Below are 144,179 nucleotides of genomic sequence, written 5' to 3'. Positions count from 1 at the left end.
ATGATCTCTGTGAATGCAACAATAGATATTCATTACTAAGTTGGTCATTGGCCCAATGGCCAGTTAGCATGAATTTTGTCATCCCTTTTGGAGTTTTTTATCCTATATGTATCTTAGTGATTAACTTGTCCAAGAGTAATAAGGTCTTGTAAAAGGCCTTAGGTCAGAGACAAAGGGCCAGAGATGAACGAAATATGCTTCACTTTACTTGGAGAATCCAGGGCTTCTCTGTCTCCAATATAATTGAAAACCACTTTCCAAGACACAAATCTCTTGGACACACTTAACTAGCTATTTTCAATCTATATCATACCTTGTTAGATTCAATTCAACTTTACTGGTGGTAGATACCTGATCTCTGTAGATCCAGGTGGAGGAGGACCTAGGCATTTAAGTTCACATAATTAGAGCTATAAGGAACCTGCCTGAAGTAAGTTCCTTCAGAGTTCCTCTTATCTGAAACCCTCATTTTAGAAAATTGGAAACTGAGGTGAAAGGAGTTTGACCATTAAGTTGCACAGTAGATGGAGTCATCCACTTGGAGTCAAGAATTCTCAGCTAAGTTCAAATCTAAAATAGATGTGTGGCCTTGGGCAAGTCACTTAACCCTATTTGTCTCAGTTTTCTTCTCTGTCAAATGAGTTGGTTAGGAAATGGCATACCACTCCAATATCTTTGCCAAGAAAATCTCAAAAGGTGTCACAGAGAGTTGGACATGATTGAAACAATTGAAAAAACAAAAGACAGGTTGAATCATTTGCCCTATGTCACATAGTAATCCCTCCCTTAGGCCCATTCCACAAACCCTTCCTTTCTGACTCCCCTATCCTTCAAGCCCTCATAGCATCAAGAGATCATAGGTCAAAATTGAGAAGCATCATGCCAAATTCTCTCATTTTACAGAGAAAGGAACTAAAGACCAGAGGAGCATGCTCAGGGTTACAAAGACAGTAAACACAAGTGGTGGGAAGCTGAAGTCCTTTCTTTTGTGTCATACTGCCTGTCTACTGATGCCTTTCATTTTACCATCATTAGCCTTTCTAGGTAGATTCCCTCTCCCACAGCTCCCAGTTTAGCCTTCTTCTATAGCAAAGCAAAATAGTAAAGTAGAAGAAACCATCAGAACAATCACAACTTATAGCATATGTACTATCACATACCCGTGGATCCCCACTTTTACATAAGAAAAGTGGAGTTATGCTTTTCCTTACCATTAGACAGAGTTCTGAGTCCTCTGTTAGCTCAAGTGAGAAAAGTCATCCTAAGTGAAAGAGTTAATGTAAGCATCATTGTTTGAGTGCTCATTTTTGCTCCAATGTCTAATTAAGATTTGGGTATTTCAATGATTTAACAGATCTAAAAGCAATGGTTTCCTACAGAAACCCATCACAGTTCAAGGCTTGCTAGCCAAGCATGAAGATCTGCTAATGAAAAATATAAGCTTCGAGTCAGGCCTCTGGATACTGCTATTAAAATGTACCAAATCATGGTTTTTAAGCAGAATGGGATAATCATAATGAACGGACTTTTTTCACTCAGACTATAAACCTTTCCATTTGATAGATTTATTCATAACTAATTTAATTCATAGTTAATTCACACATAACATGAGCATTGCTGAAGTTTAAAATAAAATAAAAATCTCCCAGGGATGAAAGAAACCCAACTTTGGCTCTGAGATGACTTTCCTCCAGGGCTCTCTCCCAGCAGAGAGTAGAAAGAAGGAAATCACTGAGGTTTAGACTTGGAGTCTGGAGGCAGTAGTTCAAAGGCCCCTTCAGATACTCAATAGCTATGTGATTGAGGGCAAGGCAAATTATCCTTGAAAGATTTGGTTTTCTCATCTGGAAAATGGGTTTAACCGTATTCATAGTCTCCTTATTAAAGGACTGGCAGGAGGAAAGAACCACTATAATAAGGGGAGGAGTTAATGGGGAAAGACTGAGACACAAAAAATGAAAGTAAATCAAAAGTGTCAAGAACACATATAAATATCACTTAAGATTAATTTAAAAAGGGACAGAAACAAATATAGCAATTTTTATTATACTTTTATTATATTTTTATTATACTTTTATAATTACTTTTAAAAATGATTGTTATTGTAATAGAAATTTAGAGTTCAGGGAAAAGGCCAAGAGCACAATCATAGAATTCTAGATAAGGAGCAGGAAAGGACATCAGGGGTGTCTAGTCCTATTTTAGGAATAGGAAACTGAGGCTAAAACAGAAAATATGCCCAAAGTTGCATATGGCCAAAGGGGGGACTCTGAATCTAGATCCTTTAATTTTACAGCCAACATTTTTTTTTCCCCTGACATACTATGCTTCACATAATTTTTTAAAATTTATCTTTATACACTGAAATGGTCATGTCAGTTAATGCCTTTCAGTGTCATGATATATAAGAAAAAAATTTGGGGGGAGGAGTTTGAAAAGCTAGGGGTTAAGTGACTTGCCGAAGGCCACACAATTAGGTAATTATTAAGTGTCTGAGGTCAAATTTGAACTCAAGTCCTCCTGAGTCCAGGGCCTGTGCTCTATCCACTGAAGAAAATTATTAAAGAAAAAAGGGGCAGCAAAGTTTAAAGTTTTATGGGGAAAAGGAGTTCTATTGTGATTCCTCATTTGAAGTTCTAAACTTTTCATCTGTCCATGAGGTTCTTCACTGTGGACCTTTACATTGTCCTTCACTTTGTCTTCTGCCTCCCCCTTAGTGGGGATTATTAGGGCAACTCCCCATATACAACTTCCTCCAACTCTTTTGAGCAATATGATCCTATGAACCCTGCTCCTACTTCTTATCATCTGAGAAACCTTGAGAAAAAATGTGCCATCTCCCTAGAGCTGTTTCCTCAACTGTAAAATAAGAATATATGCAGCTCTTCCCAACATCCCCTTTCCCTATGCTCTGAAATTTATCTGACCAGCTCATGTAGCCCCTAGATAATACTGTACTCCTCCTGCCTCTATTCCCTGCCTCCACCACCATCACCACTGCTAAGAAATGGCAATACATTCATTTGGAACAAAACTTTTATTCACTTTTCATTTTAGAAGAGGCACAATGACTTCATGGGGTGATGAACTGAACTTAAGAGAGACAGAGTTATGCACAGTCATCAGCCTCACTCTCTCTTCCAGAGACATCAAAGTCCAATGACAGAGTAAAAGTCAAGAGGACTGGTGATGGCCCCAGATTTAATGGAACATCTTGGTTTCTGGAACAAATCTACAACAATTCAAAAGGCTTTAAACTTTCTTAACCTGTTTTGTGATATGAATCCCTTAGGCAGCAGTGTGGTGATGCCTCTGGCTCCCTTATGAGAATGATGTCTATATGTATGTATATTAAAATATGTTGGATAACAAAGAAAACCAATTATGCTGAATTATCAGAATATTTCTTTAAAACCAGGTTCATGGACTACAAGATTAAATTTTATCACCTATATTTTCCTTCAATTGCTAGTACCCTCCATTAGATCCCTTAGAGCAGTATGATGGGTCATAGAATTAGAACTAGGTGGGTGGTCATGAAATACAAACCTTTGATTTTATAGATGAGGAAACTGAGGTATTAGGATCCCATAGCTACTGAGAGTTTTACATGGGCTTTCAGACCATTCTTCTGGACTCCCAATTCAGAATCCATTCTACTATCTTAAACATCATTCTTTGTTTTTCTATTCCCAGGGCTTAGTTAAGTGTCTTTAACATAAGCAGGAGTTTAATAAAGGTTAATTAATTGATTGATAGGGTACTCTGAGTAAGAATCTAAAGCAAGTAAAATAAGAATGTTTAAATACATTAAGAAGCCATCTTCTTGAGAACCACAAAGGATTGGAAAGTAGGTCATACTGCTATGGTGGTTCTCTCTTGGACCAAGGGACCTAAACAACTTTAGAAGTCTTAAGAAAACTTTTCTAATTAGAAGTGAACTTGTGCTTCCATTCATCCCAATATTGTTTTTAAAGTAGTGTTTGTATATTGTCTTTCCTAGAGTATGGAATTAATAAACGCTTGCTGTCTTGTCTTGACTGAAGGGAAACATGTCCCATGAGCTCTCCAAGGTCTGCTTCCTCCATTTTTGAGGAAAAGAATCTAGAGATCAGCTTAGCTGTGTATATGTTAATAGAGTCCTGGGAATTTGAGCTGGCAGGAATGAGATATCACCCAGACTAAGCAATGGAGGACTGAAAAATAAGAGTCACAGATATTTACATGACACTTTACCATTTCACTCTTGCCAAAGAAGAATTTCACATATATTCTCTCAATTAAAGATTGCCAATAAGTCCTGTCTTTGACACACACTGGTTGGGTGTCCTTGGGTGAGTCATTTAACTTCTTAATTCTCCAGCTCACTTTCAGATAGAAACTAAGGTCACTAAAGCTTCCCTAAGAACCCTTTAGGGGCTGCATATTAATTTAGAAAAACCTTATATTTGTATTTTTATGTCTTTTGTTAAATGTTTATTGTATTTTTATGTATTTTCTAAAATGTTTCTCAATTATGTTTTAATCTGGTTCAGGCCTCACTGGGGAACATTGCCCCCATTTGCTGCCTCTGCTCTAGGCATCATTCTAAGACTCAAAGTGGCAGAAAAAAAAATCTAAATCTGTTTTAATAGAAGGACTTTCCTCAACTAGGAAAAATCTATATCTATGAAATTAGAATTCCAATCTCTATCCCTATTTCTTCTTCCCATTTAATCCTCACAATAATTCTGTGAGGGAAGTATTATTATTTTTTCCTTACTTCATAGGCTGAGAGGTTAAGGGACTTAGCCAAGGTCATTCAGTTTTAAATGGAATGGAAACTTAGGTCAAGGCAGCTAGTCCCTCTGTATGGTCAGGAGGGAAGGATTTTGGCCTGACAGACTCATGAAGCAAAAGCCCGAAGAGATATCAGAAATCACATACACCAACATCCTCATTTTATGTTTGAGGAAATGAAAGTCAAGGTCACCCAAGTGATGAACCTCAGAAATGGTATTTGAACCCAGGAATTTCCACTCTAGATTCTGAGATCTTTCCAGCAAGTCTCAGAGCCATCCCTAAGAGTATGAAAAGAGTTAGAGCTGAAGGGAAACACGGAGCTCATATGGTTGAACCATTTCATTTTAGGGAGGAGAAATTGAGAACTGTAGAATTACTGTGTCCAAGGTCATATAGATTATAATAAGTGAGACATCAGTGATTAAAAAATGAATATGAAATGCAAAAGGAGGTATCTTGGTTTTCCCAACTACCACATTAGCTGAGTTAGTCAATCCACATTTTTGAGTGCTTACTGTGTACCAAAGAACCGGGGAGGCAAAAAGAGGCAAAATACTTGCCCTTAAAGAATTTACAATCTAATGGGGGAGAAAACATACACATAAACATACAAGCCAAGCTGTAATTTAAACCTTCATTGCCTCCTGCCTAGACTACTGACAGGTCAGCCCAAGTGGCACAGTAGGAAAGAGATTGGGTCTGAAATCAAGAAGATATGCATTCCAATCTAACCTCAGTCACCTACTAGCTATGTGTCCCTGGGCAAGTCCCTTCACTCATTTTGCCTCAGTTTCCTCACCTGTAAAATGTGCTGGAGAAGAAAATGGCAAACTACTACCTGGGTGAATCTGGGGAAGTCACTTTACTCTGTTTACCTGTCTCCTCAACTGTAAAATGAGCTATGGAAAATGGAGTCAAAAAGAGTCAGATATAACTAAAACAAGTCAACAAAAAGACTATTGGCATGGTCTTCTAATCCATCTCCCTTTCTCAAGTCTCTCATCATTCCAGGACAACCTTAGCATAGCGGCCAAAGAGATGGTCTTTAAGCAGATGTCGCAGATGTCTTCTGATCCTATCTTTCCTAATCAATCAATAAACAGATTCCATATTTCCTCACATAAAAAAAATGAATTCCTCTTTTTAGTTTTTTCTTTCTTTTTCAGTTTTTGCAAGGCAATGGGGTGATGTGACTTGCCCAAGGTCACACAGCTAGGTAATTATTAAGTGTCTGAGAACTCAGGTCCTCCTGACTCTAGGACTGGTGCCTCTATCCATTGTACCACCTAGCTGCCCCACTCTGTTTAGTTTTAAACATCCTTCACATTCTGATCCCAGCCTAGCTTTCAAACTTTATAGACATTACTCCATATTCAAAAACTCTGCAATCAAACCAAGTGTTCTTGTCTTGTTTTCCATACATACCACCCCATCTCCCACCTCCATTCCTTTGCACTGGCTGTCTCCCATTCTTGCCACGTAATCCTTATTTCCACTTCACAGGCTCCTAACCTTTATTTAAAATTTAATTTTAAAATTTAAGCACCATCTTATATACATGAAAATCTTTTCTGATTCCAATCGCTAGTGCATGCACTGCCTTCCAAACTACCTTATAGCTCAGTACTTTGTGTATATTTGCATTTTTTCTTTTTATGTTTATTCTTCATGTGTGACATAGACACAATGTAGATTTACAAATGTATATATATATATATATATAAAATCTGTATATGTGATGTATGCATGTATTTATATATGAATATACACATTTATTTATATGTGCATGTAGATATATATACATTTATATAATGTATATTTCTGTCTCTTCCTGGTAAGGAGGGATAATTTCATTATTGCATTTGTAACCCCAGCCTCAGCACAGCATCTGGTGCATAGTCACTTTTGATGACCCTTCACGATACCAGGTCAACTCTGTTTGAAGATCCCCACGGATGGAGATCACCTCCAGAGGCAGCCATTCTGCTTTTGGACAGTTCGAGATTTTCCTGCCATCAATCTGAATTTGACCTCTAGACAACTTCTCCCTACTGCTCTTCCACCCCCTTGGACCAAGGAGAACAATCGAATCCTTCCTCAAGATAGGAAGCCATCATGGCCCCTGAATCTCACTTTCTCCAGGTAAAAAAAATGCCTATGTCCTTCAAATTATCTTCATATTTTATGAACGCAAACTCATCATTCTGATTGCCCTCTTCTGGAAACTTTCCAATTCAAAGTCCTTTCTTTAAGCATCAATGTCCTAAATAGAGTAGCAGAGAGTATGTGGCTAAGGGGCTGGTGGTGGCAAATCAACTACAACATTCTAAGCCTGGTTCGTGCATCTTCTAGGAGATGGTGGATTTGGGAATGAGGGGTAGAATGTATAAATATACATATACCTATATAAACTTAATTAGAATAAATATGTTTACAGAGCTTTAAATAGAAAACAGAGAAAAAGAGAGAAAGAAAAGAAAATGGAGGAAGGAAAGAAGGAAGCAAAGAAAATCAATGAAGGATGAGTGATAGGTAGATAGATAAGAGGGTTATATGGGGTATTCAGGGTGACCTAGCATACTTCGTATGAGGGCTTGCTGAGTCCTTTTCAGGGATGCTCATTCACCTGACACCCAACTCTCATTTGTGGCTCCAAGAAGATGTAGTATAGGTGGCAGCCGTGTTATTACAAACAGTCTCAACAGACAGGCCAAACCAAGTTGAAGATGAGTAGTGAACCTCAAACCACTGGAGGCTGTCTACCCCAAGCATGTGAAAATGTCCCCTGGTGGGATGGGTAGATGAGAACAATATGTTCCAATAACCTTGAAGGCAACCAAGGCAGGCAATGTGCAATGTTTAGAGCTTGGTCAAACACAGAAGACAAAAAGACCAGGTCGTTGCCAGTTGTCTTGACTTTTGTCTTGCTACTGAACTTTGATGACTCTGGAAGAGAGAGTGAAGTTGATGACTTTGTGCTGCTCTGACTCCCTTAAATCCAATTAACAAACAAGTAAAGATATCATTTGTGAAGTCCTTGGTCCTTTTCAAAAACAAAAGACAAGGACAAACTAGCAACAGGTAGGTAAGTAGTTAGGCACACACACAAACACATTATACACACACACACACACACACACACACACACACTATCAAGGGAGCTGCACAGAGTCAAGACCACAGAGAACATAGAAGCACCATCTTTGGGAAGAAGAGAAATCATCATTATCTTTATCAGTTATAAGGTCCATTCCACCTACTTGGTAGTCCAATCATTCCCAGATCTTCTGGCCATTATTTTTCAGCAAGACCACCTTTCCTGTCACCTCCTGTCACCCAATTTGTGCAAAAAATGTTTTTTTTTGAGAAAACCGAGGTTTGGGTACCAGATGGAATTATCATCCCCCCCTCCACCAGACTATAAACTGATGCTGGGTATCTCAGCCAGATGTTTTAAGTCTCCCAGTGGCTGAAAACCAACTGACCCACAGTTGAAAAGTGACCAGACCACTCCTTTGGAGCCCAGAGGGCAGTCAGTGACAGCAAACAGCTGCTGGCAAGCTGTGTCTCCCCACTGCAGCCATCTATCATGTTGTTTCCCAGTCTTTTCATCAAGCCACCAGAAAGCACCACTCTGCCATCGCCTCTGAGTTCTGCCTATCTCTCTGGCTTAGACTCTCTACATGTATCCCTAGGTTCCTGCTCCATTTCTCACCTCTCCGTCATACATTCTAAATCTAGAGACACCCAATTTCACCACCTCTTTTTGCTTTGTGTTTCCTTCTCTCTTCACAATCTGATGAAAAGGACAGTTCTTCTGGAGCTGCAAGGCTTCCTTCCAAGCCTCTCCTCTGCCTCCTTTTGCTTGTATAATATCCAACAAGTTATTGGGGATCATAGGTCTAAAGTTGGGAGGAATCTCAAAGGTCATGTAGTCTCCTTTATTCATTTTACAAATGAAGAAACTAAATCTCAGAAAGGTAGCAGAGATGGGACTTTACTCCTAACTTCACATTGCTTCTAAGGATCAGAGGTAGGATTTGAACCCAGATCGTATGACTACAGAGCCATGGTAAGTCATTCTACCATGCTGTAAAGTGTTAGTTAATTCATCTATAAAACTGGAATAATTATACTCCACCTATCTCAGTGGGTTTCTGAGAGAGGAGTGAAATGTTTGATAAAATCTCAAAGCACTACAGAAATATGAGTTATGTTTGATATGTCAATCAGTAGACATTTGTTGCCAGATCAATGTCCTTCTTCAACTCATTTTACAGAGGAGGAAACTGAAGCAAACAGGGTAAAGTGAGTTGACGAGGGTCACATGGCTAGTACCTACATGAGGTCAGATTGAACCAGTTCATCTAGACCCAGCCCAGCTCTCTCTCTGCGCAATGTGATCATCTAATTGCTCCAGGCCCCGTACTTGTCCCTAGCAATCCAAACAGACAGAATGAAATGATCCATAATATCAAGGAAGTTGTGTTCTATCAATATTTTAGTTTAAAAGCCACCTCCCTTTGCCCCAGAGGATCCTGCCTCAGTGATTTCACTAATCAAAAGCATGAACTGTCCCCTTCACACACACCCCATGCCCTGCCAGTGTCCTGGATGTCTTGTCTCTTTCTGGTTCATGTCTTATGACCCACCCACCCTGTTCCTGTTTCTTGTCTGAGTGATGCCCCTGGGGATCAGTTCATTTGTAAAACAACTCACTCCATGATCAAGCCTATGTCTCAAATGATCAGTCCTGCCCACTTATGTCAGATGTTCCTTGATGATTTATCACTCAGGAGCAGATTTTCCCCAAGTCCCTTAATTGCATTCTTACTATACACCAGATTTGAAACATTAGAACAGTAATGCACAATCCCCAGGCAAGATATGAAGAGACCCATGCCACCAGGCTGCTAGATGGTATATGCCCACGAGCCTAGAGAAAGACATGTCGAAATATTTCCCAAACTATACTGGCAGATATATTGCCAAAATATCTTTGAATGAATTTAGCCTGTAAAAACATCCTGAAACCAGTCAAATAATACATTACTTGTGATGTGAAACCATTTACATAACTTTTTCACATTTTAATGAGTTCATAGAATCAAGGGAGCTAAGTGGCACAATGGATAGAGTGCTGGGCCGGGTGTCAGGAAGAAGACCTGAGTTCAAATCTAGTCTCAGACTTTCCCTAGCAGTGTGACCTTGAACAAGTCCCTTAATTGTTTGCCTCAGTTTTCTCATCTGTCAAATTAATTGGAGAATGAAATGGCAAGGCAATACAGTTTCTTTGCCAAGAATACCCCAATACCCCAAGAATGCAAAGAGTTGGACACAACTGAAAGAACGAAAAAAATAAGAGAAAGTTTAACCTCCCTGTGCTGATCCCTATTCCAATGGCCATCAGAACAAATAATCTGCAGTCTAGGCCTTTTATCTTACAAATGAGGAAACTAAAGCCCCACTAGATGAAGTGATTTTTCCAAGGTCACAAAGCAGAGGAATCATCGGAAACAAGAGGTAAACCCTGTTGTCTTCATGTGACTTCTCAGTACCAGAATCATTACACAACCAGTGTAACTAATTGCCACCCTGATCAATCATTGACAGGCTGATCTGTGTTTACTGCTTCTTCTTTGGATTGGCATTTCCCACAGTTTGTAGTTGACAGGCCTGGCACTGTTTGTTATTAGCTTGCCTGCTTGGCTGTGATATGGTAGGCAGGATGAATAGTATCATCAACCCCCACTGGGGGAGGTGAATGGGAGGAGTCTCCTTGTTCAACCATCCTCAACATTATCATGTTACTGAATGATTCCAAATTTCCTTCCAGCTCTTTGGAATTGAAAGGGATAGGAGAGGGACTCATCCTGCCTCTTATGGGCACCAACCAGAGCAGATACCCCATCAAGCAATGTTGACTAGAGGGAGGGAGAGGATGAATGTCAACAATAGGACAAGGCCTATTCTTTATTCAAAATGACATCTCTTGGGAAATGGACACGTGTCCTGAGCTTCAGAACTAGCCCCAGAAAATAGGAAATATGGTGTTGTTTCTAATTCTGAAGGAGGAAGAGGAGCTTTGATGGGATTTGACCCATTAAAACAACCCTAAGGGTCCCAGGACTTGGCTATCTGCCCCACTGGACTCTGCTCTCTTAGGATCTCTGAACCTTCTTCCTTTCACTGGAAATGACTTTTGTTTTGTCCTCTCTATTCCAGTTCAGGTGCGAGGTCCTGAAGAGCAGGGTTACGGTGCTTTTTCTATTTTTTAATCCTCAGAATTTAAAGAATTGTTGTGCAGTCAATGCTTAATAATTGTTCTTTTTTCCTTCATTCATCCATTTGTTCATTCACTCACTCATCATAGGATCTTCCTCTGGACAAGAAAGATTGCAGAAGCCATCAAATCCAACCCATTTCTTATACAACTGATGAAACTGAGACCCAGAGAAGTTCAGGGATTTGTCTCAGGTCACTTAGGTGGACTACAGGTATCATAGGACAATCAAAGAAATCTTTAGAGACAGGTTCAAATCCTCTGTGTTCTTGACTAAATTATCTCATCTCTTTAGGGCCTGGTTTCCTCATCTTTGAAGCTAGGAGGTTGGAATGGATGGCTTTAATAGTCCCTCCTGGGCCCAGACTCAGAATCTCCTTTTCCCAGGACAGGACCTGTTCCTTCCCTACACCTCTAAATGTATGCTCTTATAACCTAGACAATGACCAAAGACAGCAGGGGTCTGATTTCCATGGACAGTAGGGGTGGGAGGAGGCAAAGACATCCATTCCAAATCCACTGGAGACTTTCTCTCTACCTCTCTACTTTGGGACCAACAAAGTGGTGGTTTTGGACCCCACCTTTTCCTTCTTCTCTGGTAAGTGTAAAGGAGGGTTCTCTAATGGTTGACATAATTGAAGATTCATTTCTACCCCCTGTCAGGAATATTTGAGCACCTCATCACCTCAGGATTATGGTTAGAATTTTATTTTCATATTTGATGGATTTATATGTTTGTATAGATCTAGGGATTTGCCTTGTGTATGAGAGTTCCTACCAAGACCACCACCACCCCTCTGCCTCTCTTTCTCTCTCTCTCTGTCTCTTTCTGTCTCTCTCTGTCTGTCCTCTTTCTATTTCTCTCTCCCTGTCTCTGGATGTCTTTCCACATGTTTCTGCATCTGTGTCTTTGTCTTTCCTTCCCCCTTCTCTCTATGTCTTTCTCTCACTCCCACATTCTCTCTCTTCCACACACCCACACCAGATGCGTATTCCTTTAATATAGCTGAATCTAATAAGCACCTATTAAGTACCAGCTGTTTTTGTAAGACCCTCGCCTAAGACCTGAGGATAGAAACATACAGCAACAACAGTAGCAGCAGCAGCCAGAGCAATCTCTCTTCTTTGAAGACATTTTCATCCCTCTGGGAGGATACAACATGAAGAAAGCTAAATATATTCTAAAGATGAGTGAGGGGATCCCAGACAACTAGGAAGATCCAAAAGAACTCATTGAAAATGACACCAGATAGGGGCAGCTAGGTGGCACAGTGGATAGAGCACCATCCCTGGAGTCAGGAGTACCTGGGTTCAAATCCGGTCTCAGACACTTAATAATTGCCTAGCTGTGTGGCCTTGGGCAAGTCACTTAACCCCGTTTGCCTTGCAAAAACCTAAAACAAAACAAAAAAAAAAGAAAGAAAATGACACCAGAGTTGATTAAGCTAAGGATTCCAAGAGGTGAGAGAGCGAGGAAGCCTCTGCGAAAGTTTGGAAATGGGAGGTGGGATGCCAACTGCAGGGAAGATGAGGGGCCCAGTTGGCCTGGAAAAGTAGAGTCTCCAAAGGGGAGTAATTCAAAATAATCCTGGAAAGATAGGCTAGAACCTGGGTAGAGTCAAACTTTAGATATCTTTGGAGTTCCATTTAGTCCCAGAGGCAGTAGAGAATCTCAGAATATCCATGAACAGGGGAATACATGGTCTTTCTCACATTCAGAAAGAATGTAAGCTTCCTGAAGGCAAAAAGCTATTTTATTTTTACCTTTGGATCTCAAGGTTAAATAAATACTCACTGATTGATTTCAACTTTATTCCCAATTATGGGAGGAGGTAAAGTTTGTGTAGTCAACTAACTGGTGGGGAAAATATTGGCCTCATTCTTTAACTGAATATTAGGCCATTGTGGGTTTTCCCCCATCCGTCTTTGAAATAGAAAAATCAGAATTTTTTGCCTTTCTTACAAGTCAAGACTCTATTTCTTCCATTTCTTCCATTTAGTGTTTCCCAAATTGACTTCAATTAGACTTACCAAGTCTTACAAAGAGATAGCCATCTAACCAACAAGAAAGTATTTTTCCTCTGATGATCCAACAATTTTAAAAGTATTAGGAACATAAGGAATGACTTCAGTGTGCCGGACCCTATTACCAAGAGGGACTCAGAAGTGGGTCCTGTATGGCAAGACTCAGCAGTAACCTTAATTTTCTGTGTCTTTAGTCATAGATTCAATGCAACCTAATTTCTCATAGTGGCCATGCTGGGCTCTAAACATGATCTCTCCAAATTCTTTTCAGAATCCATTGATATTTCCTATCAGGAGCCATTCAAGGTAACACATTATCCTTTTAAGGTAAAAAAATTCACTACTTATGTGGAATGTATTATAAACTTCCTTTATCTCACTATAAACTACTCTCCTCCATATTTATGCAGATATTAGGAATACAGTGGACAAGTCTGGGTTCAGCCAAGCCACACCTCTGGTGAGCACATAGAATTCTAGCCTTTTCATAGTCTTTACTTCTTCTTCCCTGTATTTTCCTGAGACAGGGATAAAATCAGTTGCTGGAGTAAGACTCTCTGAGATTCATTTAATAATATTTATTCAATTAATAATAATTAATAATAATGTTGCTGTTAAGCTGTTTCAGATGTGTCCAGCTCTTTTTGATCCTTTTGGGGATCTTCATAGCAGAAAAGCTGGAGTGGTTTGCCATTTCCTTCTTCAGCTCATTTCACAGATGAGGAAACGGAGGCAAACAGGGTAAAGTGACTTGGCCAGGTAGGCTCTAACACTTACTTTTTCTAACCCTTACATATTTCTAACACAAAAAGGTGAATCTTCCTAACTCCAGACCTGGCACTATTATTTACTTTGCCCCCTAGCTGGACCCTTAATAATAATAATAATAATTATTATTATTATTATTTTATTTATAATAACACTTTTAGCTTTGCAAAATACTTCAAATATAATATTTCATTTGATCCTCAAAATAACTTTGATAGGTGCTATTATTAATCCCATTTTATAATAAGATAATTGAGTCTGGACTTAGTGACTAGTCTCAATGCAGCCTCTAAAACCAAGATGCAATAAAGTAAGGACAGATTCTCTGCCACTTGTACTAATTTTGGCCTTACAATTAACACCAAGAAAACACAGGTGCTTCATCAGACAGCACCATCCCACCCATCTGTGGAATCGTAGATTATTGCAAATGGAGAAGTTTTAAATATTGTGGATAAGTTTACTTACCTTGACAATATACTTTCCAGGCACTACACATTGATAATAAGGTTGACATACACATTACCAGAGCTCGCTCAGTATTTGGAAGGCTCCAAAGGAAAGTGTGGGAGAAAAGAGGCATTTGACTGACTGCCAAACTGAAGGTCTACAGAGCCATTGTGCTGCCCTCATTGTTATATGTCTGTGAAACTGGACAATATACCAATGCCTTGCCAGAAAACTGAGTCACTTGCATGTGATTTTTCTTAGGAAGATTCTGAAGATCACCTGGCAGGATAAGGTACCAGATACTGAGATCCTTTTATGAACTAAACTGCCGAGTTTCACATTCTACTTTAGAGAATGCAGTTCTGAAGGGTTGGCCATGCTGGTTTGAATTCTTGCCTAAAAGATGGCTGGCGCTTACATGATTGTCAGAAGCAGCCATACAAGGACACTTTTAAGGTCTGTCTAAAGAATTTTAGAATCAAGAATGAGAAATGACAGACACAAGTACATCCTTTTTTTTAACATTTTATTCATTTGTTTTTCCAACTATATGTAATGGTACTTTGGGGTTTTTTGACAAGGTTTTGAGTTTTGCGTTTTTCTCCCTTCCTCCCTTCCCTCTCCCCTCCCCTCTGGCAGGAAGCAATCTGATCTAGGATACTTATAAGTATCCTAAACATAGATTTGATATTGATCATATTGTAAGAGAAGAATCAGATCCAAATGGCAGAAAGAAAACATTAGAGACAAAACCAAGACATAATGCATAAGACAACTTTTAAATGTTGAAGATAATAAGCTTTGGTCTTCAGTTAAACTCCACACTTCCTTCTCTGGATATGGATGATATTTTTCATCATAAGTCTTTTACAATTGTCTTTGATTCATGTACTGCTAAACTGAACAGGACCATCATGGTTGATCATCACCCAATCTTAAAGCATGGGGTGCTCATATCAAAGAAGGCATTGTGTTCAATGCATGAAGCAGAGTTGCAGTGGGTCAAAAAACAAACAATAAAAATGAGATGGGCAAATTTAGAGATATTTCTACTCCAAATATTCATGTGAAGCATGTTTGCCCATCCTGTGGTGGGCAGAATGCTCCAAGCTTATATTGGTCTGGTCGGTCACAATCAGACACACTGTAACTTGATTCCAACATAGTGATGTCATTTTGCTCTTCTTTGAGCAAGAAGGACAGCAACCAAGCAACCAAATGCTACTAAGTGACAGAAACTGGTTTTGAACTCAGGTCTTCCTGATTCCAAGTCTAACTATCAATTCACTGCACCACCTAGCTGCCTAGCATTTATGAAATCCTACGAATGAATTAAATGGGCCAGATTTTGCTAGATATTGAGAATACAGAGATAGAAATAAAGCAATTCTTGCCCTCAGGGGATCTTTTGATTTTTTTCTTCAGATCCAAGATTTCCTTCCCAAGAAGGAAATTCTCACTAGCAATGAAGATGGGCACCTTCTCTTCAACTTCCATTTTAGGAGGATTAGCTAAGCTTCTTATCTAGCCAATGCATATTAAAGATGGTGGGACTTAATCTCAGAGTCTCCTGTCCCAGAGGTCCTACTCTATCTTCTACAGGGATTGGACAAGATGAGGTAAGATCCTTTAGGTTTCAGAAATTTGAGTGGCATTTTCTATCTTCCTTTCCCTGAAAGAGCACCAGACTGAATAGGAGAGCCATGGCACAGGGACAAGTTCAGGCCAGCTTTGAAGGTCAATGTCATTTCTGATTTTTACATGCTGCAAATTACTAACTCTTGTCATTCCCTTATGACACAAAAGGAAAAAAAAAGTAAAGGAGGGGGAAGGAGTGGAAAGCAGCAAGGATTAGAACAAAGAAGAATCTGGAAAAGGAAGAAAAAGGGTCCATTTCCAAAGGAGGGATTTTGTCTGAACAAAGTGTTTCTAAACTGGAAATTCAACTAGCAGCTAAAATTTGATTTGTATGGAACATTAAGCTTTTGCTAATTGATGTGCAAGCATAAAACAGGGATTAGAGAAGGGAAAAATTATCTGAAATATTACAAGCTCAAGAAGAAGAAATGAACTTCATTCATATCAGGGGCCACCATGTTTATTCAGCTGCCCACGGAGATCAGCCTCTGCCCTTGGAGGATTCCCTGGAATGTTGTGTTTGGACTTGAGACTAGAGACTCTGGGGAGAGGATCAGAGATAAAGAGATAGAGGTGAACATGTTGATCCTGCAGAGAAAACAGAGGTCAGCCCTCTATCCTTGACTACTCCCTCCCTCTCACAGCTCACATCCATTCACTGGTGGGTTCTACCACCACTAGATGTCTTACATCCCATTCCCTTCTTTTGACATGGTTACCAGCGCATTTATCAACTTTATCCCATCTCACTTCACAACTTAAACAGCTTACTGATTGTTCTTCAAGCTTTCTATTCTCTCCCATCACCTTTTCTTTAGACTCCACACAGTTGCCAAAATAATCTTCCCAAACCATAATTCTGATTCATTCTCAGGAATCTGCAAATGACTCCCAATTGCCTCTGGGAAAAAATGTAGCCCAGCCCAGTGTTAGGTTATATTGGATTAGGTTTTACAAGTGAGGAAGCAGAGGCCTAGAGAGATCAAATGATTCACTCCAAGTCACACAGGTAGCAGAGTAGAGATTTGAAGCCATGATGGCTGAATTATCACTGCTCCAGGTGGGGTCTCTGACACACCACTGGCACTCCTTTTTAAAAAATATTTGTTTTTGCAATTATATATAAGAATAACTTTGAACATTCTTTTTCATAAAGTTTTCTTCCTTCCCCCAATTCCCTCCCCCTACCCTAAGAGAGCAAGTAATCTGATATAGGTTAAACGTACAATTTCTTTTGCATGTATATTTCCCAATAAGCCAAGCTGTTAAAAAAAATCAGAACAAAAAGGAAAAACAGAGGAGGAAAAAAGCAAAACCCAAATTACATGCTTTGATCTACATTTAGATTCTATATTTCATTCTCTGAATGTGGCTGACATTTTTCATTACAGGTCTTTTAAACTTGTCTTTGATCCCTGAGCTGCTAAAAGGAGTTAACTCCATCACAGTAGATCATCACACAATGTTGTTATTAGGATGTATATATTCTCCTTATTCTACTCACTTCACTCAGCTTCAGTTCATTTAAAGTCTTTCCAGATTTTTCTGAAATCTGCCTGCTCATCATTTCCTTTTTTTTCTTTAAGGCAATGGGTTAAATGACATGTCCAAGGTCACACAGCTAGGGAATTATTAAGTGTTCTGAGGTCGCATTTGAACTCAGGTCCTCCTGACTCCAGGGCTGGTGCTCTATCCACTGCACCACCCTCATCATTTCTCCACATCTCATCATTTCACCACCACAGTCATCCCCTCATCATTTCTTAAAAAGCAATAATTTTCCATTATCTTATATGCTACAACTTCAGTCATTCCCCAATGGATAGGCATTGCCTCAATTTCCCATTCTTTGCCACCACAAAGAGAGCTGCTAATGTATATTCTTGCACATGGGAATCTTTTTCTCCTTTCTTCGGTGATCTCTTTGGGATACAGACCTAGTACACTCACTCTCATTTTAAAATCATCTGTTGGGGGGCAGCTAGGTGGTATAGTGGAGAAAGCACCAGCCCTGGAGTCAGGAGGACCTGGGTACAAATCCAGTCTCAGACACTTAATAATTCCCTAGCTGTGTGGCCTTGGCAAGCAAGCCACTTAACCCCATTGCCTTGCAAAAACCTAAAATAAAATCATCTGTCTAGGCCCTGGAATAGGGTTGAATTTATTGGCAGACACTGAAGAAATTGCATTTTCGCAATCTCAATCTGGGTTCCCTTTCCAGGCTCAGTTATTCCCCTTCACACTGCTTCTATTCCATCCAATCTGGACTATTTTCTGTTCCTTTAACTTTGTCATCCATCTACCAATTCTGTCCTATGGTGCTGCATGGAAACCTCACCTGGAGTGGAGCATTGTGAAGGAAATGAGCCTTTGGCCCCATCTTCTACAGGAAGTCTTTCCTGAATGCCCCAGTTGCTAAGTTCATCCTGCTCCTGGAGCCATCTTGTACTTTGTATACTTAATGTGTATTCTTATGTACATATCTGCTGTCCCCCCCCCCATTAAGATATAGGTTCCTTGAGGGGAGAGATAATTTAGTTTTTGAATTTGGATCTCCAATACTTGGCATTGGAATGTGTTTAAAGGTTTGTTAACTGACTTACTGACTGTCCTCCTTGCCTACAAATATACCAATAATCTTAAAATTTCTAATTAATTTCATTCAAATCAGAAATTAAATGCCATTGCCTGCAGAACACTTTTCCTCCTTTTCTTTGTGCTTGGTTCTTTCTCTCTGTTCCTCAAATGATGACATAAATCACTCATCTGCTTGCATAGCATATCCTTCCCCCCTTCCCCAGGAGAATACTTATTGCTTATTGGAGGAAAACTTTGTATCCTCAGTATCATGTCTAGTTCTTTGTACATAATAGGTAGGTGATTAATGTTGATTAGATTGGATTTGGCAGGTGAAAAAACTGGGGTGCAGAGAAGTCACTTTAACTCAAACAATGAAAGATCATTTTATTAAGTGGCCAGCAGGAAGGTAAGGAAAAATGGTGCCATGGCTAGTGTGGGACTTAGGAATCTAGAAATTCAAATCCTTCCTTAGACACTCATCATCTCAGTTGCCCTGTGCAAATCATTTAACCTTTCAATCTCATTTTCCTCATCTGGAAAATGATATTAATGAGAAGAGATTAATAATCATACCTAGATATGTGGTCCATCATAAGGCTTAAAACATCGTACTTGTAAAATGCTCTGCAAACTTCAAAGGAACATGTGCCTGCTAATATGTTGTTGCTGTTTTTATTATTATTCCTTACTCCCTAAAATTGTTATAAGGATCAAATGAAATAATAATTTGAAAGGACTTACCATAGTTCCTGAAAGATATAGATGCTATATCAATCTTAGCTCTTATTATTAATTAATTATTAAATATAATGCAACATTGAATGCTACACTAGGGAGGCACAACAAATGCAGACAAGGATCATAGATCAGATGAGGAAACTGAGGCTCAGCAAGGTTAAATCATTTCCTCAATATCACATAGAGAGATTTGAACCCAGATCCTGTGACTCCCAAGCTAAAGTTCTTTTTCATAGGGCCATGTTTAAATCATGACCCACATGGCACTTCAATCATTTAAGTTTTCTGATGTCATCAAGAATCCATTTGAAAAGTCTACAAAAATCAGATAATAAATCACAAATTTGTTCTCCTAGTATTGGAAAGAATCAGAGGAAACACATTAGGAGAACTGATACCCCCATTTTGGCCTATATGTGGTCAGTGAAGAGTCTCACTTTGCATTTCTGAGACTGTGTCGCCAGCTACAGTGGACACTGGAAATGAAAAAAAAAAATGAGACTTATTTAATGAGAAGTGGAGTATGGCCAAATAGCATCCTTATCCAGTATATTCTTACCTGCTGCTTCTCAGAAAGGTGCAATTTCTCCATTTCCAAACCTCAACAGTTCTCCAACTGCACAGCTTCCTCCCCACAAAACACTGGTATTTTATTCTCCTCTTTCTGAAGTACTGTACTTTCATGTTGGAGGCGTTCCTAAATCACCTCAATTCACAATAGACCTATTCCTGGAGGCTCTAGTCAAATCAGATGCTATGTGTGCTGTGTACCACCCCCTGTGTATTTCTGCTTCACTGTTTAGGTAGGCAGGAATTATAGAACAACTCAAAACCACAGAATTCAGTTAGGCTGAGCATGGAGCTAATGAGTCTGTGACCAATCCCTGCATGGCCATGATCACATAGTAGCTTCTAGCCTTGTAAACCTTCTCATATTCCCAAGCCATCTCTTCTCTGAGTTATCTTATCCCTTTCCATTATTTCTCTAGGCCTAGAAGTATCCTGAGAAACCATCTGTCCACTCCCACCTCCACCACCATTTCATGTACAGAACAGGAAACTAAGATCCAGTGAAATGATTCATCATGGGCCTCCTTGGAAGCAGAATTTGAACTCTCACTCTCGGTTTTTAGGGCCGTATTATGGTGCCTCCCTCCCATCAATAACATTTGGACACCAATTTTAATGGAGGGAGTCTTTGTCTAGGCTCTAGAATGGCAAAGGAAATGAAGGCAGATTTCCATGAATCACAGAGACACCGTACAATCTTTTGACTACTATTCCCACCAAGTTGGTAGCCAGAACCACACAAAATGAGCACATGAAGATCACCAAGATCACCACCTCCCTGAACCCTGTCTGTTTTTCCATTCCCATAATACCCCTGATAATACATGGTGAATATTCCCAAATGATTTATGTACAACACATAGTGAAAGGATGAAGGTGATTTTCCTGATACTCTTGGGCCAAAGATGTTTGTACACATAGACAAATCTGATGCTAGCACAACAAAAACCAAAAGGTTTTATTTTAAGAGAATGTTGTACTATTCATGGATCTAGGTGCCTACAATCTGTGTGACATGGAGACAAAGTCAAGAAGCTACAGATCAGGAAGGAATTCTCCACTGGTAATTGAGAGAATGACTTGTGGAGGCCTGATTAAGCCACCTTATCATATCCAGAAAACAAAATAATCAATGTTAATGGAAAGTTTTAGTGGTTCTCCCCTCTATGTGCTTTCTGATAGTGATTCTCCCCTCTATGTGCTTTCTGATAGTGATTCTCATCTCTGAGGTCAGAGGGAGCCAAAATGGACAAAGACTTGAATAGTGGAGGTATTTCTTTTTGGTTTTAATGTGACTCCTGGCAGACAAACTCATTTATAAAAACTCCTTGGCTACTTTTGAGGAAATAATGAGAGTGTCTAGTAGATAAATTTCTGGGCATGGTTTCAGCACGACCTAGGTTCAAATCGTACCTTTGATGAACTCCACTTCCCAACCATCTACTCCTGAGCTGCCTTTACCAGAAACCATACTGGGGAAGACTTAATTTTTGTTTTGGGATTCTACTGTCCCTCATCTGTTGCATCTTGGACCAAGTCATCTTCTCACCAGGCTCCTCACCACATTATATGTGTGTAGTCTTCTTTCTGGTATTTTAACTAAAAAGATCTCAAAATCATAGACTTGAAACAGAAAGGGAGCCATCACATCTAATCCACTCATCTTTTCATGTCAGGAAAGCTGAGGCATAGAGTAGTTAAGTAGCTTGCTCAGTCACACAGCTAGTGAAGAGGCAAGATCTGAATCCAAGTCTTCCTGACTCTAAAATCAGTGTTTACTTCTCTAAACAAACCAGCTCTACTCTGATATTGATTCTGGAAAAAGTCTTCTACTCTGAGGCTCCCCTTAGCATCCCTAAAATATGACTCCCTGATTACCACATCAATTGTTCAGCTCCCTTGTTAAGAGCAGCTAGATAATGCAGTGGATAGAACATCAGCCTTGGAATCAGGAGGACCTGAGTTCAAATTTGGCTTCAGACATCGACACTCACTAACTGTGTGACCTTGGACATGTCACTTAACCTTGTTTCCCTCATATCCAGAACCATCTCCAGTCATCCTGATTCATATCTGACCAATGGACCCAGATGACTCTGGAAGAGAAAGTGAGGCTGATGACTTAGCACAGTACCTCCTTACTCAAATTCAATTCATGTGGATGTCATGGTATCATCTCCCCTGATGTCATGATCTTCTTCAAGAATGAAGGACAAATGTCACTATTCCTCCCCTGTTAGAATGAAAGCTTCTTGAGAGTAGGGGTTGTGTTTACCTTTTTTTTTAGGTTTTTGCAAAGCAAATGGGGTTAAGTGGCTTGCCCAAGGCCACACAGCTAGGTAATTACTAAGTATCTGAGGTCAGATTTGAACTTAGTTACTCCTGACTCCAGAGATGGTACTCTATCCACTGTGCCACCTAGCCACCCCCTGTGTTTACCTTTTTATTTGTAGTTTAATACAGTGTTGGGCTGAATAAACATTTTTGTGTTTTTGTTTCTTTGTTTTCCATTCTCTTATACATTTTGGATCTTCTTTTCTTCTCTCTGAGTCTCAGGTAACTTAAGAGCATTCATTGATTATAAGATATAGTCTAGTGGCCACTGATAAAATGGGATCCTAGAACTAAAACTGGAAAGGAGCTCCAGTTCCTTCGAGTCCACAGCCCTCCTGTTTCTACAGATGTGGAAACTAGAGCTAGAAAAGATAAGTAACTTGTCCAAGGTCATAGAAGTAATAAGCAGCAGAGTCAAATACAAACCCCAGGGCTCTTATCCTAACTTCAGACCTCTTTCCATTGGGCTGCCAAATTAAAGTTCATTCCAGTATCTTTGAATATAGAGATGGGGCCAACATATGACTACTGCTCAAACCCTGTTCAAAAGCCTCTATCATTGACTTGCAATTCCCGGGTAGAGTAAGATGGAGGTATGATCTAATGGGTTCCATTATCCCAAATAGCCTTCTACCCAACAAATGCAAAATCTAATATTTCCTATGAGTCACTCCTTTGTTGTCAAGACATTAAAATTACACATGCAGATATATTTATTTGTATAGTCATATGTATGGATGTAAATAAATTCATACATTAAGTATGTAGGTGATCAGATGGATAGAGAGATGAATACGCATATATACACACTGGATCTTTCTAAGTCTCAGTTTCCTCTCTTTTAAAATACACTTTTAAAGTATACCAATGACCATTGAGACACTTAAATCTATGACACTATGCTTATGTTGGCCTTTACTATCCTGGATCAGAGATTGCCTCATATTAGCTGAATCAGCAAATTATGTTCTAATTCTCCTCCACTGGCAATTGCCCCAGTCAATTAGATTGACTATCTCTTATTGTTCTCCATTTCCATTCCAGTCTCAACTATCTAATGTTCTTTCTGTGATGATTTAAACTCCAAATATTTTCTTACGTAAGCAATAAAAGTCTTCCCTTAACACCTTCCAATGCCAGCTTCCAATGTCCTATTTACAGAACCCTTCAACATAAACTTCCATGCCACAGATTCTCTTTTACTCATACCATGTCTCTCTCTTTGAATTTGGCATTCAGATGTACAGCTTCATTTTTTTTTCTTGACTGCTCAGATAAATGATAGACACCATTGATATTCATATGCAGGTCTGTTGTAATCTATTATAATGAGAGCACAGATCAAGCAAATGGAAACTGGTATGAACAATCCTGAATGAATAGTAGAATCAACAATCCCATGGGCTGTTTCCATTTCTATCCAAAAAGCTGGATCACTGACTTATCTTGATTTTTTTGGCATGCCAGATGGCCATTCTTGCTCTGTTGGAGTCAATCTGTTAGTTGGGAAGACCTTCCTGTGGATGCTATTCTGACTATTTGAACTACCTAGCATCCTTCCCCTGCATAACGGGGCCTTGAACACATCTGCTCTTCCTGGTCTCTTGTGGGTCTTTCCTCATTAGTTATGTAGTCCTACCCCATAGAGAAATGTCTATCATTTTTCTTAGTGCATGCTGAGTGACCATTTTAGTATTTCCTGCATTTATTTTCTTGTCAAAGAGGTCATTCATGGCTAATGAGAACAAAGATAAGGAAGAGTTCATTTATCACCTTGAGCTAATTATGTCTCACAGTTACAGCTTCAATTTGGTTTTTAACCTGGTCAAAGAATGACCTCTAACCTCACCCCACTCATAGTCATAGACTATCCCATTACCTCAACCAAAGACTGACCCCTAACATCTACCATAGGCTAAATTTTTGCTCTATTATTTGCCACAGATATCTGTGTAACCAAGAGGAATTCACTTAATTTGGGCGGAGGGTTCTGTTTCCTCATTATAAAAGAAAGGGGTTAGACAGGATGACCTCTCAAATCCTTCCAGTTTTAAGTCTATAAATGAGTGTGAGCAAGTTGTAATATATTTACATGCCATCAATTTGCCAAGAGGAATAGTATCAGGGGACAGAACTGTAATTTCTAGTTGAGGAAAATCTCCCAGGAAGTATAGGTTAGAAATTCGTCTGAAAATTATAGTCTTAAGTGATTGGCCAGGGCATTAAAATGTTACATGACTTGTCCAGGGTCACATAGGAACTTGAACCTAGGTATTCCTGGGCTTAAGACTGGCTCTGTATAGCCATTATGCCATTCTGTATGGAATATAGTGGATAATGCCCTGGGCCTGAAGTCAGAAAGACCTGAATTCAAATTCTGCCTCACCTCAGCCATTTACTGGTGAATGTCCTTGGACTGGTCATTTAACCTCTGCCTGCCTCATTTTTCCTCAAGCATCAAACATAATAATGCCTCTCAATGTTGTGAGGATCAAATGAGAAAATATTTGTCAAGTGCATAGCATGGTACAGTATAAAGTCTGACAATTATTAATTAATAATTACCTCTGTCTATGCTGGAGATGTCGTATGAGCAACTGTCACCAAAGAAATGAGTGATGGAAAACTACAAACTATATAATCCTAACATCATTTTTTAAAAAAAATGGAAAAACTTTAAGACTTCTGATCAATACAACAGCCATACATAGTTCCAGAGAACCCATGATGAAACCTACTGTCTGCTTCTTGAAAGGAAAATAGTGGACTCAGGTACAAAATGAGACTGACATCTTTCAAGATGGTGGATAATACAATTTATTTTCCTTGCCTTGGTTTATTTGTTTCAAGAATTTTGCTTTTTCTTCATTTATTTTACTCTGTGGCTTGAGGAGGGGGAAGGATTAAAAAGTTTAAAAAATTAAAAAGAAAGAAAAAGTTCCCTATAGAGGTAGGAATAACCAATATAGCTGCTTCATTGCTGTCTTTACATCAAGGGAAAGTAAGGAAAAATTCCAGTAAATTCTCTGCACAGAAGTAGCTTTAGATGAGCATGTAAAGATATCTTGCAATCTTGTAAACTCTTGGGAGTCTGCGACCTTTGTATTTCTGTCTTTATATTGGGATACAGTATCTGGTGCATAGTAGTTGCTTAGTCTGTCTGTCTAACTGTCTATCTATCTTAACTAGCATCAGTTTCCTCTATCCATTGATCTGTTGATCCGTTGATCCATTGATCCATCCATTGATGCATCCATCCATCCATCAATCCATCCAATCTTTAATCTATCATCCATCTATCCATCTGTCTGTCTGTCTATCTCAACTGTCTGCCTGTCTCCTCTATTCATCCATTCATCAACCATCTATCCATTTATACTTATGTTCATATAGCCATACATACATACATGCATGCATATATACATACATACATACAACCATGCTTAATTTTGCTCAGATCCAATGATTGTTAAGGAATGGTTCCAAGCTCTCTCCTTTGATTTTGATAAGGGCTTTCTAGAAATGGAGAGAGGAGTGTTAACTCAAAGGGAAAAGGGCCGCCCTGCAGTGCAACATGAGGACCTATCTGGTCCCAAGCCCAGAACTTGATAACACTAGGAAAAAGTTTGTTTGTTTTCTCCCTTGGGAAGGAAGCTGCTCAGGCTTTTTATTTGTTTTGATAGCAAAGTGTTGCATAAAATAACATGCAAGAGGAGTGTGATATAAACAAGCCCTCAGCGCAGCAGTGAGTGAGGGAGTGAGTGAGCAAACTGGGTGTGAGGCATGTTAAACACAGAATAAATAGCTTTCCCACTGCCAAATGGCAGCCAGGCCTCCGGGGTGAGATTAACCAGTTATCAGAAGAGATCATCCATTCAACCACAGCCTCAATTTAGGTGTCATTGTGCATGTATGTAAATTTCCAGGTGTGTTTGTGTGTGTGTGTGTGTGTGCGTGTGTGTGTGTGTATGTGTGTACACTGATTGACCCTTTGAGACCCACCTCTTCCTACAGGAAGCCTTTCTTGATTTCCCCAGTCATAAATGATTCCTTCTTGAAACTTTCATGACATCTTGATTCTATCTTTTTGAGGCATTAATGATGCTCTCTCTCTCTTTTTTTTTTAGTTATTTTTGCAAGGCAATGGGGTTAAATGGCTTGCCCAATGCCACACAGCTAGGCAATTATTAAGTGCCTGAGGTCAAATTTGAACTCAGGACCTCTTGACTCCAGGGCCAGTGCTCTATCCACTGTACCACCTAGCCACCCCTGATGTTCTCTTTTTTTAAAAAAAAATAGTTATTTAGAATCATATCCTCTTAGACTTTTAGAAATGAACAAATTTAAAACCAAGTACTAGAGGAGATGAAATTACATACCCAAGGTCATACAATCTCTTAAGTGAAAGAACTGGGACTGGAATTGAGATCTTGAACCTATCCTCCTCACTTTATCTTGAGGAGATGTCAGGATACAGAGGATAGAACCTTGACTCCAGAAGCAATGGACCTGGCTTATGGTTTCCGTTCTGAATTTTATGATCTTTTTGACCCTGGCAAAGTCACTTCTCTTTGGTTCTCCTTAACTGTGAAATGGAGGACTCTGAGGAAAGGGGTTGGACTAGATGACCTCTAAATCCTTTCCAGTACATGAAATCTCTAAATCTGTGATCTGATCACCTTTTATCATGTGATTCCTGATTTTAACGTCTATGGGCATGAGTTCCCGGAGGTATAACATAAGAGTAATGAATCTCTAAGATCCTTTTTAGCCCTAGATCTATGATCTGAAGTCAATGGAAAGGGAATCTTTATTTATTAATCCCTTACGGGTATTTTTTTTTGACCTTCACAACAACTCTGCCAAGTAGGTGCTATCTTATTTTAAGGTTAAGGAAATTGAGTAAATACAAGTTAAGTCTTTTAGGCTTTAGGCTTTTTTTTGCAAGGCAATGGGGTTAAGTGGCTTGCCCAAGGCCACACAGCTAGGTAATTATTAAATGTCTGAGGCTGGATTTGAACTCAAGTCCTCCTGACTCCAGGACCGGTGTTCTACCCACTGAACCAGCTAGCCGCCCCCATTACAAGTTAAGTCTTGACCAAGGTCTTTGAGCTAGTAGGAGTCCAAGGTCACATTTGAACCCATATCTTCCTGACTACAGACCTGAGTACTTTATCCCCTGCAGTGCCACCTAGCTGTATCTTCCAGTTAAGAAGCATTTATCAAACATCTCCTATGAACTAGGCACTATACTAAATGGTAGAGATTTTTAAAAAAGGTAAATATGGGTGCTTGCTTGCATAGAGTTTACAATCCATTGGAGACAATGTGAAAATGGCTGCATAGACAAGCTATAAGCAAGGTAATTTGGAGATAATAACAGTTTCACATAGAAGGTAAGATTTTCACTGAGACTGGACAGAAGCTGGGGAAATCAGGAGGCAGACATGATTTAGCTACTGATTGGATGTGGGACCATTAATTGAAGGGTTGAGCATGACACCTGGCTTGCAAATTGGGTAACTGTGAGAATAATGGTGTTTCTTTGTTCTCAAAGAAGATCATGACATCAGGGAGGTGATGTCATGTCAAATCCATGAATTGAATTGGCTCCTCCAGAACCATCTGGGTCCAGTGGCCAGATAGGAATCAGGATGACTGGAGATGGCCCTGGATGGGAGGCAATCAAGGTTAAGAGACTTGCCCAAGGTCACAGAGCTAGTATCAAGTGTCTGAAGTCATATTTAAACTTAGATCCTCCTGACTCCAAGGCCACACTCTATCTTCTAAACCACCTGGCTGCCTTGACGTCAAGCTTGCAATGGAGAAGGGCTTGGGAGCAAAGATAATGAGTTCATTTTTGGACATGCTGGATGGTGACAAGATCAACAATCTGAGATGTCCGGTTGACAGAAATGTAAGTCTGGGGTTTAACATTAAGGCAGAAAAAGTAGATTGGAAAATCATCAGTAAAGAGATGCTAATTGAATGTAAGGGACCTGATGAGATCATCAATTCAAATAGTACAGGGAGAAAAGAAGAAAGCACCCTTTGGGACACACACCATTAGTAGGCATGGGTGAAACTCCAGCAAGGAAGGAGACTCAGATACCATGTATTTGCTGACAGTAGTGTCTAGGTTTCAGACCTCCCTGTCAGTCTAAAGATTAGGCCTGAGCCAGAGGACCAGGAAGTCTAGGTCAGCTGAGTAGGCCAGGATCCAGGACAAGGAAATTTTAAGTTCTTTATTGTGAGAGCCTGGGAAAAAACCCATGGGCATGTGGGACCAGTCACATCAATATGACTCCCTATCAGAGTGACTCTGATCAATTCTTACCTCTTAAGGAGCAAGCAAAGCTGTACTTGCTGGAAACTAGGGAAAGATACCTCAGTGGAGGGCATCTTATATCACAGACAATAGCCACAAACATGGGGGCAGCTGGGTTTGGACACCAGCCATGGACATCTGATTTTATTCTTATCTAATAGGGTAAGAACAGGTACAGAAGCCGCATCCATCATTTGCTGGGGTACCCCTACTGGAGCAGATCAGTATGTGAATTCTAGCACAGTATAAGAAAACTGTTCATAAGAAAATAAAGAAGACAGAAAACAAATAATATCACAGGGGTGACAGTCTTGGATTTCTCCCTCTTCTTTTCCCTGATGATGTGGTTTGTTACCCTGGCTGCTACCGCTTTGGAAGGGGTTGGTAGGGAGGACACGCATGCATTGACATGATGTGGTCTGTTCCTGATGGGAATTTTCTGTAGTCCACAGTTGGTACCTGCAGAGTATGAGAGCTAGGTCAAGGAATAAGAACCCTGCCCTGGGGAGATATGAGTGATAATAGAAGGTCCTGCAATTCAGCCACAAGCCTGTACATCTGATTCATCCTGAAAGAGAACTGGAGCCCAGGCTTATCAGGACAGATTGTCAGCTCATCTTTGTATTAGATTGTAATAAGGCCACAGAGCATACCTTGTCCAAACAGGCCCAGAAGTCTCAGGGGCAGGAATGTGAGGCTAGATCCAGGTAAACCCACACGGAAGTTGCCAGTAGGGTAGCAGAGGCCGCCATCTGTGAGATGCTCTTCCTGTCTACTGACTGATGTGTTTACTCACCTCAGAAGCTCTGCTGAATGAAGGCCTTTTTCCTGGCAGTGGCTGCCTCTGCCTTGGGATTTGGCTCTGGAGACAAGAGGTTCTCTCTTACACACTTCTTTTCCTTCATGGCCCCTGACATAATAGCTCCTGTCTCCTCTCACATGGCCATCCCCTGAGTGATAGTGGTGTGTTTTTTGCAGGATGCAACATGCTGTGGCTATCTCCTAGGCTCTGGAAGGGCTGGATTGGAATGTGTACCAGATTTCTCTGAATGGCTGAAATAGGCTTTTAATATGTCAGCCATCCCTCAGATTCCCTGCTGGTCCTATGTGCAGCAGTGTAATTTTCTCTGAGGGAGGTGTGTGGGATGGAATTGGTACCCAAAACCAGTTCATCAAGGAAGATGGCAAACATTTCTGGAGGGCCTAGAACTGTGTTGAGAACTATGGATGAATGAGAAGGAGGGAGGGAAGGAGAGAAAAAAGGAAGGGGGAATTTGGAGGGACCATATTGATCACAGCTCATCTGAAGAACTCTGAGGCTAAGGGTTGAAATGGTGAAATAACTAGTGATCATCAGAGGTAGAATTAAAATTCTTGTCTTCCTAATTACTGACTTTATCCACTAGACTTGTCTCCTGAACTACAGATTTAACTTCCTAGGCTCATAGTTTGAGAGCTAAAGGAGACTAGATTCCATTTTCATCTTTCTATCCCCAATAACCTGGTAACTTAATACACATCTTAATTTTTATCACCATCATTTCATTCTTATAACTATCCCCAACAACTTGAGGAAGGTTCCACAATGTTGCCTCCCAACTTGTTTTTAATAAGATAAATCGTATTCATATCTACCCAACTTGGGCTCCACAAAACTCCAGTTTTCTTCAGAGTTTAGATAAGGCTTCCACTATGAAGCATTTCCTAATACCCTTCTCCATTAGTATAATTAGCATTCTTTGTCACTGCAATGATTTCATATTACATATTACATATGTGCTTAGTATTTACTTGTTTTTGCATAAGTTGGATTTCTCTACAAGGATATGAGCTTCTTAATGGCAAGAATTGTTTCATTTTTGTCCACATACGTGTCATATTTATTTTTCTTTGTCAAGCATTTCAGTCGTGTCCAACTCTCCATGACCTCAGTTTTCTTGGCAGAGATACTGGAGGGGTTTTGCCATTTTCTTCTCTAGTTCATTTTACAGAAGAGAAAGCTGAGACAAAATGATTGAAGTGACTTGCCTAGGGTCACACAGTTAGCAAATGTCTAAGATCAGATTTAAACTCAGTTCTTCCTGATTCCAACATCGGTATTCTATGCATTGCACCTTCTCACTGCTTTTGGTCTACTTAGGGTGCTTAGCATGATATCTTGAACATTGCAGGAGGAAGGAAGGAAGGGGAGAATGGACCTGAGATTTCATCAGTATATGGAATTTATAATGTGAAATCCCATCTACAAATGGCTAGCCTCCACTCATCTTCAGTTTATAATCTTAGATGTTTGGGGCATTAAGAAATCAACTAAGTCATAAAACAGTATGTATCAAAATCAGAATTTGAACCCAGATCTTGACTCCAAAGTCCTGGCCACGAGAGAGAGGAATAGTGGTATGATAGAAGGACAAATACCTTTAGCATCAGAGAGTTTAGTTTTTAATTGTTTCTGAGAGTTGTTAGGCCTCTACTTCGAGAAAGTCTCTTTTTTTTCCTTTACCCTCAGTTTTCTCATCCACAAAATGGTGGGGTGCGGAGCAGGGTTGACTGGATGAACTCAGGGTCTATCGATTTTATACACATGACCTTGGATAAAGCACTAGCTTGATCTGAAAAAATGAGAAAATTGGACTAGAAGGTTTCTGAAGTTTCTTACATAGACTCATGCTGCCACTCACCTTGCACATAGGATTTTCATAAACATTTAATATATTATCTTAAATTAAATTATTTATTTAAATGTATTTAATTAAACTTTCAGAGGTTCTTTGATTTGGATTCTTAGATAAGAGAGTCAAACAGTCCAGAACTTTACAGTTAGCAAGCAAAAAGTTTCATCTCGATTTATCTCATTAAATCTAACACCTTTCGACTCACCCCTCCAGCCCATCTTCACCAGGTAACAAACGGGCATCTCTCTCAGAGACCACTTTCCGCTCAACCAGCCCCCAAATTGCACACCTAGCTATGCCGTGAGCCCCACAGTATGGGCTCCTTCCCCCTTCCGTATTTCTCACAACAGCCCTCAAAACATCTCGCCTTTACATATTGTTATTGTGGTCACATATCAGCAAAATAAATAATGTGAACCAGCCCTTTCTCAGGTGTGGTATTTATGGCTCAGTTTGTAGTGAAAAACAGTCCGAGCCAGTGGGTAAAAACTAATTTACAGTAATGTCACCCTGGATATATAGCAAATAGCTGCAAACAAGTATGTACAATATAATTAAAAATATGATAACATTATAAAATAGGATGATGGCTAGTTAGAGAGTCAGATATATCAAGGAGGAATATGCATATATCACATGAAATATTGCCTCAATTACTCCAAGTCATCAGCTTAGGCTCGTCATTGAAAACAATCCATGGCAAAGGCAGCCTTCAACTGACGGGTGGTATTAATCTCCACATCTGGCTGGGTTCCTTTTCAATTGCCCGATGGGTAAGGATGAGAGAATTAAGCAAAGGAGGAGCCAAGTTTTTCTTGGCCCCAGGAGCCAAAACTAAGAGTCAGGCTTGGAAGTTCCAACAAAGTAGATTTCCACTTGATAGGAAGAGAAACCTTTCTAACAACCAAAGTTGTCCCAAAGGAGAATGAGGTCCCTGTCATCAGAGTTATTCCAGACATGGGCTGAATGACTCTTTACCAGATATGTCACCATGGGGATCCTCTTTGGCTACAGGCTAGACTAGAATGTGAGTTGCTTAAGAGCAGGTCTTGATTCCTCTTTTGTATTGTCTTCCAACTTTTAGCACAGTGCCTGGTAGGGAGTAAATCAACTGTGCAAATGACTCCAGGGTTCCTTCTACCTCTGAAACTGTGAGAATGAAGAGAGCAAGAAATTGAGAGGTGGTGCTTGTTCTAGCTTCACCACAGTTAACCCTGAATTTGCAAACAAATATATAAATTTGCATTTATTTATATAATGTATAAATATATACAGTTAGATGATGCAGTGGATTGAATGAGTCAGGAGAACCTGAGTTCAAATCCTGCCTCAGATACTTGATTCTTACTAGCTGTGTGACTTTGGCCAAGTCACTTAACCCTTGGCCATCTCCAGTTATCCTGATTCATATCTGGTCATTGGACCCTGGTGACTCTGGAGAAGAAATTGGGGCTGTGTCTTAGAACAGCTCCCTCTCGCTCAAATCTAGTTCACTTGCTTGTTGTGGCAGCACCTTCCTGATGTGTCATCTTCTTTGAAAATAAAGGACAAGGGGCAGCTAGGTGGCACAGTGGATAGAGCACCGGCCCTGGGACCAGGAGCACCTGAGTTCAAATGCGGCCTCAGATACTTAATGACTACGTAGCTGTGTGGCCTTGGGCAAGTCACTTAAACCCATTGCCTTGCAAAAACCTAAAAAAAAGAGAATAAAGGACAAAAACATCTTATTCTTAACCCAAGCTTATGAGTTGGTTGGAATAGTTATCTCCATTTTGCAGGCAAAAAGACTTGAGAAAAGAAGTTGAATTCTTTGTCCATGGTTCTATAGTAAATATCAGAGGGCAGGTTTCAAAATCAGATCCTGTTGGTTGTTGTCCTTTTTGTGTCCCCCACCTGTGACTTATCAGAACAAGACGAGCATGGAAGGCTCTACCATAGCTCGGGTCCAAATCATCCACATATGGAGTGGAGATCGCTCATTCTTTTGAGCTACAATCTACAAGCAGTTGTATGACCTTAGACAAATCACTTGACTTTCCTGGACCTCAGCTTTCTTGTCTGCAAAATTAGTTTGGAGTATGTGGGAATAAAAGTTCTTTCTAGTTCTAAGATCCTGAGTTCATGTGATTATTTAATCCAAGTCTTTCATTTTTACAAATGGAGACATTGAGGCTCAGAGTAGCCAGACAATTTCCCTGAAAAATCATATAGCTTGTTGTTAATTTGTTCATATCTGGTCACTGGACCCAGATGGCTCTGGTGGAGACAGCAAGGTGGGTGACGTAACACAGCACATCCTCACGCAAATCCAATTCATGTGCTTGTCATAGCATCACGTCCCTGGTGACATGGTTTTTTTCAAGAATGAAGGACAAATATCACCTAAGAGAACAAAATGGTGCAAAGAATTTAAATCTAAGATAAATAAAAAGATAGTAAAAGAGAAACAATCAAGCTGCTGCCTTTGGCAAATTCATACACAGCACATCCCAGAAATAACTAACTGAAAAAATGATGGTATAACTACTATGAACCATCTTTAAAAGACTGCCCCCCCAAAAAATGGAAGAAGAGGCACAATGAAGGAGTAAAACAAATATCCTGATTTAAGGGGTAAAACAAATATCCTGATTTTCAAGCAAGGTCAATATAAGCCTGACTTAGTCCCCCCAGCAAAATTCTAGAATAAATTACTACTAATGGGATGGTTTGTAAGAATTTAGAAAGGAATCTCATGGTTTTTTTTCTTTTTCCCTTAGTTCTAATTACTCACTGTGTGACTTTGGGCAAGTCACTTAACCCTGATTGTCTTGCATCAACAGGGCCATCTTCAGTTGTCCTGACTGATATCTGACCACTGGACCCTGATGGTTCTGGAGATGAAAGGAAAGGCTGGTGACTTAGCCCAGCATCTCCCTCACTCAAATCCAATTTCCTTGTCCTTGCCTATCACCTCCCTGATGTGGTCTTCTTCAGAAAAAAAATGAAGGACAAACATTATTAATATAATACGTTTATATGTTAAGCAAGAATGTACATGGACACGTTTTACCAGACTATTTACCACCATGGAGAGAGGAAAAGAAAGGGAGGGTGGTAGAAAAATGCAGAATCCATAAATTTGCAAATGGTTGAATGTTGAAAAACGATCATTGCCTAGAATTGGAAAAATAAAATAAAATTTCAATTAAAAGAAAAACAAAGAATTTAGCAAGGAAAGCAACAATCACCAAGAGTCAACATGAGATCACCCCAAATCAGTCAAACCAAAATAACTTCTCCTTCATGATACTTTAAAGCCTAGGGGACTTGTTTGTTGCCTGCCATGTTTTGCACTCCAGCTTTACGAAATAGGAGCCTCTGATATGTTGTATTATAATGTATTCCAGCATTTTGTATGTTAAGAGTGCTGGAAAATTAATCTTCACAAGATCAGTTTTGGCCCCAGACATTGAACAAGCCACTCCAAACTTTTACCTCAGTTTCCTTATCCCTTAAATAAACTGGAGAATAAAAAAAGGCAAATTGCGCTAGTATCTTTGCCAAGAAAACCCCACACGGGCTCACAAGCATCAGACAATATTAAAAACAACGACCACAACCACTGAACAGCAGCAAACCTGTACACAGGATTTTCAGTAACTGACTTCCTAGATGAGAAAAGCAGGCTCAGGGCACTCTCTTCCTCAATAGCAGTCCACAAAGGCAGCCACAATCAACACTGTGTTCTTTGAGGAATAGGTAATAGTGGATTTAAAGAAAACATCAGTAATGTATGTAACATGCACCCCAGAGAGGGAGTAAATTGTTGGCTGGAGAATTTTGTTTTTAATTAAACAGGTAATGTATGCTTGCATTTAGTCCTGTAAATGAAAATGTATTCACTACAGAGTTGCTGAATCCTATTAGGTATCCTGTATATAAGCAGTATGGGTGATTACCGCTGATTACTGTACTATTAGAGGCCTGTGTCTGGAACGCCTTGATTGTGGCTCTGGTACCTCCGGAGAAGGCTCCCATGTGCTCGGCCCCAGCCCAGGAAATGAAAAGGGCTCCATCTTAGCTTGGGATTCCATCAAGGCCCTTTGCATTAAGAAGATAGTCATTGCCAACTGGGAAACAAGTTTTTTTTCTGCTTTTTTTTGGAGAAGGGGAATGATAAGGAAATTGGCCAACCAAGTCTTGGTTTACCCCTGAAAGGAGGGTGACCTTCTGGTCAATTTGGGTATCTCCGCTTGGTTGGGATTCCTTCCCAGACCATTCTCCTCTTTTATTGTCTCCTCATCCCATGTCACTTCTCATACTGGCTGCCCTTATCCCCATCCTCTACTCCTACCTCCCCATCCAAAGGAACAATTCTCAAGGAATAAAGAATAAGATTGAATAAAAAATCATTAGCATTCTTTTTTTCCTCCTTATCAGGTCATAGAGTCATAGACTCTCAGAGTAGACAAAGCATACATGTTACAGAAGAAAGAAACTTGTTTGGACTTTGACTCAAGTCACTTAGATTCTTCTATAAAAATGAAGTGGCTAAACCAGATTGCCTCCAAATCTTTATCCAGTCCTAGATCTATGATCTTTGGCCTTGGATTCATAACTTCCATGTGCTCCTTACTATCTATGTAATATTGCAAAGCCTCCTTAACTTTTCTATGCCTCAATTTCCTTCTCTGAAAAGACTGGACTAGATAGATTCTGGTGTTCCTTTCAGCTCTAAAGCTATGATCCTATGTCTTTCTTTGCTCTCTCAATAGAGCAGGTCTCTCAACCTCAAAAAAGTCTCTGTCCCAGGACCACTTTCTGAGAGCTAGCAGCTTATTGGCATAATAAATTAAATGTATTATATGATCAGTCATGGGTGAGCTTCCTAAATATTGTAGCTATATATGTACCTAGGAGCATCCACAGTCCTTTAGTTGTAGACCTTTTAGAAACTGGCAGTAAGGTCATTGGTAGAATTTGGAAGGCTTTCAAGACTTCCCCCAAACTTCCCCCCTCCAAGGGAGAGAGAGTCTGGCCTCAAGGAATATAAAAAAAAAACCCACAGATGAAGAAGGGCCTAGAAAAGAGATTTCAAAAGACTAGGGTTCAAATCCTTGTCCTGAGAGGCTGTTAGACAAAATAGTAGATAGAGTGTTGGTCTGGAGTTAGGAGGAGTTGAGTTCAAATCCAGTCACAGACACTAATTGTATGATCCTGAGTAAGTCACTGAACCTCTGCCTCAGTGTCTTCAACTACAAAATGGGAATTATAACAAAACTTAATTCACAGGGTTGCTGTGAAGTTCAAATAAGATAATATTTGTAAAGTGCCTGGAACATAAATGTTTATTCCCTTCTTTTCATCTTTTGTGATCTTAGATGATTCAACCCTTTCCTAGGTCACTGTTTTGTCACCTGAAAAGTGAGGGAGTTGAGTGAGATGGCCTCCAAGGGCCCTTCCAGGTAGGTATAAATTAAAGATGATCTTGAATTATTTTTCCCATATCTTGAAAAGGTTCTAGTGAGAATACAAAGAAAAGATTATAAAGCCTGGATAATTTCTGCAAGGACAATCTGCTTGGGATGGATTGTTCAACTGCCCTTCTTCACCATCAACTAATTTAGTGACAATTTTTCATGGAACTGCTGCAGGTGAGATCTCAAGTGAACTCAGGGCAGAGAACCCCTCCAGCTCAGCTGAGAAAGAAGAGATTAGGCACAGACGGTTACCTCCAGAGGTGATGGTGTTGGGATGATGTTCTTTGGAAGCTGGAGAAAAAACAAAGACATAGACCCTGCCCTCTAGGAGCTTGTAGTCTTTTGGGGGACGAGAAACCGATTAATGCCAGTGAAGCAATCAGAAAGTCAGACAAGGTAGGATGACAAGGGCTAAACTAAATGGGATAAGGAAAAGAAAGAAAACAACTCACTGAATGACAACAATGGTAAGGCAAAATTCAGAAATGAAGGTCATACAAAAAAAAAAGATGCTAATAAAGTTTTAATAATGAATGAAATAAAGTCAAGTCAGAGAGAGAATAGATTAAAAGATACAGAGAGAAAGACAGGCAGACAGATAGGTGATAGATTGATGGGTAGGTAGACAGATACATAGATAGATAGATAGATAGATAGATAGATAGATAGATAGATAGATAGATAGATAGATGATAGATGGATGGAGGGAGGGATGGATGGATGGATGGATGGATAAAGGATTTACTAAGTACAAGTCATTGTGCTAAATGTTCAGGATACCAAAACAAAGAAATTAAAGTTTGATTCCTCAGGGACCTCGTGTGCTAATGACAAAAGCAAAATATTAAAAAGAACATGAAAGGGAGGGGAAGGGAGAAGAAATGGGGAAGGAATAAGCATTTATTTAGTGTCTACTACAGACTTTTGTACTTAGTACTTTTACAAATATTAGCTCCTTCAAAGGAAGGGTAGAGTATAGTGAATGGGGAAGAAAGAAATATAGAGAATGGAGACAAATGGAAAGAAAGTGAGGAGTATAGTTGAAGCTTCTCATGATATACGGGGCCCAGGAAGGGGCTCACCAATCAGATAGAAGGCTTCTTGTTGCCTAGAACTAGATGGGACCTTGGAGGTCACCGAGTCTTACATTTAATTTTAGGTGTTGAGGAAGTTGAAACCCAGAGAAATGACTTGGCCAAGATCACACAGGGAGTAGATGACAGCATCAGTATTTATCTCAGGCTCTGCAACTCCAAGGTCAGCATTTTTTCCATGGTACTACACTACGCTCTTTTCTCAATCCCATACTACATCCCACGTTCTAATCCCCACTCTGACGTTTACTGACTATATTGTGACTACATCCCTTATAAAAACAAGCAACAACACCAACAAAAAACAACCCTCTGCCTCATTTTTCCATCTGTAAATGTGGGATGATAATGTTTTCCAGTCTTATTATGCATTATACATATTCTTACTAGTTAGCCTCTGCGTCATTTTCCAAATCTAGTATTATAATCCTATAATCCCTCTAGAGTATGTCTGAGTGAGATGTTTGAGTGAGAAATAAATGAACAATATATCAACCTGTAGCTGATAAGATCCAATTAGACTAGACTGGAGAGGCTCTTGGACTTCTAGGGGACTGGAAAGATTTGGTCCCTATCAGAGATATCACAAATACAGATTATTAAGTATTTAGGGGGAAAGGCAACTGGAAGAGAAGGAATATTTCAAAAGGGGAATCCATCTATATGTCTACTCTATTATGCCCCTAAAATAGTTTCCTTCTCAACTGGATACCAATAGTTGCTCTTACCATAGAGGATGATAGATATTGATAAGGGCAGAGGACAAGGTTCAGGATCCAAGAAGGGAAGGGCATGGCATATGTGACCATTAATGCTTCAATTAAAAAAAAAGTTTGCTTCGTATAATAGAGAGAACAAATCCTTTATACATATTGTCAGGTAGCAGACAAGCTATGATGTTAACTACTTGGAATCTGTGCCATCTTCAGCAAACCTTTGTGGGCCTTGGCTTCCTCATTGATAAAATTAGCTGAACTGTCCAAGATTACTCCCTTCCAGGTCTATGATCCTATGCAACGACTCTATTTGTGACCTTGGACAAGTGAGTTAACCTTACTACCCCTTAATTTCTTCCTTGACAAAATGAAGGGGCTGAACTGGATGGTCTCTGAGGTCCCCTCAGCTTTAAATCAAGTTGAAAAAAATAAGTTCCCTCCTACAAAGGAGACATTTATGCTTCTGATAAAATAATTTTAAGAGCAACTTGCCTTCCAGGATACACTGAGATCCTCAAAAAAATCCTTAACCCCTGATAGTCAATATAGGGCCCAGACTCTTTAAGAAAAAGCCACAGACAGAGACGAAACAGAGAAATCTCTCCACTCATTTAGCCAGAACTGCCTTTCTTCTTTTTCGATTCTCCTTAATGACTCTCGAGCATCCCCAGGAGCGATGGCTCAGGTGAGCCTCACTTTGAGGGGAAACAAAAAGTCACCTGGCAGCACCAGGCAGAGAGGTCTTTCATGAGCCAGTCAAGAGGATCAAATAGACAAAAACCCAGCAGCGGGTCCAGCCTCATCGAGGAGACAGAGTGGCAGGCTGGGCATTGTCAGGCTATCAGAGATCATTAAGCAGCCCAAGGTGAAGAGGCACTCATTGGAAGATGCTCTGGAAAGAGCCACGTGTCTGCCAGGTCCCTGCTGCCACCTTGCACATTCCTAATGGGCTTTGTCATTGGAGCCTCCCAGCATCCTCTGCAACAATGGCAGGCTGAGATCCAGGGGCATCTGTCCAATCCAGTTAGTGAAGCCAGGACGGTCCCCACCAATGTCACAGCCCTGTAATTAACCACCGCTCCCGGCTGCCACCTTTCGAAAAGCAAGACACCAGTTCTATGAGACAATCAGAGGTGACACCAGCCTCTTCTCTAAATGAATTAATTATGGACCGTTTCATTCAGGGAAGCCAACACTTCCGAAATACAGTATGTATTTACTTAGAGCTATTACCACATAATATTTACAAGATACTTCACATACATTAATTACCACCTAATGAACTCTGTGGCTACATTATCAATGTTCTGTCAGGGCTGTAAAAAATTCTTTTTTTCTTTTTTTATCACCTGGAGGGGGGAAAGAGGAAAAATTAAAATTAATTGCACACACATTAAATGCTTATTTTTAATAGGAAACTTGCAAATTATATGAAAATGCAAAGCCAGTTGGGTAGTAAATCGAGAGAAGATAGGATACACACACATACTCTGAGACACACTCCACTGTTTTTATGAGTTTTACAATCCATTCATTATGTTGTCTGTCCTTCTGAAAACTGGTTATTAGATTGCCCATACAAGGTACAAATGAATGACTGTACAGCTAGTCACAAAACCAGGACAGTGGAGAAAATTCCTGCTTCCAGAATCTACCTGCCTTAGAGTCCTGAGGGGAAATTTCCTTCTCTAGACCCCCAAAATACAATTCCCACCTCCTAGAAGTCATAAGACAAAGACAGAAAAATGGCTCCCACCCAAAGTGAGGTGCTGGAAGTTGAGTAAGGTGGGACTTGGAGGACCATTGTCCAAACCATCTCTAAATCTCCAATGATAAACATTCATTAAGTGCCTACTTCATTCCAGGGGATATATATGGAACCTGTCATTTCATTGGTAACAGAATTCCAAAACAAAAAAAAATAAAATGGCAGTCTTCCTACTTGAGTCCTTTCTGACCCTTGGATCTACTTCATGATTCCAAGCCCACAATCACCATTTCCCAGAGAAATGCAAGAAAAGTATATTTTCCCTGGGTCAGGATTGAGGACAGGTAAGGGAGAAAGGAACTACAGAGACCCTACGTAACAAGATGCTACGATGTCTTATTGTACTTTCTCCCCAGTACTGCTCATCTGGTCTTCTCCCACTGAGGTTTAAGCAATAGGTCCACCATGCCTTCTCTGAAAGCTTCATCCTGAATCCTACCCATCCTGTGTCTCCTTGGAGTCCATAGCTCCTCTACTAACCATTCCCCTAGTCCTTTTATTGGACTCTACAGACCCCTTGCTTTCTTTTCAGCTGCTTCCTTTATACTCTTAGCCTTCCTAACCTGCCCTCCTCAACCTCCTCCTTCTAATGAAATCATGACTCTCTCCTAAAGACAGACATGATGAAATTCTTTGCAGTGGTTTCCACTGAAGATCACACCTTCTCCCACTTCACAGGACAAGGGGGAGTGCACATCCTTCTTGGTCCTTGTTGCCACTTCTCTCTGCCATCTCACATCTTCCCATGCCTCACTTGCCTATCAAAGAATCCCAGAAGTTTGGACTTATGGACTTAGAAGGCTATATATACATATATATATATATATATATATATATACACACACACATATATATATATGTACCCCATGTCTAGCTCACAAAAGGAATACACAATGGACCCTCAAAATGGTCATTGAGTCTTGGCTTAAAGACTAGCAGAGAGGGGCACCCTCTAGAACAGAAGACAAGCCATTTGTCTTCTTCCTGCCTCCAACTGTAAGGAAGTTCAACTTGTACTCCGATCAAATCTAATTTTATCTGTGAGTTCTTTCTATGAATTATTCCATATTCTACTCTCTGGAGCCAAACTACGAAGCTTCCTCTCATGACAACTTGTCAAGTAAAGACAGTTATATCTTCTCCAGGCTAAGCATTCCTAGTTGAATCCTTCAACCAATCATCACAAGAGCCATCACCACCTATTCCTTGAAGTTATACTTCTCAACACAGTCTAACAAATCAATAGTCTCCAGGTTGTACCATCCACTTGCACTGGGCTTGTAATCAATTAATGCCTTCAGACCTTTTCCAGATAAAGGTCTTTTAAAGATTTCCTGAAGCTTTTGTTTCTTGTCATCTCCATTAGATTCAAGCAACTTGAGGTCAGGGACTATTTTTTATCCATTATATCCCCAGTTTAGTGTCGTGTCTGGTGCTTCATAAATATTTATTGGATTCGATTGAATTGGATAAGCACCTTTCTACCCATATCTCTGCCATCCTGTACTTATAATGTTGATATCTTGAACTCAAGTTAAGGTTTATATTTCTTCCCTATTAAAAATTTCATCTCTTTCATATTCTGCCCAATTTTCTACCTTGTTCATCTCTATTTTGTATCTTAATTCCTACACCCATGATCACTGCTTCAATTAAAGATGTTTATTAATTATGTCTCTAATAATCTGCTCTCAAGTCAAATTCATTGTACTAGTGTTTGTATATTCTGTTCTCCTCCTTTTAAAAAACAGGACATTTGCCCTTCTGCAGTCCTACAGTACCTCTTACATTCATCGTGCCCTTTCAAATATCATCGGCAGTGGTTTCGGCAGTCCCAGCCACCTGTTCTTTCAGCGCTCAAGGATGTAGTTCATCAGGGCCAGGTGATTCGACTTTGTCAAGGGCAGCTAAGGGCTCTCTTACTATCTCCTTACTTATCTTGGGTATCAACTTCCTATTAGCTATTTCTGTCCTCTTCTTTCCAGTCCAAAGGTTCAGTCCTAGCAGAGAAAACAGAAGAAAAATACACCTTAAACTGCTCTACCATCCTCACCTCTGGAGTTTCCTTGATTGGTTGGGGCAAGTGCATCAAACATTTCCTTGTGCCCCTCTCCTTCCTCAAATCACTTTGTACTTTGCTATCTGCACAAATGGTGTATCCTCCAAGTAGAATGAAGAATCCTTAAATGCAGGAAATATTTTATGGGGAGGAGAGGTATTTATATCCTTGCCACCTAGCACATTGTCTTGCTTATAGTAAATATGTAATACAGATTTATCTAATTGAATTTAATCTTTCAGCGGAGGTCCATAAACTGTCTCCTTTACCTTCCTCTCCTCCGTGTCTTATCTTATACCCCAACAGGTCATCTCTCTGACTTTCCCCATGACTTAACACTTGTCTTTGAACCTCTTTTCTTTCCCATTCTTTCAGTCATCTATGAACTCTCTTCAATATCCAAACCTCTTAACCTCATGATTCTTTAGCCTCTTTTTCTCCAAGAATCTGATCCATACTTTTTCAGGCACCAAGTGATCTGACCGTACATTATAGACATTCCTTTCAACACAAGCCACAAGTCACAAAATTTGCAATCTGAGCTCTTGAACCATAGATATGAAATTATGACATCATAGATTTAAAGCCTGGAATGGGACTTTTCACAGTTCCCCTCTCCCAAATCCCCAGTTGACAGATGAGAAAAGTGAGATCAGTTAAGTGACTCAGGATCAAGGAATTATTGACCTCAAGAGACCTCAAGGGCCATTTACTTCACCCTCCTTATTTTATAGATGTGAAACTAAGGCCCCCAAATGGACTGCATCCCTGTCTGTATATTCTATAGCACAGAGAAAATTGAGCTCATTTCTCTAATTCCATTCCTTTTTAAAAATTTCATTATTTTTCTAAACTATATCACCAATTCCCATATTTCCTGTGTTTATAACTTGCAGTGACATGTGAATAGCCACATTATTGAACCTTCCCTTTATATCACCTCTCATATCTATTTCCCAACGTTCACTTCAGTAGTGACTCTCACATCGGTTGCCTTTTCTCTGCCCCCACTATTTCACTCTTGTAACAGGTTCCTAGCAGACCTTCTTTTCCCACTCTCTCCCCCTCCAATTGATTTTCCATACTGTTACCAGAGAGATATTTTTTATATCTACATCCAGTCTTGGTTCTCTTCTTTTCAAAAACCTTCACTGATTCCCCTTTGACTACTACATCAAATCCAGATTCTATTGCCTGGAAGTCAAAGTCCTGTCTCCTAGCCCACCCAGCCATCTTTATCAGAACCTTTCACTCTCACTCCATTCAAAGTGAATTTCTCTGTATTTCCCCTAAAATGAGACCACTGGTGAGAGTAACCTTAGAGACTCTCCCACATACTTGTTCCTCTATATTTTCTGAATACTTTTCCAATAATTGAAATATCTTCCTTTAATGCCATCTTGTCCAAGAGTCATTCTCTGATCTCTACCTTCTGACTTTATAAGCCATTATCTTTTAGATCTCTCAGACACTTATGCTGTAGAACACCTAACACTAATAATTGAACAGATATGTGATCTCAAGAATATAGACGACCCCTTCATTAGAGCAATCACAGGCCTTACGTTCTTATCCTTTATACCTCTTGTCTATATCCTCCTCCTTAATCTTCCAAAAGGGGCCAACACCATGTGTAGCAAGGTTTTAATAGCTCATGGGGACATCTCAGGGAGAGGACAGGGGAAGGAAAAATAGACATTGGAACTTAAAACTTTTAAAAATGTTTTAAAATTGTTTAATATGATTGGGGATAAATTTTATGTATGGCACAGTGGAAAGAATGCTGGCCTTGGAGTCAGGACAATGGGAGTTTGAATACAGCCTTAGACACTTGCAACTTACAAGCTGTGTGACCTTGGACAAATCACTTCACCCTGACTGCCAGACATCCAGGATCATCTCCAGTGTTCCTGATTTTTATATATACACATATAGATATAAAATTTTTATATATTTATATATAAAATTATATATATTATATTTTATAATATATACCACCATATATGTGCTTATATATATATATATATATATGTTATGTCATGCTTGGTAGTGAACTATAACCCATTTATGTCCTGACTCAACCTCCCATTTATCTTTCCAATGACCTTTGGGCCATGTCATTTTGATTCCTTCAAAACTGTGATATTTCATGATAATCTTTCAGCATCACCTGAAGAAGATTAATATTTAAATAAACCAAAATTTTTGTTTCAGAGAGTATGCTAAGATCATGAATAGCCTTATGAAATTTTCTAAATGCAATTCAGAATGCTTCCTCCTATCCAATACTAGGTTTAGCCCGGTGTCTAGAGACATAGGCACTTATGCTTTTATTCAGTTGTTCCAATCATGTCTAATTCTTCCTCACCTTATTAGGGGTTTTCTTGACAGAGATACTAGAGTGGTTTACCATTTCCTCCTCCATCTCATTTGACAGATGAGGAAACTGAGGTAAACTGGGTTGAGTAGCTTACCCAGGGACACACAGTAAGTGACTGAGGTCAAATTTGAACTCAGGTCCTCCTGACCCAAGGTCTAGCACTCTATCCATTGCAGTGTCACCTAGTTACCATATAGGTACTTATGGACCAGTTCAGTGGATGCCCCCACGGAATGTATCATTGAAAATTCTAGTTATCTGTGTTTATATCTGAATCTTTCATTAGACTGTAAGTTCTAAGAGGGCAAGGAAAATATCTGACAGAAACTCAGCATCAGTCTCAGCACCTGAATGCTCCACCCATAGTGGATACATTTATATTTGTTTTCTAGCTGAAAGAATAGCTGAATTAAAGAAATCCAAACTTAGATGGTTTTTTTCCACATCACTAAAAGGATTTTAGAGTTTACAGGTTTTATCAACTGAATTGGTGTTTGTACAGCACTTTTCAACCTTCAGATACGTAAAAAACCCTAGTTATTATCATCATTGTTGTAATTGTCATCATCATTGTCATCATCATCATCACCATGATCATCATCATCATCATCATCATCATCATCATCATCACCATGATCATCATCCTGGAGCACAGTTTGCCTGAGGTTTTCTAAACATAAGACTGCTTGGGCCAGAATTTGGCCTGTGACCAATTATGCCTTTTCCATATACCCCAGTCAACTCACCTGCCTCCATCATAGCTCTGTACCTTTTGCCCAACTCTCAGGTTTGGTTACAGACTGAAAGCCCTCCTGGAGCATTTGCACATTTTCTCATTAAAGTTTCTCATTTTATGATCCACAGTCAGAGAGGCTCTTTTATAAGCATACAACTTGTGGCAAGCATTTGAAATAAAAATACAGCCTGAACATCTTATTCCAAGAAGAGGATTACCGAGAAAAGAAGAGGTCTCATTGACACCAAAGCCTGCTGGAAATGATCCAGACAAGAGGGAAATTGAATATTTTTCTTAGGCAGTAGCCAGGGACAGCTTGTAATGATTTTTTTTTGCTACAAAATATGAAAACATATACTGAATTTTCTTCTTTCTCCTCCTAGAAGGCATATATGCTCAAAGAAAATCATGACCTGGCTCTAATATTCCTCTTGGATGGATTTCTTGATGTATACAAATGAGAAAATGTGATTTATCAGAAACTATCTTAATTCAGTGTCGGATATGATATGGTGAAGGTTATGTAATGCAAAATATCTTCAACAGGAAAATTAGGTGCCTGTATTCTAGCCTGGGCCCTGACACCAATGAGCTGTGAGAATTTCACAAGCTATTTCTCTACCTGAGCCTCAGTTTCTTTGTTCATTATTTATTTATTTGTTTATTTTTGCCAACTACATGCAGAGAAAACCTTTGACATCCATTTTCTGTAAGGTTTTGAGTTTTTTTTCATTTCCCCCTCCTTCTTTCCCTTTCCCCTACCCCTGACACCAATTAATCTGATAAAGGTTATACATGTAAAATTATGTTAAATATATTTCCATATTAGTTCTGTTGTGAAAGATGGACCTCCATTTCTTCATCTAGAAATTGAGAAAATTGGACTAGGAAATCTTTAAAGTTTTATCCATTGCTACCATTCTATGAATTTATTGTTTTATCATGAAAACATGAAATGAATTAATCCTATTTAACTATACTTTCTAGATCATCTCAAAGTTCAAAGTTGAATTCAAATATCCTACATACTCAATAGAGGTCAAAGGTAATTATAATGGGGGGAAAGAGAGAGAGAAGATGGGGGAGAAAGCATTATCATTTGGTAATTTTTTGATATATTCCAGAATGTAATCACTAGAAAGCCTTTGAACCCTATATGAATTTGAGCAAGGAAATGCACCTGGGAGTGAGGAGGGGTCTGACCCTGAGCTCTGTGTATCTTTGTATCTGAATCAACATTCATGTCCTTAATATTCCTATGATCATCAAGCCCAGCCCTTTTATTTTAGAAACTGGAAAATCCAAGGCCCAGAGAGGGTAATCGATTTTTCCCAAAGAACTGCAGCTTCATTAGTGGTAGAAAGAAGATTCAAAATGAGTTCCTTTGACTTCAAATCTAGTGATATTCATAATGTATCTCTTATAATTCATTCTAAGGGGGCAGCAAAGGTACGTGAACCCAGGCTGCCCTTTTCGGAGGTCCTTTTACTGTTTACTTGACTATAGTCCAAATTCTCCATTCTAAGAGGAGAAAAATCTGTGATAGACAACTCAAAAGACTCTTTCTAAATCCTCTCCAATACTTTGCCATTTTAGGTTTACCATTATCCCAGATTATATAATAGTGGAGAGAGTATGTGTAATAATAGGGGGACAATCACCTCCAATTAACTATCCTTGGAATGATGACCAACTCATTTCTCCTCCATTTTCCTCATCAGTGAGGAAGTTGCTGGCCCTACATAGTTTCCTAGATAGATCAAGTGTGATGATAGATACAGAAATAGTGTGTATACATATTATATATTATATATTCCTCCTCCTGGGTCTTCTCAGAATATCAGTTTCAAAGTTTATCACTTTTAGGTAACTGCACAAGACAGAAATACCTGAAAATTCACTTTTTTGGATTTTAAATAACTAAAAGTGTCAGAAACATTAATCAGATGATTTTTCAAGATTTGAGTCCCATTTTTTGGCATCTAGGCGCTACAGTGGATAGAGCACTGGGTCTGAAGTCAGGAAGATCTGAGTTCAAATCCAGCTCCAGACACTTACCAGCTGCATGACCATGAGTAAGTCACTTAACCTTGTTGGACTCAGTTTTCTCATATGTAAAATAAGTTGGAGAAGGAAATGGCAAACCCCTCCAATCTCTCTGCCAAGAAAACCCCAAACAGGGTCATGGAGAATCAGACACAACTGAAAAACTGCCAAACAACAACAGCTAATTTTAATATTCCCTACTAGATTTAAAATTCCTTGAAGAGTAAGATTATGACTGATTCCTCTGTGTATCCCTAGCACCAAGTGCACATAGAATAGATGTCAAAGTCAAAACTAGGATGGGTAAACAAGGGCTTTGGACCAGGAATCCAAATTTCATGGTGCTAAGAGCATTTGCTTTCCTTCTGCAGTATAGCATCTGTTAGCAGAACTAGCATAAAATCATATAGCCAGAGCTGGAAGAGATCTCCAAGACCATTTAGTTCAACCATCTCGTTTTACATATGAGGAAACTGAGGCCCAGAAAAGTCATGGGCTCATGGGTCTAGAGGAGGAGGGACCTCAGTGTAATCCCTTTATTTTACAAAGGAGGAAACTTGAGTCTGGACTGTTGGTTATTCATAGGATCACAAATTTAGAATGAAAAGGCACTTAAGAAGAAATCTAGTCCAAGCCTTTTGTTTTATAGATGAGGAAACTATTACAGAAGGATGTGAGAAATGTATGAATTGAAAATCTTCCTTTAAATTATTCTGCTCTGATGAAGTCAGATCAAACAAGCCCAAAGAAGGCTTTAGTAGAAACCCCAGAGAAGCAGATCCCATAAGTCCAATGTGCCCATAACATATTCTACTTATTACTATGGGTATCTTGCTTATGTGGAATTCTTGCCAGAGTGCAATAGTAATCTTTAATTCTCTTGGGAGCAAGAGTGAAGGAAGAAGGAAAAAAGGCATTTTCAAGGATTTGGATTCAGGAAAGAAATTTCTCTTCCAATTGGCTTTTTATTGAAATTCAATCCCTTGTTTGAGAATTTTCTCCATGACCAAAACTGAACCTTAGGCTTTTAGAATTTGTATTTAAATAAGGTCCAGTTATATCCAAATCACCCAAGTCTACAAAGGGAGACCAACAGCCTTCAAGGAGGAAGTGAGGTTCTGTACAAAGCACATGATTTTGAGGGGTCATATTGATTTTAACAAGCTTCTTGCCTTTAAGCTGGAGAAGATAATCTTTCCCAAACTCTTTTCCTTATTTCACAGCTAAGAAACTCTTCAGATGGAATGCACTGGTTCCTGGTAATGCCAGCATCGTTGAGGAACTATGTGCTGCTGTCCAGTCTCTGATACTCACAAGATGGGGAAGCATAAATCCCAAATTCTCTTAAGAAGAGAAAGACCATACATAGATTTCTATAAACCTTGGGGAGGCATATTAATGGAGGGAGTCTGCCACTGAAAGCCCTCAAAGGGATCAAATTAGAGAACCTGCTCAAATCTAGCAACAGAATTCCTTCTTCTAGTCCCCATCCCTGGTAAAAATATCATCTTAGGTAGATTGGAAAGGAAAGGGAAATGGGGCATGGATCTGGTGAACTTTTATAAGAGAACTTGATTCCCACAAGAGGGGAAATGGCACATTTCTGATTGCCCATCTAAGGATTGACTGAATAACAATTTGTCTGGAAAAGATCTTGGGGTCTTAGTGGACTATAAATGTAATATGAGTCAGAAATATGATGTTATGGGCAAAACAAGTAAACAAACTGTTGACTTCCTCAACAGAGGCATTGTCTCAAAAATAATGAGGCAATAGGGTTATTTATTGTGCTCTAACCCAGTCAGAATTCATCGTAGGCATTACATTTGGTTTTCAGACATCATATTTTATTTAAAATAAATTTTATTAATTTATTTTCTTTTTATTTGAACTGTATTTCTTAATGTGTCCAGAAAGTCATTATTGTAATAAAGAAATAAGTGGTTGGAGAGGGAAAAAAAAGTTTGATGAAACCAACATATAGAAAGAAAAAATAACCTGACTTTATATACATATATATATGTATATATACATATATATATATATATATGTGTGTATGTATATAGTGTTTTTGTACCCATAAGCCTCTATTGCTGCAAAGGGAATCATATTTTAGAAAAGGACACTGGCAAGCTATAGAGCATTAAATGAAGAACAACCAACAAGGTGAAAAGCTCCAAGATTACCCCATGTTTAGACTGGAGAATATGATATGATAGAGTGAAAATAATGAGGTAAACCTCAAGAATTTGAAGGCTTGTCAATCAAAAGAGCTATTAGCCTCATCTGCTTGGTCCTAGAAGGCTGTGGAACAATGGATGAGAGGGGTGCAAAGAGCTGGATTTAGATCACTCCAAGATAACTATGCAAGCAGTTAAAGTAATCTTGAAGTAGAATTAGCTGTTTAGGGAGATGGTACTGCCTCCCCCCTGCAAGTCTTCCGAAGATTGGTTCATCACTCAGCTGGTATATTGAAGGGCATTAAGGAGTGAGAGAAGTGGGGCTCCATGTCCTCTTAGATCCCATGTAATTTAGATCTTTTTGAATTCTGTGAAAGTCATTTGAGATCTTGATACAAGAGTGTTGTGTGACCACAAAGCACTATGGGAGTATAGCATAAAAGGTTACCCTGATGCTAATGATGACAGTAATGATTAAAGGAAGCTATTTCCAAGGGAGGCTCTCCTCTCGTTTATTCACGAGAAGTATGACCTTGGACAAGGTACTTAATACTAGAAACACAAGGTGAACCAATTGATGCAAAAAATTGACTTGTCCTTTAGAGTATTCTTAAATTCTGATCTTTCTTAATCTCTTTGGACCTCAGGTTCCTCCTCTGTAAAATGAACTACTAAAGCCCCATTGAGCTTTAAATCCTATGATCCTGTGAATCTTAGAAAAGATGCTAATAACTTTGCTGTCTCCATCTTGAAAGGACAGAGGGTGAAAATTAAGCTAGGGAGTAATCTGGGAGCCATCAATCTCTTGTCTTCCCTGTTATATTTATTATGTCCTTGTTTTCATGACAAATATAAGTCTATGGGACTCAAATAGGATGAGAAAAAATAACAACCAGATTTCTTTCAGAGCTAAAGCAGCAGCCAGGGAGAAGTCCAAGAGCAAATAAGCCGAGTCGAATCCTCTTGCAATGTTGAATTTTGCTCACTTCCCTTAGTTCCACCCAGGAACGAGGGGTTTTACAAACAGCCACATATTCAAATAGCTGCCAGTCTATGATTGTCCAATTATTCACCACGTTCCGTCTTTGATGGCACAGATGTTCTCAATTTCTTATAATAAGTTCTTTCATCTGAAAAGTCGTTCTGCTCAGAAATGCAAAATCCTCTCCAGTTCACCAGCTTTTTTGATGAGCTGGTATAATTGGCCTTCAATTTCCTTATTGTTTTGCAATAGAAAGCCCTAGTTTAATTTCATCTTTGTAAACCTGTAGACAAGAGCAGAACATTCTCCTATTTAAGTCATTCTCCTAATTATAAACCACACTGGATGTACCCATGTCTCGGTCTTGATCATCAGACACAGATTGTACAAAAACTTGGTATTTTTTCTTAGTTCTACTTTTCCTTCAAAGAAGTAGAGACCTTCCTCCAATTTCTATCAGACTGACCCAAATTAACAAATAAATAGCTAGGTAAAGAATAGACAGTAAACAAATTAATAAATAAATGAATGAATGATTACAAAAATTACAAGAAAAAAATGTGTCTTCGATCCCATCAAGTAGTCACCAAATACTTTACTTACCTTCTTCCTTTAAATCCTTCTCCAGGGGCGGCTAGGTGGCGCAGTGGATAAAGCACCAGCCCTGGAGTCAGGAGTACCTGGGTTCAAATCCGATCTCAGACATTCAATAATGACCTAGCTGTGTGGCCTTGGGCAAGCCACTTAACCCCATTTGCCTTGCAAAAACCTAAAAAAAAATAAAAATAAATCCTTCTCCAGAATGACTCCAATTGATCTTCCCTGCCTTTGTAATATTATTCCCATTTATCTACTCTATTTCAATCTCACTGGCCTACTAGCTGATGAATAGCTCATCTCCTGCCTTCAAGACTTTGAATAGTGTATTCACATCCACTGATGAGAATCCCATTGCTGTTGGTGTTGTCCAATCAGTTTCTAGGTGAGTTCTTGGCAAAGATCCTGGAGTGCGTTGCCATTTCCGTCGCCAACTCATTTTCAGATGAGGAAACTGAGGCTAACAGGATGAAGAGACTTGCTCAGGATCACAGAGCTAATAAAAAGCTGAGACAGGATTTGAATTCAGGAGGATGAGTCTTCCTGTCTCCAGATCTGGTCCTCTCTGCACCACTTAGCTGTGACTAGTCTTAGACTCTTACTATCTCCCTGTTCCCAGACGAGTCACTTAAAATCTCTGATATTCAGTTTCCTTTGTATAAAATGAAGTTGCTAAGAGTGTCTGCCTCCTGATGTCTTTATAGAAATCAAATAGGAAGAAACAATCAAATCTAGCCGATGAGCATTTATTAAGTGTTTACTAAAGAAAAGATACTCTACTAAATCTTGGGGGTTCAAAATAGGCAAAATAATCCCTGCCCTCAAGGTGCCTACACTCTCATGGGTGTAAATACCTACATGCTTATAAACATGTAGAGAATAAATTGGAGTCAAAGGGTCAAAATTTAGCTAAAAGTTGAAGGAAGCTAGGGAAGGTAGAGACAAGGAAGGAAAACATTTCAGGCAGGAGGGGAAGTGTGGTACAGTGGAAAGAACAATGGCTCTGGATTCCAAGGTCTGGGTTCAAATTTCACCTCTGACCACTTCTTGGGTCTCAGTTTCCCCATCTGTAAATTGAGGGATAGGAGTTAAACTAGAATGCCTCTGGTCTTCCTTCAAGCTCCAGATCTATGAGCCTATGGGATAATATTTGTAAAGTATTGCAAATCTTCAAAGCTCTGTGTGAATAAGAGCTATTCGTATTGTCACAAGGATGGATGAATTTGGAACAGAAGCTGAAACCTAATATAATAAGGAGCACAGTTCACTTAGTTAAGAGGAGGTTTGGGGTTGTGGGTTTGTTTTTTAAATTATATGCTTATAGATATAATAAACCCTCAGTAGCTTAGACTAATTGCAGGGGCAGGGAGGTGGCTAAACTGAATTATAGACCATGTTTACAGAAAAGCAATCTTGTTTCTTTCAAATGCACAGTCAATTCACATTTACACACAAGGCAATAGCTAAGGAAATATTGACAATTAGAAAACCTGGCTGACCTATTTCAGTCATTCAATAAACTGTGTTTGTAATTAGCACATGGTTATGGTCAGACCATATTTCCAATGTTTTGCTGGGTCAAGGATCTCAAAGATAAAGATCATCCCTAGTGCAGAATACAATCCATCCACATCTTATCCTGTGAAATTCTTATCTATCACTTCATGCCTTCTCAGACTCTTTCTTTCAGAAAGGATAGATCTGGTGTAGGTCTTTTGCCATTCCTTGGGGAACAGCTCTGAATGCCAAGTTCAAGAAAGAAATTAGTCAACTGGAGGGTATCCAGAGGAGGGCAGTGAGGATGAGGAAGGGTCAAATGAGGCTCAATGAGAGGAACTGAGAGTGTTTAGTTACGTTAGTTGACAAATTTTTATTAAACAAACACAGATTATAAGCCAATCTGTAGTGGATCCTAGAGTTATAAAGAAATGCTCCATGAAGATGTCACATTCTAATGGGAGAGATGACAAGTAAACACCCAGGTACATACAGGATCTAGACAGTGAAAGTTAACATCAGTAAGCAGGCACTAGCAAAGGCGTTCAGGCTGGTGGAGGAATTAGAGAGCCAGCAAAGACTTCTAGAAGGTTTTTCAGTTTAGACAAAGAGAAAATTCAGGGGAGATATGATCTGTGTGTTCAAATATTTGAAGGGCTGTCATGTGGAAGAGAGATTAACCTCAGAGGGCAGAACCAGGAGCAGTGTATGGGTAGAAATTCATAGGATTATTGACTTGTTGTGGGAAGGATCTTCAGTCATTTAGGCCTAATAAATCAGATAAAGAAACTGAGGTTTATAGGCATTAAGTGACTTTCCCAACATCACACAAGATGTCTGAGTCTGGAATCAATGGTCTTTCTTTCCCCTGAACCAAGAAACAAAAAGGAGTAAATTTAAGTTTGATGTCAGGAGAAAACTTTTAGAACTGAGATGAAAAATACTCTATTCTTCAAGGTCTTCCAAATAAGACTGGAGGATCACATGTCAGTTAAATAATATTGAGAAGTTAGATCCAGTATAAACTGGACTGGAATACAATCATTTCTAACTCTCAAATTCAGAGATTACATGATTTTGCTGACTATTAAGGTTTTTCTCCCCAATAACCCTAAGGTCAATTTCAGCCCATCCAACTTTGAAATGATCATGTAGCAATCTGTCTTCGATTAAGGCTATTTCACTGTGCTGGGGATGGAGGACACTGCCCTTGCGCCATAAACCATTATGTCAGATATCCTGAATACAGACTTTTCTTAAGCTAATGAGCTTGCCACCCTCCCCTCCTTGTACCCATTCCTCGGAAATGAGAAAACATTTGGACCTTTCTCTCCAACACCAAGTTGATACGTTCATTTACTTCCAACTGAACCTGAGCAGAAAACCCAGCATCTGCATTTAGTTTTGGAGGGCATGATACCACTGGACTGCCAACAGATTCATGCAGAGACAGTGGAGATAATTAGAAATTATGGATATGAATGAAATGTCACAAAAGCGTTCCTTGGACTTTCTTTTTCTATCTAGAACAGGTTTGGGTAACTGAAGATAAAAGAAGATGGCAAAGGTTTTGTATGGATCTTTTTTCTTCTATCTCTCCTTCTTCTAGATGAGAGGAATTTTCAATAAATCTTTGAAAAGGGAGAGATTTCCAAAGCTACCAATTTGGATGTCAAAAGCCCAGTTTGAAAGGGGACTTTTGTTTGCGACAGCAATAGTTCTATAAAACAAATGCCATGAACACCAGCAAATGGGCAAAAGAATAGATACTTTATAGACTAGTCCAGGAATTCTTAGATATTTTGTCTGAGGACAATGTTGATGTCGATAAATTTTCAGGTCTTCAGTTATGGGCCAACCACAACCCTTAAGCAAGAAATCAAATTAAATCTAATTGAATTGGGGATACTTTCCTCATTAGGACAGGGAGCAGTTTTCTGCAGATAGTTTTCTGGACTTATTCTTGAGGATGGGGGAAAGCTTGGAAAGTCTTATTCTAGGCTCCACGAACTTTTCAAAAATAGACATTACAATATTTACATCATTATTCATTTCTTTTATAATTCTGTGCATTTAGTTTTATAGATTTAAAGTCATAGATTATTAAAAAATGTCCATAGGCTTTTCCAGATTGCTATATATTATACAGGCACAATGATGTTACACAGGTTTCCAAGATAGAGTGTAAAAGAAGAATCAGAGAAAAAGGGAAACTACCAGGAAACAGCAAAAATAAATTTTAAAAAGTGAAAATAGCATCTTTCTATCTGCATTCAGACTCCATAGTTCTTTCTCTGGATGTGGATGGAATTTTCCATGACAAATCTTTTAGAATTGTCTTTGATTGCTGATAGGAGGTAAGTCTATCATAGTTGATCATCACATAATGCTGGTGTTAATGTGTACAATGGTTCTGCTCACCTCACTCAGCATCAGCTCATGGAAGTCTTTCTGGGTTTTTCCAGAATTCACCTGCTCATAATTTCTTATGGAAAAATAATATTACATTATATTCATTTATCTCAACTTTGTCAGTCATTTCCTAAGTGATGGGCAACCCTCAGTTTCAATTCTTTATTATCACAAAAAAAAGAGTCACTATGAATATTTTTCTATTTGTGAATCTTTTCTCCTTTTTTTATAATTAGCTTTGATATATAGACCTAGTTATAGTATTGTTGAATCAAAAGATATACACAAATTTATAAAGTTCCAAATTGTTTTCCAGAGTGGTCGGATCTGTTCACAACTCCACCAACAGTGCATTAGTGTCCCAGTTTTCCCACATCCTTTTCAACACTTTACATTTCCCTTTCCTGTCACATTAGCCAAACTGGTAGTGAGAGATGTTTTAATTTGCCTTTCTCTTATTAGTAACTATTTTGAACATTTTTTCATATGCCTTTAATAGCTTTAATAGCTTTAATTATGTTAACTAAAAACTGCCTGCTCATATCCTTTGATCATTTATCAATTGAGGAATGACCTGTATTCTTATAAATTTGACTCAGCTTTCTATATATTTTAGAAATGAGTCCTTTATTAGAAACACTGTGGGTTTCTTGATTTGTAAAATGAAAGAGTTGTGATAGACTCCAAGATCCCTAGCAGCTCACAATCTATGATCCCATATCTGTAACAAAGATATAGTATAAATCTTCTGTAGGCTAATGAGATCCCTTCCCTCCTGCTCAGGGAATAGTCTCATTCCCAAACCAGCCTTTTCCAAGAAACATCTACACCTTTCTCTCGGTTCAGGAAATGGCTGCCTGAGACTTTAAACAAATGGAATTCTCTAAGCAAATCTCGAGTCTGTTACTGATCAGCAGGAAATGTTTTTTATTTGGTTACTTGAATATAACCAAGTTTGATAAATATATGAGCTGGCTATCCATGCTGCTGACCTTGGCGCCTTCCTTATTGGTGATGTCAGTCTGTTGTAATCAATTAAGTGTGGGGGGTGGCCCTCTCCACTTCTGCTGTGGATTTAATTTTAACCAATTATGGAGATGTATTTGCATCTATGATGGCACTAAGTGATTGTTTGTTTATATGTATAAAAATTAGGGGCCTGCCAGATTGGAGTGGTCTGGAATGGACAGAGCCCTCAGATGTCCAGAGAGTTTAACAACCTCCCTGAGGGCATTCCGCTCTAGAAAAAAGCTTGTTGTGAATAGGATTAATATGATTATAAATGATCAGCCAGAAAGGACTTAGGGGGCCAAGGAGTCAAGTGGGTCCTGGGAAGTGATGACTTGCTCAATCACACAGGTACAATAGGGTAGGGCTAAAATTTGAACCCAGGTTTCCTGACTCTGGAGCTAGGGAATGCACTAGAAACAGCACTAATTCAGGAGTCAGATGACTTGGTTTAAATTCTGCCTTTGATTACTCTTACCTGTGTGACCCTAAGCAAGTCACTTAACCCTTTGGGTCTCTGTTTTGGGTGCCATCCCTGAACACCACTTCCCTAGTGTCTGTTCATGAACAGAGAGATCATTCATCACACACATTTATATCCTATTTGAGGCAGTTTGGCAGAGTAGAGAGTTGACCTCAGAGTCATGGAGAACTGAGATCAAGTTCTGTCTACTTAAGCTGTGAGGGCTCTCTAAGTGGCAGAGTGGGTGCTGTCCTACATTAGCAAAAGCCAATGAAAGTTCAGGCCCAGTCCCTGTCCATTACACATTGACATTTTGTTTCCATCAATTTGAAAGCAAGTTTTTTGAGGACAGTAACTTTGCTTTTGTATCCCCTACCCCTAGGACAATGCTTGGAATTTTTTTAACCAGACTTCTGATTTCACTGAATTGAAAGCATGATAGATCAGTAGAGTCCTGTGCTTGGAGTTAGAAAGTCTTGAGATCAAATCCTACCTCATATATATTTACTAGCTATGCAACTTTGGGAAAGTTACTTAATCCATGTTTGCCTCAAGTTTCCTTATCTTTGCAATGAGGGTATTCAACTCAATGACCTTTAAAGACCTTTCTTATTTTAAACCTATGAATCTTTGAACTCATGAAGAATTCCCTGATCTTTTTCTCCAAGGTTGGTTGCCCATCCACTGAGACATTCTATCTCTCATGTTTGACATTTATAAGTCTATGTTGATTGGTTGTTTTGTTGGTTGAGTAGTATAAGTTTAAGACACTTTGGCTAAGGTTGGACTGCATTAGCGTCTCCTATTGTGTATATTGCTTTGAGCAAAGTTGTTTCATGCATGTTGTTATCAATCTCTGGTCCTTGCTAGGAAGCTCTACAGCAAAGACTCAAGCACCATTAAGCTTGGAGGAGTGAGAAATGGTCTAACACAAATTAGAACTGCCCCTTGGAGTTATAACTGAACTGACTCCTGATTGCCCCTCCTTACCAAAAGGTGACTGGGAGGAATATTATTCAATAGGTAAATTCCATTTCTCTTTCTATATACTCACAGATCATTTTTTTTAAAAATCATGTCTTCTAGAATTTTGTCAAGGCTCTAAATGTTTTCCTCTTTGGGAGTATGGCTGATGTGGTCCACTGTAAATAAACACATGGTGTTCCCATGCAGAGACCAGGCTTTGAAACTTTTCTTTAGCCTCCTCCCCTTCCTCCATATGCCATGATCAGTCATATCCCATGTGTTACCACATCCTACAAAGTCTTTCAATTTCTTTCTGCTTATCCTTTCCCTTTCCATTTCTACTATTATCCCAGGTTAGACCCTAGTCAACTAACATCCAAAGCTATTTGCCTTAACTTCAGATTTTCTCATCTCCAGTATACCTGGAATACTACTGACAAGTTGACTTTTGAGATACAACTTTTCTAAATACCCTTTCATCATGTTTTCTCCTCCTTGTCCCCCTGCTCAATTCAATTTCATTCAACCAACATTAACTTAAATAAAAGCTGCTTTCAGAGCTAGGAGCTATGGGGGAAATATAAATTTGCATGATATTGCTACTGCCATCATGGAGCATCATCATCATCATCATCATCAACAACATCATCATCATCAGCTGAAATGTATGTAGTACCTTAAAAATTTACAAATCACTCTTCATACACTGTATCCTTTGATCATCAGACTAACCTTGTGAGGTCTATTTCCATGTTAAGGAAAATTAGACCCAGGGAATTTATGTGTCTTGGTAGTAAATGTCAGAGAATAGGATTTGAATTTTAGTCTCTCTTGATTACAGGGATGAACGTCTATCCATTTGTTCTTGATTCTTTAAATGTTATTTCCTTTAGATTGCAAATTCTTTGAGGGCAGAGCTCTTGGCTTTTCTTTGAATTTAGCATAGTGTCTATTCATAGTAGGCACTTAAATATTTTCTGTCTATGTTTTAATTTACATATTTTTATTATTAATGATGAATGGAGTAGTTTTAATATTTTTGTTTAACCGCTTTCCCTTATTCTGTCAAAAACTGCCATATATATATATATATATATATATATATATATATATATATTTGTATTTACTGGGACCACTTAAATCTTAGAGGATTATCTAGTATATATTTATAGCCATTCTTCATATATGTCAGATATCAGACTTTATCAGAGAAACTTGTTGCAAACATTTTTGCTCAATTAACTGTTTGACTTCTAATTTTCAATTAAATTTAGTCAGAATTTTCCATCTCAACTTTTAGAATCTTCCCTATACTTTTTTTTCTCCCAAGACCTTCCCTATTGGTGGTTATTCAAGGTTGTTTCTTTCATCTCTTCTCCAGTTTAAGCAAACTTTTATATTTAGGTCTGCCTTCAAAATTCATTGTCTTTTCATTTTTCTGCTGCACCAACTTAAACTTGACATGAACAGGAAATTCTGAAGACAACAATTAAAAATAACACCATAAAGGAAAATGGGTAGCTAGAGTCAGCCTCATAAAAGTGGTCAAAACCAGACTGAACCCCAGGCTCCTCAGAAGTCCAATGCTCTAATCAGGAATGCCTTTGAAGAGACAAACTTCAATGCCTGTTACTGTTTCTAACCTTGTGCCCAGTTGATCTTTCTGAAAGATCCTACTTAAAACTCATCCAGCATTAGATGACATAAATAAAATCCCCATATATCCCAGATGCCAGTCAAAGAGTAATTTGTGTTTGTCCTATGCTTCCAACCAGTATATCAGCCAGGCTACCCTGCCCATCAGGTGTGCTGATAGTGCTGTCCAGGGACTATGTACCCATTACATGTTCCTTAATGAAATGAGCACAATTCTATGTATGTTATGAGGATTAGTCAATTATTGACATGATGGCAGGAATGAGCTCAGAAATAGAGTTTGAAAAGAATGAGAGAGCCAAAACCTGTGGAAGGCACAAGTGTCTTTTTTTTCTGACAGTCATCATTACGTAGGAGGAATGAGCTCCATAAACAAACAAAAATATTCAACCACAGTTCACTGAGTAATGAACAGAATAGCCTTGAAGAAGAACATTTAGCTTCCACTCTTATTTCCCACCATTCATCCAGAAATGTAGACAATCTGTCCACGTATTTGTCCAGAAATGTACTTTGCTGTGAGACTTGAGTTCCTGGGAGAGAATTTTAGGTTCAAGGACAGTAGTCATGGTGAAGACAGAATAGAACTCATCATTTCTCTATCCAGACTCTTCTAAGGCACCAAAAATAGCTTGGAAAGAGATAATCCTATAATCCCTAGCCATGCATCATGTCATCTGTTCCCCAAATATTTGCTTATTGTTTTAAATGATGATTGAGCAAGAGATGTAATCCATTGGTGATGATAAGACAGATTGGTTCCAAGAAAAGAAAAATGAACTTGGACACAGAAGACCTGGCTTTGAATTCCTGGCTCTTGTGAATATTAGCTATGTGACCTTGGGCAAGTCATTTTACTTTAGCTGTAGTTTTCTTTCCTATGAAATGAAAGATTGTAGCAAAGTATACATCATTTCTCTTCCAATATTAAATCTATGATTAATGGGTCTCTCTGGGCCCCCCAAAGAACCCAAAGTTTTGGGCTCAAAATATAATTGAATGCCTTAAAAATTAATATATCATTTATGATTTATATCATGGAAGTCATTAAACATCTAGCACTGTGTATTCATACATGTTCCAGGAACTATGGTATATTTGATATGTACATATGACAAGTAGCCCCTGAAATATATCTCATAATTATTAATGATATCTCTTCTATCTAGCCCTTCATTTCTATAGACACTGCTTTAGTTCAGATCTTTGTTATCACCCAAGTGGACTATTTCAGTAGGTTTCTGACGTTCCCTTTCTTCTCCTAAACTCCTTTCCAATCTATTCTTCATAACAATAAAAGAATAATCTTCCTTTCATATGGTTCTGTTTATAGCACTCTGCTGTGATGTACAAATACATATTGTGTCTATAAAATGAGTGGATTCACATTTAAGAGGACAATTGAAGTGAGACAGCCACAGGATAAAGTGAGACAGTGACAGGATAAAGTGAGACAGACACAGGATAAAGTGAGACAGACACAGGATAAAGTGGGGCAAACATTTTCCTCGCAATCTCTGGAACTAGAAGTCCTTTCTCTTTTTGTAAGTCTTCATATACTTCCTTTTATATTTATTGATCTGCTGAGTGGGCTACTCATCTAGGCTCCCAGGAACTATTTCTTTCTTTAGTCCATTGACTGTTCTCTTCTCTGCTATGAGAGCTCACACAGCATGAGATGGCTTCCTCCCTCTGGTTCAGATATCTATGTATATCGGTCTCTGTCCTTGAGAATAGCTCTCTGTTTCTAACCAGAAACATTATCTCCATTTTGTCCATTAATTCTGAGGACATGGCTGATGTATGCATAGAGGTGAGAAAATCCCCTTTCACGTTGCATAGTTGTGCATAGAAAGCTTTCCTAGTGCTAGAATCTTGAACCTTCCAAACAGGCTTTCCATTTTTACATATAGGCTTAACATTCATGACTCATGATCGCATCTCAGCCAATGGCAATGCTTCCTTCTTAAGCCAGGGTGTTTGTACTTGACAAAGGGATCAGGAAACAGACAACTTCATTTTTATGGGCTATTGCTTTATTGGGTTGTGACAGAACTATTCACCTACTTCACTTGTAGAATTACTTGCTGGGATTATGTAATAACATGAACTGAGGGCTGATGGAACCCCTTCCTTCATATTTGATATTATATAGACTTCCCTAGGTTGGGGAGGAGAGAAGAATGTATTGGGAAATGAGGTTGAAGTGAAAGAAATAAATCATTTTAATTGTTAAAAAGAGTCAAAACAGGATGAAACATAATTCATTGCCTTATGAGATTTCATCAAACCCATGCCCTGTCTAAAACCCAGATCTGTAGACTACAAGTCCAGCGTTCCATTATACAAGACAGCCATTCAGAGTAGTCATGACTCCAAGAAGTCTGGGATATGCTCGGATTTTTCTTGATTCTCTTCCCTAGATAAATCCAAAATCTCTGGGTGACTCTTCAATTGGGAAGAGTGGAGGGGGGAGACCCCAACCTCCTCTTGATTTGTTCAATTCTTTTAAAGTTATAATTGATGACTGCTTCCTGCCCATGTCCTCAACATTGCCAAATCTCAGACAACACAACGGGTTAGGCTGCCTTCCAAAGACCTGCATTTGCCAGATGACAAAGTCAAGAATAGTTAAGTGAGTAAGTCTATCTCTCTTTATAAGTGCATTGTGAACTTTATAGTTTAATATTAAACTTGCATCATAAAAATCTGGCCCATAAATGGCTAATAAAAGCATGGTTTACAGCTTGTAAAGTGCGTCAGTCCTTTGTGCTGGTTTTCTTTGGGAGATTTACATCCTCGCTCCTTAGTTGAGACTGCCAGATTTTCCCCCTTTTTTTTCAATCCATTAAAAGTAGCTATTGACAAATGACCCTTTGGATGAACTTGGGGCAGTCTTGATTTTGAGGCCTCCAAAAAACTTGAACCTGACTCCAGCAAGTCATTTGTTGATAATTCCAAGGAAAAAATCAGGGGTTCAATGACAGGTAAGACCACCAGTGATCCAGTCCAGGGTGTTCCGTTCTGAAAATGGGGAGCCTTGCTGAGAAGAGAAAAATTGGTGCTAACCCCCAGATCTCATTAACACCTGCCAAGCCCTTCATACAAAATTAACTGTTAGCCTGACTGCTGAGGACATGAGAAGTTTGACCAAAGAGCCAGAAGGGCCAGTTTACCAAAGCCTTGAACCCCAGAGAATAAATCAACCTCCCCCAGCTATGTTCCAGTCTCCTTTGGGGAGGTCAGGGATAGAAAATAAGTTCTCTCCCTCAGCCTCTGTCTCTATTGTCTTTCCTTATTGATATATGTCTCCGTGTAAATTAATTCCTCCTCCCCACCCCACATACATATACATACCTTATTTCACTTTTATCACACACCTTTCTATTTATTCAGGTTCATATATTTTACCATCTTCTCCTTGGCCACATCTAATGCATCTCAGATTTTCATTTGAACTCAGAAACTCTTCCCCGTCCTATAACCCTTCCCAAGAAAGAAGGACTACCCACATGAAGGATGATGAAAATGGAGCTGATAGGGACCTTGGGAGGCATCTAGCCTAACCCCCTCATTTTTCAGACGAAGAAACTGAGGCTCCAGGAGATCTCACAGGCTTGGTCACACAGGAAATAATAAAGGCAGAAATCAAGTCATTCAGAAGATGCAAGGTCAATCTCTAGCAGGAATCTTGAAGTGAAATCTAACCCAACCCTCTTCCTCATCTTAAAAATAGAGGAAAATGGGACCCAGAGAGCCATTTATTGTTTCAAGTGTGTCTCACTCTTCATGATCCCATTTGGCAAAGAGACTGGAATGCTTTGCTGTCTCCTTCTCCAAGCCATTTTATAGATGAGGAAACTGAAGCAAATAGGGTTAAGTGATTTGCCCAGGGTCATAAAACTAACCATCTGAGGCCAGATTGGAGATCAGGGAGAGGAGTCTTCCTGATTTCAAGCCCAGTACTCTATCAACTATGTTACCTTGTTTCCCGAGGTCTTAGTACCTGATAGATATGTATCCAGTTTTCTTTCAGGAGAGAATTTTAAGCAGATGTATTGATGTTGAAATAGTTAGCTGTCATGGATCGAGGACAAGGAAGACATGGGTTGGTGTTTTAATTCAGACTATACTGATCAAATCACTTAATCCGTCAATGCCAAAGACAACTCTTGAAGCTATGGATTACAGAGAAGGGATCAATCTGCATTTAAGGGGAAATTTCTTCATCTGCTATGCTACATCCCTATGTTAAGGAAATCACCAGTACAATCTCTATCATATTTCTCAAATATCTAATGGGTGCATATTGTATTAAGTACTAGGGGTAGGGGTAGGGGCAGAGATGTCCCTAGAAACATTTGCAGTGAGAGCTAATGTCCCAAAATGTGTGTCCTCTATTCACTTTGGGATGGAGGAGATGGTAGCATCATGAGACTATTGGGAACCCAGGAAAGAGTTCACCCAGAGTTCAGCTGCCAAAATGAAAGAAACCTCCATCTGATCATATCCTATTTCATTAATAATTCTTTCTAACTAGGTGCTGGAATGACATCTTGCTTCTATACTGTTCAAACACTAAAAGAACATTCAGTCCCTCTTCTCAATTTCATTGCCTTGGTCACCCTACCCTAGTGATAGGTCTGGGCGAGGGCTACAAAAGAATACAGATGACAGTCTCCTTGTCCTTGAGGAATACTGTCATAGGAATGAGACCTAAGATGGGAAATGCTCTTACTGTAGGAGAAAAATAGATGAAATTACCTTCTACACTTTATTATTAACATGAAAGATACAACATGGAATGACGGCCGATCAATGAAGGGAGGAGAGAAGAGAATAAACATTCATCTGCTAAATCCCTGTACAAGGATTATCCCATTTGATCCTTGAAGTGGGGACTTTTGTGATCCCCATTTTGCAGATGAGGTAAGTGAGGCAGATAGGTGAAGTGACTTGATCAGGGTCACACAAGTGACTGAGGCCATATTTGAATTCACAGTTCTATCCACTGTGCCACCCAACTGCCCTATGCAGTGGAGATAATGAGCATTAGACTTGGAGCCAGAGAGACACTTACTAGCTGTGTGTTCATACACAAGTCACTAGGTCTTTCTGAGCATTCATGTGCTCACCTGTAAAATGGGCAGGATTTTTGTGACCTCTCCCTTATAGGGAGCCTGCTACGGACTCAAATGAGATAGAGTGTTTTGTAGCCTGAAAATATTAGGAAACGACCTCTTTTCATTTATAAGTGATGTTGCTTCAGTTGTTTATAACCAAAGAGAGAACATTTCTTTCTCTTACTATACTACACAAAAGTTCTATGAGTCACTTGCCGCTAATGCTAGAACAGCGTTCTTTGGGACACTTAAGGGCTATGCTCCATGTGGTACTGTCCAAATACTTTCCTTGAGCCCTCTCTACTCTCAGGCCCAGCGATAATGTTTGTTTTAGACTGCCAACAGCTAGAGTCAGTCTAGAGTGTTTTAATGTTTTAATTCAGTGTTTGGAATACTAAATACTAAGCAGTATTTAGAAATAGCCCCTAATGCGTCCCGTGGATCATGGAAAGGTCAAAGAAAAGAGGAAACCCCATATACTCACACAAATGGCTCTTCCACTACTCATCTCTGTGATCTCTGGGAAGGAAGGCCTTATCAAGATGGGAAAGTTGGCAAAGACAGTATCATAAAGTACCTTCTAATTCTAACATGTGCCCCTATATGGTGTGGATGCATACATATCCATGCATGTGCACATGTACATAAGCATGTGTGTTCATGATATAAGCAGGTAGGTTTATGCCTAGATCATACAATGTATGTGCATGCATTGGAGTTCACAGTTCACATATTACATGTCTGTGTGTATGAGAATCCTACAGACATATACATACAAATGCACATAAAAGGGCATGCACATGCAGATACCTATAGGCCTACACTAAATATACACGCACAAACCTATCTAAATCTATCTCTATTATCTATACCTATTACATTTTTATCTTAAACTGTGACTGCCTATCACATTAGAATCATCACATCATTAAAGTTAACATTTACATAGTTTTTTAAGACTTACAAAGTACTCTTCATATATCCTCTCATTTGATCCTCATAACAACATGGGGAGGGGGAGCCTATTATTATCCTCACTTTATAAGAGGCCACAGAGACACAGAGAGGTGCATTATCTTGCCCAGGGTCACACAGCCTGTAAGGTTCTGAAGCAGGATTCAATCTCAGCTCTCCCTGATCCAGATCTGGTGTTCTATACACTATCGTAGTTAGATGACAGAAGTAGAACCACCAGCTATAGGAATCCAAATTCCAGACAGGCCATTACCAGCATGGGTCCTTATCAAGTTTTTGAATTTCCCCAAGTCTCAGTTTCCCAATCTGTAAAGTGTAAGTCATGGACCAGATGGACCCAGATTTCTCCTCCAGTTCTAAATCTATGAATCAATGATGCTAAGAACCTCTGCTCAATCCTTTTACTGTTTTTTGCTTTCCACACATTTTTTTCTGAAACTATTTATTTTGCTCTATGAAAAATATGCATTTCATTACAATTTTTAAAATTTTCAATCTTGCAAAAAAGGCATTTTTATACCCAAAAGAATTGAGTAAAAATTAGTACACACACACACACACACACACACACACACACACACACACAAACACACACACTAACACACCCCTACCTCTCCCCCGTCTCCATTCACAGCTTCTCTGTTTTATAAGTTCCAATTTTGCTATTTCCGGCTCTTTTAAAGTGAGGCCCACAGGCAGCAGGCAGGGGATCACTCAGTGGACAGACAGCCTCAGTACCACAATAGTTTCCTTGTAACCATTTGTTACACGGATCCAAGTCTCTTGAAATGAAATAAGATTTATCAGTTGCCTGGGGACACTCACTACAGGAATAAGATCAATGATGGAGAAGGTGCTTCTACCCACAAGGCACTAGCTTGTTAAAGGTATCCAGTCTCCTTCCATCATGCATTTAAAGGAGTTAGAGGTGGGGTGGGGAAAGAAAGAGACAGAGAGAGAGAGAGAGAGAGAGAGAGAGAGAGAGAGAGAGAGAGAGAGAGAGAGAGAGAGAGAGAGAGAGAGACAAGAGACAAAGAAACATACAGAGAGAAAGGCATATACATCTATCTATGTATTATCTATCTATCTATATATACATAGAGAAGAGAAAAAGGAGAGAAGACAGAATAAAGAGAAAAAAATATTTTATTTCTTTAGTCTTTCTGTACATTTGAGGTTTCAGTGTTCTCACCTGTAAAAGGAAAACATTGATGGTTTCCCCCTCTACCATCCTGCAATATTTCGCAGTTCCCAATTTATAATATATATATAAAAACATTAGAATGATAACCACACACATACATATATATAGTCATATAACTATATATACATATATATATATAGTCATTTTAAAGAGTCCTAGCTTTATGAGAGAGGCACAAGCTTTGGTGCCTAAAAAGTTAGCCTTAGGGGCAGCTAGGTGGCACAGTAGATAGAGTACCAGCTTTGGAGTCAGGAGAACCTGAGTTCAAATCCAGCTTCAGATACTTAATCTGCCTTAGCTGCAAGAGCTTGGGCAAGTCACTTACCCCCATTGCCTTGCAAAAATTAAAAAAAAATAGCCTAGAAGTTATAAAGACTTGGGTTCAGTTCCAATCTCTGACACATACTAGGTTTGTGTTATGGGCAAATTACAACTTCTCAATTATCACTCTCTAAGATTGTTAGAAAAACTGGTGAAGAAAACTTCCACACTGGAACTCTCCTAATTAATTGAATTTGAATTGAATCGCAACTCTCCACATGAAAATAGTTTGCTGAGCATTTTCTTCCCAAGAACTCCACTGAGGTAGGAATCAGTATCTTCATCTTACAGGTAGGGAAATTAAGACTCAGAGACATTAAGAGATTGGCCCATAATGATATAACAGATGAATTGGGAATTGAGCTCAAGGCTCCTCCTTCTGAGAATATAAAACTCTAGCCTAACAATGAGTGGGCAATGATCATTTTACAGCTGCAATTGTATATCGCACATTAAAGTTTCCAAAGAATTTCACATCCATTTTCTCCTTTGCGACTCATGGTAACTTGGAGAGAGGTAAGAGTCAGAGATTAGGGAGGCAACTGAATTAAAGGGAAGTCTATAGTCGCAGAAATTAGAAGACCTGGGATCTATTCCCAGAAGTTTTATCAGTTGAGAATATTTGGACAAATCAACTCATACCTCTTTTGACTTCAACTCATGATATCTGAAAATGTATTTTTCTCTAACCCTTTTGTATCTCTCTCTTCTCCATCTCTGTCTCTTTCTCTATCTCTTCCTAGCCCTCTCTGTCTCCCCCTCATCTTTTTTCTGTCTGCCTGCCTTTCTGTCTGTGTCCCTTCCATCTCTATCCCTGCCTTTCTCTGTCTTTCTCCCCTCCCCCAATCTATTTCTCTTATTCATCAAATTCAAAACAAAGAAATAGAATTTTTAAGCATCTAAAAACCCAGACAAACAGAAGATCGATGAAGAAACCAGGTTTGCTTGCCACTAAGGTTCCTTTCAGTCCTAAATCAACCCTCCTGAGACAAGTAGTGCATTCCTCCATTTGGGGATCTGTGGATATCAGGTCCAAGGGCCAAAAACAACAGAGCAGACCCTATGTGTTGTTTCACACAGAATCTTGAGGAGCCAACAAACTTGGCAGGTGTTACCCCAGTGACCTTTAGAACCAAATGGATTCAAGATTCACTCCCCAGAGGTACCTGGAGTTAGTCACAGGAGGCCTGGCAAAGAGCTTTCCAAAAATCTAAGTTCCATCTGCAATCTGAATGCTGAGCCTTCTGACCACAAGGTTGGGGGGCTCTGCTAGGGACAGGAAACTCTGCTTGCCGCCAACTGAGATTTCCTCCAAGAATTCGGAGTCAGGGTCTTCAACTAAGCCAAAACATCTGGCAACGTCAAGAACAGAATTCTATCCTTAACCAACAGAGTCACAATGTAAAGAACATAAAATCCCTGATCATAATGAACCCTAATGGGCTGTGTTGCCTTTCAGAAACATTTCTTAATGAGCCTTCGGACGCGCTGTGATTCCAATTTGCCATGCGTTGGAGAGAAGAAATAACATTTGCTTTCCCCTAGGGAGTCATTAAGACCCCCTGATTTATAAGGCTTTGTACATAAGGTTGGGGGGGCAGCCAAATGTGGCCAGTTTATTCAATAGCACCATCCTCTCCCCCCCACCACCACTCTGATTTCTAAGAGTTGGCACCAGGAGGGTTTAAAAACAAACCAGTCCTTCATAACTTGGTGAAAAATAAAGCTATAGGAATTTTGAATCTTAGTTCTCTTCCACCCTTGGATTGGCTCCTCTCCTCACTGAATTTCCTAGTTTCCTCAATTATAATCATCAGATTTTAGATATAGACACTCAAGGGATTTAAGAGATCATTTCATCCAACTTCTCTCCTTTTACAGATGAGAAACACTGATCCCCAAGGAAACTATGTGAATTGGGGTCCCTGGACCAGAGAATCATATACCTAGAACTGGAAGAGACCCCAGATGTCATCTAGTCCAGTCTTCTTATTTTTCACGTGTCCCAGGGTCTCTTAAGAGAGATAAGGAAAACATCATAGATTTCACATAACTAAATTATAGCAATCATAGAATTTAAAACTGAAAGCAATGCTAATTAAAAGAACCAATCAACAAGTATTTGGTAAGTTTATTGTCGTCATTTCACTTGTCTAACTCTTAAATACCCCCATTTGGGATTTGCTTGGCAGAGATAATGAAGTGGCTTATCATTTCCTCCTCCAGTTCATTTGACAGATGAGGAAACTGAGGTAAACAGGATGAAGTAATTTGCCCAGGATAAAATGACTAGTAAGATGTGAACTGACTCCAAACCCAATGCTCTGCCCATTTAGTAAATCCATTATGTGGAACACTGAAGATGCAAAGTACAAAGTGAAAATAATGTCTGCCTTCTCTTATTAAAGCTCAACTATTCCAGCCCTCTCATGTCACAGATGAAGAAACTGAGATTTAGAAAGGGGAATCATTTTTCTATAATCCCTCAGATTGGAACTAACAGGATCAGAATTTGAACTCAGATCATCTATTTCCAATCCAAGCTCTCTTTCCATTACCAAATGTATAAGCAACCAATCAACCAGTCAATCAATCAACGTATAATAAACACTTATTATGTTTTAAGTACTTGGTGCTGGAAGATAAAAATGAAACCATTTCCATTCTCTAAAAGCCTGGATTCTTTTGGGGAAATCATCATGAGCAAAAAATAAACTAATAAACAAACGCATGAATAGATAGATTGATGATCATGATCATGGTCATGATCATAACCATGATCATTCTTGAAGAAGACAATGACATTGAGAAGGTCATGCCATGAAAAGCACATGAACTGGATTTGTTTTGGGAGAGTCGGTTCTGTGCTTAAGTCACCAGCCTCACTTCCTTCTCCAGAGCCATCTAGGTCCAGGGACCCCGATATGAATGAATCAGGGCAACTGGAGATGGCCCTAGGTGGAAGGCAATCAGGGTGAAGTGACTTGCTTAATCATACTGCTAGTGAGTATCAAATGTCTGAGGCCAGATTGGAATTCATCCTCCTGACTCAAGGCCAGTGCTCAGAAACATGGATAAGTAGAGAATGAATGATTGATTGTATAAATGAATGAATGAAAAGATAGATAGAAAGATAGACATAGGTAACTAGAATGAGAGAATAAATAAATAATGAAAATAATTGCAAAGTATGGCAGTTGGAGGAAAGGTCAAGGAAGTTATGTAGGAAGGGGCAGTAGAGTGGGACTTTGAGGGGAGATTAAGAATCTAAGAGCAAAATGTAAGCCAGGAATCCATTTCAAACAGGAGAACAGGAGAAATCATGTTTTATATGGAAATATCGACCCAATCAGTTTGACTGGAACATGCAGGGTGGGAAGGGAAGTGATATGTGATAAGTCTGAGAAAAATAAGCTAGAACCATACATTTAAGGGACTGAGAGACCCAATAGAGGAGATTTTCATGGGTGTTTTTCCTCGAGACAATATGGAGCTTCTGAAATTTCTTGAGCAAGTGAGTCATTCAGTCAGACATGTAATGGAGGAAAATCACTTTGGTGGCTGCATGGAGAAGGGATTGGCAAGGGGGAGAGACTGGACTTGGGGAGCAGACTGGAATGATCACATGAATGGTAGAAAAAAGCAATTTGGTTGGAACAAGGCAGTGGTTGTAGATGAGTGATCAAAGATAATGTGGGACCTGTCTAAAGACTTTGAGCTCATAGAATTCTGCAATTTACAGGAGAAGAAACCTCCCTAATATTGGATTTCTTGTTGTGTAAAGTTAGAGATAATCAATTCCACTTCTGTTTCACAATTTTCATCATTTTCATTCAAACATTGATGAAACTGAGGTTACGAAGCTGCCGGGGCACCCTTTCAGATACAGAGAATGGTCCCAGAGAGAGGAGAGACTCATCCACAGATAAACAGGAGCAGAATAAGGAAAATCAGATATATGGTGAAAAGCAGAGGAATGTGATATGAGGGAACAGGCAACAATGTTGGAAAAATAGGGAGTGGACCCTGCATATGAGATAAAGACAATCCTTGGGCTCCTGTTGTTAAGTAAATTTTCTTTCTAGTCAGCTTCATAAGAGAGGACCAGCGAATATGATCAGATCAGTGTGGATTGGATTAATTCTGCATTAAGGAAGAGTGGAAGTTATAGGGAGGCAGATTCTAGCTAAATATAGGGAATGATTTTCTAATCATTGGAGCTGTCCAACAAAGGAATGGGTTGCCAAGGAGACAATTACTAGCTTGTCCCCTTATTATTCAAACGGAGGCTCTTGGACTACTTTTTAGCTAGGCTGAATTGAGAGCCATGTTTACACAGTTTACAGATCTAAAGAAAGCTGCAGGGATCCTTCGAAGTCGCCAGGCCCAGTCCTCCTATTTTATAAATGGGGAAACTAAGACCTAAGAGTAAGTAGCTTTCTGACTGTCAAGAGGTGGGAAGTGGCAAGATAAGGGTTTGAGCCTCTGTCTCCCTCTCTCCCCCTTACCACACTCTCATAGACCGAATTGGAGTGAATGAATTCTATGGTTTCCCCCCCAAAATTCTATGGAATAGTGTCCTCTAGTCTGGGGGGGGGGGAGCTTTTCTCCTAAGTGCTGGTTTATCTACAGAGTAAAACATCCCTCAAAGGATATCTCATTCAGGAGCGGCTGGTGGCATAGTGGATAAAGCACCGGCCTTGGTGCCAGGAGTACCTGGGTTCAAATCCAGCCTCAGACACTTAATAACTACCTAGCTGTGTGGCCCTGGGCAAGCCACTTAACCCCATTTGCCTTGCAAAAAAAAAAAACCTGAAAAAAAAAAAGATATCTCATTCATCCTAATGTTCTTTATAGAGGTAACCACAAACCAAACTGTGAAGTTGCAGGCATGGGGGCAGGTTGAGGGGAGGGGACTTTTCTTCTCCCTTGTCCCCAACACCCACCAGATGTCCTATGATAATACTAACCAAGAACTGTTCTCCCGTAGTTGTCTCCCCTCCAGTGGAAAAGTCCAGAAAATATCACATAAAGGCTAGCTATCTTCTATTTCCCTCCCTTGCAGGCTCATTCTTCCTTGGTGGCTATTAAATGTTTGGGTTAATAACAATAGCTAGCATTCGGATCACAGTTTCAGGCTTGTCAAAGCTTTTACAAATATTTTCACATCAGATTCTCTTTTTTGGGGGGGTTGACTTTTTTTAAATTTAAGGCAATTGGGATAAGTGACTTGCCCAAGGCCACACAGCTAGGCAATTATTAAGTGTCTGAGGCTAGATTTGAACTCAAGTACTCCTGAATCCAGGGCCGGTGCTCTATCCACTGCACCACCTAGCTGCCCCCACATCACATTCTCTTAACAAATCTGTGAGGTAGAGTCTATGTCCATTTTATGGATGAGAACACTGTGGTACAGAGAGGTTAAGTGACTTGCCTAGGTCTCAAAGCTAGGAAGTTTCTAAGGCATGATTTGAACTCAGGTCTTTCCAATTCCAAGTTCATCTACCATGCTACCCAAATGCATTATGTGATTGCTAACAATTTCCTGAAAAACTATCTTATCAGGGACCTTCTGGAAAAAGGTCTCAATAACAGGAGTGAAACTAATGACTGGGATTTCCTGTATTCTGGAAGATAAGGGGCTCTTGGAACTCCACATGTTTTCCTGAATGACCTCAGGCAATTCACTTAACTATTAGACTTTAGGACCCTCATTCATAAGGTGAAAAATTTGAACTAAATCTACTGTAAATCTACACTTGGGACCCTTATGTAGGCAACTACCCACTTCAGTGATCCACAGGGTTAGTCCTAATTCTTAAGTCCCGGTAGAAAAGAGAATAAATAGTTTCAAGATCCTTTGGGATTCTTCCCATCAAAGCTAACTATGTATCCCCTCATTGACTCCTATCCTCTTGTTAATCATTCCCTGAAGCCTTTGCTTCTATTTTCCTGGAAATTCTCATATTCTTTCCCTCCCTACTAGTGAGCTTAGGAAGAATGTCTGGGTTATATAACTGAGTTATCTGGTGTTTCCCAGTGACAAACTCTTAAAATTAGGGTCAATCCTAGCAGAGATAGTACCCTGGGGGGTGTGATACAGTAGAAAGAACTGTGGCAACAGATCTACGTTCAGAATCCCCCCCCCAACATGTCCTTGCTGGATGACATTAGAAAAATGGCTTAACCTTTCTGGACTTGTTTCTTCATTTGTAAATTGAGAGGTTGGATCTAAGACCCTTCTAGCTCTCACTTTCCAAACCTGTGTGCCAATTACAATATTAAAATTCAAGTATGTTCTGATGAAAGCGAACATCAAGATTTTTGATAAAAGAAAAAATAAACCAAACAAACGAACCAAAAAACCCCACTCTTCCTTCTGTTGGTGAATCAGTGGAACTGAATGCCCAATTAGCTTTGCTTCTTCTGTGACCTTGTGTAAGTCCCATATCATTTCTGGGTCTGTGTTTTCTCTCTTTCTGTCTCTCTAGCTCTTTTTCTTTTTCACTCTAGCTCTCTGTTTCTATCTCTGTCTCTTGAGGTCTGCTTTCTATCTGTCTCTCTTTCAACGAACACATTTAACTCTTCTAAAAACAAATAGGTCCAGCTGTTAGATCTAAGATTTCCTATGGCCAGGTTTCTCTCCCTGATCTCCCTGCCCTATGCACCTTGGGGTCCTCATGCCTGTGAACTTCTCTTCCTGTGCCTCTCTCACCTCTTGGCTCCCCTGGCTTCCTTCAAAACACACTAAAATCCCACTTTCTACAGGAAGCTTAACTCAATCTCCAATTCAACCTTCTCTCTGTTGACTATTTTCTATTCATTCCAGAGAGAGTTTATTTACTGGATGTCTCTCCTGTTTGACTGTGGGCTTCTAGGGCAGGTCTGGTCTTTTGACTTGTATCCTTAGGGTTTAACCCAATGTCAGAGACATAGTAGATGCTTAATGATGTTTATTGACCCACCCTGTTCCTTAAAAACACAGACTCATGAAATGGCTGTTTAAACAAAAGTAGGTTGTTTCAGGGGTATTCTGTCTCTCCCTCTCTTTCACTCCTCAGGCTCCAGGCAGTTTGTGGGTACCCATAGAGCCCAAATGTTAACTGTTATCATTTAGGGTAATTTTTCTTGACAGCTTAAATGTATTCCCTCCTCCCTCCCTCTGCCAACACCCCCCCAACCACCCTGTGTCTGTCGAATAGCAAATCAATGGCGCATTCTCTTTAAACAGCATACACTTGGTGTTTTACTGCCTATCATGAGGGGCCCCCGCATTTTAATTACTTCTGCTATGCCCCACACTATATATAACACTAATGTTTCTGAGACTGCCAGCAATTAAAACCCAAAATAAATAAGCATTATAGACTTCAAACCCAGCCGGTTCTCTAGGCATTGTGAAGGATGGATGGGAGGCAGCCTTTTGTTTTTAATTGAGAGAGCAGTTCCAGGCCCAGCCAATCAGAAAAGGCAGAGAAGCAGCTGTTTCTCCAGTGGTTGAGGCAAGGGAGGGAGAGGTCATTGATGCTGGTGTCTTCTCACATGTTCTTCTGGCTCACGAGGTGCCCTTGGGAAACTTGCTGACTCAGGGTTTCTCTCTCCGAGAGGGAGTTATTAGGACGGCCAAGTCCACTGTATAAATGCAGTTTGATCCAAGAGCATTTCTTGGGCCCCTGTTGAAGCATAAGAGGCCCTGCTGCTATTTTGGTTGTTGTTGTGTCTGCCTTTCCACCTTGGGACAATGCAAGGGAAATGCTGAGGCATCCTGATGCTTTTTTGTTTATTTGTTTATTAAATAAACACGTGTATGTTTTATTATTGGAGAGTGTCCACAGCTGGGAAAGAATAATTAGCAATCAATAATTGCAATATGTCTTTTAAGAGCAAATTAGAGCTAGCATAGCATTTTCCTCGTGGCAGCTCTATGCAATAGGTACAAAAATTATACTATTCTTTATATATCACACACATGCATATGTTGACATATACGTGGTATTTCCATTTTTGTGCAGTGGGTGAGGAAATGGGCACTTAGAGACATGAAGGGGCTTTTCCAGGGTCACAAAGCAAGGCTTGGAGCAGGGTTGGAATCCATATTTCCACAGTCCAAGTCCATGAGGTTTTGTTGTTGCTGCTACTTTATTTTTCTCCCCTCCGCTATGAGGTTATACTCTGCTCTGGAGGATAAATATTTGTGAGCTTAAGTGAGAATTTAAACATTAATAACAGAAGAAAAAATGTTTGCAAGTCAATGTCAGATCTGGGCCCCAAAGAGTAGTGGAGATAGAGAGAAAGAAGGGCAAGGACCAGAGATCAGGACAACTCAGCTGGATGTGCCAAATAACCCAGCATCACATCAAGAATTAGTCCTAGGGAAATCATTTATGGGAGAGAGAAAAAGACAGACAGACAGATAGACAGGCACAGTTAGAGATAGAGACAGAGATGGAGACAGAAATAGAGATAGAAACAGAGAGACAGAGACAGAAATGAACAGTGACAGAGATAGTGAGAGAGATAAGCAGATAAAGAAAGAGAAACATAGAGACTGAGTCAGACAGCAGCAGCAAGATGAGAGACAGAGACAAAGAAGAGAACCAGAGATCAGGACAACCCAACTGGATATGCTAAATAACCCAGCATCACATCAAGAATTAGTCCTAGGGAAATCATTTATGAGAGAGAAAAAGACAGACAGACAGATAGACAGGCACAGTCAGAGATAGAGACAGAGATGGAGACAGAAATAGAGATAGAAACAGAGAGACAGAGACAGAAATGAACAGTGACAGAGATAGTGAGAGAGATAAGCAGATAAAGAAAGAGAAACATAGAGACTGAGTCAGACAGCAGCAGCAAGATGAGAGAGACAAAGAAGAGAACCAGAGATCAGGACAACCCAACTGGATATGCTAAATAACCCAGCATCACATCAAGAATTAGTCCTAGGGAAATCATTTATGAGAGAGAAAAAGACAGACAGACAGATAGACAGGCACAGTCAGAGATAGAGACAGAGATGGAGACAGAAATAGAGATAGAAACAGTCAGAGACAAAGAGAGACAGAAATCGACAATGCCAGAAATAGTGAGAGAGATAAACAGATAAAGAAAAAGAAACATAGAGACTGAGTCAGACAGAAGCAGTGAGATGAGAGAAAGAGACAAAGAAGAGAAAAAGAGATCAGAGAGACAGACACAGTCAGAGATAGAGACAGATGGAAACAGAGATAGAGATAGAAACAGAGACAGAGAGACAAAGAGAGACAGAGAGAGACAGAGACCAAGACAGAAATGGACAGTAACAGAGACAGAGAGAAAGATAAACAGATAAAGGCAGAGAAACATAGAAACTGAGCCAGACAGTAACAGAGAGATAGAGAGACAGAGACGAGAAACAGGAGACAAAGAGATAGAGACAGAGACAGATAGACAGAGACAGAGATAGAAATGCACAGTCAGAGAAAGAGAGATTCAGAAGCAGAGACAGAAAGACAGACAGACAGACAGAGAGAGAGAGAGAGAGAGAGAGAGAGATCATATATACAAGTAATTTCAAAAGGAGAGATTGTTATTAATTAGGGTCTTCAGAAAAGACCATATACAGAGGATGGCACCTGAGCTTAGTTTGGAAGGAAGCTAGGTATTCTAAGAAGCACAGATGAGGAGGTTGTATGTTCTAGTCATGGGAACCAGCCCATGCAAAGGCAGGGAGAGGATAGATGAAACAACTAGAAAGCTAATTCAGTTATAATGGAGATTATTTGCTGCAGAGTGGCATTGCCACCATGGCTAACTATCATCCAACCTCACTTTATATATTCTCTTTGACACATGGCTGGGGTCACAAAAAAGAAAGCTAGATGCTCTCAGGGGTCCCTCCAGCTCCACCAGCTACAAAGAGCATCCCTGTGTAATGACTAAATAGCATTTACCCTCAAAATTATCTAGGGGTTTTAGTGAACTGCAGACACAATATGAGTCAACAGAATAATAAGCTAAAAATAATCCAATGCAACCTTGGACTATGTTGATAGAGACATAATGTGCAAGACAAGTAAAATGTTGTTCCTGCTGGTCCTCTCCACTCTGCCCTGGTCAGATCTCATCCAGAGAATTGTGTTTAGTTTGGGGAAATCATATATTATGAGGAAATTAGTAATCCAAAAGATGTGCAGAGGAAGCTAAGAATAATGGATTGCAAACAATGCAAAGATAGATTGAAACAACTGTTGATGCTTTGCTGAGAGAGAAAACGACTTGGGTAGGAAGAGGAGGGGGGCTGAGAGCTCTCCTGGAGTATTTTTAGTCATGTTGACAAGAGAACAGACTTGTTCTGTTCAGATTCAGAGGGAGTAAAAATGGGTGTGTGCTGCAAGAAGGCAAATTTTTGAAAGATATAAACAAAGACTTCCTAATAATTTGGGCATGTTTGAAAGTAGAAAGGGAATTTTTTAGAAAATAGTGGATTCCCTTTCCTTGGGTCTTCCAAGAGAATGTTAGGTGACCACTTGTCAAGAATGTCATAAAGTGATGTTTGGATAAGTGTGTAATGGGTCCAATAGGTTCTGAGAATCCTTCTGATGATGCAGTTCTCCTTCCTTATGTAACTACCCAATCTAAATAAATTTTCTCTTGTTCATGAATGCTCATGTCTTCCATTAAGAATACTCAACATATGAAATGTTCTCTGGTCTCAGCAATGTGATTTTTTTTTCCTTCCAATGATCCATTTAACACCAGATCTATGCTATCAGATCCTGGGTAACTGTTTTCCATGTCTCCCAATTAGTTTATCATACTGGGTTTACTCAGTGTGTTAGAAGACTTCCTCAGGTTCTTCTAATACCATGAAGATGCCAATGGAGTATGGGAGTTCTCTGGAAAGTGAATTTCATATGACTGCCCTCTCCACTTTCACATAGCCCATGTTTTTTTATTTACTTGCTTTATAATGATATCCCGACATTTACTTTTTCTCCAGAATTTTGTTTGCAATTTTTCATAACCTATTCACAACCACTATGAGCCTTTCCATTTCCTTCTTTGTGATACTTTTTTTCTGTTCTGAAGCTATAGTATTTGATGAATCAAGGCCTCAAAACAATAGCAGAACAATAGAAATGATTTTTAAAAGAATCTTTGTTTCAGAAAGAAGCTGGGATTCACTACTTTCATAGTCAAAATCCAATATACAGTACAAGTCAAGATGGGAAAGGAATAGCAATGTGGGACCTGAGAAAGTCTCCTCCTCTAAAATGGGGATGTTGTACTAAATAATCTCTAAAGTTCCTTCCAGTACTACTACTCTGATCCTATGATCCTTCTGGAAGGAATCTCCTTTGTGTGACATCCCCTTGATCCCATCAAGTCTGAGAATACTGAAGATCCTCTTGGAGGGGATCGATAATCACTCAAAAATGAATGAATGGGAAGGTGGATACATAGGCATTGAGGAAGCACTGGACATGAGTAATGTGTGTTAAGCATTGAAGATACAATTCAAAAACAAACAATGCCTTTCCTCTACCAGACAGTTGGCACAACAATTCTGATGGAGTGGTAGCCTTGAAAAGGCTCTTTGGATTTGGAAAATTACAGAGATGGAAAGTGAAGCTACAGGACAATAAAGTAACACATATATTCCAAGAGCAAAAGTTGGATGAATGGGATTGTGGTTCCAAATAAGAAAAGTAGGGTGTGAAGGCTCCTTGCACACCTGGCTCATGGCAGCTTACAAGGTATCCAGGGAACAAAGTGAAGTGATGGCTGGAACCACATGACCCATTTATCAATCAGGAAAATGGGGGCATTAGGACTAGGGACTAGCTTAACTCTTAAGCAGAAGAAAATCAAGTTACTAAAGAAAATCTAGTGTCCATATTTTGATGTGTAGATGGACACATAACCAATAAGGCTCATTGAGCTATATGCATGGATCTTGGACAGATGCTGGAAGCAGAACAGAACTTGGGTACAGAATTGAATGAGAGGAGAAAAGTGAGTGAGATAAAGAAGAAACTGCAATATCCTTTTAATGAAAGGAGAATTTTTGACTTATAAGAAAAATGAGCCTTGAACTTAAGACCATCCACCATATGGTCTCCATGTACTTTTTCAGTTTTATTTCATATTATACCTTAGGAAAAGCTCATAGTTGAAGCCAGACCCTGGGCAAGTTACATAACCTTAATTTCCTCATCTGTAAAAGGGGGATAATGCTATTTTTTTTTGTTTTGTAAAGTTATGGGGTTAAGTGACTTGCTCAAGGTCACATAGATAAGCAAGTTTTAAGTGAATGAGGCTGGATTTGAACTCAGGTCATTTGTGCTCTATTGTCCACTCATGAGTGGATAATACTATTTTATAAATCATATTTGTAAATTCTAAGGTGTCACATAGTTGCTGCTATTATTTGCTATTATAATTCGTATTATTACTTCTGCCAAATGACTGCTAAGCATTACTCAGACCCAGTATCTTATCTATAACCTCTTTGCCTTCATCCAGGCTGTGTCCAAGGCTTGAAATGCATTTAATCTTCATCAACATCTCTCGGAATTCATACTTAGAGGCTCATCTGAGATGCTTCCATCTCCTCTGGAAGTCTTTGCTGATTACCCCAAGCGTTAATAATGCTCTCTCCAAACTGTGGTATATGTATGTCATGGAACCCTATTGTTCTATTAGAAACCAGGAGGGATGGGATTTCAGGGAAGCCTGGAAGGATTTGCATGAGCTGATGTTGAGTGAGATGAGCAGAACCAGAAAAACACTGTATATCCTAACAGAAACATGGGGGTGGTGATCAACTTTGAAGGACTCACTTATTCCATCAGTGCAACAACTGGGAACAATTTTGGGCTGTCTGCAAAGGAGAGTGCCATCTATATCCAGAGAAAGAACTGTGGAGTTTGAACAAAGTGCAAGGACTATTCCCTTTAATTTAGAAAAAAAATAGATATCTTATTGTCTGATCTTGCTATCTCTTAGACTTTTCATCTCTTCCTTAAGGATGTGATTTCTCTCTCATCACACTCAATTTGGATCAATGTACAACATGGAAACAAAGTAAAGACTGACAGATTGCTTTCTGTGGGGGGGTAGGGGGAGGGCAGTAAGATGGGGGGGGATTGTAAAACTCAGGTAATATCTTTAATAATAAATAGATAGATAAATGAATGAATGAATAAACAAATGAATGAATGAATGAATAAACAAATAGATAGATGATAGATAGATAGATATAGATACATAGATAGATATAGATAGTTAGGTAGATAGATAGATAGATAGATAGATAGATAGATAGATAGATAGATAGATAGATAGATGATAGATATAAATAATGCTCTCTCCCTCTGAGGAGCAGACTTGCTCTTGTTTCTCTTAGACAGGTTGTCTCCCAGTTCCCTCTACCACCACTCCACTTTTTACTTAATTTCAAAGAATGCAGAGTCTTTGAAAGCAAAACTTTTTTGGTCATTGAATCCTTCACTGACTACAATCCAGTCCCTATTAACAAATGCTTAATCTTGTCAGGTAGAGCCTATATCTGATTGATTTTGGGGGTAGGGGAGAGGGAAGGAAGAAGGGGAAAAAATGTAAAACCCGAAGTCTTGCAAAAAATGATTGGTAGTATCTGCCATTGCATATAGTTGGAAAAACAAAATATTTTTAAAAAGAAAAAAAGCAAATGCTTAATATTATTAATTTAATTATATTGAATTAAAATGGACAAACATTAGTCTTGACAATGGAAAGGAAACTTCTAACTGTTCTTCCCTGCGTCAGGCATCAGGCCATGTGCAATTTTATGATAGACATACAAAGAGAACAAAAGAGAATTTTTTCCAGTGGCTTATACTCCAAGCTTAGCTACTGGCCGGAATGATTGTTCTCATTCTGTGGTGACTGATGTTAAAGAACTAAAGGTGAAATAACACTTGTTCAGTCTCAAAGGGACTGTTGGTTTCCTAGCCATGGTCCCTTTGAAAAGGAGCAAGCAAGACAAGGGTCTTTTGTTTCCATAAGGATTGGTCTGCCATCTTGCTCATTAGGCTCTGGGATCATCAAGTGTTGAACACAGATGAGCAGGAAGCAGCTACCACCACACCATGTTTTCCCTCTGTTCCTCTAACACCTGTCAAAATGTCTTCACCCATTCCCCACTCATGACACCACCCTTGCCACTTGCAGTGTGAGGCCTTGCTTTCAGGAAGGGCACACCATCTGTACCAGCATCACAATCTTGCTCACTTTCAATTGACTCTCAATCAGATCACATATGAGGACACATATTTTTTCCTTGCCTTGTTCCCCTGCCCTGCCCAGGCTGGCCTTCTTCAGCTGAATAAGTCCCTTCCTTCATGTCACACTGAATGTCTTGGCATTGATGTCCTTGGCACTTGCCGGATGGAGTCCTATAATTTGGATTTCACAGTGCTTGGAGCAGAAAAACAATACAGTTTCAATAATGCACTTCTTTTTGGTACTCTGACGAGAAGTGTATCCCAGAATCCAAAAGATAAATGAGACTATACAGTCCAGTCATCTTGTCCAACCTGCATCAGAAAAGCAATCCCTGGCACTTCATACCAAATAAGCGACTATCCAGCCTTGAAAGGAATTTAGTGATGGGTCAAGTTGCTACCTGTTTTGATTGTCTATTCCACTTTGGGACCACAAAAACATTACTAGGAAACCTTGTCTTATATGGAGCCTAAGTCTGACACTTCGCAACCTATAGGATCATAGTATCATCAATTTAGAGCTGGAAGGCATCTGAGAAATAATGAAGAAAAACTCCTTTATTCTGACAGATGGGGAAACTGAAGTCCATGAAGTAACCAGTCCAAGGTCACACAGCTCACAGACTTCCTTCCTCTCAGTTGTGCGTTAATGGAACAATAGCACTATTAAAATTGCATAAGAATAATAGGCAGCAAGATGACTCAACGTATACAACATCAGGTCTGGAGTGGAAAAATCTGAATTCAAATCTGACCTCAGATACTTACCAACTATGTAACCCTAGGCAAGTCATTTTACCATGCTTTACCTCAGTTTCTCCATCTGTAAAATGAGTTGGAGAAGGAAATGGCAAACTACTCCAGTATCTTTGTCAAGAAAGTCACAGATTGAGTCACAAAGAGTTGGACCCAAGTGAAACAGGACCCAAAACAAAAAAGAAGAAAATAAATTGATAGTTTAGCAAAGGATAGAAAACTAAGTTTTCAAATTTTTTTTTCTAATTACGTGTAAAGATAGTTTTTAAGACCAATTTTTTGTAAGAGTTTGACTTCAACATTTTTTCTGCCTTTCTCCCTTCCTTCCCCTGGATGTGAGTAATCTGATATAGGTTATATATGTGTACAATCATGGAAAACTGACTTTGGAGTTAGAAAGATCTGGCTTCATGTTTCACCTCTGGTATATACTGAATCTGTGATTCTAGGAAACTCTCTCAATCTCTCAGCGTCTCTACACAACTCTCCAAGACTACATTTCCAAAGATAGTACTAATCTTTATTGATAAAGAGAGCTTCCAACATTGAAAAAAAGATTGCTGTTTTGTATACATTGTTCTTCTGATTCTGTTCATTTCATTTGGCATCAATTCCTGCAAGTCTTTCCAAGTTGCTATGAAATTCTCCCCTTCGTTATTTCTTAAGGTGTAATGACATTCCATTATATTCATAGACCCTGATTTGTCTAGGCTTTCCCCAATTCATGGGTCGCCTCTCCTTTCCAGTCATTTACCACTAAAAAGAAGAGGCTATAAATATTTCTATATCTATGGGTCCTTTCACGCTTTTGTTGATCTCTTTGAGGATTTAGAGCTCACAGTGAGATTTCTGGGTCACAGGAGATGCTCAGTGTCCTGACTGAGGGCAGAGTTCCATATTGTTCACCAGAATGGCTGTACCAATTCACAGCTCCACTGAGCAAATGAGAGTACCCATTTTCACACAGCCCCTCCAACAATTGTCACTTTCTGTTTCTGTCCCTTATGATCATCTGGTTGGCATGAAGTAGAAATTCCGAGTGTTTCATTTGCATGTATCTCCTCATTTCACATGGTTGTTGATATTTGGATTTCTTCCTTTGATGTCTGTCTTTTTACCTGAGAGTTTCAATTTTTAGGAAATTGTATTGATTTCTATTTTCCCCCTTTACATGGAGTCCTCATTTCTGCTGTAAATTTCACTCACTATTCCTTATTCTACACTCTGGGGACCACGTAAGACAAGTCACCTTGTAACCCCCAAAAAACGACCAAAGGGTCGGAACCAGAGCCCCAGATCCTCTAAGCACTTGTCAAGGTCTCTTTCCATCCCATTAAACTACTTCCATTTCCCCAGGGATCCATGTGATGAGACACAAGGTGGAACAATAATGGTGTTTCATTTTTATTACAGATGAGGTGGGGAAACTTCCCAATTGGATATTTTGGCCATCCAAGTCAAGGCTTCCCTGCAGTATTTCCTTCCTGGATACTGGTAGGATTTAGTTTTCTTTCTTCTCTACTGAGACCTCAGTCTTGCCAACCCTGGTTGGCCCAGGGTCTCTTCTCTGCTTCGCTGAAGTATGATCCTCCTAGAGGGAAGCTCTGGTCCTTCTCACCTAGAGTGTAATCCTCCTGTCTCAAGGAGTCAGTGGGACATAATGGCCTGGATAAAGAGTGAAGACTGTTAAGCCATAGTACCAGCCATGCATGCAGAAAGCCCCTCGGCCCATTCTTGGATAATAGGCAGACTGGAGATCCGCCACCCCGGTATCTCTGTTACTCTACAGTCACGATGAAAGCCAACGAGGGAAGGCAGGAATCAGGGCAGCTGTCTGATGGCTTTAATGTTAAAATGTGTTGAACATTCACAGGCCACGGAACTCTGCTAAGTGAACCAAATGTACCTCCCTGAGGCCATATGCTCCAGCACAGCCCAGCTGCAGTTCTCTTGAAAAAAGCAGGGATGTTGTGTGAGGATTTGTTTTGTGTGTTTTTTTTTTCATCCTCCCTTTTTTCTGCCTCTTGTTGAATGGTTAATGCCAGATGCCATCATCAGAGCCAGAAAAAAAACAGAAGAATCTTCAGCAGCATATCATCCCCAGAGAACAAGAAGATTCTTGCCTTTTAAAAGGCATCTGCGGATTGTGTCTCATAGACATGCATAAGGGAGGACTCATTCTAACTCATAGGCTTCTTTTTTTTCACTCCTCACCCCTACATCTGCACATACAAATGCACACACTCACACACACACACACATACATACAAACATGCTCACACACATATACATACACACATTCATTGCCAAACCCAAAATGTGGGTGCCAAATCAATGGATCTTAAAGATCCACTTTGGATAAGCAGCCATGCTCATGAAAGGCCTCTTCTCTAACTAATATCAAATGCTAAATAAGTTAAACATCTCTTATGCCTTCCATTTGGAAAGGCAACATGATATAGTGGGGAAAGTACTGCTTCTGGAATCAAAGGAACCGAATTTGAGTCTTGTCCTGACTGTGGGGCCATGAACAAGTTATATAAACTCTCTTGGAGAAACCTCCTAAAGTAGCCTCAGTTTCTTTATTTATAAAAGCAGAGAGTAAGCCTAGAGGGTCCCTGAATAGCTAGTAAGATCTATGTCTAGACTTGTTTAACCTCTTGTTCTTTATTGAAATTTCTTTAATGAAATCCTTTAACCTCAGTTTGTTCAACTGTTAAGTTAGAGATTTGGATCACACTCCTTTCAACTCTAGGCTACCTCTCTAGAACTCAGTATCTTTTTTGTGGCAAGACAGTTAGGGTTAAATGACTTATTCAGGAACATAGCTAGTAAATGTTGAACATATGAGGCTGAATTTGAATTCAGGTCTCCTGACTCCAAGGTCAGTACTCTATCCTTCGTGCCACATAGCTGCCCTTTTCTGAAAAACAAAGGAGCTGGGTTAGATGCTCCCAAGAGTCCTTTTAGCTCTGAATGCAGCCTAAGATTTAAGGACTCCCCAAATTTGGGAGAGGTTAAGAAAAAGGAAGAGAAAATTGCTTTGCTCTGCAACCTTTTCACGATGGAGCAAAGTGCTGGACCTGGAATCAGAAAGATTCATCTTCATGAATTCAAATCTAGCCTCGGACACTTAGTATGTGATCTTGGGCAAGTCACTGAACCTTGTCTATAAAATGAGCTAGAAAGGAAAATGATGAACAATTCCAATATCGTGGTCAAGAAAACGTGAAATGAGATCACAAGGAATTGCAAATGACTAAAATGGGGATGGGGCAGCTAGGTCACAGAGTGGATAGAGCACCAGCCCTGGAGTCAGGAGGACCTGAATTCAAGTCCATCCTCAGACACTTAATAAATACCTTGCTGTGTGACCTTGGGCAAGTCATTTACCCCTATTGCCTTAAATTTAAAAAAAATAAAAAATTTAAGAATTTTTAAAAAGATAATGACTAAAATGACTGAACAAGGCAAAGAACAAGGATTCCAGACACTGTGCTAGCTGCTAGATATTCATAGAAACAATGAATAAAAGATGAAGAATCTTTTATTTAAAATACTTACTTTATATATATCAAGAACTTTGCCTTAACTCTAATGTAATACTAGAAATACAAATGCAAAAATAATGACTGATTTTTCTCTCTCAAAGAGCTTATTTTCCAGTGGGAGAAATGACAACCAAAGAGGAATGGTGGTTAGGGAGGGACAGGTGGTCTAGGAAGTTACAGAGATGGTGAGTGAGGCAATCAGGACACATTCCATTCAAGAACAATAGCATCATTCCAGGCCTGGAAGGTTGGGGAAGAAAGAACTCATATCCACTGTGGCAAATTGGCTGTTAAGGAGTATATGAAAGAAGTGACCAGAGAGGAAGAAGGGAAATGAAGCATAAAGAAGGATTTCATGGAGAGAAATCAGGAAAGAAGGTCTTTAGGACCAAGTTGCTCCATGGGATTAAAAAAATATATCCACACATGGCTGTTGTGGATAACTGCTATTGGTTAGAAGTCTACTGAGGAGGTTCTGGAGAAGAGAAAGTCAATTCCCTTCCCTCAAAGAGTTAATATTTTATTAAGGGTGCAGTGTCATTAAATAAAAAAAATAGAACACAAAAAATAAAATATGTAAAAAGTCTTTCCCTGGATGTTCATGATTAGTTTCCTGTAGGAGATGGGACTTGGGAGAAGGCTGGAGTTACTAAGAAGAATTCTCAGAAGCAAAGGTGAGGATGGAGTATGTTCCAAGAAGAAGGAACAGCTTGAACAAAAGGACAGAAATAGGAGATGGAATGTTGTATACAGGGAAAAGGAAGCAGACCAGCCTGGCATGAACATTAAAGTGTTTGAAGAAGAGTAATCCCAGACAGGCTAGTGGGAGCCAGACTATGAAGGACTTCAAAAGCCAAAAGAGTGTGTTTGTCTTTTATCCTAGATTCAAAGAGGAGCTACTAAAATTTTTGGATCAGAAATATGATCTGGTCACACCTAGGCTTTGGGAATGCCATTTTGGTATTTATGTTGAGAACAGATTTGAGAGGACAGAACCTGAAGTCAGGGAGATCAAATAAGAAGCTGTGGTGGCTTTGGAGAAAAATGAACATTGTGCTAGGCACAAGGGAGCAGAGGAACTTTAAGGCATGCTCAGTTCCTTCCTTACAGTACTATAAGACAATCAATGACAAAAGCAAAATGCCTTTAACAGTGCAATGGAGTGTTGGATCTTGAGGCTGAGGTCCACTGATGGGACCTTTTCTCCTCTGATCTTCATTTTGCTTGTTTGTGAAATGGGAGAGGGAATTAGATGTAGCAACCTTTGAGGTATTTTCTCAATCAGGGACCCCTCACCTTTCTTGTGTCATGGATACTTTTGATAGTCTGGTTAATACTGCAAATCCCCTCTCAGGGAGGGAGAGAGAGAGAGAGAGAGAGAGAGAGAGAGAAATACAAAGGAAATCAATTGTGTTACAATATAGTTCTCAAAATATTTTTAATTTAAAATTTTTGTAGACCCCAGTATAACAACCAATGCTTTGAGTCTCTAAAGTCTCTGTTCAAGGCCACTACCATACAGAATGCTATCCAGAAAAAGATTATATAATAGAGAGATGGTAATAGAACACACTATCATTCGGAAGAAGAGATAGTGTACTCAGAGAGATTCTTATCCTGACGTCTTACATCCCATATCCTAGACATGGAACCCTCCATCATGTGGTGTTTCAGCTTGTCCTTGGGAACCAACAACCATTTTTTTAATGTAAAGCAAAAACAAAAACATATTGTCAAAGGTTTTATCTTCTCTTCAGAAATTATTTGTTATGGAATTAATGTATTCCGAGTATGTAAGATATTCTTTAAAAGAAATTTGCTGAACAAATGAAATGCTAGCCACCCTATTGATCCAGGTGAGGAGGAAGAAATAACCTCCAGAAAGAAACCATTATGAGAAAAGAAGGTGAGCTTGTACATCTAATGGTGACAAGGAAAGAGAAACCATCAATTTGGATGGGAGGTAAGAGCAGGGTAGGAACATGAAATCATCTATTTTGAGCAAGAAGGGATCATAGAGGAAAGGATATTGATTCAAGTTTCCTCATTTTTCAGATGGGGAAACTAAGCATCTATAGAAGTCAAATGATTTGTCCAAGGTTACAAGAGAAACCTTACTCAAATACAACTTACCTGCATGTCATGCCATCATCTCCCTTCTTCAAATATTAAGGACAAGCATCATCATGTAGGTATAAGTGTCTGAGGTTGGGGTTTAAACTCAGGAGTTGGACTCCAAATCTAGAACTCTATCCATGATGTTACCATAGCTGCCTTTTGCGAGGATTTCTGTGCCTAATAATAAGTATCAGAATTTCCAAGATCATAGATGACGTGAAACGGGGAGAATGAACAGACAAGGTAAATGAAGTGTAGATTCAACCCAACAACATTTCCTAATCACTAGCTATATCCTAGAGTTTGGATTTATGGAGACAAAAATGAAATTATCCTTGTTCTCACAAAGCTTGTTTTCTAATAGAGGGAGTTAGTGAACACACATTTATTCTGTGTTTACCCTTGAACCAGACACTGTGCTGGCTACGAGGGATACAAGACAGAAATGAAATAATGTTGACTTTCGGGGATCTTAAATTCAGCTAGGAAAATATGGCATGGGGGAACTATAGTATTCTATAGACAGGGGTAGAATTTGCCTTAAAAACAGAACATAGATAATTAAATATAACTCAAAGTCATTCAATAGTAAGGGAATGCTAACAACTTGGGAATGGGATGAAAAATATTCCAAAAGCTTTGGACAGGATAGGCAGAATCTAATAAAAAGAAATTTAATAAGAATAAATCTAAAGTCCTATATTAGGGTTCAGAAAATCAATGGCACAAATACCAGTTGGGGAATACTATATTAGACAATGGTATTTCAGTATAAAGGTTTGGGTACTTTAGTGGACAAGCTCAATGTCAGTCACCAGGGAGACTCAATGGATAAAATCCTAAAGCAAACCTAAAAGAATGAACTAGCAAAAGGAAGACTATAGATGAGAGCTATAATCTCAAGAATGGGAAATCAATCAGATATGCTAAACAGTACAAATGAAAAACAAAATGACCCAGAACTGTGTCGAGAGTTGCATATAGGGGCAGCTAGGTGGCGCAGTGGATAGAGAACTGGCCCTGGAGTCAGGAGTCCCTGAGTTCAAATTCGACCTCAGACACTTAACAATTACCTAGCTGTGTGGCCTTGGACAAGTCACTTAACCCCATTGCCTTGCAAAACCCTAAAAAAAAGAGAGTTGCATATGATTGTCCAGGAACTTGGATCTAGGAATCATAGAGTACTGTGGATTCTAGGATTTCAGCCCACCTTGACTTGAAGATGATTATGCTGGGCACCCTGTGACATCTCCAGTTGTATCCCCTTCCCATCCTACTTTGGAGGTGTTGGTCTGAACCTCTTTGGATTGGAGAGAAGGAGGTTGATCTGGTCTGAGGATGTCAGTCCTTGCCCCAGGATAAAATTGGGGAGGAAGACATTAGACTTCATTTTAATCTTCCCTGTTTGTTCCTGCTTCCCACTTTCAGGACTTTTTAAATTGAGCCTTGTTATCTTCCGTCTTAAGATGAAGCATGGCAAATGAACTCATTCCTTTCAACACTCTCTGGATCAGTTGATTCTTCTGGAGAGACCTTTGTGATTAGCAATGGATTTGAATAGCATCCCATTCAAACTAAAAATATTTGCTCTGGAGAAGCAAAGACTTAGGATCTGAAGAGACTGATATTGGGAAGATGGCTACATACAAATTATTGGCAGACTCATCCAGAAGAGGTACCAGATTTGTTCTTCTTAGCCCAGAGAGAAGAACCAATAGTAATGAATAAAAAATTACTGAGAAGACATGTTTTAGCTTGATAAGAAGGAATTTTTTCCTCTAGCTACTTAACAGTAAAATGAAGTTGGGGGCTTCCTGAAGACTACAGACTATCAAGGAAAATGAACACTTCTTGGGGATACTCTAGAGAAGTTTGCATGATTGGTTTTGGGATTAAATGGATGACCTCTGAAGTCCATTTTCATTCTGAGATTTAATGACTGTGATTATGACTCCAGCTTCCTGGTCTTTGCTATTTATTGGTCTCAGTTTGATATCACTTGATACCAAAGAAGGCAGAGTAGGTTCTAAGTTTCAGAAGTCATGGATCAGCCAGGGAATTTAACTATATTAATCCATGCAATAAAGGAACTCATTGTTTTTCACAGATTCCATAAGAAATGAAATGAGGTTTCTAGGCTCTGAAGTCAAAAGCTTCAGAAACATAAAAAACAATAAAGTCTCATTAAAATCCTAGAAATATAATTCCCAACAGATTTGTGCAGCTGAATTTTCTTTACTCTTCTTGCAAAGTGTGTATATGTGTGTGTATGTATATATATGTATCTATACATATTTATGTGAAAGGGGTTTGAGACATGCATGGAATTCTGGGGTTTGTAGTTCAGAAGGACAAGTATTTCCTCACAGTCAGAGTGGGAGAGTTAAAATTTGGATCTAACCTTTTTAATGAATATTAATTTTTACATATAATTGGGGAAAACACAAAATATTAAATAAATTTTTTTTAAAAAAGGGAAAAAAAGATGTTTATGCTAGAAAAAGGTCTTGAGTAGCCATTGGGAGTTTTAAAAGACACATACATGGAATGTCTTCAAGGGATGGTAGAAGGGAAAGGAGAGTGAAGAGTTTCCTGAGCCCTACCTAGGACTTAACAAGTTAAACTGAAAGCATAAAATATGAATGTTGGAAAGTATTGGTTGCTTAGGAACAAAGTAGAAACTGAAAGGAGAATGGAGCTTTTACACAAAAAGAACTCAGGATGATGGGCCATTGGGTCCCTGCAGCCATCTTGGAACAGAGACCTTGGGCAAGAACTTCTGTTGCATCACCTCTTAATAGCCCAGGGAAAAATCATCACCATCACAAATAGAGTCTGCTCTTTCTCCCAATGTCTTCGCCCCCTGCCTTCCAGTAATAGACAATATAAAATATTTTGCTCATTTCTTCTACCTCAAAGTTTCTTATTTCCTGAACTTGACTCAATTATAGAGAGGTTAGCTGGCAACATATAAAAGTTTTAATGATAGCAAAGAGTCAATTCTCTGTCTAAAAGTTGGGAATTTTCCCAACTGAGGGTTCTGAACTTTATAGATTGTTCTGTTTACTTTTTAATCTGAAATAAACTCCATGAAAATCCAGAGGGGGAGATTATCCATACCCAACAGCTACCAAAGAATAGGATAGAGAGGAGAGGGCAGCGAAAGAAGAATAAGATTATAATTCAAGGAGGAGATTAGTGAGACTTGAGAAGGATTCAACTTGATCCTATCCTGTAGAGAGGAAGGAGCAGAAAGAATCCAGAACTGGTCCCCTCCAACTTTACTATCAAAGAAGCATCTAATAATAGTATACATATATTTGAATATGTAATAAAAATCTATATAATCTATATTTGTATTATCTTTGGATGTTTATGGAGATATCTCTAATATCAATTCTCTAACTCAATGATGGAATATATGACAGAAATTCTCTTTGATAAAAATACCCAATGATGTATGCATATATGTGTAGTAGGAGGTATTGATCTATGGATTGATGCAAGCTCTGTGAAGGAAAGGATGTTTCATTTTCATGTTTGTATCCCCAGTACCTACCACAAAGACTGGCCAAAAAGAGATGCTTAATGAATATTTGATGATTGATCAACTGCACACCAAATGCCAAACTTCCTCTGCTCAATACCCCAAACATCCCTGATCTGGTGAGTGAGTGCTCTTTTTTATGATATTTGCCATTATTCCAAGCACTTTTTCTTCCATATCATATGTGATCCTTACAACAACCCTGTCAGATGGATGGTAAAAAGAATAAATGTACTTTACAGATGAGGAAATTGAGACCCAGAGAGTTTAAATGACTTGTCCAGAATCACAGAGCTACAGAGCTGTGATTAGAAGATGGGTTTCCTGACTCTTTGCCCAGTATTCTCTTCATCCTACCAAATTGCCTCTAAAACCAGTAATTTGCCTGGTTACTAAAGTGTGTATGAATAGGATATCATTAGAGTTCATGGAGACAGTTGAAAGGCAAGTTTTAAAAAAAATAAAGGAAGGATTTTAGCCCTCCTTTGAGATTCTAACAATTTCAGGACAATGGGTACCTTCTCTTGGTTTTCATCATTCTTCCTTGACTCCTGACTGTTAGTAGCCCAAACTCATGATTGCTAACAATAGGAAAATACCCTAAAGCTATGAGACACAATTACTGATAAGTGAGCAATAAACCCCTACCCCTATAATAAAAGCCCCACAACCACTCAGCAAGTTAAGTTAACTGGCAAAGCTTGGAGATCAGGAGATTGCAGGGTCCTGGGTATAAGAAGATGAAAAGCAAATACATAAGTGGTATAACTAGGGTGTAGGTGGTGTGTGTGTGTGTGTGTGTGCTCTCATCTATGACATAGCCAGTTACAATGACTAAATGAAAAAGAAACAGTATTAACCCTACATCTGATACTGGTCATCCGATCAGTTTTTTTTTCAACCTTTCAGAGAAAGATTTATTTGAGACCAGGAAATATGTGATTTCTTGGCCTGCAAGGAGGTTTTAGTTGATCAAAATACCATTACTTTCCTAGCAGTAAAACTGAGTCCCATCAAAAATGTTTAAATTCCTATGGCTAATTGATAACAGACCAGAGCCAGATTAAAACCAGTTAGCTTTACCTACCATTCCAGGATTCTTTCCACCATACCTGTTAGCAATAGGGAAGATTCTATGAACAAGAGAATTCCCACTTTAGTGTCTGTCAACTCTCCTTCAATTAGCCTGCAATGTTCCTATATATCACTCACATATCCAGTGGATCACAACTCAAGGAGGCATGATTTGTTTTTGTGTTTCCTAGAACATGAGGGCTTCTGGAGAGTAGCACTTTGAGTCTGCCCTGGCAAATTATGGAACTGAGACAAGTACAAATGCTGGGAAATGCAGATACTGATAAGAATTAGACCCAGAGTAAGATGGCTGAGCTTTTGTCTTGGGGCATAATCCTGAGTCATAACCTTTGGGGAAGAAGTCATTCTTTCACTGGCCCTCCATAGAATCTTAAATGGGGTCCAAGAGTTCTCACTTATAAAATGTGATAAGCAGGGGCAGCTAGGTGGTGCAGTAGAGTCAGAAGTACTTGGGTTCAAATCTGGCCTTAGACACTTGATAATTACCTAGCTGTGTGGCCTTGGGCAAGTCACTCAACCCCATTTGCCTTGCAAAAACCTAAAAATAAAATAAAATAAAATAAAATAAAATAAAATAAAATAAAATAAAATATGATAATCAGATGAATTTGGAGTCAGAAGACCCAATTTCAAATCTTACCATTGTGAACTTTGATCAGCTGTTGAACCTCCTTAGGTCTCAATTTCTTCATTTGTAAAATGAGAAGATTGTAATAGATGGCCTACAATTTTGCCACCAGCTAAAAATATGAGATCTTATGAAGCATAATTGGTTCAGTTGGTTGATTAGTTGGATGGATAGTTGGTTGTTTGTTTTCCTTTGTGCTGAAGATGACCAAATTGAGATCATTATGTTGGGGTCAAGGTTTGGTATGTTCAATTGTAACCAATCATACCAATATGAACTTGGAATGCTCCACCATGGGCTGTGCACAATAGTAAACATGAATGTTTGGAATGTGGTGATGGGCTTAAATGAAGGGTAAAAGAATGTCTATGAAGCTAGATATGGGATCCAAAATTCAAAATCCACATTTCAGGATCCACCTTTTCCTAACAGCAATTTAGTATCCCAGAGGTCATTTTCATCCATCATTGGCCTAATTTTAAAAGGTAATTAGGTGAAAGAATAGATGAAAGAGTCAAAAAGCCCCATGTTCAAATTCTATCCCTGACACTTGACTATGTGATTCTGTAGAAGTCATTTAAGTTCTCCTTACCCCAGTTCCCTAATCTCTAAAATAGGAATAATAGTAACATTTACCTCACAGAATTGTGGTGAGTATTGTGATATAATTATGTATATATATAATATATAATGTATATTATATAATATAATTATGCATACACTAAAGCATAATGTGTAATAAGAATTATTAAGAGCGCAGATAGAATTTTAATTAGATAGTATTGAATTACTAGATTGTCATGTACTCCTCTTCTCTTGTCAATAGACAATTAGATGGAAATATGTGGGACAAAAATTCCAGAATGAACCACCCTAGTCCCATATGAAAAATAAAATAAGCAGACTCTCTAGGATCTAAGAGATTCCTTGCCCTTTGGGCAATGCAGGGCTTGGCTGGTACACTATCCTGTATATGCAGTAATGTTTCTCACAGAAAAGGTGATCATTGATGTTATAACCCACCAATTTCCCATCAAAAAAACTTTGTAGCAAAAATCTTTCCTCATCTCTTGAAGGCCAGAATAATCACATAGCATTAGGACAACTGAATATCCAGCACCAAAACAAGACAAGTTTCCAGGCATCCCAGACGGGTTCCAGACACAAAGCTGATGAGAGAGCCCATTTTTCAGGCAGTGGCAGAGCTGTAAACAACTTGCAGTTGATGTACAATTCACCATATGCAAAAATATATCATTCCAGAAAGCAATTTGCAAGTCTAGGTGTAGTGCTGAAAGAAAAAATAAAATAAAAAAACAGTCACAAAATCCCCAGCAGCACAGAGAGATTCAGTATCTGAGAGCTGGGAGGTTTCAGCTACCAGTTCTTCCCTATTAAAGAGGAGAATAGATTTCTGAAGAGAAATATCCAGAAGGAAGCTAGCTGGGAATGCGGATCACTAGGTTCTCCCAGGGCTCTGCCATCAACTGGTTATCTAACCTGGGGCAAGTCTCTTCAAGCTCTTAGAACAGGGAAGGTGAGGATATAGTTGGATGGACAAGCCAATCTCTAAGCTCTAACACTGTAGCTAGTTCTGACTTTCTCGGCTTTAGCTTTCTATTCTAACCCCTGATCCTTTATTAAATACAGAATCAAAGTACTGCAAAGGGCAAAGGATAAGCTTCTTTCATGGACTCCCTGGTCTCTTGTCACACAGAAGCAGCTTGGATGGTCTTTCTGCTTGTGGCTAAATCATACAACAATAATTCAAAAGGAAATAATGGTGGATTTGGAGTCAGAATAGCTAGCTTCAACTCTCAAGTCTTCCTCTCACTTACCTCTGTGCCTTTGGGCAAGTCATCTTAATTTCTATAGGCCTCAGTGTCCCCATTTATAAAATGAAATGGTTGGATGAGGGTATCTCTGAAGTCCCTTCAATTTAAAGAGCATTTATTAAAGATTCATCAAATACAAGATTAAATTAGGGACAGTCCCTGCAGCAAGATTGACCAGTGGATAGAGGACAAGTAAATTCAAAGTTGGTCTCAGACACTTTCTAGTTCTGTGACTTGAAACAGGTCATTTAATCCTCTTTACCTTAGTATCTTCATCTATAAAATGAACCAAAGAAGGAAATGATAAGCTCCTTTAAGATTTTGCCAAAAAAAAAAATCTCCAAATGGGATCACAAAGAGTCAAACATAACTGAAAACAATGAAAAAAGAATCCTGCCCTCCACCACTGACTGTCATCTTATTTTATCAGAGGATTCCCAGCCTCATAAAAGATCATTAGATTGACTAATAGAGTATGCAACATAAGGTCAACTTCTATTTTATCTCATTGACCCTTCCCTACTTTGTGACTTATTTCATGTGAAAGCCCTGTAAAATTAATTACAATCCCTCTTTTCAATTCCTGCATAAACAGTTCTTATGAACATTCTCACAAGCAAAGTGGTTTGTCATCTGTTGTAAGGGACTGTTGTTTGTGGGAGTACTGTAAACTTTCATCACCTGGTGTCCTCTAGCACCAGAGCCTTATTTTACTGGATGATCATAGAGTGCCACAGGAGTGGGAGTGGACCAGGGACTGGGGAGGATATTTAAGTACTTGTATTTGGTTTAATCAACAGAGATCTTGGAGATGTTGGAGATCTTGGAGAACTTTCCATGCTTGTCTTCCACCCCTTCAATGTTTGTCTGGGTAAGGATAAGCTAGTCGGTAGGAACCTAACACTTCCTGGGCAGATCGCTAACAGAAACTTAACAATCTGCTAACCTCCATATTGTAATGGATTTTAATAGAATTTAGCTAGTCTGGTCCTTGGACAGAAGACCATGAGTGTATTCCAATCACAGAACTTGAAAACTTTAGGACTTGCTAGAACTTGTCAAACCTTATACTCTTGCCATAGGATCAATGTCTCTCAGAATGTCTTCCTAAATATCTTAGCCTAATTCTTTCCCTAAAACTGGACTGGTCCAGAGGCAAAAGTCTAACCCTTCTCATATTTCTTCCTGGTGGCCTCAGGCTTTGTTGAAGTAACTATCTGAATGCCTAAAGAGACCCACACATATGGAGTCTGTGCCCTTTGCATGTGATGATGTCCCTAGGCTACTATGCTTCACTTTGCCCTACCCTGACCAGTTGACCAGACAAGTTTTTCTTTTAATTTTTTTTAATGAAGGTAAGCTGAGTTTACTCAAGTTAAATGTTTTAGTTTGGGTGAGTATCTTTTAAGTAAAACTTTTTGTGAACTACTGAATGATCTATGAGTAACTCATTTTGCCCTAAACTACCAGGGTACCTATTTGAAGCAGACCTAACCACATCACCTTTGAAAGTCCAAGGTCACTTTGTTACTACCAGTATTATTTTCATAGATTTAGAGCTGGAACATTATATACAGGCTATATATATATTCCAGTTAATATATTTTACAGAGGAGAAACTGAAACATGGACAGGCTAAAGAAATTACCCAAATCATAAAAGGAATTAGGTGACAGCAAATAAAGTCCTGAACCTGAAATCAGAAAGATCTGAGTTCCATCTCTGCCATAAATATTTCCTAGCTCTCTAACCCTGGGCAGTTCACTTAATTTATTACATTTAACTTTCCTTGGTTATAAAATAGGGGTAATAATAGTACCTCCATCTCAAAGATTTTGGTAGGAAAAATGAGATGATAATTATAAAGTATATTTTAAAGCATTATAAAAACAATAGGAATTACAATAATTATTTAGAAAAGAAAGGATTTGAATTGAATTCTTGTCACTCCAATCAATGTATCACAATTCTCTTCCTTATTCAATGGAAATTTGAAAGGCCCTTTTGATTCCCAAAAGTCTCCTTCACTGGTCTACTATTCTAATATTCCATCATTAGAAACAAATTTCTTTGGAGATAGGATATTATAGCTCCACTTTCATTCAATAAGTTTCCAAGAGATCCTGGTTAAAAGGCAAATAGCTCTGAGCAGGCAAATGGCATTAAGCCATCAGCAGCCATGAAGAACGTAAAGGTGCTTGGTTTATCGGATAACTGGAGGTCACCTCACAAAGCAAATTTTTCAGTGAAATGAGATATTGCAATAGGATTTAAGTATACAAACACACACACACACACACAAACACACACACACACAACCCATAAGATATAAAATCACAGTAAGTAGCTTCAAGGCTACTGATGATGACCTATGGAAAACTCCATGAGACTCTACTGTAGAAAATAGCTGGTTTCCTTTCAAAGCCACCTTAGGATCTAGATTAAAAAATATGGTATCTTCTCTTCTATTCAAGATAAGTTAATACCAAATAAGAAACATCCTCTCTCTGGGATCATTTGAAATGAAAGTTTTAAACTTAATTCTTTTCTTAATTTTTAATTATTTTTTTTAATTTTTTCAGCATTCATCCATATGCATAATGTATATTTTTAAGTTACAAAATTTCCTTCCACCTTCCTTTCCCACCTCCCTCCCCTAAAGAGTGAACAGTCAGGTTATCATTGTACATACGTATTTTTTATAAACAGGTTTACAGATTAGTCATTTTCAGTATGAGAAATTAGGATTAAGGGAAAGTGATACATAAGAGATCATTTTTATAAAGTGTTCATCAGATTCTGAAGGGGATTTTGTTTTTTGTTTTTTGTTTTGTTTTATTTTTCTTCCTCTGGCTGGGGATAACACTATCCATAGCCAGTGTAATTTGTGCTAGCTCTCTGAACTAATGAGACGAGCTGCTTCCACCAAGGTTGATCATTTCACAATGTTCTTGTTAATGTGCACATTGTTCTCTTGGTTTATACTTAATTCTAAAGAAGCATAGACAAGATCATTCTATTTTATTCTATTTATGGAATTATTGTATGAATGCAGAATGACTAAGAGATTCCTAGAGTTACTGAAGAGGTCACATAATTTCTCTAGGGATTTTGTTTAATTAAGAGAGTCTAGGGCAGCTAAGGGTCATAATGGATAGAGCAACAGTCTTAGAGGCAGGAGGACCTGAGTTCAAATGTGACCTCAAACATTTATTAGCTGTGTGACTACTCTGGGAAAGTTACATAACACCAATTGTCTCCTAAAGGAGAGAGAGAGAGAGAGAGAGAGAGAGAGAGAGAGAGAGAGAGAGAGAGAGAAGAAGAAGAAGAAGAAGAAGAAGAAGAAGAAGAAGAAGAAGAAGAAGATGATGATGATGATGATAATGATGATGATGATGATTATGATGAAGAAGATGAAAAAGAAGGGATGTGAGGGGAGGGAGGAAGGGAGGAAGGAAGAAGGGAAGATTCTAGCCATAATGGTTATATAGTCTCAAGAGTTCCATGAAAGGGGTTGAGAGTCCTGGGTTTATAACTTCACTTATTTGAACTCCAATTTCTTCCTCTAAAAGATAAAGGAATGGTACTAAATGATTTTACTAACCTTTCCCTGAAATTCTTCCCTCTATTCTCTCATTCAACTCTCACATTAAAGATAAAGAAAATGAGACCCAGACAATTTAAGGGACTTATTCCAGTTCAGAGATCTAGATAGTAATAGTAACAGTATAAGGGACAGAATCCATGGCTCTAGATGATCAACTGAGTAAGATTTCCCATATAACCCACTGAAACTGGTTGGCATCAGCATCATTGTATTTAGGCTAAAATATTAAGATTTGGCAGTAGAAACATGAGGCCATTTCTGATAGTCAGAGAAGAGTAGATAGAAAGAGTAATGACTTGGTAATCAGAAGACTGAGAATCCCAGATATTTCAACACTGTGTGACTTCTGATGTACCTCAAGTCTCTTTTTTCTTCTTCTATAAAATGAATGGATTGAATTATGTGACCTCATAGAGGTACAACTTGCTCTACTCTGATGTTCTTACTGCTCTATTATCTTCCCACTGGACCTGGCCCTGGGCAGAAAGGTAGATAACTAATTTTGCTTTCCTGTTAGAGAGGCAGGAATCATGGCCTAGAAATTGGAAGACCTGAATTCAAATTCAGCCTTTATGATCTTTTGCACAGGATGTTCCAAGGGTTTTGATACAATTTTTAGTTTAATAGTTTTTATTATCTTTAATAATTTTAGACATTACTAAGATTTATGTGACACTCTGTAGTAATCTTAACTAAGTCACAACCTTTCAGAGGCTCAGTTTCTTTATCTATACAGTGGAAATAAAATGGTTTGATTATTTCACAGAATTATTCCTAGCAACCTAGGGAAAAACAGGGAAGTCCTCTGAAAACTCTCTTTAGTAAGCTTTTGGTTTGAACTTTGATCTGCTTTTTTAGTGTTCTCCCCTCTTTTTGGGCTCTTCACCCAAGTCCCTATATCTTAATCCAAGCTCTCTAAATTCCTAAACCATTTATGTGAATTTGTGGGTATCTAGACATGTGATTTTGTTGGTTTTACAGATTGTCAGTTAGGAAACTCATTTACTAATGCTCTGTAACTTATAATCTTATGAGTTGTTTGGGGAAGTAAAATTTTATACTTGCTCCATATTGGACAAGTATAACTCCCAGAAGAGAGAAGTAAATTAGTGTCTGCAGTGGATAGGAAAGAATCTGGTGTCTGAATTTGGGTCCCAAACTGTCTCAGAACTTACAGGCTATGTGACACAAGACAATTCACTTAATGTCTCTGAGTCCCAGTTTCCTCATCTCTAAAGTGAGATGGTTGAACTGGATGACCCCCAAGATCCTATCCAAATAAGTTTTTTAAATACATACATTATCTCATGATTTTAATAGTTATTGCCCTCTGACACTGGTTCACTGTCCATGGTGCTGACCAGGGCTTAAAGACTGATCCTTGGTACAAATGTGTCAAAGGTCCTAGGGTCATCAATAATGGAAGACTAAACAAATTGAAGCACATAAATATAATTAATGGAAATTATTGTGTCATAGAATTAGTAAATTTGTAGAATTCAGAGATGCATGAAAAATGTTTATAATTGATGAAAACTGAAGCACACAATGGTCAGCTAGTTAACTCAGGGTGCTAAATCTGGGAAAGATGTTAGTTTGAATTCAACTTAAGATTCTTTCTCATTTTGTGACTTTGGACAAGCCATTTAATCTTGTTTGCCTTAGTTTCCTCATCTGTAAAATGAACTGGAAAAGGAAATGCCAAATTATTTCAGTATCTTTGCCAAGGAAACCCCAAATAGAGTCATGAAGAGTTGGATACAACTGAAAAGCAACTAAATGATAAAGAACACCAAAAAACCAAATACCAAAAAAGCAATAAAATTATAGCATTGAAAATGAATACAATAATAAAAATGGAGCTGAATGCTATGTAACTATAATTATGATTATTGACCTAAAAGAAGAGAGGAGAAAATACAGCCCTGTCTTCTTTGTGGGGGGACATTGAGTGTGGAACATTGCATACACTGTTATACCTATTTGATATGTTAGTTTTCTTCTTACTCTCCCTTTACTAATTCTATTTTTCCCTTTTTACACTTTCTTCAACTATCTCTGCCTCTGTCACTCTCAATATTTCTGTGCCCTGCCACTATCTCTGTCTGTCTCTGTGTCCCTGTATGTCCCTATGTTTCCTCCTGTCTCCCTCTGTCTCTAAGTCTATGTCTGTCTCTGTCTCTGTCTGTCTCTCTCAATCTCTCTCTTTCCCCTCCCCCAATTAACTTCAGAGATGGCTTCCAAATTTCAAAGGATCCAGAGCATTTTGAACTTCCATATTCTCTGTCATTATTCTCCATCTCATTATCTCTATCTCAGTGTCTCTGTCTCTTTCTGTTTCTCTCTCATTCTTTACTACAGGGAACAGTTCACCAAATAGAGGAAGTGGGAAGGATATATCTTGATATGAAAACAAAATATCAATAATTTTTCAAAAGGAAGATACCTGGGGTCCTCTTTGGTACAGGTATGCTACTGTTATTCAATTAAGATTCTTCTGTAGTCAGGGGTCCCTTATAGGGTAACATGATTTTTGAAGCATATCAACTATCTTGTGGGATCCAGTTCCTAAAACTAAAACCTGGTGGAATGGATTATCTGGGCCTCTCTGCAGGAGGCTGTCTAGCCTCTCTAGAGAAATTCAAGGGGAGCTATTGTTAGCCAGTAACAAAAAAAAGAGAAAGGGGAGATACCCCTCCCACTTCTACCTTGGGATGTGTCACAGTTTCTGGTGATGCTCTGTATCTCCCAACCATCTTTCAACCAGGAGGCTGAGAAGCATCCTCCCCCAGCTCCACTTAGACAAATCTATAGTGACTGACAGCAGAAGGTGCTTAGCAGTCCCATGCATCTTTAATTAGAAAAGCTGCTGGCTCTATCAATAGGGAACATTAGTAGTCAGCTCCAGTCTTTCCCCTTTCTTTGGCTTTCCCTATCTAAAGGCCTCCCTGTCTTGCCAGAAAACACTGAACTGAAAGAGTTTCAGGATAATAGAAAAATTTTAAAATACTAGTCCATTTTATCTGAATGGAAAGAGTATGTTAGGGTAGAGAGGTGATTGAACCCTCAAGTCCTTCTAAAATACCATTTTCTTTATGTAATTCCCCTACTCAGCAGTCTACATTTGCTTACTCAATAGAGTTCTTGCTCCTAGACTAGCATTCAAGTCTCCTCACCATCTGTCTCAAACCTCCCTCTCTAAGCTTATATGGTTAATCACCTTACTTGAACCTTATCCTCCAATCATTCAGATCTACTCAAAGTCCTTGGACATTTTAAATTCAATTTTGGTGTGATATAGTGGAGAAAAACAGTGAATTTGAATTCACAGGATCTGAGTTCAAATCCTAACTCTTGTAAATTAGTGCCTTTTGATCTTAGGCAAATTATTTCCCTCTCTGGGATTTAATTCCCTCACCTGTAAAATGAGGAGATAAATATGGGATAGCCTCTGAGGTCTCTTTTGCTTCTAGATCTATGTTTTTGTGACCATGTCTATCATCTTCCTTATCAGAAATGTCATCTCTATTTAATTCCTCTCCATCAGTCACTGGTATGAAATGGAGATTCAGTGCTCATACAGAATCCTCTTTTTTGTCTTCTGTCATGCCTATAGGAGTGCTTCTCTCTCTCTCTCTCTCTCTCTCTCTCTCTCTCTCTCTCTCTCTCTCTCTCTCTCTCTCTCTCTCTCTCTCTCTCTCTCTCTCTCCATGTCTCTCTCTCCCCTTCCCTCTCGCTCTCTGTCTGTTTCTGCATCTCTCTTCTCTCTTCTTCTCCCTCTCTTTTTTCTCCTTTTTTGTAGCTATGTCTCTAAGGTTTGTATTTATAATTTTTTTTAAAAAATTACTCTTGAGTCTCAGATACTTAAAACTGTGACCTTGGGCAAGTCACTTTACCCCATCGCCTTACAAAAACAAAAACAAAAAAAAAGTACTCTTGAGCTATAAATCACTCAAGACAAGATCACATCAAATCTCATCTCAAGCCTTATTTGACTAACCCCAGACTATTTCAGACTCCTTCCTTTAAACTCCTATAGAATTTACTCTCTGACTCACTGTTTTTTTTTTATTTTTAATTAACTTTTTTTTTTTGCTGTGTAGATTCACATATTAATAGCATTTGGGGAAGAAAAGAAAAGTGTTTGGGGAAAAAGGTCTTCAAAACATATAAGGAGACAGAAAGATGAAGGAATTTGCTCAAAAATACTCTGTGGTCTCAACTAGAAAGTATATCTCAAGAGATGTTATAAAGGGAAGAGTGATGGATTTAGAGTCAAAGGAGTCCAGTTCATGGATCTGCTACTTCCCTAAAATGGAATTTGGGGCAAGGTACTTCATCTCTCTAGAACTCAGCATCAACAATGAGAGGACTGGACTAGATGTTCCCTAAGGTACCTTCTGGCTCTAGATATATGATGATGGAGATTAATAAGGCTGTGACTCATCACCACTCTCATTATCTAAGATACTAACCAATATAAAGAAAGCACTCATGAAGGAGAATCACAAAATATAAGAGAAGGGAAAGCTATCAGAACAAATCAATCCAATCCTGACCTCACAATAAGTCCAACCTAAATTTAGCTATGGAAGATACCCAATAACTGGTGACGCAACTTTGACTCAAAGACTAATAAAGGTATTATCTTGTGGTATAGTACCTTTGGACTTTTGACTCTAATTGTCACCACTTCTTTTCTCACCTTGGACCAAAGTTCACATGTCTTTAACTTCCATCATTATTCTTTGTTTTATCCTACTGGGCCAAGCAGATTGTGGAGCAATGATTAGATAGATGGATTGCTCAGCAGGAAGAAACACCTAAGTGAGCTCTACCAGTATGAGAGCTTTTTATATGATCTCTATCATCATTATTATTATTATTATTATTATGTGCAGGATAGAGTGAAATCTTGGGCAGCTAGGTGGCACAATAAAGTATTTGATTTAGGGTCAGAAAGACATCTTTGTAAGATCAAATCTTTCCTCAGATACTTACAAGCTATGTGACCCTAGGCAAGTCACTTAACCTTGTTTGCCTGTTTTCTCATCTGTAAAATGAGTGGAAGAAGGGAATGAAAAATCACTCTAATATCTTTACCCCAAAAAAATTCCAAATTGTGTCATGAAGAATAAGACACATATGAAGGAGTGAAGCCTGGGCACCCAATCTACTTGAAGTCAGAGGGAAATTCAAAGTCCTGATGAGGGATTTTGAAAGTATAAAGAAGAGAATGAGATGGCTCTTTTATCATCCTTGCCCCCTCTCCAAGTTGATAGGTCCTCCAATAAAAATAGGACCCCCAGAAATACTGTCATCATGCTCCATTCTTCCCTTACCACACTAGATCAAAATTTCTGTGGCGGCTGGGGAGTTACTAAGGCCTACCCAAAAACAATTAGAGATTCAAGATACATAGTATGGTGAATAGAGTCTGGGACATGGAGTGAGAAAGATGGCTCATATCCTACTGGGACACTTATGAGCTGAGCAATCTTAGATAAGCTCCTTAACCCACATAACTTTCGATTTCCTTACTGTAAGTTAGGAAGGTTGGATTCAATTCTCTCCAAATGCTAAAGTTATGATTCTATGATACTAACACCCTACAGATTAGAAGGTAACCTTGCCCTTAGATGGTTTTAATCATGACCATATTGTCTTCTGGGTTTGTTAATTTTGTATCTATTGGTAGTATTCCAAATTTTTCCAAAAATTCCTGACCCTACCTCCTGGCCAGATCATTTCAAACTAGTAATCTAATACAAAATGACTCCAATATGTTCCTCCTTCCTTTCAGAGGCATTTAAATTTTAAAATAGGAAATTCTAAGAAGGGAATACTTTCTTCAGTTTTTACCACAATGCCCTATAGTTGTGGCATGAAGAAGACGTATCTCCTTCTATAAATTCTAATTGTGAAATTTCAGGCACTGTACCACTTTTTTGGAACTGTGAAAAATGTTTCAGAAGTTCCTTCAATTACAATATGTTGATGCTAGCCAGTGGTCTTGACAGAGGTTTAAAGAGTTGGTATGGCACCATCTTTCTTTTGGAGTTCAGTGCAGTAATATGATATCTTTATAAATTTAAATGTAAACACCACTTCTGTTTTGCATTTACGACTCATGTTGATGTATTACATTACAAGCTGTATATTTGTCTTCATTCCAGAAGAGCAATATATCTCTTTTTTTTCTTAATTCAATAATTTAGTTTTCTATACTGTAGCAACTCAAGTTTCTATTCCCAGGGGAAACCAAAGAAAGATGGGAAGACAGCTCCCTTTCAGAAGAGACAGAGAAAAAGAAAATGAAAACTTGGGGAAGACCACAAGATGAAGACGTTCAGCATCACTGGTTTACACTCTCTTCTCCAACATTTGAGCTTCTTCCTACTATTTGGATACCACCAAGGAATCATGGCAAGGGCATGATTAGGGCAACAAAATAGTCAACAGCTCCAAACTGGAAATTTGCAAATTGAAAAATTCCCCAGAATTTTGCATCAGAGTTGAAAGAAATCCAGTAATGCCTATGCCAAAGGCACCCAAAAAAACCCATAAGGAAACTAGAGTGATTTTTCACTTGGTAGTTAGGGCAAGTTTTATAGTGTTTTGTTTAGTCATTTTTCAGTTGTATCCAACTCTTCCTGACCCCTTTTGGGGTTTTCTTAGTTAAGATACTAGAGTGCTTTGCCATTTCCTTCTCCAGTTTATTTCATAAAGAAACTGAGACAAGCAGGGTTAAGTGACTTAAGTGATGGAGGTCATATCTGAACTCAAGTTTTCTTGAATCCAGACCCATATCTCTATTCATTGTACCACCAAGCTATCCCATACCCTTGATATATACCACACTGTTATATTCCTGTGTCTTCTCTGTTCCTTTGCATAAAACCACCTAAAAGCCCAATTTCAACTGTGGGACAGTGGGAATTGGAGTAGGAGTAGATATCAAATCATATGAGAACTGAATTTTTCAGTAGGGCACTGGGGAAGATGCAGGCTCTTCTAGAATGTTCTAGGAATGTAGAAGGATAGACAAACCATTCACTAGTACTTCATGTAGAGGAAGGGCTCTCAGAATCATGTTCTTGGACTTTCTGGTATTCAAGTGAAACTTTGCTGTCCTCACAATTTGGTCCACAAATTCCAGGAACTGGAGAAGTAAAGAGGAGACCTGTTGGAATACATGGCCATGATTACTGCCTTCAAGCCTATCATGTGAAAGAATGAAGGATCTGCTTTTATAAGGTATTACAGGTCAGAGCCAAAACCTCAAGCTGAAAGAGAGGGAGACAAATCCCAGCTACCATAAGAGTAGGATCTGTGGATGAAATGGAGCTGTCCAGAAATGACCATCTTATGAGGTAGAGAGCTCCCCAGTAGTGTGATTGCCCCCCAAGGACCTACTTCTCAGGGTGACTACTTCTCAGGGATGCTCAACAGAGGATCCTTCCTTAGATCAGAAGGTTGGGTTGATGTTCTCTTAGCTCCCTTCCACCTCAGATATCTAGGATTTCCCATATCTCTGGGAAATGCCTACAGTGTATCCTGAACAGCTACCCTTGTTTCAGTTGCTATTGGCAAGGGCCAAGTCCTGAGGCAGAAAGGAAAAGTTTGCTATGGCAGGTGGGAGAACAGGTGGAGGAGCAGCAGGGAGGAACATTTGCCAGCCACCCATGAAGAAAAGCCTGAAGCAAAAGAATCAGCTGAGTATATATACACATATATGCCAAACCAATTCCATCCTTGATGCACCAAATCTGATGTTAGGTGAAGGATGAACCATTGACTTATATCAAAGAAAATAGGGAAGGAAAGGGATCATCATTCTGGGAAAGGTCTTCACCATTCATTCATGTATTGATACATTCAATAAACATTTATTAAACACCTACTACATATATATATATATATATATATATATATATATATATATATATATATATATATTGCCAGCAAGGAAGATACAATGACAAAAAATAAAACAGTTCAACAGTTCTCCCCCTAAGGATCATGTATTCAATTTATAGGATACAGAATAAGTCAGTATAAAAGGTATAAATATAAATGTGAAGTTCATCATATAAGAGGTGACATTAGAGCTGTGACTTGAAAAAAAGACAATGAATATAACAGTTGATATATAGCCTCTAGATTGTATTTTAAGATATGCAATGGGTGCTGTGCATATGATCTCACTTAATTCACAAAGTAATCCTGTGAAGTGGTACTATTTTCATCTTTATTTTATGGATGAAAAAAAAGGATGAGAGATATTAAGTGATTTGCCTAAGGTCATACAGATAGTAAAAGATTAAGGCAGACTATGAACTTAGCTCTTCCTATCTCCAGATCTAGGACTCTCTTTCATACACCACTTATCTGTCTTTGAGAGGCAGAGTGGAGATGATAGAATATTTCAGCAGTAGAGAACATCCCAGGCAAAGGTGGGAATATGGAAATGGAAACTTGAGTAAGATTCTGGAAGTAGACTAGTTTGGCCAAAAATATGGATTTCCAAATGCCTCCAATGAACTCATTTGATCTTCACATCAGTTGACTTCATACTGGCTCCTTCCTAAATCACTTTCATCCACTCTGGTGTCTTTATCTGCAGATTTCCAAATCTGTATTTTCAATCTAAACATCTTCCCAGGAGCCTAAATTTACCATTAACTATGGAACGTTGGAGGTTAATTCTACTAGCCCCTCAAATTCAAAAAGTCTTAAATCAAGCTTATTGTCCTTTCATTCAATCATCTCTAAGACCTTTATTTTTTGTACTTTTCCCCCTTGTGTTAATGACACAATCATTTTTAGTTCTAGATTAAGAGCTAGGGAGGACCTTAGAAGACATCTAATCAATTCCCTAATAGTCTTAAAAAGTTCAGAAGGGGCACTGAGAAGTCCTTCAAGCAGGACTGGAACCAGATCTCTAAGACTGAGGCCAACTCCATAGTCATTATGCCATGCTGCCTCAGGTTACCATCCTATTGTCTGACCTGGTCAGACCACATTTGGAGCATGATGTTCAATTCCCTGGATACCTGGAGATAGTCCTGAAAGGGACAATGAGGATATTCAAGATCTTTGAGACCAAGATTTTTGAAGCTCATTTGAAGAAACTAGAGTTGTTTAGCCCAAAGAAAAGGAGATTTGTTAGGGTTGGGTTTGGAGAGAGTGATGATTATCTTTAAGTATTTTAAAGATGATGATGTGGATGGATTATATTTGTTTTATTTGTCTTCAAAGGGAGAAACTTCAAGCAATGAGTGTAAATTGCAAAGAAGCAAATTTCTCATTTATAATGAATACCTTCCTCAGGCTAACCCCAAGTGGAACAGACTACCTCAGGTTGTGGCTTCACCTCATTAAATTCAAGGGGTGGATGATTTTTTTATTGGATATCTTATAGAGGAAATTCATAGAATAATACTTGAAAAGCTATTTTCAAACCATAAAGCTTTATGTAGATGCAAATATCATATTATATATCATATCACTTCATATCACATCACAAAATAGCACATCACATCATACCATATCATATTGCCTCTGAATCTCCAACTCAGAAATTATGATTCTGAGATGCACTTCTCTCTGCTATTCCCATGGGCTAAAAAAGTGAATTTCAAAGAAACTTCTGAATGAATAAAAGCTTACCAAACTTGGAACCTCAGCTGGACTACCTTTCTCCTTTGAGGATGGAGAAATGCCTGGACTCCTAGCATACCATGAAGAAAGCCATTCCATATTTTTTGCATGTCAACTAGGGGAACCCAGAAATTCCAAGGAAAAATAAGAGCAGGTAAAACATTTATCCCAGTTAGGGAGGCAGTCTTTAACTAGGGTAATTGAGGTAAAAAGAAACAGATTTTGATTATTGGAAAGAATGTGGAAAGAGCCAGAATCACATTTTTAAAAGGACATTGATAAGTTGGATATTATCCAGAGGAGCTCAACCATTACAGAGAAGGGCATGGAATTCAAGACATATACAGACCTATTTTTGTAAGAATACTAGATGGTAAGTCAAGGAAAATCTTGGTATTTGTCCCAGAGTGAGGGGCAAGGTCATCTGAAGGATAGTTCTATGTCAAGATAATAATTCAAATACAAATACAACAACAAAATCCATGAATATGTCTTATTAATCTCCTAGAAGACTGTCCCCACTATTTGTCCTTCCCACCCTCCCTAATATTCAATCTTTCCCTATTAGCTGGTATTTTCCCTATTACCTACAAGCATGGCTAAGTATCTCCAACATCCCTAAAATCTCTCACTAAATCTCATTATTTCTATCAGGTATCATCCTATTTATCTCACCTCCTTTACCTCCAGGGGCATGTATGAGAAACCCAGTGGTATTCAAGCATTTACAGTCCTAATGGTATCTATGCCCTAGAATTCCCAAGTTGAAGTATTTCTGTGACTAAAAAAATAAAGTAAATAACGTGATGGCAGCAAGAGAAAAATCTGAATTTAATTCCTTTGTCTTCTAGACATTACAAGGTTCTCAGAAATACTGGCATGGAGAGGTATCACTATTGAGCGTCTAAGTTGAGCCTGGATCTTCATTATCACCGCCCCCCCCCCAAACCCCAGGCAGGCAACCATTGATTCTTTCAATAAAGCAGTATTCACAATTGGGCCCAAACAGATGCAAACAGGGGCTCCTTCACCCAGCCTTCTGCTCATACATTCCTGCATACCCAGACTTAGAATCCATATGGGGGTCTTGGCCCATTTTCTCTTTCACTGGTTTAATGAAATGTTGCCCAGTTAGAAAACCAAGAGTTTTGAGGCTGTGAATTCTCATGGGTATGATAATTAGGATGATATAATAACAGCTGAGCTTTCCTCCTTCCCCTGCTGCAACAGGTTTCCTGGGTGACAGGAGGGGAGATGGAGATTTTGTGTTGTGTTGCAGTGAGAAAAAAATATATAACTGGACCCAAGCTCCCTGGTCTTGGATTTACTATCAATTTGCTATGTGTGACCTTGGGAAAATCATTTCAGTTAGGGACCTCAGTTTCTTTTTCTAGAAGATGAAAGAGGTTACAGAGGGAGTGGATTCTAAAGGTCCTTGTTCTCCCATCCTATAGACCTACTCAAGATGGTTAAAGCCTAGGAATCATAGCATTGTCATACTGAAAGTTGAACTAAAAGAAGAAGTCTTTAGATTCCTTCAAGAAAAGGAGCAGACATTTTACATGTGAGGAAACTGAGACCCATAGAGTTGTGACCCATTAATGTCACTGAGTTAGCAAATGGTTGACTAAAGATTCACACTAAGATCCTGTGAATCAAAATTCTTTCTCCTACATTTAATTACCTTATAGAGGGTCTGTCTTGGATTCCAGAACCCTGGGTTCAAATAAGTCCTGTCCCTGGCACATGGTGGTGGGAGGTAAGCCACTTAAATTCTCAGGGAATCAAGAAATTACCTAAGCATATAAATTAAATATAAATTGCTTGATCTGTATCAATGGAAGGAATTTCCATTTGTGGGTATTCTTTACCTGGATGAAATTCTGATTCTTTTGTGACCCACAAAGCACTTGACATATATTGTCTCATTCATTCATTATAACTGTATAAGGAATTATCAAGAAGCAATATTATCTTTGGGATTGTTTGGGGGAACCGAAGACTTGGTGTCAGGATGACTCCTCTTCCTGAGTTCTAATCTCAGATACTAAGTGTGTGGCCCTGGGCACATCATTTCACTCTGTTTGCTTCAATTTCCTCATCTGTAAAATGAGCTGGAAAAGGAAAGTACAAACCACTCCAGTATCTCTGCCAAGAAAACCTCAAAATGGGATCACAAAGAATTGAGCATGACTGAACAGCAGCAATATTATTCTCATTTTACATGAAAGGAAAACTGAGGCATAGAGGAGTTAAGACCTAATAAGGTTTAAAGGTGGGGTTTGAATCCAAGTATCCCCTAATTCCTTATTGAACCTTCCCATCTTACCATGCTGTGTGGGAGATATGCTAAATCCCCAAATAATCATGGAACCAAACAATTTGTGAGGAGTGCAAGCCACGTGTTCTCTCCCTTGTGTCTGCTTCTCTCATCTACTTTCATCGTTATTAAGGTTCATTTTTGTAATTCTGATCACAATCTGTTCCTTACCCACTATATCAGTGAAGATACTAATTAGACAAGTGCATTACAATAATGAAGAGTCTGTTGTTTGGATGGAAATTTCCCACTGAGATAGCAAGTCTCTAGGAGGGTAGCTTCTGAACTGATGCCAAAAGCACAAAAATGACCTTGACCATGACTCTGTAGGTGGGGCTGAGTAGCTCAACTGCTTCAAGGCTGTTGGTGTCTTCCAAATCATTTTGCTTGCAATTTGGGTACAAAACCACAAGGTGAACCAAGAGCTGGGAAAGGCGTTGGGGTGCTAAGCAGAAGTTTACTTATCTGTCCACTAAAAGAATTTTCATAATTATTCCTTCCTACAGTTTTATAAAGCAAGAAAAATAGTAGAATTTTTTTTTTTATTATTGACTATTGTCAGGATGACCCACAATGCCATTGACAACTCCATCATGGTCAGAAAGGAGAAAAATAATCTACCTCCAGGCTAAACTTGGAGTTTACAATGGGACCAGAATGTTATATCTCCTCCCACTCCAACGCCAAGGAATCTGAAAGCCTAAGGAAAGAAGGGAAAGAAGGTCATATAATAAGTATGTTTCTGCTCCAAAGCTAAGTTTATACAATCATAGTCTCCTTCTTTTGTAGCCTTTACTAAATCACAAATCATTTTCCCTAAATAAACACAATTGCAGAAGACTAGAACTCAGATCTAAGAACTTACTAGTACAATTTCCAGTGAGGAAATTGTACTCTCTCTGCTAACATAGGGCTCACATTTTCCACTGCAACTTTTAAACCATGGAAAGGTTCAGTAATTTGCCTAGCCACACAGCTTGGATGTGTCAGGGTTTGAAGAACACTATTGTCCCTAGCTTCAGTACTAACTCCCTATCCACTCCACTGAGTCATACTGTCTCCTTCTACTGTGGAGGGAGTCTAGAGTGTTCTCTGGACCAAATACAAAGATCTAGAGACCCAAGTTAGTTGCCTGTTGGAGAAAAAATTCAGCAAGGTCTAAAGGCAACAGAGAGAAAAATGAGGACTAGCAGTGGGGTCGTAAAATGAGAGGAAGCTGGTGGCATTGGCACATCTACCTGCAGTTAAAGAGGGCATTTGGAGAAGTCAGACAAAAGGAAGAGTTATTGTATTATTGACTAAACAAGTCAATATATTGCTGTGCCAAGTGGAGAGAGTGTAGACACAGAAGTGAAGGAAGGGTTCAGGTAGCATGACACTATTCCTTCCATTTTCCTTTCCCTTTCAAGCCTTAGGGTAGATGATCTTTGTAGCTTTGAGATGTTGTATTTTTGCTACCCAAGAGTTATCACATCAATTTAGTTCAGGAAACAAAATAATTGTGCTAGTTACTGGGAATGCAAAGACAAAAGAAATGGTCCTTCCCTTGAGGGACATGCATTCTTACATTGGTTTCTAAAGGAATGGACATATTGGCAAACTATAATGAAGACTAATGAAAACATCTTGAATTTCTGTGAATACTTTCTGTTCCACTTTCTTACTTAAGGGTATGTCTGAGCCAGGAATGAAGTAACTTAAGTATCAAACATACTGGCAAAGTGACTTGGTCTGCCCATGAGCCCTACTAGGAAGTCAGCTCTTTGAAGAAAGAAAAACATTTTGTTTTTGTCTTTGTATTCCCTGGTTAGAGTGGTTAGAGTGTTTAATAAGTGCTTAGTCACTGAGTGATTAAATGATTCATTAATTGATTGTCTTTATCAGTCATAGAAACTTATGCCAATTATTATGTTCAGTTTACAAGAATTTTTTTTGCTTCTTTTTGTCCTTTTTGGCCATATCAAAATTCATCATAGATATCTGGAATTTCCACAAGCTCTAATCTTTTCATATTCCAAAGAGCTGTCTCTGATACTCCCAACATAGCATGCACTGAAGCAACAAAATAACCCATGATAATAGAGAGCATAGCTCCTAGTGGACCTGTTAGCTTTTCTCAAAATAGTTTTATTGATTATTTTTATATTTCTACATTTTCAAATCCCTCCTCTTCTCCCTTTCCTGAAGTGCCATCCTTTATAACTAAGAATTTTTTAAAGAGGAAAGAGGAGTTACTTAGAAAAATTGATCAATACTTTAAAAAATATGAAAAAGTGTGACATCAGATTTTGTAATATTTCTGTTTGCAGTTTCCCATACTTGTAGATCTCAATAAGCATGCTCCTCCAAACATCCCTGTTCTAATCACTTGTACAAAAATATTCATAGCAGCCCTGTTTGTGGTGGCAAAGAATTGGAAATTGAGTAAATGTCCTTTAATTGGGAATGGCTTAGCAAACTGTGGTATATGTATGTCATGGAACACTATTGTTCTATTAGAAACCAGGAGGGATGGGATTTCAGGGAAGCCTGGAGGGATTTGCATGAACTGATGCTGAGTGAGATGAGCAGAACCAGAAAAACACTGTACACCCTAACAGCAACATGGGGGTGATGATCAACCTTGATGGACTTGTTCATTCCATCAGTGCAACGACCAGGAAAAATTTGGGGCTCTCTGCAGTGGAGAATACCCTCTGTATCCAGAGAAAGAATTGTAGAGCTTGAACAAAGACCAAGGACTATTACCTTAAATTTGGGGGGGGGAACCAAATATCTTATTGTCTGATCTTGCTATCTCTTATACTTTATGTTTCTTCCTTAAGGATATGATTTCTCTCTCTTCACACTAAATTTGGATCAATGTACAACATGGAAACAAAAGAAAGACTGGTAAATTGCCTTCTGTGGGGGGTGGGGGGAGGGAAGTAAGATTAGGGGAAAAATTGTAAAACTCAAAATAAATAAAATCTTTAATAACAAACATTCCTGTTCTAGAAATGTATAAGGAGAAGGTATGTTGTCTTATATTTTTTTCTTTGAATCTAATAGTGTCCTCTATATTCAAAGAATTCTCTTTTGTTGCTATTTATCCATTTTCATTGCTATAGACACTATTTTTTTTTTTGCTCTGCTTCCTTCCCTTTACATCACTTCATATAAATCTTTTTAGGATTCTCTGCATTCATAACACTTGTATTTCTTTTTTTGTTTACTTTTGTTTTTGTTTTTGTAAGGCAATGGGGTTTAAGTGACTTGCCCAAGGTCACACAGCTAGGTAATTATTAAGTGTCTGATTTAAAGTGTCAGATTTAAACTCAGGTCCTCCTGACTCCAGCACCAGTGCTCTATCCACTATGCCACCAAGCTACTCCCACACTTATCATTTTTTAGAGTAGTCACCAACAGTCATCCTGTCTTATGTCTTGCCACTGGATCCAGGAATTCTGAAGGAAAAAATTAGGCTGATAACTTTGGACAGCTCTGTCTTACTTCAATACAATTCACTTGCAAGTCAAGACATCACCTTCTTAATATCTTTGGTTCTCTAAGCGAATGAAAAATGAACAACAAACAACGTTTCTTAAAATACTCTAATATTCCATGACAAAAATATGCTCCAATTTGTTTGGTTATTCCCCCATCAATGGCCATCCACTTTGTCTCTAGTTTTCTGCTATTTTGGAAAGTACTGCTGAAAATGGAGCCTTACGGCAAGTTTCTTAAAGACAGAGACTATATTCTTTTTTATATTCATATCTATATTGACTTGCTCATAGTGGATGATAAATAACATATAAAAATAGTCAATTAGAATATTTTATCCTAATTATATTTCACATTCTAATAATTCTATTCTAAATAGAATATAGAAAATATAAATTACAAAATCAAAATTTAAAAAATCCATTGGAATATGCAATAATGAGAATGCTTGTTTTGCTCTTCCACTGTGACTTTCTCTTAGTTATTTATCTCTTCAATTCTCCGTGCCCTCACTTAACCTCCCTCCTTGTATTTTACTTCCCTCTGGTCCTTACTAATGATCCAGCAATAATGAGTTTAGTAGCCTTTTCCCTCTGCTCAAGTGCAGTTCCCATTGACACACAGAGAGAGAATACACAGAAGGTTGGAGGATAGCAAGACCCTTGAGGGCCACTGCCTCCATTACTGAAGGGTTTCTTGTAGATTCCTGGCATCTGATCCAACTTATCAAAGCATGTTGAAGCCTGCTTTGGAAAATTAAGTAACACATCTTACTGATCCCTGTAGTTAATGGCTAGCATCCAAAATATTTTCTAATTTACACAGCCTGTATTTATTTACATCTTCTGATTAACTTTGCAGGAATCATATAAGATTGCTCTGTCCAACACAGCCCATTTGGAGGATCTCATATTAGCAATGATGATGGCACATAGGCCTGCCCCTCCTCCCCATGTTAATAGAGGGTCTATCATTCAATGGGTAATTAGAATAATAGATTTAGAGATGGAAGTAGGGTATAGAGGCTATCTTTCTTTTTTAATAGATTCAATCCAACCAATGCATTTGAACTAGCATGAATTAAAATCTACTTTATAATGCTATCTACCTCCAATAAGAGAACTGATAGATTCAGTACAAATTGAAACATACTTTTTTATTTACTTATTTTTTTTGCTTTATTTGCTTTATTTCATTTATTTTTTTTGCAATATGGCTAATTCAGAAATGTTTTTCATGACTTTGTCAAAAAATTATTTCCCTTTGTCACTATCCTCCTATGTATATTATTTCCCTCTATTAGAATATAAGCTTCTTGAGCGCAAGACTCTCTCCTCTCCTCTCCTCGCCTCTCCTCACCTTGTCTCACCTTGCCTTGCCTCCCCTCCCCTCCCCTCCCCTCCCCTCTCCTATCCTCCATTCTATTAAATGAGACTGACCCCTTTTGGGGTTTTTCTTAGTTAAGATACTAGAGTGCTTTGCCCATTTCCTTCTCCAGTTTATTTCATAAAGAAACTGAGACAAGCAGGGTTAAGTGACTTAAGTGATGGAGGTCATATCTGAACTCAAGTTTTCTTGAATTCAGACCCATATCTCTATTCACTGTACCACCAAGCTATCCCATACCCTTGATATATAACCACACTGTTATATTCCTGTGTCTTCTCTGTTCCTTTGCATAAAACCACCTAAAAGCCCAATTTCAACTGTGGGACAGTGGGAATTGGAGTAGGAGTAGATATCAAATCATATGAGAACTGAATTTTTTCAGTAGGGCACTGGGGAAGATGCAGGCTCTTCTAGAATGTTCTAGGAATGTAGAAGGATAGACAAACCATTCACTAGTACTTCATGTAGAGGAAGGGCTCTCCAGAATCATGTTCTTGGACTTTCTGGTATTCTGGTATATGAAACTTTGCTGTCCTCACAATTTGGTCCACAAATTCCAGGAACTGGAGAAGTAAAGAGGAGACCTGTTGGAATAAATGGCCATGATTACTGCCTTCAAGCCTATCATGTGAAAGAATGAAGGATCTGCTTTTATAAGGTATTACAGGTCAGAGCCAAAACCTCAAGCTGAAAGAGAGGGAGACAAATCCCAGCTACCATAAGAGTAGGATCTGTGGACGAAATGGAGCTGTCCAGAAATGACCATCTTATGAGGTAGAGAGCTCCCCAGTAGTGTGATTGCCCCCCAAGGACCTACTTCTCAGGGTGACTACTTCTCAGGGATGCTCAACAGAGGATCCTTCCTTAGATCAGAAGGTTGGGTTGATGTTCTCTTAGCTCCCTTCCACCTCAGATATCTAGGATTTCCCATATCTCTGGGAAATGCCTACAGTGTATCCTGAACAGCTACCCTTGTTTCAGTTGCTATTGGCAAGGGCCAAGTCCTGAGGCAGAAAGGAAAAGTTTGCTATGGCAGGTGGGAGAACAGGTGGAGGAGCAGCAGGGAGGAACATTTGCCAGCCACCCATGAAGAAAAGCCTGAAGCAAAAGAATCAGCTGAGTATATATACACATATATGCCAAACCAATTCCATCCTTGATTGCACCAAATCTGATGTTAGGTGAAGGATGAACCATTGACTTATATCAAAGAAAATAGGGAAGGAAAGGGATCATCATTCTGGGAAAGGTCTTCACCATTCATTCATGTATTGATACATTCAATAAACATTTATTAAACACCTACTACTATATATATATATATATATATATATATATATATATATATATATATATTGCCAGCAAGGAAGATACAATGACAAAAAATAAAACAGTTCAACAGTTCTCCCCCTAAGGATCATGTATTCAATTTATAGGATACAGAATAAGTCAGTATAAAAGGTATAAATATAAATGTGAAGTTCATCATATAAGAGGTGACATTAGAGCTGTGACTTGAAAAAAAGACAATGAATATAACAGTGATATATAGCCTCTAGATTGTATTTTAAGATATGCAATGGGTGCTGTGCATATGATCTCACTTAATTCACAAAGTAATCCTGTGAAGTGGTACTATTTTCATCTTTATTTTATGGATGAAAAAAAAGGATGAGATATATTAAGTGATTTGCCTAAGGTCATACAGATAGTAAAAGATTAAGGCAGACTATGAACTTAGCTCTTCCTATCTCCAGATCTAGGACTCTCTTTCCTACACCACTTATCTGTCTTTGAGAGGCAGAGTGGAGATGATAGAATATTTCAGCAGTAGAAACCATCCCAGGCAAAGGTGGGAATATGGAAATGGAAACTTGAGTAAGATTCTGGAAGTAGACTAGTTTGGCCATAAAATATGGATTTCCAAATGCCTCCAATGAAACTCATTTGATCTTCACATCAGTTGACTTCATACTGGGCTCCTTCCTAAATCACTTTCATCCACTCTGGTGTCTTTATCTGCAGATTTCCAAATCTGTATTTTCAATCTAAACATCTTCCAGGAGCCTAAATTTACCATTAACTATGGAACGTTGGAGGTTAATTCTACTAGCCCCCAAATTCAAAAAGTCTTAAATCAAGCTTATTGTCCTTTCATTTCAATCATCTCTAAGACCTTTATTTTTTTGTACTTTTCCCCCTTGTGTTAATGACACAATCATTTTTAGTTCTAGATTAAGAGCTAGGGAGGACCTTAGAAGACATCTAATCAATTCCCTAATAGTCTTAAAAAGTTCAGAAGGGGCACTGAGAAGTCCTTCAAGCAGGACTGGAACCAGATCTCTAAGACTGAGGCCAACTCCATAGTCATTATGCCATGCTGCCTCAGGTTACCATCCTATTGTCTGACCTGGTCAGACCACATTTGGAGCATGATGTTCAATTGCCTGGATACCTGGAGATAGTCCTGAAAGGGACAATGAGGATATTCAAGATCTTTGAGACCAAGATCTTTGAAGCTCATTTGAAGAAACTAGAGTTGTTTAGCCCAAAGAAAAGGAGATTTGTTAGGGTTGGGTTTGGAGAGAGTGATGATTATCTTTAAGTATTTTAAAGATGATGATGTGGATGGATTATATTTGTTTTATTTGTCTTCAAAGGGAGAAACTTCAAGCAATGAGTGTAAATTGCAAAGAAGCAAATTTCTCATTTATAATGAATACCTTCCTCAGGCTAACCCCAAGTGGAACAGACTACCTCAGGTTGTGGCTTCACCTCATTAAATTCAAGGGTGTGGATGATTTTTTTATTGGATATCTTATAGAGGAAATTCATAGAATAATACTTGAAAAGCTTATTTTCAAACCATAAAGCTTTATGTAGATGCAAATATCATATTATATATCATATCACTTCATATCACATCACAAAATAGCACATCACATCATACCATATCATATTGCCTCTGAATCTCCAACTCAGAAATTATGATTCTGAGATGCACTTCTCTCTGCTATTCCCATGGGCTAAAAAAAGTGAATTTCAAAGAAACTTCTGAATGAATAAAAGCTTACCAAACTTGGAACCTCAGCTGGACTACCTTTCTCCTTTGAGGATGGAGAAATGCTTGGACTCCTAGCATACCATGAAGAAAGCCATTCCATATTTTTTGCATGTCAACTAGGGGAACCCAGAAATTCCAAGGAAAAATAAGAGCAGGTAAAACATTTATCCCAGTTAGGGAGGCAGTCTTTAACTAGGGTAATTGAGGTAAAAAGAAACAGATTTTGATTATTGGAAAGAATGTGGAAAGAGCCAGAATCACATTTTTAAAAGGACATTGATTAAGTTGGATATTATCCAGAGGAGCTCAACCATTACAGAGAAGGGCATGGAATTCAAGACATATACAGACCTATTTTTGTAAGAATACTAGATGGTAAGTCAAGGAAAATCTTGGTATTTGTCCCAGAGTGAGGGGGCAAGGTCATCTGAAGGATAGTTCTATGTCGAGATAATAATTCAAATACAAATACAACAACAAAATCCATGAATATGTCTTATTAATCTCCTAGAAGACTGTCCCCACTATTTGTCCTTTCCCACCCTCCCTAATATTCAATCTTTCCCTATTAGCTGGGTATTTTCCCTATTACCTACAAGCATGGCTAAGTATCTCCAACATCCCTAAAATCTCTCACTAAATCTCATTATTTCTATCAGGTATCATCCTATTTATCTCACCTCCTTTACCTCCAGGGGCATGTATGAGAAACCCAGTGGTATTCAAGCATTTACAGTCCTAATGGTATCTATGCCCTAGAATTCCCAAGTTGAAGTATTTCTGTGACTAAAAAAATAAAGTAAATAACGTGATGGCAGCAAGAGAAAAATCTGAATTTAATTCCTTTGTCTTCTAGACATTACAAGGTTCTCAGAATACTGGCATGGAGAGGTATCACTATTGAGGGTCTAAGTTGAGCCTGGATCTTCATTATCACCCCCCCCCAAGCCCCAGGCAGGCAACCATTGATTCTTTCAATAAAGCAGTATTCACAATTGGTTCCAAACAGATGCAAACAGGGGCTCCTTCACCCAGCCTTCTGCTCATACATTCCTGCATACCCAGACTTAGAATCCATATGGGGGTCTTGGCCCATTTTCTCTTTCACTGGTTTAATGAAATGTTTCCCAGTTAGAAAACCAAGAGTTTTGAGGCTGTGAATTCTCATGGGTATGATAATTAGGATAATATAATAACAGCTGAGCTTTTCCTCCTTCCCCTGCTGCAACAGGTTTCCTGGGTGACAGGAGGGGAGATGGAGATTTTGTGTTGTGTTGCAGTGAGAAAAAAATATATAACTGGACCCAAGCTCTCTGGTCTTGGATTTACTATCAATTTGCTATGTGTGACCTTGGGAAAATCATTTTAGTTAGGGACCTCAGTTTCTTTTTTCTAGAAGATGAAAGAGGTTACAGAGGGAGAGGATTCTAAAGGTCCTTGTTCTCCCATCCTATAGACCTACTCAAGATGGTTAAAGCCTAGGAATCATAGCATTGTCATACTGAAAGTTGAACTAAAAGAAGAAGTCTTTAGATTCCTTCAAGAAAAGGAGCAGACATTTTACATGTGAGGAAACTGAGACCCATAGAGTTGTGACCCATTAACGTCACTGAGTTAGCAAATGGTTGACTAAAGATTCACACTAAGATCCTGTGAATCAAAATTCTTTCTCCTACATTTAATTACCTTATAGAGGGTCTGTCTTGGATTCCAGAACCCTGGGTTCAAATAAGTCCTGTCCCTGGCACATGGTGGTGGGAGGTAAGCCACTTAAATTCTCAGGGAATCAAGAAATTACCTAAGCATATAAATTAAATATAATTGCTTGATCTGTATCAATGGAAGGAATTTCCATTTGTGGGTATTCTTTACCTGGATGAAATTCTGAGTCTTTTGTGACCCACAAAGCACTTGACATATATTGTCTCATTCATTCATTATAACTGTATAAGGAATTATCAAGAAGCAATATTATCTTTGGGATTGTTTGGGGGAACCCAAGACTTGGTGTCAGGATGACTCCTCTTCCTGAGTTCTAATCTCAGATACTAAGTGTGTGGCCCTGGGCACATCATTTCACTCTGTTTGCTTCAATTTCCTCATCTGTAAAATGAGCTGGAAAAGGAAAGTACAAACCACTCCAGTATCTCTGCCAAGAAAACCTCAAAATGGGATCACAAAGAATTGAGCATGACTGAACAGCAGCAATATTATTCTCATTTTACATGAAAGGAAAACTGAGGCATAGAGGAGTTAAGACCTAATAAGGTTTAAAGGTGGGGTTTGAATCCAAGTATCCCCTAATTCCTTATTGAACCTTCCCATCTTACCATGCTGTGTGGGAGATATGCTAAATCCCCAAATAATCATGGAACCAAACAATTTGTGAGGAGTGCAAGCCACGTGTTCTCTCCCTTGTGTCTGCTTCTCTCATCTACTTTCATCGTTATTAAGGTTCATTTTTGTAATTCTGATCACAATCTGTTCCTTACCCACTATATCAGTGAAGATACTAATTAGACAAGTGCATTACAATAATGAAGAGTCTGTTGTTTGGATGGAAATTTCCCACTGAGATAGCAAGTCTCTAGGAGGGTAGCTTCTGAACTGATGCCAAAAGCACAAAAATGACCTTGACCATGACTCTGTAGGTGGGGCTGAGTAGCTCAACTGCTTCAAGGGCTGTTGGTGTCTTCCAAATCATTTTGCTTGCAATTTGGGTACAAAACCACAAGGTGAACCAAGAGCTGGGAAAGGCGTTGGGGTGCTAAGCAGAAGTTTACTTATCTGTCCACTAAAAGAATTTTCATAATTATTCCTTCCTACAGTTTTATAAAGCAAGAAAAATAGTAGAATTTTTTTTTTATTATTGGACTATTGTCAGGATGACCCACAATGCCATTGACAACCCCATCATGGTCAGAAAGGAGAAAAATAATCTACCTCCAGGCTAAACTTGGAGTTTACAATGGGACCAGAATGTTATATCTCCTCCCACTCCAACGCCAAGGAATCTGAAAGCCTAAGGAAAGAAGGGAAAGAAGGGTCATATAATGAGTATGTTTCTGCTCCAAAGCTAAGTTTATACAATCATAGTCTCCTTCTTTTGTAGCCTTTACTAAATCACAAATCATTTTCCCTAAATAAACACAATTGCAGAAGACTAGAACTCAGATCTAAGAACTTACTAGTACAATTTCCAGTGAGGAAATTGTACTCTCTCTGCTAACATAGGGCTCTACATTTTCCACTGCAACTTTTAAACCATGGAAAGGTTCAGTAATTTGCCTAGCCACACAGCTTGGATGTGTCAGGGTTTGAAGAACACCATTGTCCCTAGCTTCAGTACTAACTCCCTATCCACTACACTGAGTCGTACTGTCTCCCTACTATGGAGGGAGTCTAGAGTGTTCTCTGGACCAAATACAAAGATCTAGAGACCCAAGTTAGTTGCCTGTAGGAGAAAAAATTTCAGCAAGGTCTAAAGGCAACAGAAAGAAAAATGAGGACTAGCAGTGGGGTCGTAAAATGAGAGGAAGCTGGTGGCATTGGCACATCTACCTGCAGTTAAAGAGGGCATTTGGAGAAGTCAGACAAAAGGAAGAGTTATTGTATTATTGACTGAACAAGTCAATATATTGCTGTGCCAAGTGGAGAGAGTGTAGACACAGAAGTGAAGGAAGGGTTCAGGTAGCATGACACTATTCCTTCCATTTTCCTTTCCCTTTCAAGCCTTAGGGTAGATGCTCTTTGTAGCTTTGAGATGTTGTATTTTTGCTACCCAAGAGTTATCACATCAATTTAGTTCAGGAAACAAAATAATTGTGCTAGTTACTGGGAATGCAAAGACAAAAGAAATGGTCCTTCCCTTGAGGGACATGCATTCTTACATTGGTTTCTAAAGGAATGGACATATTGGCAAACTATAATGAAGACTAATGAAAACATCTTGAATTTCTGTGAATACTTTCTGTTCCACTTTCTTACTTAAGGGTATGTCTGAGCAGGAATGAAGTAACTTAAGTATCAAACATACTGGCAAAGTGACTTGGTCTGCCCATGAGCCCCTACTAGGAAGTCAGCTCTTTGAAGAAAGAAAAACATTTTGTTTTTGTCTTTGTATTCCCTGGTTAGAGTGGTTAGAGTGTTTAATAAGTGCTTAGTCACTGAGTGATTAAATGATTCATTAATTGATTGTCTTTATCAGTCATAGAAACTTATGCCAATTATTATGTTCAAAACATATAAGGAGACAGAAAGATGAAGGAATTTTTTTTAAAGAGGAAAGAGGAGTTACTTAGAAAAATTGATCAATACTTTAAAAAATATGAAAAAGTGTGACATCAGATTTTGTAATATTTCTGTTTGCAGTTTCCATACTTGTAGATCTCAATAAGCATGCTCCTCCAAACATCCCTGTTCTAATCACTTGTACAAAAATATTCATAGCAGCCCTGTTTGTGGTGGCAAAGAATTGGAAACTTCAAAACATATAAGGAGACAGAAAGATGAAGGAATTTGCTCAAACATACTCTGTGGTCTCAACTAGAAAGTATATCTCAAGAGATGTTATAAAGGGAAGAGTGATGGATTTAGAGTCAAAGGAGTCCAGTTCATGGATCTGCTACTTCCCTAAAATGGAATTTGGGGCAAGGTACTTCATCTCTCTAGAACTCAGCATCAACAATGAGAGGACTGGACTAGATGTTCCCTAAGGTACCTTCTGGCTCTAGATATATGATGATGGAGGTTAATAAGGCTGTGACTCATCACCACTCTCATTATCTAAGATACTAACCAATATAAAGAAAGCACTCATGAAGGAGAATCACAAAATATAAGAGAAGGGAAAGCTATCAGAACAAATCAATCCAATCCTGACCTCACAATAAGTCCAACCTAAATTTAGCTATGGAAGATACCCAATAACTGGTGACGCAACTTTGACTCAAAGACTAATAAAGGTATTATCTTGTGGTATAGTACCTTTGGACTTTTGACTCTAATTGTCACCACTCCTTTTCTCACCTTGGACCAAAGTTCACATGTCTTTAACTTCCATCATTATTCTTTGTTTTATCCTACTGGGCCAAGCAGATTGTGGAGCAATGATTAGATAGATGGATTGCTCAGCAGGAAGAAACACCTAAGTGAGCTCTACCAGTATGAGAGCTTTTTATATGATCTCTATCATCATTATTATTATTATTATTATTATTATGTGCAGGATAGAGTGAAATCTTGGGCAGCTAGGTGGCACAATAAAGTATTTGATTTAGGGTCAGAAAGACATCTTTGTAAGATCAAATCTGTCCTCAGATACTTACAAGCTATGTGACCCTAGGCAAGTCACTTAACCTTGTTTGCCTGTTTTCTCATCTGTAAAATGAGTGGAAGAAGGGAATGAAAAATCACTCTAATATCTTTACCCCCCAAAAATTCCAAATTGTGTCATGAAGAATAAGACACATATGAAGGAGTGAAGCCTGGGCACCCAATCTACTTGAAGTCAGAGGGAAATTCAAAGTCCTGATGAGGGATTTTGAAAGTATAAAGAAGAGAATGAGATGGCTCTTTTATCATCCTTTCCCCCTCTCCAAGTTGATAGGTCCTCCAATAAAAATAGGACCCCCAGAAATACTGTCATCATGCTCCATTCTTCCCTTACCACACTAGATCAAAATTTCTGTGGCGGCTGGGGAGTTACTAAGGCCTACCCAAAAACAATTAGAGATTCAAGATACATAGTATGGTGAATAGAGTCTGGGACATGGAGTGAGAAAGATGGCTCATATCCTACTGGGACACTTATGAGCTGAGCAATCTTAGGTAAGCTCCTTAACCCACATAACTTTCGATTTCCTTACTGTAAGTTAGGAAGGTTGGATTCAATTCTCTCCAAATGCTAAAGTTATGATTCTATGATACTAACACCCTACAGATTAGAAGGTAACCTTGCCCTTAGATGGTTTTAATCATGACCATATTGTCTTCTGGGTTTGTTAATTTTGTATCTATTGGTAGTATTCCAAATTTTTCCAAAAATTCCTGACCCTACCTCCTGGCCAGATCATTTCAAACTAGTAATCTAATACAAAATGACTCCAATATGTTCCTCCTTCCTTTCAGAGGCATTTAAATTTTAAAATAGGAAATTCTAAGAAGGGAATACACTTTCTTCAGTTTTTACCACAATGCCCTATAGTTGTGGCATGAAGAAGACGTATCTCCTTCTATAAATTCTAATTGTGAAATTTCAGGCACTGTACCACTTTTTTGGAACTGTGAAAAATGTTTCAGAAGTTCCTTCAATTACAATATGTTGATGCTAGCCAGTGGTCTTGACAGAGGTTTAAAGAGTTGGTATGGCACCATCTTTCTTTTGGAGTTCAGTGCAGTAATATGATATCTTTATAAATTTAAATGTAAACACCACTTCTGTTTTGCATTTACGACTCATGTTGATGTATTACATTACAAGCTGTATATTTGTCTTCATTCCAGAAGAGCAATATATCTCTTTTTTTTCTTAATTCAATAATTTAGTTTTCTATACTGTAGCAACTCAAGTTTCTATTCCCAGGGGAAACCAAAGAAAGATGGGAAGACAGCTCCCTTTCAGAAGAGACAGAGAAAAAGAAAATGAAAACTTGGGGAAGACCACAAGATGAAGACGTTCAGCATCACTGGTTTACACTCTCTTCTCCAACATTTGAGCTTCTTCCTACTATTTGGATACCACCAAGGAATCATGGCAAGACCTGATTAGGGCAACAAAATAGTCAACAGCTCCAAACTGGAAATTTGCAAAAGAGAAAAATTCCCCAGAATTTTGCATCAGAGTTGAAAGAAATCCAGTAATGCCTATGCCAAAGGCACCCAAAAAAACCCATAAGGAAACTAGAGTGATTTTTCACTTGGTAGTTAGGGCAAGTTTTATAGTGTTTTGTTTAGTCATTTTTCAGTTGTATCCAACTCTTCCTGACCCCTTTTGGGGTTTTCTTAGTTAAGATACTAGAGTGCTTTGCCATTTCCTTCTCCAGTTTATTTCATAAAGAAACTGAGACAAGCAGGGTTAAGTGACTTAAGTGATGGAGGTCATATCTGAACTCAAGTTTTCTTGAATTCAGACCCATATCTCTATTCACTGTACCACCAAGCTATCCCATACCCTTGATATATACCACACTGTTATATTCCTGTGTCTTCTCTGTTCCTTTGCATAAAACCACCTAAAAGCCCAATTTCAACTGTGGGACAGTGGGAATTGGAGTAGGAGTAGATATCAAATCATATGAGAACTGAATTTTTCAGTAGGGCACTGGGGAAGATGCAGGCTCTTCTAGAATGTTCTAGGAATGTAGAAGGATAGACAAACCATTCACTAGTACTTCATGTAGAGGAAGGGCTCTCAGAATCATGTTCTTGGACTTTCTGGTATTCTGGTATATGAAACTTTGCTGTCCTCACAATTTGGTCCACAAATTCCAGGAACTGGAGAAGTAAAGAGGAGACCTGTTGGAATAAATGGCCATGATTACTGCCTTCAAGCCTATCATGTGAAAGAATGAAGGATCTGCTTTTATAAGGTATTACAGGTCAGAGCCAAAACCTCAAGCTGAAAGAGAGGGAGACAAATCCCAGCTACCATAAGAGTAGGATCTGTGGACGAAATGGAGCTGTCCAGAAATGACCATCTTATGAGGTAGAGAGCTCCCCAGTAGTGTGATTGCCCCCCAAGGACCTACTTCTCAGGGTGACTACTTCTCAGGGATGCTCAACAGAGGATCCTTCCTTAGATCAGAAGGTTGGGTTGATGTTCTCTTAGCTCCCTTCCACCTCAGATATCTAGGATTTCCCATATCTCTGGGAAATGCCTACAGTGTATCCTGAACAGCTACCCTTGTTTCAGTTGCTATTGGCAAGGGCCAAGTCCTGAGGCAGAAAGGAAAAGTTTGCTATGGCAGGTGGGAGAACAGGTGGAGGAGCAGCAGGGAGGAACATTTGCCAGCCACCCATGAAGAAAAGCCTGAAGCAAAAGAATCAGCTGAGTATATATACACATATATGCCAAACCAATTCCATCCTTGATGCACCAAATCTGATGTTAGGTGAAGGATGAACCATTGACTTATATCAAAGAAAATAGGGAAGGAAAGGGATCATCATTCTGGGAAAGGTCTTCACCATTCATTCATGTATTGATACATTCAATAAACATTTATTAAACACCTACTACATATATATATATATATATATATATATATATATATATATATATATATATTGCCAGCAAGGAAGATACAATGACAAAAAATAAAACAGTTCAACAGTTCTCCCCCTAAGGATCATGTATTCAATTTATAGGATACAGAATAAGTCAGTATAAAAGGTATAAATATAAATGTGAAGTTCATCATATAAGAGGTGACATTAGAGCTGTGACTTGAAAAAAAGACAATGAATATAACAGTGATATATAGCCTCTAGATTGTATTTTAAGATATGCAATGGGTGCTGTGCATATGATCTCACTTAATTCACAAAGTAATCCTGTGAAGTGGTACTATTTTCATCTTTATTTTATGGATGAAAAAAAAGGATGAGATATATTAAGTGATTTGCCTAAGGTCATACAGATAGTAAAAGATTAAGGCAGACTATGAACTTAGCTCTTCCTATCTCCAGATCTAGGACTCTCTTTCCTACACCACTTATCTGTCTTTGAGAGGCAGAGTGGAGATGATAGAATATTTCAGCAGTAGAAACCATCCCAGGCAAAGGTGGGAATATGGAAATGGAAACTTGAGTAAGATTCTGGAAGTAGACTAGTTTGGCCAAAAATATGGATTTCCAAATGCCTCCAATGAACTCATTTGATCTTCACATCAGTTGACTTCATACTGGCTCCTTCCTAAATCACTTTCATCCACTCTGGTGTCTTTATCTGCAGATTTCCAAATCTGTATTTTCAATCTAAACATCTTCCCAGGAGCCTAAATTTACCATTAACTATGGAACGTTGGAGGTTAATTCTACTAGCCCCCAAATTCAAAAAGTCTTAAATCAAGCTTATTGTCCTTTCATTCAATCATCTCTAAGACCTTTATTTTTTGTACTTTTCCCCCTTGTGTTAATGACACAATCATTTTTAGTTCTAGATTAAGAGCTAGGGAGGACCTTAGAAGACATCTAATCAATTCCCTAATAGTCTTAAAAAGTTCAGAAGGGGCACTGAGAAGTCCTTCAAGCAGGACTGGAACCAGATCTCTAAGACTGAGGCCAACTCCATAGTCATTATGCCATGCTGCCTCAGGTTACCATCCTATTGTCTGACCTGGTCAGACCACATTTGGAGCATGATGTTCAATTGCCTGGATACCTGGAGATAGTCCTGAAAGGGACAATGAGGATATTCAAGATCTTTGAGACCAAGATCTTTGAAGCTCATTTGAAGAAACTAGAGTTGTTTAGCCCAAAGAAAAGGAGATTTGTTAGGGTTGGGTTTGGAGAGAGTGATGATTATCTTTAAGTATTTTAAAGATGATGATGTGGATGGATTATATTTGTTTTATTTGTCTTCAAAGGGAGAAACTTCAAGCAATGAGTGTAAATTGCAAAGAAGCAAATTTCTCATTTATAATGAATACCTTCCTCAGGCTAACCCCAAGTGGAACAGACTACCTCAGGTTGTGGCTTCACCTCATTAAATTCAAGGGGTGGATGATTTTTTTATTGGATATCTTATAGAGGAAATTCATAGAATAATACTTGAAAAGCTATTTTCAAACCATAAAGCTTTATGTAGATGCAAATATCATATTATATATCATATCACTTCATATCACATCACAAAATAGCACATCACATCATACCATATCATATTGCCTCTGAATCTCCAACTCAGAAATTATGATTCTGAGATGCACTTCTCTCTGCTATTCCCATGGGCTAAAAAAGTGAATTTCAAAGAAACTTCTGAATGAATAAAAGCTTACCAAACTTGGAACCTCAGCTGGACTACCTTTCTCCTTTGAGGATGGAGAAATGCTTGGACTCCTAGCATACCATGAAGAAAGCCATTCCATATTTTTTGCATGTCAACTAGGGGAACCCAGAAATTCCAAGGAAAAATAAGAGCAGGTAAAACATTTATCCCAGTTAGGGAGGCAGTCTTTAACTAGGGTAATTGAGGTAAAAAGAAACAGATTTTGATTATTGGAAAGAATGTGGAAAGAGCCAGAATCACATTTTTAAAAGGACATTGATAAGTTGGATATTATCCAGAGGAGCTCAACCATTACAGAGAAGGGCATGGAATTCAAGACATATACAGACCTATTTTTGTAAGAATACTAGATGGTAAGTCAAGGAAAATCTTGGTATTTGTCCCAGAGTGAGGGGCAAGGTCATCTGAAGGATAGTTCTATGTCGAGATAATAATTCAAATACAAATACAACAACAAAATCCATGAATATGTCTTATTAATCTCCTAGAAGACTGTCCCCACTATTTGTCCTTTCCCACCCTCCCTAATATTCAATCTTTCCCTATTAGCTGGTATTTTCCCTATTACCTACAAGCATGGCTAAGTATCTCCAACATCCCTAAAATCTCTCACTAAATCTCATTATTTCTATCAGGTATCATCCTATTTATCTCACCTCCTTTACCTCCAGGGGCATGTATGAGAAACCCAGTGGTATTCAAGCATTTACAGTCCTAATGGTATCTATGCCCTAGAATTCCCAAGTTGAAGTATTTCTGTGACTAAAAAAATAAAGTAAATAACGTGATGGCAGCAAGAGAAAAATCTGAATTTAATTCCTTTGTCTTCTAGACATTACAAGGTTCTCAGAAATACTGGCATGGAGAGGTATCACTATTGAGGGTCTAAGTTGAGCCTGGATCTTCATTATCACCCCCCCCCAAGCCCCAGGCAGGCAACCATTGATTCTTTCAATAAAGCAGTATTCACAATTGGTTCCAAACAGATGCAAACAGGGGCTCCTTCACCCAGCCTTCTGCTCATACATTCCTGCATACCCAGACTTAGAATCCATATGGGGGTCTTGGCCCATTTTCTCTTTCACTGGTTTAATGAAATGTTTCCCAGTTAGAAAACCAAGAGTTTTGAGGCTGTGAATTCTCATGGGTATGATAATTAGGATAATATAATAACAGCTGAGCTTTCCTCCTTCCCCTGCTGCAACAGGTTTCCTGGGTGACAGGAGGGGAGATGGAGATTTTGTGTTGTGTTGCAGTGAGAAAAAAATATATAACTGGACCCAAGCTCTCTGGTCTTGGATTTACTATCAATTTGCTATGTGTGACCTTGGGAAAATCATTTTAGTTAGGGACCTCAGTTTCTTTTTTCTAGAAGATGAAAGAGGTTACAGAGGGAGAGGATTCTAAAGGTCCTTGTTCTCCCATCCTATAGACCTACTCAAGATGGTTAAAGCCTAGGAATCATAGCATTGTCATACTGAAAGTTGAACTAAAAGAAGAAGTCTTTAGATTCCTTCAAGAAAAGGAGCAGACATTTTACATGTGAGGAAACTGAGACCCATAGAGTTGTGACCCATTAACGTCACTGAGTTAGCAAATGGTTGACTAAAGATTCACACTAAGATCCTGTGAATCAAAATTCTTTCTCCTACATTTAATTACCTTATAGAGGGTCTGTCTTGGATTCCAGAACCCTGGGTTCAAATAAGTCCTGTCCCTGGCACATGGTGGTGGGAGGTAAGCCACTTAAATTCTCAGGGAATCAAGAAATTACCTAAGCATATAAATTAAATATAAATTGCTTGATCTGTATCAATGGAAGGAATTTCCATTTGTGGGTATTCTTTACCTGGATGAAATTCTGAGTCTTTTGTGACCCACAAAGCACTTGACATATATTGTCTCATTCATTCATTATAACTGTATAAGGAATTATCAAGAAGCAATATTATCTTTGGGATTGTTTGGGGGAACCCAAGACTTGGTGTCAGGATGACTCCTCTTCCTGAGTTCTAATCTCAGATACTAAGTGTGTGGCCCTGGGCACATCATTTCACTCTGTTTGCTTCAATTTCCTCATCTGTAAAATGAGCTGGAAAAGGAAAGTACAAACCACTCCAGTATCTCTGCCAAGAAAACCTCAAAATGGGATCACAAAGAATTGAGCATGACTGAACAGCAGCAATATTATTCTCATTTTACATGAAAGGAAAACTGAGGCATAGAGGAGTTAAGACCTAATAAGGTTTAAAGGTGGGGTTTGAATCCAAGTATCCCCTAATTCCTTATTGAACCTTCCCATCTTACCATGCTGTGTGGGAGATATGCTAAATCCCCAAATAATCATGGAACCAAACAATTTGTGAGGAGTGCAAGCCACGTGTTCTCTCCCTTGTGTCTGCTTCTCTCATCTACTTTCATCGTTATTAAGGTTCATTTTTGTAATTCTGATCACAATCTGTTCCTTACCCACTATATCAGTGAAGATACTAATTAGACAAGTGCATTACAATAATGAAGAGTCTGTTGTTTGGATGGAAATTTCCCACTGAGATAGCAAGTCTCTAGGAGGGTAGCTTCTGAACTGATGCCAAAAGCACAAAAATGACCTTGACCATGACTCTGTAGGTGGGGCTGAGTAGCTCAACTGCTTCAAGGCTGTTGGTGTCTTCCAAATCATTTTGCTTGCAATTTGGGTACAAAACCACAAGGTGAACCAAGAGCTGGGAAAGGCGTTGGGGTGCTAAGCAGAAGTTTACTTATCTGTCCACTAAAAGAATTTTCATAATTATTCCTTCCTACAGTTTTATAAAGCAAGAAAAATAGTAGAATTTTTTTTTTATTATTGACTATTGTCAGGATGACCCACAATGCCATTGACAACCCCATCATGGTCAGAAAGGAGAAAAATAATCTACCTCCAGGCTAAACTTGGAGTTTACAATGGGACCAGAATGTTATATCTCCTCCCACTCCAACGCCAAGGAATCTGAAAGCCTAAGGAAAGAAGGGAAAGAAGGTCATATAATGAGTATGTTTCTGCTCCAAAGCTAAGTTTATACAATCATAGTCTCCTTCTTTTGTAGCCTTTACTAAATCACAAATCATTTTCCCTAAATAAACACAATTGCAGAAGACTAGAACTCAGATCTAAGAACTTACTAGTACAATTTCCAGTGAGGAAATTGTACTCTCTCTGCTAACATAGGGCTCACATTTTCCACTGCAACTTTTAAACCATGGAAAGGTTCAGTAATTTGCCTAGCCACACAGCTTGGATGTGTCAGGGTTTGAAGAACACCATTGTCCCTAGCTTCAGTACTAACTCCCTATCCACTACACTGAGTCGTACTGTCTCCTACTATGGAGGGAGTCTAGAGTGTTCTCTGGACCAAATACAAAGATCTAGAGACCCAAGTTAGTTGCCTGTAGGAGAAAAAATTCAGCAAGGTCTAAAGGCAACAGAAAGAAAAATGAGGACTAGCAGTGGGGTCGTAAAATGAGAGGAAGCTGGTGGCATTGGCACATCTACCTGCAGTTAAAGAGGGCATTTGGAGAAGTCAGACAAAAGGAAGAGTTATTGTATTATTGACTGAACAAGTCAATATATTGCTGTGCCAAGTGGAGAGAGTGTAGACACAGAAGTGAAGGAAGGGTTCAGGTAGCATGACACTATTCCTTCCATTTTCCTTTCCCTTTCAAGCCTTAGGGTAGATGCTCTTTGTAGCTTTGAGATGTTGTATTTTTGCTACCCAAGAGTTATCACATCAATTTAGTTCAGGAAACAAAATAATTGTGCTAGTTACTGGGAATGCAAAGACAAAAGAAATGGTCCTTCCCTTGAGGGACATGCATTCTTACATTGGTTTCTAAAGGAATGGACATATTGGCAAACTATAATGAAGACTAATGAAAACATCTTGAATTTCTGTGAATACTTTCTGTTCCACTTTCTTACTTAAGGGTATGTCTGAGCCAGGAATGAAGTAACTTAAGTATCAAACATACTGGCAAAGTGACTTGGTCTGCCCATGAGCCCTACTAGGAAGTCAGCTCTTTGAAGAAAGAAAAACATTTTGTTTTTGTCTTTGTATTCCCTGGTTAGAGTGGTTAGAGTGTTTAATAAGTGCTTAGTCACTGAGTGATTAAATGATTCATTAATTGATTGTCTTTATCAGTCATAGAAACTTATGCCAATTATTATGTTCAGTTTACAAGAATTTTTTTTGCTTCTTTTTGTCCTTTTTGGCCATATCAAAATTCATCATAGATATCTGGAATTTCCACAAGCTCTAATCTTTTCATATTCCAAAGAGCTGTCTCTGATACTCCCAACATAGCATGCACTGAAGCAACAAAATAACCCATGATAATAGAGAGCATAGCTCCTAGTGGACCTGTTAGCTTTTCTCAAAATAGTTTTATTGATTATTTTTATATCTCTACATTTTCAAATCCCTCCTCTTCTCCCTTTCCTGAAGTGCCATCCTTTATAACTAAGAATTTTTTAAAGAGGAAAGAGGAGTTACTTAGAAAAATTGATCAATACTTTAAAAAATATGAAAAAGTGTGACATCAGATTTTGTAATATTTCTGTTTGCAGTTTCCCATACTTGTAGATCTCAATAAGCATGCTCCTCCAAACATCCCTGTTCTAATCACTTGTACAAAAATATTCATAGCAGCCCTGTTTGTGGTGGCAAAGAATTGGAAATTGAGTAAATGTCCTTTAATTGGGAATGGCTTAGCCAACTGTGGTATATGTATGTCATGGAACACTATTGTTCTATTAGAAACCAGGAGGGATGGGATTTCAGGGAAGCCTGGAGGGATTTGCATGAACTGATGCTGAGTGAGAGGAGAAGAACCAGAAAAACACTGTACACCCTAACAGCAACATGGGGGTGATGATCAACCTTGATGGACTTGTTCATTCCATCAGTGCAACGACCAGGAAAAATTTGGGGCTCTCTGCAGTGGAGAATACCCTCTGTATCCAGAGAAAGAATTGTAGAGCTTGAACAAAGACCAAGGACTATTACCTTAAATTTGGGGGGGGGGGAACCAAATATCTTATTGTCTGATCTTGCTATCTCTTATACTTTATGTTTCTTCCTTAAGGATATGATTTCTCTCTCTTCACACTAAATTTGGATCAATGTACAACATGGAAACAAAAGAAAGACTGGTAAATTGCCTTCTGTGGGGGGTGGGGGGAGGGAAGTAAGATTAGGGGAAAAATTGTAAAACTCAAAATAAATAAAATCTTTAATAACAAACATTCCTGTTCTAGAAATGTATAAGGAGAAGGTATGTTGTCTTATATTTTTTTCTTTGAATCTAATAGTGTCCTCTATATTCAAAGAATTCTCTTTTGTTGCTATTTATCCATTTTCATTGCTATAGACACTATTTTTTTTTTGCTCTGCTTCCTTCCCTTTACATCACTTCATATAAATCTTTTTAGGATTCTCTGCATTCATAACACTTGTATTTCTTTTTTTGTTTACTTTTGTTTTTGTTTTTGTAAGGCAATGGGGTTTAAGTGACTTGCCCAAGGTCACACAGCTAGGTAATTATTAAGTGTCTGATTTAAAGTGTCAGATTTAAACTCAGGTCCTCCTGACTCCAGCACCAGTGCTCTATCCACTATGCCACCAAGCTACTCCCACACTTATCATTTTTTAGAGTAGTCACCAACAGTCATCCTGTCTTATGTCTTGCCACTGGATCCAGGAATTCTGAAGGAAAAAATTAGGCTGATAACTTTGGACAGCTCTGTCTTACTTCAATACAATTCACTTGCAAGTCAAGACATCACCTTCTTAATATCTTTGGTTCTCTAAGCGAATGAAAAATGAACAACCAACAACGTTTCTTAAAATACTCTAATATTCCATGACAAAAATATGCTCCAATTTGTTTGGTTATTCCCCCATCAATGGCCATCCACTTTGTCTCTAGTTTTCTGCTATTTTGGAAAGTACTGCTGAAAATGGAGCCTTACGGCAAGTTTCTTAAAGACAGAGACTATATTCTTTTTTATATTCATATCTATATTGACTTGCTCATAGTGGATGATAAATAACATATAAAAATAGTCAATTAGAATATTTTATCCTAATTATATTTCACATTCTAATAATTCTATTCTAAATAGAATATAGAAAATATAAATTACAAAATCAAAATTTAAAAAATCCATTGGAATATGCAATAATGAGAATGCTTGTTTTGCTCTTCCACTGTGACTTTCTCTTAGTTATTTATCTCTTCAATTCTCCGTGCCCTCACTTAACCTCCCTCCTTGTATTTTACTTCCCTCTGGTCCTTACTAATGATCCAGCAATAATGAGTTTAGTAGCCTTTTCCCTCTGCTCAAGTGCAGTTCCCATTGACACACAGAGAGAGAATACACAGAAGGTTGGAGGATAGCAAGACCCTTGAGGGCCACTGCCTCCATTACTGAAGGGTTTCTTGTAGATTCCTGGCATCTGATCCAACTTATCAAAGCATGTTGAAGCCTGCTTTGGAAAATTAAGTAACACATCTTACTGATCCCTGTAGTTAATGGCTAGCATCCAAAATATTTTCTAATTTACACAGCCTGTATTTATTTACATCTTCTGATTAACTTTGCAGGAATCATATAAGATTGCTCTGTCCAACACAGCCCATTTGGAGGATCTCATATTAGCAATGATGATGGCACATAGGCCTGCCCCTCCTCCCCATGTTAATAGAGGGTCTATCATTCAATGGGTAATTAGAATAATAGATTTAGAGATGGAAGTAGGGTATAGAGGCTATCTTTCTTTTTTAATAGATTCAATCCAACCAATGCATTTGAACTAGCATGAATTAAAATCTACTTTATAATGCTATCTACCTCCAATAAGAGAACTGATAGATTCAGTACAAATTGAAACATACTTTTTTATTTATTTTTTTTTTGCTTTATTTGCTTTATTTCATTTATTTTTTTTGCAATATGGCTAATTCAGAAATGTTTTTCATGACTTTGTCAAAAAATTATTTCCCTTTGTCACTATCCTCCTATGTATATTATTTCCCTCTATTAGAATATAAGCTTCTTGAGCGCAAGACTCTCTCCTCTCCTCGCCTTTCCTATCCTCCATTCTATTAAATGAGATGCTATTTAGTTAATTGATTTTTTTACAAAAATGAAAACTGTTAGAGAGTACAGACTGACTGAATTTTGGATTTGTATCTCCAACATTTGGTCCTTAATAAATATGTTTTTCTATTCATTCATTCAGGAAACTGAGGCTCAGAAAACTGATAGCAAAGACAGAATTCAAACTCACATCTTCTGCCTCCAAGTCTAAAGCTCATTCCACTTCACCTTCTCCTGCCCAAAATATTTAGCTGCCTAGAAACCCTAGAACCTTCCACTTGACCTGAACTGCCAACTCTTACTTATTTTTTCATTGACTGAGGGTCTTAAACACCTGGACTGCAGGGTGGTCACTTGTATGCTACTCAGAATGCTGCTTAGTATCCTTTGGCTTTGCCTTCATAGGGGAAAATGAAAATGCTTGCCCTAATCAACATGAAAGCAAGGAAGGGAATCCCAGTGCCCTCATTTCCAGTTCAAAGTTTTATCCCCAAAGACAATAATGCCATCTATAATCCTTATTCTTTGATTCTTCATCTCAATCCATCTGGATTATCTCTTGGTCCATGAAATGATTCTCACCCTGCTTGTCTAGCCCCTACCCCGCTCATTCTGCTCACCTACTCAGTTTTCAAGACATAGATCAAGCTCCTGATTCAAGTTTCATGAAACCGGACTTCTGTGAAAAAAAGACATCTATTAAACATCTATTATGTGTCACACATTGTGTTAAACATTGAAGATATAAAGAAAAGCAAAAAAATGAACAAACCGTTCTGCTCTCAAGGCTTTTGCAAAATGGGACAATTTACCTGTCTCTAGGGTAAACTGGAGACAATCTCAGAGGGAAGGCATGATGATGTAAGAGGGTTCAGGAGGGTTTCTTGCAGAAGGTGAAACTTTGGCTGAGATTAGAAGAAACCTAGAAGTTAGAGATGATGAGGGAGAATTCCAGATATGGAGGACAATCCTTGGTGTCCTAAGTTGGGAGATATAGTGTCTTGTGTAAGAAGTTTCTTGTGAGTAGATTACAGTATATATGGCAGAGGATAAGGCATACAAAGACTAGAAAGATAAAAAGGAACCATATTAGGAAAAACTTTAAAATTCAAACTGATTTTATCCTAGAGGTAAGTAGGTGTCACTGGATTTTATTGAATAGGAGGTGCTTAATTAATTTGTTTCTGGAAGGGAGGAGTGAGAAATTCACTAGTCTAGGTGGAAGGTGATGAGGGTCTGTACCCAAATTTTGTCAGCTGCAAGGGAGAGAAGGGAGCATATTCAAGAGTTGCTATGAAGATAGAAACCAAGGCATTTGACAAGATTACATTTGGGAGGAGATAATAAGTAAAGGATGATACCTAGGGTGACTGGTAAGATGGAGATACACTCAACACCAATAGGAGAATTAGAATGAAGAAAGAGTTTTAGGTTAGAGGAGGAGATAGTAATAAGGAGTTAAATTTTGGATATACTGAGTTTTAGATTTCTATTGGACATCTAATTGGATATGTTCAATAACCATTTCTAGCTGGGAGACTGATAATCAGGAGAGAAGTTAAGGTTGAATAAATAAACTTGAGAATCTCATCATTGAATCCATGAGAGCTGAGATATCACTGAGCAAAATTGTAAAGGAGAATAGAAGACCCAGGACAAAGGTTTGAAGATACACATTCTTAGGAGTTATAATGTGGCTGATGACCCACCAAAAGACACTGAGAAGGAGTGGTCTAAGCAGTAATGCCTGCCTTCAATAAATTTTCCATCTCTTATAGTCAGTTGTTTTTAATGTCATTGGTTATCTTCCAGTTAAACAGTGGGTTCCTTGAAGATAAAAAAAAACAAACCTATCTTATCAGGGCAGTGAATATAGCACTCACCTTGGAGTCAGGAAGACCTGAGTTCAAATCCATTCTCAGACACTTAATAATAACCTAGCTGTGTGGCCTTGGGCAAGTCCCTTAACCCACTGCCTTGCAAAAAAATGCAAAAAATAAACAAAAAAAAAACAAAAAAAAAACCCTTACACTCCCCTAGACAGGACTAGCATAGTGTCTAGATTATATTGCAGGAATTCAATTCAGCAAGGTTTTGTTGAGTTATTGTATTACTATTATTTCTACTCTCCAGATTTCAATTGTTTTCTCTGTAAACAAATCAACAGATTTGGATTGAAGATGCCTAAGGGCCTGGGCCATAGCTCCTCTAAGTTCCATTTCTTGAGTTATAGATATTAGTTACATCCTCTACTCAAGCTTTGTCCCCCAAATGATGATAATGATGATGAAGACAGAGAAGTACATTAGGATGAGAATGACAGTGGGGGGGTGCTGATAGATGCTACATCTGAGGTCAATCTTGGTGCTAATATCTGTCACTTCCTGTTCTTAGAGAAATCATTTCACATCAATGGGCCTCGGTTCCTTTATAAGGGGATTGGATTAAATAGCCTCTGAGGTCCCTTCCCATTTTTCATCTAAGAAAGAGCCTATGGTGAAAAAGATGATTTCCAATAGTGACACAAAAGATAACAGTTCAGTAAAACCATCAATGACCAGTCCGGACTCCTGGGTTGTTTTTTGTTTTTTTGGTCTTCACTAAATCCCTTTGCCTGATCTCTGGGTTAATTAAGGCTTCGACTAGGTCCTCACTCTTCCTTGAAGAGAAATCAACAATCTTTGAGGAGTCATCCCACTGTGGTGACCTGCCACTGGCCTTTCAGAAGGTGATGAGAAAAGTAGATTAAGTGAAGAAAATTGAGTTTTCCAAAGCGAGGACTGTGAGTTGTTGATTGACTGGCAACAACTGCATCTGGCCATAGAAAGAATATTCTCTAAGTCAGACAAAAGAATAACAGTCACATTCATGGAACACCATGGACAAAATGGTTCTTCGAACAGAGTGAGCCCATCACTGCTGACATTTTCATTTTACTCCATTACTTTCAACTTGGTTTTATGACCTTCCCTTTTGGTGTGATTTTTCTAGCCTACTCTCCCTGTCCCACAAGCTTTCTGCCATAATCAACCACCATCTTCCCACTTAGTCCCAGATCATCCTTTCCAATACTGTTTGCAGCTTTCTTCATATCATCCCCCTATGCACTGTCACTTCCAAATTCTTCCTTGACTGCCATCACCTCTGGAATGGATTATTACAAGAGTCTTCTCATGCGTTCATCCTCCTCTTAACTGCCATAATGATTTCCCAAAAGTAGAGTTCTAATCATGTCCTTCCTCCTCCTTCCCATTCAATACCTCCTTTGGTTCGCTATCACCTCCAAGATGAAATAGAGATAGAAATTCATTTGTTTGGCATTTTTTATAACTGGGTCCTTTCCTACCTTTTTCCCAGTCTTCTTTCCTCTTATTAACCTGATCCTTTCTCATATTTCCCGCCTTCTTTCACACAACCCAGTCAGGTAAGATAACTATTGCTCATGTACATGCCATTCCATCGCCTATCTCCATGCTTAACAAGTTTAGTTAGCACTGGTTCTTCCCCTTGCCTAGAATTCTCTTACTCTTCAGTTCCACCTTTTAGGGTATCTCTCTCCATTCCAGACTCACCTCAAGTATTGCCTTCTAGCAGAAGTCTTTCCCAGTCCCTTTTCCCTAATTTCCCAGATGCTAATGTCTTCCCCTCCAAAGTTACCATGCATATATTTTGCATGCATTCTGTAGATATATATACGTAATATATATATATGTGTATATATATATATATATATATATATATAATATGTATGTATGTATTTGATATCTTGCCATGAGAATATAAAGATCTTGAGGATTGAAGGAACTTTTTTCTTTGCATTTATACTCTCATTTTATAGCACAGTGTCTGATATATAATTATGGCTAAATAAATACTAATTGACTGGCACCCCTTCCTTATTCAGACCACTCCCTTCCTGGAAAGTTCAGTTTACTGATAACTCCCTGTGTATGACTTCAGAGGTGAGAAACCTTAGAGAAAAACCCTGCTTCCTTATGAAAAGCTTAGAACAGCTCTGTAGCTTTGATTCAGGAGAGAGTGGTTCAACAAGGCCCCACCTAGCCCTAGAAGCAGCATTTGTACACATCATGATAGACATTCCTCCTGGCAATAGCCTAAGGACCACAGTGCCTGAGGCTCCTTGGCAACATTCCTCAGGATCTGCCCCACCTCCATTTGGAATTGTTAGATTCCCAAATAAGAAGTCACCAGACTTCCCTTCCCTCTTTGCCCTAGTTGCCTTCACAGTATTCCTCATTCCATATCTATTGTTTAGCCACATGGGCCAGGTGTAATAGGTGAAACCCTGAATTTGGAGTCAGAAAGGCTAAATTTTAAGAAATTGAGCAGTCTTATAAAAGAAGTCTTTTCCTCAGATACATTTCTATCTGCAATAAGATTCCTCTTCTAAAATCCCAAAATAGAGATAAAGAAAGATAGAGAAACTTCTCTTAAGCCTCAGTCCTTGACCTTATCCTGTGTCAGGGCTTTTGTCAGTGACTGAGAGGAAGATATAAATGCCAAAACTTATCAGATTTGTGGGTGGCCAAAAGTGGAAAGGGATCACTGATGCAATGGATTGCAATGGACGATGGAATCAAGATTGAAAAAGACTTTGACAGGCTAGAACTATGGCCTAAGATGAACAGGCTAGAACTATGACCTAAGATGAAAAAAGCAACATTTAATATGGATGAATGTAAAGTCCAATATTTTGGTTAAAAAAAATTTTAAAGTAATGAACTTGATGTGTCCTCAGCGGGTTGCTGAAAAGAAAATAAGAATGACATAGAATCATGAAAGAAGTGACTTACATGACTAGATCCATCAGCCAACACGAATTGAGCTCCTATTGTCTACCCAGCTCTAGGGATATGAAAACAAGGGAAGACAACATGTTGAAAATTCAGTGAAAGTGGCCCATATAGAATAGGAGATTGTCTATTTAAATCCCAGGGCTGTAATTCCTTAACTGAATCACCTTGGACAAGTCACCTGATCTTTTTAAATCTCAGTCTGTAGAAGGAAGGGATTGTACTTCAATCTAAACCTCAAAATCTTTATGATCTTTTTGGACTTTTCCAACAACAGACAATGAGTTCAGGGCAGGGTGAGAGTTACAGTTTCAACTCTCCAAACGAACAGTTTTGCCTAGTCTAGCTCTGTCACTCCTGAAATCAGGAAAACCTAGTTTCAAGCTTTTTCAAGTCAGGTTTACTCAAGTGAAAATCTACAATAGTGGAAAGAGATTTGGACATTATTTTTCAGATAAGGAACCAGATTTGTTCGAGGTCACATAATTACTGATTGGCAGACCTAATTAGCAAAGTTACTCCAATGGAAAATGCAGTATTCTTTTCCACTCCTTTCTCTCATCATATGTTAGGATAATGTTTCATAAAACAAAATACACAGGATTACAAGGAAACCAATTATTTTTAAATGAAGATACTTTTAAGTTCACAGATTCCAGCGTACAAACCCTTGCACCATTGAAATGGCAGATGTTTTTTAATGAGGGTTGGAAGAGTAAATACTGAATCAGAGCACTCCCACTGTGAAAACTCCCTCCACCAACGCAGGATCATTACTGGCCTTGCAACCAAAAGTCTGAGAATTGCCCTAAATAGTAATCTTTATTTTAAAAGAAAATCAATCACCTATCTTTTCCCATAGGTTCTTTCATCCAAAGTAGTCACCAAGCTGATCAAAGAGCACTAGTCTTGGAGTCATTGCTTACACATGCAAGGATGGATGGGGTTAGAGTTTGGATTAGTCATGTTTCATCGGTAAGTTTGGCTCCGATTTTCAATCTTCTGGATAAGCTGTATCAAGAAAAAGCCCACTCTTATTTAACTTGACTTTTGTAGTCATTTCTTTTCTGTTGGTTTCCCCAGGTTAAGGGGTTAATGAAGTGGGCTGAATTGTTCTAATGTTTCCCAGGTAAGGAAAAATAACAGGGCCCAGCGTTGCTGTCTCCTCAGCCTCAGCCACCACAGATCTCCCATGTCTAAATTAGGAAGGCTTTGTCCTCTAGGAGATGTGTCTGTAAAGGTGGATCCTCCCTTTCCTTGGCAGGCAGGGAAGTTGAGCTTGGCTCTCAGTCAAACTGGTAATGAGCAGCTGGGGCCTGTTGGCAGTCACCAAGTTCTTGTCAATGACTTCTGAAATAGGAAAGGACAGCAAACAATCATTTCCTTGCACTTGAATGAAAGCTGTCTGTTATCTGACCCTCAGGGATTGGGAATACTTGCAAGGAGAAGCTTGACTCTAATCCATGAAGTCACATTCCTTGAAAAAATGTATCTGCCTTTTGGAATTTATTTTCATATGGTTGCTTGGTTTCATTCTTTTGTTTTGGTTTATTTTTAAATCATCTCATCTTTTGGTGTAATGATATCATTTCATTGTTCCATATCCTTTTTCAGATATATAGCTATTCACTGAAAATTCAATGCTTTCCCATCTCCGGGTCTTTGCCCATACTGTTACATCAAGTAAAACTGAAGTCCTATTCAATTCAAATATTACTTTCTTCATAAATCAGATGATCATAGATTTAGTCATAAAATTCCTCAAAATCCATTGATTCAGGCCACTTAATTCATGTTGGAGGAAACTGAGACTTGATGAGGAAAATTGATTAGATCGTCACACAAACTATAAGAATCAAACCCCAATCCACTAGCTCCATGTCTGCTTTCCCCTGACATCCAACTGCCGCATAAGCACCCTATCCCACCCAATAGATGAATTTTCTAATTCCTAGAGGACTTCATTTGTCTGTTTTATGTCATTTTCATTTCAAGTAAATTTGATTCAACTCAACAAGCATTTTTTAAATACCTTCCAAGTGCCAGGAACTGCTGGTGCCAAGCAAAAGAAAAGGTGAAAATTAAACAGCCCTGCTTTCACAAACTTGACATTCTATTGAGGGGTAGCAATATTTAGATCAAATATTTTATTTAGAAAGACACAATTTCAGGTTATCCATCAAATACAAAAGTTATAGAGAGCAAAATGGGGAGGCTAGGTGGCATGGTAGATAGAGTTCCTGGTCTAGAGTCCAAAAAAAAAAAAAAAAAAAAATATATATATATATATATATATATATATGTATATGTCCAAATATGACCTCAGACATTTACTACCAGTGTGACTCTGGGCAAGTCATTTCACCTTTTTTTGCATCAGTTTCCTCATTCTGTAAAATGAACTGGAGAAGGAAATGGCAAAATTATTCCAATATCTTTTCCAAGAAAACTCTAGTGGATTCACAAAAAGTTGGATTACAACTAAAAAAATGACTGAACAACAACAAAGGACCCCAAGGAAAAGTGAGGACAAGGAGGTGTTTATGGAAAGAAATGGAGGAGGCGGTAGAGGAGGGAAGAAAAAAAGAAAATATTGGTGTCCTTTTATTCATTAGGCAATGTTGCCTCTCATTGCTATTGAGTCATATGCAACTCTTAATGACCCTGTTTTGGGTTTTCTTGCCAAAAATACTGAGTGGTTTGCCATTCTCCTCTTCAGCTCATTTTATAGATAATGAAACTAAGGCAAACAGGATGAAGCAACTTGCCCTGGGTCACAAAGTTAATAAGAGTCTAAGGTCATATTTGAAGTTGAGAAGATGTTTTCCTGACTCCATATCCTGTCCTCTATCCATTGCACTACCTAGCTGCCCCTAAGATCTTTCGATCTAATAAACTCCAAATCCCTTTATTAGGATATTTATTTAATTTCTCCTATTCTTTGGGCCACTTAAACCCATGGAATGAAGACAAAGCCAACTCATTCAAAAACTCCAACCCTCCTCATAGATACAAAGATGTGACTTGCACCTTAAATGAACAGCAACAATTGGACTCCCCCTTCCATGTGCCCTCATGCTATTAATCTGCCTTTCAGGGGGGCTTGGTGGAATGCTAGAAATTGCACCTTGAATGTGGAGTTAGAGAACCTGGGTTTCCAGCCTGGCTCAGCTGATTCAAATTCCTTGCTACCACAAGAAAGGACAATAGAAATCTTTGATTTATATGGAGTCTAAACTATGCTACATGAATGAAAGGGAATATTATTCTAAGAAAGACAGAAGAAGAAAAGACAAATATGAAGAAGACAGAGAAGTATGGAAAGAAATACATGAACAGATGCAGCGTAGAGGAAACAAAACTCAGAAAACAACCAAAGCAATGATGACAATTGTCTACATGGACAGAACTAAACCCACAAAACAGTCAAAATTGCCATATTATTGTGAGATGATCAACTATGATGAATGCAGCTCCTCTCAGAATTTCAGTGATCAAGGACCATCCTGCAAAATGTGTTATAGAAAATGTCATCTACATCCAGAGAAAAAACCATGGAGTATGCAAAGCAAAGCATACTTTGTTCACTTTTAAAAACTTCTTTAATGTTGTTTCTTTCTCTCTTGTGGTTTTTTCGCTCTTTAGTTATAATTGAATACTTTCAGAAACAGGGAACTCCATTATTCTTATAATGAAGAAAGAAGTCCATTCCTTTGGATAGTTCCAGTATTCCCAAAGGTTTCCTTTCTTTAACATCAACCCATCAGCTTCAGGTCTCTTCTCTAGAATGATACAGAAAATTATGGTTTCTCTGCTACAGGATCACCTTTAACATATTTGCTAACTTTCACAACATAACCAATTTGGAAATATCTTAAATATGATTGTACTGTACAACTTTTATCAGATTGTTCACTACATGAAGAGGGGGGGTGGAACTCAAAAGCTTGCTAAAGGAAAACTGTTGAACACTATCTTTGTATTTAGTTGGGGAAAAAAAATAAAATGAAAGCTTTGTTGGGGAAAAAAACCTGCCATACTATAATGTCCAAGCTTGAATCCAGAACAGAGATAGGAGAAGGTATTTCCTT

The 144,179-nt window shown here is 38.7% G+C and overlaps 1 long non-coding RNA gene across 2 annotated transcripts; it reads left to right on the top strand.

Annotated features, from left to right (window-relative positions):
• Nucleotides 1–87,699: 87,699 nt before the first annotated feature.
• Nucleotides 87,700–143,683, top strand: LOC141490163 (uncharacterized). 2 transcript variants are annotated; one of them, XR_012469075.1, is made up of 5 exons: nt 87,700–87,736; nt 91,046–91,159; nt 95,399–95,469; nt 140,951–141,063; nt 143,186–143,683. It is a non-coding gene; the product is annotated as an uncharacterized LOC141490163 (long non-coding RNA). The 2 variants fall into 2 exon arrangements; XR_012469076.1 differs by lacking the exon at nt 95,399–95,469.
• The last annotated feature ends 496 nt before the right edge of the window (nt 143,684–144,179 follow it).

Source organism: Macrotis lagotis, chromosome 5, assembly GCF_037893015.1.
Source record: "Macrotis lagotis isolate mMagLag1 chromosome 5, bilby.v1.9.chrom.fasta, whole genome shotgun sequence".
Lineage (NCBI taxonomy): Eukaryota > Metazoa > Chordata > Mammalia > Peramelemorphia > Peramelidae > Macrotis > Macrotis lagotis.
This window is presented reverse-complemented; position numbering and strand designations above follow the sequence as displayed.